Source organism: Ipomoea nil, unplaced genomic scaffold (assembly GCF_001879475.1).
Source record: "Ipomoea nil cultivar Tokyo-kokei standard unplaced genomic scaffold, Asagao_1.1 scaffold2704, whole genome shotgun sequence".
Classification (NCBI taxonomy): domain Eukaryota; kingdom Viridiplantae; phylum Streptophyta; class Magnoliopsida; order Solanales; family Convolvulaceae; genus Ipomoea; species Ipomoea nil.
In genome coordinates, this window is record NW_017619132.1 from 1,787,598 (window position 1) to 1,901,700 (window position 114,103).

The 114,103-nt window shown below is 35.1% G+C and overlaps 14 protein-coding genes and 1 non-coding gene across 23 annotated transcripts; 7 read left to right on the top strand and 8 right to left on the bottom strand.

The window, feature by feature from the left end:
- The first annotated feature begins 1,077 nt into the window (after positions 1-1,077).
- Positions 1,078-8,659, top strand: LOC109155916 (endoplasmic reticulum oxidoreductin-1-like). Of its 4 annotated transcripts, none has more exons than XM_019303620.1 (10): positions 1,078-1,507; positions 2,288-2,419; positions 2,504-2,753; positions 2,838-2,945; positions 3,045-3,163; positions 3,290-3,394; positions 3,471-3,673; positions 3,804-3,927; positions 3,997-4,181; positions 8,547-8,659. In XM_019303620.1, the coding sequence occupies exons 1-10, from the start codon at positions 1,361-1,363 to the stop codon at positions 8,566-8,568; spliced, it is 1,395 nt and encodes a 464-aa protein (XP_019159165.1). In that variant the 5' UTR covers positions 1,078-1,360; the 3' UTR covers positions 8,569-8,659. The 4 variants fall into 4 exon arrangements, with proteins under 4 accessions (XP_019159165.1, XP_019159166.1, XP_019159164.1 ...); XM_019303621.1 differs by lacking the exon at positions 8,547-8,659 and adding an exon at positions 4,628-4,816; XM_019303619.1 differs by lacking the exon at positions 8,547-8,659 and adding an exon at positions 4,349-4,591 and having other exon boundaries at positions 3,997-4,231.
- A 1,847-nt stretch (positions 8,660-10,506) lies between these two features.
- On the bottom strand, positions 10,507-16,594 carry LOC109155911 (translation initiation factor IF-2, chloroplastic-like). Of its 2 annotated transcripts, none has more exons than XM_019303611.1 (13): positions 14,640-16,594; positions 14,499-14,531; positions 14,228-14,341; positions 13,920-14,069; positions 13,723-13,821; positions 13,582-13,644; positions 13,059-13,214; positions 12,864-12,929; positions 12,488-12,724; positions 12,019-12,294; positions 11,329-11,517; positions 10,824-10,988; positions 10,507-10,744 (listed from the first exon to the last, which is right to left on the bottom strand). In XM_019303611.1, the coding sequence occupies exons 1-12, from the start codon at positions 16,122-16,124 to the stop codon at positions 10,827-10,829; spliced, it is 3,030 nt and encodes a 1,009-aa protein (XP_019159156.1). In that variant the 5' UTR covers positions 16,125-16,594; the 3' UTR covers positions 10,507-10,744; positions 10,824-10,826. The 2 variants fall into 2 exon arrangements, with proteins under 2 accessions (XP_019159156.1, XP_019159157.1); XM_019303612.1 differs by lacking the exon at positions 10,507-10,744 and having other exon boundaries at positions 10,754-10,988; positions 14,640-16,317; positions 16,418-16,593.
- A 2,167-nt stretch (positions 16,595-18,761) lies between these two features.
- On the top strand, positions 18,762-22,000 carry LOC109155914 (transmembrane 9 superfamily member 12). 2 transcript variants are annotated; one of them, XM_019303614.1, is made up of 2 exons: positions 18,762-18,964; positions 19,712-22,000. In XM_019303614.1, exon 2 carries the CDS (start codon positions 19,775-19,777, stop codon positions 21,752-21,754), a length of 1,980 nt encoding a protein of 659 aa, XP_019159159.1. In that variant the 5' UTR covers positions 18,762-18,964; positions 19,712-19,774; the 3' UTR covers positions 21,755-22,000. The 2 variants fall into 2 exon arrangements, with proteins under 2 accessions (XP_019159159.1, XP_019159160.1); XM_019303615.1 differs by lacking the exon at positions 18,762-18,964 and adding an exon at positions 18,974-19,060.
- Positions 22,001-23,480: 1,480 nt separating this feature from the next.
- Positions 23,481-26,859, top strand: LOC109155913 (titin homolog). The gene is made up of 4 exons (XM_019303613.1): positions 23,481-23,784; positions 24,360-26,168; positions 26,309-26,378; positions 26,582-26,859. The coding sequence occupies exons 2-4, from the start codon at positions 24,391-24,393 to the stop codon at positions 26,720-26,722; spliced, it is 1,989 nt and encodes a 662-aa protein (XP_019159158.1). The 5' UTR covers positions 23,481-23,784; positions 24,360-24,390; the 3' UTR covers positions 26,723-26,859.
- Positions 26,860-27,393: 534 nt separating this feature from the next.
- Positions 27,394-31,340, bottom strand: LOC109155915 (glucose-1-phosphate adenylyltransferase small subunit 2, chloroplastic). The gene is made up of 9 exons (XM_019303616.1): positions 30,984-31,340; positions 29,757-30,053; positions 29,203-29,472; positions 28,923-29,102; positions 28,640-28,743; positions 28,452-28,563; positions 28,084-28,182; positions 27,803-27,922; positions 27,394-27,659 (listed from the first exon to the last, which is right to left on the bottom strand). Exons 1-9 carry the CDS (start codon positions 31,248-31,250, stop codon positions 27,543-27,545), a joined length of 1,566 nt encoding a protein of 521 aa, XP_019159161.1. The 5' UTR covers positions 31,251-31,340; the 3' UTR covers positions 27,394-27,542.
- Positions 31,341-32,798: 1,458 nt separating this feature from the next.
- Positions 32,799-35,419, bottom strand: LOC109156194 (ras-related protein RABB1c-like). The gene is made up of 6 exons (XM_019304076.1): positions 35,102-35,419; positions 34,489-34,628; positions 34,176-34,258; positions 33,748-33,952; positions 33,560-33,628; positions 32,799-33,070 (listed from the first exon to the last, which is right to left on the bottom strand). The coding sequence occupies exons 1-6, from the start codon at positions 35,145-35,147 to the stop codon at positions 32,978-32,980; spliced, it is 636 nt and encodes a 211-aa protein (XP_019159621.1). The 5' UTR covers positions 35,148-35,419; the 3' UTR covers positions 32,799-32,977.
- Positions 35,420-37,424: 2,005 nt separating this feature from the next.
- LOC109155771 lies at positions 37,425-38,254 on the bottom strand. The gene is made up of 3 exons (XM_019303419.1): positions 38,135-38,254; positions 37,938-38,016; positions 37,425-37,844 (listed from the first exon to the last, which is right to left on the bottom strand). The coding sequence occupies exons 1-3, from the start codon at positions 38,138-38,140 to the stop codon at positions 37,582-37,584; spliced, it is 348 nt and encodes a 115-aa protein (XP_019158964.1). The 5' UTR covers positions 38,141-38,254; the 3' UTR covers positions 37,425-37,581.
- Positions 38,255-45,597: 7,343 nt separating this feature from the next.
- Positions 45,598-47,435, bottom strand: LOC109155777 (heavy metal-associated isoprenylated plant protein 39-like). Of its 2 annotated transcripts, none has more exons than XM_019303425.1 (4): positions 47,335-47,435; positions 47,044-47,218; positions 45,896-46,241; positions 45,598-45,851 (listed from the first exon to the last, which is right to left on the bottom strand). In XM_019303425.1, exons 1-3 carry the CDS (start codon positions 47,341-47,343, stop codon positions 45,910-45,912), a joined length of 516 nt encoding a protein of 171 aa, XP_019158970.1. In that variant the 5' UTR covers positions 47,344-47,435; the 3' UTR covers positions 45,598-45,851; positions 45,896-45,909. The 2 variants fall into 2 exon arrangements, with proteins under 2 accessions (XP_019158970.1, XP_019158969.1); XM_019303424.1 differs by having other exon boundaries at positions 45,598-45,835; positions 45,880-46,241.
- A 5,603-nt stretch (positions 47,436-53,038) lies between these two features.
- On the bottom strand, positions 53,039-54,393 carry LOC109156021 (heavy metal-associated isoprenylated plant protein 47-like). The gene is made up of 3 exons (XM_019303794.1): positions 54,290-54,393; positions 54,011-54,185; positions 53,039-53,352 (listed from the first exon to the last, which is right to left on the bottom strand). Exons 1-3 carry the CDS (start codon positions 54,296-54,298, stop codon positions 53,063-53,065), a joined length of 474 nt encoding a protein of 157 aa, XP_019159339.1. The 5' UTR covers positions 54,299-54,393; the 3' UTR covers positions 53,039-53,062.
- Positions 54,394-61,975: 7,582 nt separating this feature from the next.
- Positions 61,976-65,677, top strand: LOC109156020 (cytochrome b561 domain-containing protein At4g18260-like). 2 transcript variants are annotated; one of them, XM_019303793.1, is made up of 5 exons: positions 61,977-62,356; positions 62,483-62,644; positions 64,092-64,240; positions 64,957-65,276; positions 65,314-65,677. In XM_019303793.1, exons 1-5 carry the CDS (start codon positions 62,219-62,221, stop codon positions 65,319-65,321), a joined length of 777 nt encoding a protein of 258 aa, XP_019159338.1. In that variant the 5' UTR covers positions 61,977-62,218; the 3' UTR covers positions 65,322-65,677. The 2 variants fall into 2 exon arrangements, with proteins under 2 accessions (XP_019159337.1, XP_019159338.1); XM_019303792.1 differs by having other exon boundaries at positions 61,976-62,356; positions 64,957-65,677.
- A 99-nt stretch (positions 65,678-65,776) lies between these two features.
- TRNAR-ACG lies at positions 65,777-65,849 on the bottom strand. Its single transcript has one exon. It is a non-coding gene; the product is annotated as a tRNA-Arg (tRNA).
- Positions 65,850-70,541: 4,692 nt separating this feature from the next.
- LOC109156018 (conserved oligomeric Golgi complex subunit 5) lies at positions 70,542-76,844 on the bottom strand. Its single transcript, XM_019303790.1, has 3 exons — positions 75,576-76,844; positions 73,345-73,818; positions 70,542-71,878 (listed from the first exon to the last, which is right to left on the bottom strand). Exons 1-3 carry the CDS (start codon positions 76,719-76,721, stop codon positions 70,955-70,957), a joined length of 2,544 nt encoding a protein of 847 aa, XP_019159335.1. The 5' UTR covers positions 76,722-76,844; the 3' UTR covers positions 70,542-70,954.
- Positions 76,845-78,160: 1,316 nt separating this feature from the next.
- LOC109156019 (protein RKD2) lies at positions 78,161-81,072 on the top strand. Its single transcript, XM_019303791.1, has 4 exons — positions 78,161-78,480; positions 79,052-79,119; positions 79,314-79,447; positions 80,157-81,072. Exons 1-4 carry the CDS (start codon positions 78,348-78,350, stop codon positions 80,668-80,670), a joined length of 849 nt encoding a protein of 282 aa, XP_019159336.1. The 5' UTR covers positions 78,161-78,347; the 3' UTR covers positions 80,671-81,072.
- A 9,872-nt stretch (positions 81,073-90,944) lies between these two features.
- LOC109156125 (probable receptor-like protein kinase At2g42960) lies at positions 90,945-95,184 on the top strand. Of its 2 annotated transcripts, none has more exons than XM_019303962.1 (8): positions 90,945-91,454; positions 92,135-92,886; positions 93,044-93,148; positions 93,229-93,351; positions 93,496-93,666; positions 93,750-93,879; positions 93,955-94,164; positions 94,715-95,184. In XM_019303962.1, the coding sequence occupies exons 2-8, from the start codon at positions 92,243-92,245 to the stop codon at positions 94,829-94,831; spliced, it is 1,500 nt and encodes a 499-aa protein (XP_019159507.1). In that variant the 5' UTR covers positions 90,945-91,454; positions 92,135-92,242; the 3' UTR covers positions 94,832-95,184. The 2 variants fall into 2 exon arrangements, with proteins under 2 accessions (XP_019159507.1, XP_019159508.1); XM_019303963.1 differs by having other exon boundaries at positions 92,165-92,886.
- Positions 95,185-108,344: 13,160 nt separating this feature from the next.
- On the top strand, positions 108,345-110,931 carry LOC109156007 (probable WRKY transcription factor 71). Its single transcript, XM_019303766.1, has 3 exons — positions 108,345-108,998; positions 109,569-109,712; positions 110,451-110,931. The coding sequence occupies exons 1-3, from the start codon at positions 108,583-108,585 to the stop codon at positions 110,833-110,835; spliced, it is 945 nt and encodes a 314-aa protein (XP_019159311.1). The 5' UTR covers positions 108,345-108,582; the 3' UTR covers positions 110,836-110,931.
- Positions 110,932-114,103: the final 3,172 nt, after the last annotated feature.

Below are 114,103 nucleotides of genomic sequence, written 5' to 3' on the forward strand. Positions count from 1 at the left end.
GGAGGATGTAAATCACGATGACTCAATGGTTCAACGGACAGGGTCAAATACTGGTGCGCACAAGGAATCTGCCCACTTTAGACATAATTTTCACACTGTCACCACCAAAGTTCGAATATTGATCTCTTCTCTCAAATACTGCCCACGAACCATTGAGCTAAGCTCACGCGGGCATTTCCGTAATAATCTTGAGTTTATAGTTGGAAGGGTAATTTAGAATGTGTAAGCAATAAATATTTTATTATTTTAAATTCTTATTTAAAAGTTATTATAAAATAATTTCTGTTAGATAAAGATAATTGGATAACATAATTTACAAATTTCAGGGGGTTTCTGTATTCTGCAGCAAGATGTATCCTAGACTCCCTAGACCTCACAATTTGTCCTCGCTGGCAGAAACTAAAGCTCTTATTGGCCCAACAACGTCACAAGGCGTACAGCTACGCGCATCGTTGTGTATTTAGTGCACGTTCCACACGGACAGCGGTCACAATGTGAAAAATTCTTCGCGAGTGGACCCACGCGTTTTGGTTCTTTCAGCTGAAGAATTTGCTTTGTACGCCTAACTTGTTTTTATTACGAGACGGATGTGTATTAAATAACTTTTACTTTGTGACTTTAACTATTTTTTTTCAATAACCGACTTATGAACTTATAATCTCTTTGGGGGAGCAATTTAGTGTCATAAGACTATAAGATTTTTAACTTGTGACTTTAACTATAAATGATCATAAATAAATTAATATAAGTTATAATTTTCTGTCTCATTTTATGTGTTAGACTCGATTAATAAGGTTTAACTAGAGTTATTTATAATTTTTTTTAAATACTAAATTTAAAAGTAGTATGTAAAATTTATATATTTAGAAATTATATTAAAAATACTATTAAACTCAAAAAAATCAAATTTAAAAATTATAAAAAAATATTAATAAAAAAACAAAAAAAAAAGTTAAATAAAAAATATGATAGATAAAAGGAGACTAATTAATCAATTTAAAATTATTATTCGGTAAGTCAAACTTATAAGTTTATAATTATTAAATTAAATTAATGATCAATTTGTTTGGACTTGCTCCATCCACCATTTTATTGGAGAATCTGAGTGCTTACCTGGTTGACTGGCGTATCCCGGGAAAAAAAAAACGACATTTTTTTGTGTAACAGCCAATTAAATTCTTAAAATCTTCAAATATGTTGCCTTCGATTTGGGACGAAATTCCCAAAAATTGCAGAGACCGGAATGGGAAATGCTGAGATTTTTTAGAGGTTTAAAAAAATTTTCTAGATTAAAAAATAAAAATTCTTCAGGGGATTGATAGACAGAAATAGACGGATATATAACGTATATATAGGCGCGATGGTAGAAGAGAAGAAGAATAAAAGGGAGAGGAGGAGATGGGGGTGGGCGGCAATTGGCGCGGTGGTGGTCGTGGCGGCGGCGTTAGCGGTGGGGGTTTTGCGTACCCGGAATTACAACATTTACAAGCATTGTACCTGTGCTCAGGTTTTTCCTGCTCCTCTACAATTTCATGATGAACATTTTATTTTGTGTGTGTGTATATATATATAGTTCTTTTGATGGGGTAAATATTGGTGTCTAATAAGTAATAATACTGAAGAATAAAAAAGGGTTGCTGAAAAAAAATGAACTTTGATCACAATGGTGATGCTTATGTTTCTGAAAATATAGCAGAAATGGAGGGCTCCTGGGAAAAAAATAAGAACTTTGATCACCATGGTGATGCTTTTGTTTCTAAAAATATAGCAGAAATGAAGGGCTCCTGAGAAAAAAAAAAAAAAAAACAAGAACTTTGATCACTATGGTGATACTTTGGTCTCTAATAATAAGGGTTGGTGTAAAAATAAGAACTTTGATCACCTTGTTGATACTTTAGTCTCTAATAATAATGCAGAAATGATGGGGTTCTGAATAAAAGGAAAAGAAAAAGAACTTTGATCACTATGGTGATACTTTTGTCTCTAGTAATAATGCAGAAACAAAGGGCTCTGCTGAAAACAATCCAAATTAAACTTTGATGACAAATGGTATTGTTCCAATGTATAATAATATTGGATGAAAAGAAAAAAAGGTGTTGTTAAAGCGAAAACTTTGATGACCACAACCAATAACAAAGATATTGGACATTCTTGATGTTTGGATTTGCAACTGTCTCATAACGTACGTCTAAGAAGCTCAATGAAAATTCATGGCAACGTTGTTCTTTTAGAAGATTATGCAGGGAAAGATCCGATTGAATTTGTGGCTGTATGGTCTAAAATGCAGGATTCTCGAAAATATACAGGGATCGTTGAAGGTTGCTGTTGTGATTACGAAACAGTTGACAGTCTTAATGCAGATGTCCTGCATCCTCTACTCCAAGAGCTTGTTACGACTCCATTCTTTCGATATTTTAAGGTTAATGGTTATTCCAAGAACTTTGGTGTCTCTTTGGATTCACTAAGTTACATTTTTATTATCTTGTTCCCGGTATTATGGCAGGTGAAACTATGGTGTGACTGCCCGTTTTGGCCTGATGATGGAATGTGCAAGCTGCGTGACTGCAGTGTGTGTGAATGTCCCGAAACTGAATTTCCCGAACCTTTCAAGAAACACGTGCTTCCTTTCGATGATCTAAAATGTCAAGAGGGAAAGCCACAGGCTACTGTCGATCGCACTTTGGACTCCAAGGCTTTCAGGGGCTGGGTGGAAGTCGATAACCCTTGGACACAAGATGACGAGACTGATAATGGTAATTCTTTCGTCTTTTTCTATATTGATCGTTTTAATAGTAGTACTTTCAGATAGCCCACATTTGACAAACATTATCGTGTAGGTGAAATGACGTATGTAAATCTCCTATTGAACCCTGAGCGCTATACAGGCTATACTGGACCCTCGGCTAGAAGGATATGGGATGCCATTTATTCAGATAATTGTAAATGTGAGTGTATAACTAGTTGAGCTTCTGAACCTTATGCTATATTATATTGTATAAATATGAAATGCCGTTTATTTAATGCAAGTTTATATTGTCTGATAGATGCACCGGGGGAGATTTGCCAGGAGAAAAAAGTGCTGTATAAGCTAATATCTGGTCTTCACTCCTCTATCTCGATACACATAGCTGCTGATTACCTACTCGATGAAACTAAAAACCTGGTTGGTTCTTGACTTGAACCTGCGAGTTTTATCTGTATATTGGTCATAATGTTACAGAATCTAACATAAAACGTGTATAGACCGTAAACTATTGTTGTCTCTTAACATCTTTGGTAAACTTTTCAGTGGGGTAAAAATCTGGAATTGATGTATGATCGTGTTCTGCAATATCCTGACCGTGTCAGAAACCTGTATTTTACGTTCCTCTTTGTTCTCAGAGCTGTGACAAAAGTAAGTTCTCGCGATTTTAGTGTACTAAATAACCATATTTCCCGGTCTCTTACTTCCCTCTTGACATGCCTCACAGGCAACGGATTACTTGGAGCAGGCCGAGTATGAGACAGGTAACGGGGTGGAGGACCTAAAAACGCAGTCTTTAGTGCGCCAACTAGTTTACAATCCTAAGCTCCAAACGGCTTGTCCACTTCCATTCGACGAAGCTAAACTGTGGAAAGGCCAGGGCAGGCCTGAGCTGAAGCAACAGATTCAAAAACAATTCAGGAATATCAGGTTTTCGTCTATTGCTGAATCTATTCACTTTTTATATCTTTATATATGCTGAAAATTCACAATTTTTATGATCTTTCATCGAAACATACTATATAACTCGGTCTTTATGTGTGCAATTGTCAAACTGCAGTGCTCTAATGGACTGTGTAGGATGTGAGAAATGCCGCCTCTGGGGAAAGCTTCAAGTTTTAGGTCTCGGAACTGCCTTAAAGATCCTCTTCTCCGTCGATGGTCAGAAGCACCCATTGCAACCCGTGAGTTTACTTATCATTTTATTTTCAGCATAGCATATACTCGTAATCTTAACTCTCCCGGGCCAACAGCTGCAGTTGCAAAGAAACGAAGTCATTGCTCTGATGAACCTGCTGAATCGCCTTTCAGAGTCGATCAGTTTTGTGCGTGAAATGAGCCCTGACATCGAGAAAGTGATGGAGGGGCTCGTTCCCGACCACCCTAGCTCAGTAATTAGCTCATGGAGAAGAATGGTGGATGCTATAGTGGGACTTTGGTACATAACTAATCTCTGCTGCATCTCAACTTCTTTGGTGTTTTTTCTTTGTCTCTGTTATAATTTAAGATTGGGCCATGGTCACCCAACTGAGCTATAATGCACATGGGTCAAACCACACTAAAAGATTGAATCCAACCAATTAGCTAGTCTAAGGACTCTTAACAGTCTCAAATTGGGTTAGGAAAGATGAGATATGAATGCTTTCTTTTCTTTCTTTTTCTGGATGATCAGAGAAACCCGCAGCCACTACTTGAGTGTGTGTATTGGGTAAATCCCGCCTTGTGTCCTTAGCCGGCAAAGGATCACAAGTGGATAACTGACCGACTCAAATAAAAAAAGACCAATAGGTTGCTCCCACTTGGAGTTGAACTTAGAAATTTGTAGCCATTGAGCCAACAATCCGACCAATTTGGATGCCTATATGAATGTTTTCTTTGTTTCAGGTTAAGGAGTTCCCCATTATGATCTTCTGCCAAGTTGAGTAGATTTGAGTACCCATTTTGAAATCAAGGGTGTAAAGCATTAACACAGCTGAACATATACATCTGTTAATCATAGAGTATGAGGAGAGATATACAAGGCATAAAGAGACTTGAATGTAAAGAATTGTCTAGAACTGATAGTGTAACTATACGTGTATTATATATATATATATATATATATATATATATATATATATATATATATATATATTATGCTTCACAGAAGAATTATGTTTGTAGAAAATTGGAACTCTAGTGAAAAAACAGTATTTATATGTTTGGTGCTCGTGCAGACATGCGATCATGTTATCACTAGGTATGCACTACAAGTCTACAACGTGTTGAGAATGTTAGTAGTTATTATTATTATTATTATTATTATTATTATTATTATTATTATTATTATTATTATCACTAGGTATGCAAGAATGCATTACAAGTCTACAACGTGTTGAGAAATGCACCAGGGTGTGGTGCATTTGTGCATGTTACTCTGGTGTATTTTTTAACATGTAGTTGTATACTTAATGGTGTATGACAGCATGTCTCAGGGTTGTGGTGCATTTTCACCCTCTTGCATTTCTGAATACGTTTTAGTGCATTTATACAGGTGTATTTTCACCCTCTTGCATTTCTGAATACGTTTTAGTGCATTTATACAGGTGTATTTTCACCCTCTTGCATTTATGAATACGTTTTAGTGCATTTATACAGGTGCATTTTCACCCTCTTGCATTTCTGAATATGTTTTAGTGCATTTATACATATCTAATAGTATAATCCGCACGAGAATATCTGTCCGTATTTGAACAAGTATTTATAATAATACAAGATGAGGCATTTTAACCATATTTTTTTCTAAAATCTTCCTTAGATTTGATTATCCTTCTAATTTAACAACTAAGATTATCTTTTCTTTATCTATCTTTTATTTATGCTATTAGGATTATGCATAAAGGAGAATCCTTGTGTACCTAGGTTTTTGAGATTATGAAATATTTATGTTTATATATTGTTATATTATTTGATTCGCGACATTTATTAGCATTATTAGCATGTTATTGGAGAAATTTAGCTACAACTCACAAAGATAGTTGATCTAGATTCTAAACTGCATAATCCTTATTTCTCTTCTAATAAGGGGATTTTCATACTGAGTGTACTTGATATCAATACAACTATTGCAATTAATTCCAAAACCATAGTAAGGTTTATAAAATTAGTACCAGATTAATTAGGTGATCTTAAATCATGCCATCTCAAAGGTTTATAATAAGCTCAAACTTCTGCTGAAATTAAGTTGAAAAAACCTAAATATGATTCATCAGGATTTTGTGGCTGTGATGAGGATGCCTAATTACTGTCTACAATCACATTTTTTAAAAAAAAAAATAGTCAAACATGCCTATGTACTTTATAAGAGAAGTCAGCATAATTCAAGGTAATATACGGAATAATAAATATTTTAGAAAAGTAGATATATTTTGTGAATTAAAAATAAAAAGTTTCCTAATCCTAATAAAATACGTGTCTATCAAATATTAATCCAAAGGTTAAATCCACATCATAATTAACTTTAGCTTTGAAGAGACGTTGGAGCGATGAGTTCTTCAAAGATGGCGTTGAGTGCATCAGCTTTAGCTTTTCTTCCAGAAGAGATCATCGTCCAAATTCTCAGTAAACTCCCTGCCAAATCTCTGCTGCGATTCAAGTGTGTTTCTAAATATGTTTGTTCTCTAATTATTGATCATTCCTTTGCCGATCTACACCGCAACTGGTCCTTAACCCTTCCCAGTAGGATAAGGATTCTAATCTCTCTGCCGATCGCCATAGACGACCCCATCAGCGGATTCCATTTGTTTTACACAATAAATTATTCTGAAGAAAACCAAGGAATGTTCTATGCCAATCGTCTCCGGTATATCACTGATGACCCTAATCTCTATAAAAAGGTTTATATAAGTTCTTCCGTGAACGGCCTGATTTGTTTCTGCACATACTCACGGCTCAGTGATGCCATTGCTATTCACAACCTTAGTACTCGACACCATATCTCTCTTCCATCAGTTTCTGGCTCCGGGAGCATTATCAGGATGAAGGCTTTTGGGCTCTTAGGTTTTGATTCAATCTCGAGGAGATACAAGGTGTTGAAGTCAGTAGTATACTACACCAAGCGCCCCCCCTACAGGTTGCGCCGCTGGGTAAAGCATTATGTTTTTACACTGGGTGTGGATGAATCATGGAGGGAGATTCGTTCTTCTCCCTCCTACTATCCTTACACTTTTTTTAATAATCATTTCTATCCACATACTAATGTTCATATCGATGGTGTTATCTATTTCGTTAATTCCTTTAATAGAGGTGAAATAGTAGCATTTGATGTTAGATATGAGAGTTTCCAAGCTATACCTCCACCTCCACCCTCTACTATACCTGGATTGGTAGGGGAAGGGGAGCAGGGCCATAGTGGTCGATCTGGATTGGTGGAGGTGGAGGGTCGATTAGCTATTGTTGATCTTCTTAATGACGAGGATGATCACCCCGGATGCCATGGTATGGCAATATGGATTCTTGAGGAATCTATGGTATGGAAGAATCAATATTTGATTTTTATTCCCATACCATTGGAAAAGATTGATGAATCTAATAAGAGTGTTTTGTGCATTGCTACCAATCATGTTGGAGAGATTACTGTGCTAGTGAAACAGATGAGCTCGATTTCTATTTTATTTTATAATTTTAGAAGAAATAATTGGAGAAAATTTGATATATGGTTGCCTTGGCTCTTTCAGTATGCTGCAATGTACTTCGTCTTAGACAATGTGTTTTAATTTTATTTGATAATATACTTCATTTTAGACAATATCTTTTAATTTTACTTGATGAATGTATTCTCCAAGCAACTAATAATTTATTATTATTGAAATGATTTATTTATTTATTTGATTAATACATTTTTTTGGTGTGTATTTTAGTTCGGTGCTGTATGTATATATTTAGTTCTTTATTAACATTTTTGTTGTCCCTGCTGCCCCCTTCTTTGCAGCTTTTTGAAAAGCTTTTGTAATATGTAAATGCTTTATTGATTTTATTATTATTATTATTATTATATTTTATTATTTTTTTTGTATCTTTAGAAAGGGCACTTCCCATATTTAGAAAAGCATGTATTCTCTTGTATTAGTAGAACAACCTTTTACTACACTACTGGATGGCTAATCTTTGTGGTGGATGTTATGTGAATGAAATTGCAATTATAAATGGATCCTCTCCTCCAGGTGCACTCAAGCCCATTCATTTCTTACTTGGCAAATATGCATTTTGTTAGTTGAGTTCGTTAGTGGCTTTTCAACAAATGGAAATCAAAAAAGGAAAATTAAATTTCGTGTTCAAGAAAAATGGAGAACCAGAAAGTGGAAAAAAGTCTTTTTTCAGGCTTTCATAATTGTAGGAATAGAATAGGTATGCATACAAGACACAAAAGAACTTGTAGACTTTGGACAAATATATTAGTTTTGACTCTTCTAAACTGTGTCCTAATGACAGTTTGGCTCATGTGGAAATGGCAGTCATTTTCTTATTCATAATTATTCTTTGTTCTGCAAGTTATCCAAGCCCCCCAAGCATCTCTTCTTTGTAATCTTTCTTTTCTTTCTTTTTTTGGATCGGATGATCAGAGAAACCCGCAATCACTACTTGAGTGTGTACACTGGGTAAGTCTCGCATTGTGTCTTTAGCCGGCAAAGGATCAGATAACTGACGACTCAAATCAAAAAGTCAATAGATTGCTCCCACTTAGAGTTGAACTTAGAAATTTGTAACCATTGAGCCAACAATCCGACCAATTTAGATGCCTATATGAATGTTTTCTTTGTTTCAGGTTAAGGAGTTCCCCATTATGATCTGCCAAGTTGAGTAGATTTGAGTACCCATTTTGAAATCAAGGGTCTAAAGCATTAACACAGCTGAACATATACATCTGTTATTCTGTTAATCAGAGAGTATGAGGAGAGATATATATACCAAGCATAAAGAGACTTGAATGTAAAGAATTGTCTAGAACTGATAGTGTAACTATACGTTTTATATATATGTTATGCTTCACGGAAGAATTATGTTTGTAGAAAACTGGAACTCTAATGAAAAAATAGTATTTATGTGTTTGGTGCTCGTGTAGACGTGCGATCATGTTATTATTAGGTATGCAAGAATATACCACAGTACAAATCCATAACGTGTTGAGAAATGTACCAGGGTGCATTTGTGTATTTTACTCTGATGTATTTCTGAACACGTAGTTGCATACTTAATGGTGTATGACAGCACGTTTTAGGATTGTGGGACATTTTAACCCTCTTGCATTTCTGAATACGTTTTAGTGCATTTATGCATATTTAATAGTATAATCTGCACAATCACACGAGAATATATGTCTGTATTTGAACCAGTATTTATAATAATACAAGATGAAGCATTTTAACCAAAATCAGAGAAGTAAATTAATCGATATTGCAATCAATTCCAAAACCATAGGAGTTGGAAGAGAAATTAAATTTGTAAATATTGACTCTTTACCCCTGAGATAAAATTCTCAAATATTGAGGATACCCTAACCCTGAAGCCTCCCACACCCCAACCTCACAAATCACAATTATTAGCTTTAGCTTTGAAGAGACGTTGGAGCGATGAGTTCTTCAAAGATGGCGTTGAGTTCTTCAGCTTTAGCTTTTCTTCCACAAGAGATCCTCGTCGAAATTCTGAGTAAACTCCCTGCCAAATCTCTGATGCGATTCAAGTGTGTTTCTAAATTCTTTTCTTCTCTGCTTGTTGATCATCCCTTTGCCGATCTTCACCGCAACTGCTCCTTAACCCTTCCCAGTAGGATGAGCATTCTACTCTCTTGGCCAGATGACATCAGACGCAATTTGCATTACACAATAAATTATTCTGAAGAAAACCAAGGAATTCTCCATGCCAATCCTCTTCGGTATATCGACGACGACCCTAATCTCTATCCAAAGTTTTATATAAGCTCTTCCCTAAACGGTCTGATTTGTTTCTGCACATTCTCACCACTCCAACACGCCATTGCTACTCACAACCTTAGTACCCAACAGAATAAAGGCTAAATAGTAGCATTTGATGTTAGGGCTGAGAATTTCCAAGCTATACCTCCTCCCCCAACTACTCTCCCTGGAGTGGTAGAGTGGCAGGAAGGCATGAATAGTGGTCGATCTGGACTGGTAGAGGTGGATGGTCGATTAGCTATTGTTCTTATGAGTAATGACAACCGTGACAACTACTACTGTATGACAATATGGATTCTTGAGGAATCTATGGTATGGAAGAATAAGTATTCGATTTTCATTCCCATTCCATGGCTAGAGATTGATTACTTTAGAGATTTGTCCGTCGCTACCAATCATGTTGGGGAGATTGTTCTGCTAGTGAAACAGAAGACATCTGTTTCTATTTTATTTTATAACTTTAGAAAAGAGAGATGGAGAAAATTTGATATATGCAAGTTGCCTATGCATCCCTGTGGGTTTTTTGCCATATACTTCATCTTAGACAATGTCTTTTAATTTTATTTGATGAATAAATTCTCCAAGGTTTGCAGTCGTTATACCCTGCACCACGGCGCGTGTCATTATACCCTGCACCACAATATCATTTTGAGAGACGCGAAAGGGAGTTGACGTGATTATATGTATTTGTTTATACCATTATGTGTATTGTTTATACAATTATGTAAAATGACGTCGTTTTGCATCAAGACGCACAATGCAATGGGCGCCCTGGGGACGATATAAATTGCCGATACAATGAAGCATGACTTGTTTACCCGTAATATGCTGACTTGACTTGTCGGTTATCGAATTTAAAAATATTTTTTAATATACAACAATGGCCAATGGGGCAACCCTTGTAAAGGTCACCAGTATATATACTAAACATTGTAATTTTCTGTGCAATTGTAGGAGCAGTATGCAAGATTGGTAGGTGTTGACAAAAACCAGCTTTGCTCCATTTCAAAGTATTTTGTGAAGTTTATGACAAAATTGTTGGACCGGTATCTGAGATCGGTTGGTATTGATAAAAGCCAACTCAACTAGTTATCCATCTGAAAGTTGTGATATTTAGCCAGCCTTGATTCCTTTCATAGATCTATCCCCACTTTTTCAAGTGCTGCGGCAATGGAGGCAGATGCTTCCTCAAGTGTTCTTCTCTTTTGTGTTGTATTGAAGGCTTGAAGGGTATCTCCAACCTCAAACTCATCAAAATCCTTAATGCCAATTCCACACTCTAATCCAGCAGTTACCTGTTCAACAACAAAAGTTAACATATGAATTCTTTTTTTCTTTTTGGTGTAAGCCACGAGGTGGTCTGAGTCTTTCTCTGTCCGTTTAAAGGTTCATGTCCACCCGACTAATCCTCGGGAGCTGGCCCAAGGGGAATCGTCACTTGTGGGAATCAAACCCGGGTTATCCCGGAATTCTCCCCCACAAAGAGAGCTCATTTGTCACTTGAGCTACCTGTTGGGTTGTTAACATATGACTTCTCTTTCCCCATTTGTCATGCAATAAATAACACTATTGAGTATTGTTTGCTGTCATCTAGAAGTAGAACGCTTTCATGAAATATGAATATCGAGAGTATACCTCTTTCACTATCTCCTTAACTCGTCGTAGTGAATCAAGGACACCAACATGGACTTCTTTACCTTTCCTAACGACCCGAACTCCATGTTCTTTCACTACTTTTCCCTCGGTTACCATGCACCCAGCAACACGCCCACTACCACTGCTGAACACTGCCCGCACTTCAGCTGAACCAATTGCCACTTGTTCCTGCAAAAATCAAAGGCAGATATATGACAACTCAACATTGATAGCTTAGCTGAACTAAGAACTACGGCAAGTTCATACTTTTTATGGCAGAAATTTTTAATTCTTTAAAAATACTAAAAAGACCAATCAGCTCCAAGCACGGGAAAATGTGATATTGGGCTTCACCACCAGCAGGCACCCTTCATCCAAGACAGGGCCAAAGACCTTGTGGTCAAGCGGCATGAAGTGACTCTCCCAAGTGAGAGGTCATGGGTTCGAGCCTCAGTGGAGGCAGTATTGACTCGTTGGGCTTCAGTAGGTTGAGAAAGTATATATGAACAGATATTACATGTAACAGGGTCAATACTCAATAGTATTGACTCGTTGGGCTTCAATAGACCCGTTGGGCTTCAGTAGGTTGAGAAAGTATATATGAATAGATATTACATGTAACAGGGTCAATACTCAATAGTACTAGAAAAAAAAAAAATAATAACAGGACAGCACAGAAATATGGCGTACCTCAACAGGTTCCAGGAGTCCTTCCATCGCATTTCGCACATCATCTATGAGTTCATATATGACTCTGTACAATCGGATCTCGACACATTTGTTGTCTGCATAGCTTTTGACAGAGCCCGGCGCCTTCACATTAAATCCAAAAATAATTGCTTTACTTGCATGAGCAAGATCGATATCACTGGTGTTCACATCTCCCGTGGATTGCAATAGGAACTTCAGTGTAACATTATCCTGGGGTAGCACCTGGAGTGCTTGTCTGACAGCCTCGATTGATCCCTAACCATAGTTGTATGGTTTCACTTTAGCACCAAATAACAATAAACACCCAAGAGAAACCCCAAATCTAGGAAATTTTAGTTTGTGTGCAAAATATAAAATTGATAACGAACAGCTTTCTGATATCCCTAATGTTTATTCATTTACTTATTTGCATGGTTTTCAATATCCAAATTGAAATTAACATGAATACCTGGAAATCAACTTTGAGAATAATATTCAGTTGGTGCAAGTCTAGCCCAGTAAGCTTTCCTGATGAAACAGCAGAAGCAAATGAAGATAGTGTAACTTTCCCTTCTCCGGCCTTAGATGATATACGTTCATTTCTCAAGGATTCTGCCCGTTCCTCGGCCTTTTTACGAGCAATATCAAGGGAGCCAACCACCTCGAATTCATCACCAGCAATTGGAACAGTATTCAACCCAATTACCTGTTGAATCATGCAATGCATGTTTCAGATAAAGAATCCAATGCTTACATCAACCTTACTAAAACTAAGTTAAATATCAGAAAAAAGTAATATACTGGCGACTCTTTAAACGGGAAGTAGAGAAATGGGAATTGCATACCTGTACAGGTATGGAAGGTCCAGCTTCATCAACACGTTTCTCATTGTCGTCAAATAAAGCACGAATCTAAAAATAAACAAGCAGGGGAATTTTTTTCAAATCAGGCATTAAGTTGATATAATGATATCAATGAACCAAGTTATTAGCTCTCAGGAATGAAGAGTAACCAAAATGTCAACTCCTTTGTTCACTAACCTTTCCAAAAGCCTCACCACAAACCACTACATCTTGCCTTTTTAATGTCCCATTCTGTACAATGAATGTAGCTATGGGTCCTTTTGATTTATCAAGACTGGCTTCAATCACCGTTCCCTTGGCATTTCTGTGAGGATTAGCCTTCAACTCTTGAAGCTGCGAGTAAAAAACAAATCAATAAGTTAAAATACAAAGCACATAGATTAATGTGTGTGCGTGAGAGAGAGAGAGAGCGAGAGAGAGGAGGAGGTAGTTAAACAAATTTAGGACAGTATTCAAAAATCAAAATTTTAACCATTCAATATTACAAGTCATAGACATTCAAGAAATGGTTGGGGGTGGTAGTAAGGGTGGAGGGAAGAGAATTTCCTAGTTATACCAATCCAATACAGAAAAACAGTATTTTTCTTGCATAAACACAAAGATGACATTTTTGCGCACGACAATACCTGAGGTGTGAAGTGTATGATGCTTATATATTAGTTCAAAATAACCAAGAAGATCATGAATTCAATTTACTAACCTCAGCTACAAGCATGGCAGTTTCCAGCAAATCATCTATATTCTCTCCTTTGAGAGCACTGACCTGATAAAATATATAAATACATGACTATAAGAAATGATGTGAATAACACCACCCCACTATGTGCATATGTTTCACTACCTTAACCATTGGGATGTCACCACCCCAGTCTACAGGAACCAAACCTATCGAGGAAAGATCTTGCATGACTCGCTCTGGATTAGCTCCATCCTTATCAATCTGAAATAGCAGAAGAAAAATAAACGGAACTCATCAGTCCTGACTCCTGAAAATAAGAAACGAAAATATGACATCAAATGCCCTTATCTCCAGAAAACCTTATTTATGGCAATCACAATCGGAACTCCAGCTGCCTTGGCGTGAGCAATGGCCTCATTTGTCTGAGGCCGTATCCCATCATCAGCAGCTACCACAACGATAGCAATGTCGGTGACTCTAGCTCCACGAGCTCTCATTGCTCCAAAGGCCTACAAAAATCAATTGTCAAACTGTCATACAGAGTAATAATCAGTAATCACTTTGGAAAGGTCAACTACTACCCTCTAATCTTCTATGTCTGTTCCATAGTGAGTGCAAATCAGGGTTAAAGATATGGATGCAGAAACAAAATTAATGCAAAGCATACCTCATGTCCAGGAGTATCGAGGAAGACACATGTCTGGAGCTTGCCATCTATAGGTACCTTCACCTTATATGCACCAATTCCTTGAGTAATCCCACCGGCTTCAGATGCTGCCACCTAAATATCTACCAGTTAGGGTTCAGTTCGCAACTACACTAGAAGAAATGATGAATCACAACCTTTGTAGTCAGAACATGCTTCCCCAAAGGAATAACCATGTCATGAATAAACCATGATTTCTAAGCATTAAAACGGGGCAGAAGTGCACATATACCTTGCTCTTTCGAATGTAATCCAAAAGAGTTGTCTGTCAAGCAAAAAATCAGGAACATAAATTAGCTAGATCCTCCTCATCGATGTTAACATAATAATTTCATTATTCATAAGATTGAGATTATGAGCTTTGATGATTTACCTTTCCATGATCTACATGGCCCATTATTGTGACAACAGGTGGTCTATCTTCTAGTTTGCCTACATCATCATCATCTAAAATTTCCTTCTTTTTGGCCATTTCTTCTACCCGAACAGGATCAGCATCAATAACTTCCACTTCATACTCTTTGCATATCATCTTCACCATGTCTTTGCTAATTGTTTGAACACCATCAGGTTTGATTCCCTTTGTGTACAAGTAACCAAGAATTTGGCCTTCACTCATGGCTAAATTGTATGCCAACTCCTCTGTCGACATACCTGCTTCATTAACCTCCAAAATTTCTACTTTGACAGGAGCAGCCTCTTTGGCTGCTTGCAATCTCACTGCCTTGCGACTTGCCTTGGTCCACTTTCTGCCTTTCCGTGCTTTAGCAACAGAGGGTATGGAAACATCAAGTTCTGACACCTCTTCATCAGGAATCTCATCATAGTCATCATTAACTGCACGCCTACGCGGTCCTCCTGATGCACCGCTCTTTTTATGAAACTCCTCCTTGGACTTCCCAAATGGAGGGCTCTTCCTGGGTTTTGGAGGGGTTAAAACCATTCGAGTAATAGGAGGACTGGGTGCAGGCTTTTTAGTGGCAAACTTATCAATCAAAATTGGTTTGTGTTCTTTGTTCTTTGCAGCTAATTCAACCGCATCAGCAGTTGGGGACTTGGCTACTGCACCCACACCATTCAAGATAACTGGTTTCTTTATTACAGATGGAGGAGCTACAGGCTGCTTTGCTTGTACCTTTGGTTGGACTTTTTGAGGCAACTGGTGAGGCCTAAGAGGGGAAACAGGTTCAATCTCAGCCTTCCCCCTTGTGTCAATTTTTTGTTCTTGTTTAAGAGGTTTCTTAACAACTTTTTTCACAACACCTGCTGGATTCCCCTTCACCCAGACACTCTTCATTGTTTTAGACTTCCTACTCGGACCAGCCACCGAGTAAACCGGTTTACCATTTTTCTCTCCAGCAGTTCTGCTGGCTGGTAGTTTCTTAATAGGTACCTTATTATTAGTTTCTAGCTTCTCTGCCTCTCCAAGGGACTCAATCACCTCATTTTTATCTTCCCCATTATTGCCTCCCTTGTCACCATCTGAAAACTGGCCGGTTTTTGCCCCATTCCAAGTTAAAGAACTCGTGCTTAAAGGAGGACCAGCTTTCAGCCCATACTTTAGCTGAGGTTTAGGAATAATAGACTTTAATAAAGGATCATCAACAGCAGCATCCTTACTACTTCCTCGCGAAAAATCAAGGGATGTTGAAGTCCCCTGATCAGCAATATAATCAGTAATAACTGAGTATCTACAAACAGACATGTATCTCCATCTCCTACCAATCCTAATCCTATGAAAACTTCTAAAATCTTTACCAAAAGAAACCCTTCTAACCACTGTATATGACCCTTCAATTTGTCCCCTATGACAGCTGCATATGCTTCCCAAATTTACTGGAGATGTAATACTAGCCATTGGTTTACACAATAATTATCTCATTAAGCACTCCCAAATCCCAACAGCAGAACTACCCTAAGATACAGAAATTCAACAAAATTCGAATTCCTAAGTATCACTTCCCCTCTCTATAAACTCCTCACCAATTCAATTATGATGGAGTCGTGTACAGAGATGAACAATCCAAAACTGCGCCGAAATGTGAAACTCGCTAAAGAATCAAGTAAAAAAGGTTGTGAATTTATTACATATTAGAGAAACCCAGGGTGAATAAGTGCAGTTCTGTGCCCTGGAAATTGGAAAGGTGTTACCTTTGAAGATTGTAACCAGGTTTATCTCTCCGAGTTTAGTTGATGTCACCGAAGTGTTCGCTGAAAGAGTGATGGGATAATTAGAGGGAAAGCGATGCATAAGAAGATTGTGCTTCACTGCTTGAGAAAGACTTCATTAGGCAAAAAGGCCCAAGAGATGGGACAGATACAGAAGACTGTCAATACTTGTGGGCAAAGATTTTGTCATAATGTCATGTCATATATTGTACCAAAAAGAAATTATTATATGCACTTACAAATTCTACTCACTTTTAAATTCTTAATATAATTTTTTTTTGGTACTCACATAATAAGAATAATTTATCATTATCTGGTATATCAGAGTAAAAATAAAAGAATAAAATTTGGGAGTACATACACTATAACTAATCTACCAGAGTTTCAATGGTTGAATGGAGGCTAAAGGGTCTAGTGGATTCAAAACGCAATTGTTAAATTATAGACTAGAGTTCACATAACAATATGGATCATTTATACAATTTTATTTCTAATTTATTACATGTGTTATTTATAATGTATTGCATGTTTATTTTGACTTACAATATACTAAAATCGAACATTTTATAAACTACAGATCAACATGCATAGAAATATAACAAAGAGTGATAATTTAAAAATAAACTTGTACTATTGCAATATACTAAAAATAAACATGTATTAAGATAGTAGGCAAGTATGAAAAAATATAATTGTTCACTATTTAGGGTGACGAAAAAAACTGCAACAACTACATGATGGTGAGTACTACTCCCATTTATGTAGTAGCTCACAAACCAAGAGAGATAAAATTGCACTAGACGTGTACTACTCCTATGTAATAGCTCAAAAACTAAGAGAGGTAAAATCGCACTAGAGTTTCTTATGTAATAGTCTACAAACTATGAGAGGTAAACCGCACCATGTATGTCCTGTGCGATGAGACTCGACCGAATGGGTGTTGACAATAATCAAATTGTGATGTTTTAATATGAAAGTCATACTCCACCAACATTTGTTCTTAAGTTTCGCTTTGCTCTCTCTCTCTCTCTCTCTCTCTCTCTCTCTCTCTCTCTCTCTCTCTCTCTCTCTCTCTCTCTCTCTCTGCGCGTCTATATATATAGGGTAAGAGTCATGTGAGGACAGTACCGTATGAAAGAAATAAGAACAAATATCAGTCTTACATCTGTAAAAATTTGACGAATATGATCTGATTTTTAAAAAATAAATGCGTTGACGTTTTCGTAATTAGCATCAACTTCACTATGCAAACTGAGGCTTAAATATGCAACATTTAACAACTAAATATGCAAACCTGGTAAAATTTATAAAATCAACGAAAAAGTTAAAGTTTAAATCTAAACCGTAAATGCTAGACCGTAAGTAGTAAGAAGTGAACCAATAAACCAAATAAAACAAAAAACTCAATCATAAGACAAATTGATTAAAATGTTAGATTACTATGAATGTTATATTATTGTGTTTGGTTTAAAACTAAGGTGTGTAATTAAGACGACGGTAATAAGACAAATTGATTAAAATGCCAAAATCCTAAAATTAATAATAAGACAAGAAAATGTGAAAATACCTAAGAAATTGTAGAGTATCTCACATTCCCTTCCAATAGCTAAAAACTTTATGTGGAGGTCATGTGACATTTCCTAAGAAAATTACAACCTGAACCAAACATGAGAATATTATATTTCAAAATAAATATAACCTTATTATATTATATAACTTGACCCAAACACTCCCTAAGTGCAATGCACTTTTGCATTTTTACAAGTGTAAATTTTTAATACTAAATATGCAAAATGTTAATACTAAATATGCAAATCTGAAAAAGTCTGAGAATTGAATATTTTAATGTTTAAGTTTACATAGTAAAGTTAGTGATAATTACGAAAATGTTACTGCATTTTTTTTAATTTGATATGATCCGTATGATTTTTCACATGTAAAGTTGAGATTGGTTCTTATTTATATCATAAAAACTTGTTATCATTTGATCCAATACCGATATGTGTATGCATGTGTATGTATGTATTGATGACGAGGAAAACTTGCATTCGCTCTGCATGAGTATGTCCTAAGTAAAATCCGTATTACAACTTTAGTCGGTAAAAAATTAAAAAGAGAAAAATTAATTTTAACTCAAATTAAAAAATTAATAAATCACTCAAATTAAAAGTCGAATCTATAACCTTGTGTTTTAATTTAGGATATAAATTGAGCCCATAATAAAGCGCATGTCCGGTCCAAATTGGGAAAATGCAGCAGTTGGCCCAGTAACTTAAAATTTTCCAATTATATTGAAACAAATATAATATCACGCCATATAGCGCCTATCCCCAAACAGTACCTAACGCCTTCTAGTTTTATTCCTTGCCAATTTGCCATCTTCATTTTTCACAGTTCACGCGCTCTTTCACTACTCCTTCCTCTCCCAACCATTCTCAATCATCAAAGGCTAACCAGCCCGATCTCACCGACAAGTTTCGCCGAGCTGATTCGCTCTGAGCTCGCTCTTCATTTCCAGATCCAGCTCCGGTACGCATTTCCGTAGATCTATCTCGATTATACACCTAATTTGTTAGCAGCAACAAGTCCGGGAATGGCATTGTGTGGCGGTGTCGGCGTCTTGTGGTGAATTTTAGATCCATGTTAATTCGTAATTTTGGAAATGCAGTTGTTTTTTTGTAATAGGTTTGGAGAGTCTGGATTTGCATGTTCTGTCTACTAGCATTGCGTTGATGAGTTGTTTTTCTGTTTAATGTTTCTGGATTCAGTTTAGCTACTACCACTGCAGATATGCATATGATATGGTGTCTTCAGTTTCGTGTATGTTCGGTGCTGTTGTGTGTTCGTTTCTGACATAGTGATATTGCGTTTACTGGCACATGTATTTTTATGCTGTGCGGGGCACTGTAGCCATGTAGCCTGAGTTTTGTTTGGTGCTTCTATATAAAAATGCATGTATATATGCTTTTTGAATGCCTGATTTGTGCTCTTGTACGTATATACCATGTGTTGTCCATGTAAATCGAGACGAAGATGCTTGTTCTGCAATTGTATACTCCTTATTGTGTTTATGAATTTCCATCTTTAGGTTAGTGAATGGTCAATTGCATTATACTTTTAGTTGTTGAGAGCTGATTGCATATGATTTTGTGGGGTTCATTTTCCACTTCCTTTTCCTTATTTATTTATTATATTTCTTCCCTTTTTGGTTTTGCTTAATGTAGTGGAAACATATTATTGACAACAACTTTGAATATTTGATGGTGAATTTTGTAGATTGATGATTTCTGTGTTACTACTAGTGGCTTAGAGGGCCTGTCTCCTCCATCTTGTCTAGCAATGGCATTGTCATCAATCTCGGGAAGGAGATACTTGGCTGCATTCTTATATTTCGTTCTCATTTCACATGCTTGTAATGGGTTTTATTTGCCGGGTACCTATATGCATACATACTCCACTGGTGATGAAATTGTTGTCAAAGTGAACTCGTTAACCTCAATTGAGACTGAGCTCCCATTCAGCTATTATAGTCTTCCTTACTGCAAACCTCAGAGTGGCATCAAGAAAAGTGCCGAGAATCTTGGAGAACTGTTAATGGGAGATCAGATTGATACCTCTCCCTACCGTTTCAGGATGAATGTTAATGAATCACTTTACCTCTGCACTACCCCCGGACTAAATGAGAATGAGGTAAAGCTCTTGAAACAGAGGACCCATGAGCTTTATCAGGTGAATATGATCCTGGATAACTTGCCTGCTTTGAGATATGCCACCCAAAATGGAATGAAGATACAGTGGACTGGGTTTCCGGTTGGCTATACACCACCAAATAGTAAAGATGATTACATCATTAACCACCTGAAATTTACAGTTCTGATTCACGAGTATGAGGGAGCTGGAGTGGAGATAATTGGTACTGGGGAAGAAGGTATGGGTGTTATTTCGGAAACTGATAAGAAGAAGACTGCCGGTTATGAAATTGTTGGTTTTGAGGTGGTCCCTTGCAGTGTTAAATATGACCCGGAAAAGATGACAAAACTTCACACGTATGATAACAGCACGTCTATAAACTGTCCATTGGAGATTGAGAGGTCTCAGATTATAAGGGAGCAGGAGAGGGTATCATTCACTTATGAGGTTGAGTTTGTGAAAAGCGACATTAGATGGCCATCTCGATGGGATGCTTATCTCAAGATGGAAGGTGATCGTGTTCACTGGTTCTCGATTCTTAACTCATTGATGGTGATCTTCTTCTTGGCTGGAATCGTTTTTGTAATCTTTTTGAGAACCGTGAGAAGGGATTTAACAAGGTACGAGGAATTGGACAAAGAAGCTCAGGCACAGATGAATGAGGAACTTTCGGGGTGGAAGCTTGTGGTAGGTGATGTGTTCAGAGAACCAAATCACTCGAAGCTACTGTGCGTTATGATTGGAGACGGGGTTCAGATTACTGGAATGACGGCTGTAACTATTCTTTTTGCGGCTCTTGGTTTCATGTCACCAGCTTCTCGGGGTATGCTGCTAACCGGAATGATATTGCTTTACCTGTTCTTGGGAATCGCAGCTGGTTACGTTGGTGTGCGAGCATGGAGAACTATCAAGGGGACTCCAGACGAATGGAAGTCAGTTTCTTGGGCAATTGCATGCTTCTTTCCGGGGATTGTTTTTGTTATTCTCACAGCGCTGAATTTTATTCTTTGGGGGAGCAACAGCACGGGTGCCATTCCCATTTCCTTGTATTTCAAACTCATAGCCCTCTGGTTCTGTATTTCGGTGCCTCTCACCCTCCTGGGAGGACATCTTGGCACACGAGCTGAGGCTATACAGTACCCAGTGCGAACTAACCAAATTCCTAGGGAGATCCCATCGCGCAAATATCCATCATGGCTTCTTATCCTTGGAGCTGGAACCCTCCCATTTGGAACACTCTTCATTGAACTTTTCTTTATCCTCTCTAGTATCTGGCTTGGACGGTTCTACTATGTGTTTGGTTTTCTCTTCATTGTTCTCCTGCTCCTGGTCATTATCTGTGCCGAGGTCTCACTTGTCCTCACTTACATGCATCTCTGCGTCGAGGATTGGATGTGGTGGTGGAAAGCATTCTATGCCTCGGGTTCAGTCTCTCTGTACGTGTTCTTGTATTCCGTTAATTACTTAGTCTTTGACCTCCAGAGCCTGAGCGGGCCAGTGTCTGCTATACTGTATCTCGGCTATTCACTCATAATGGCAGTTGCAGTCATGCTCGCTACTGGCACCATCGGTCTTCTCACTTCGTTTTACTTCGTTCATTACCTCTTCTCCTCGGTGAAGATTGACTGAGGGGGGATTTAGATAGCCGATTCTTGACAGCGAGAGAGAAAGCTTTAGTGCTCATTTTCTCACGCTGTGGTTACGTTGCCAAATGAGAGATTCTTAGAAGCTGGTTGGGGCTGAAGGCCTGGCCTGGCCTGCTAGCTAAGATATAATTCTTTTTCTTGATACTCTGGATGCTAAAAATGTTTCATTTGTATCGGTTTTAATGTGGTGTTTAATGCCTGGTGGTCAATGTATTCTGCGTTTTCTTCATCTTTCTGCATTTAAGTTTTGTGTAGCTTCGTCCATTCCACTTGTTTTGGACATGTATTGAAACGCGCATATTGTAGTTAAATGTTTGATAGATCGAGCAGATATTGTTACGCCTCGCAGCTGCACTGCGCATATCAGCATACTATATGGCACCGCACCACTACTCTTTTGTTTTTTTTGTTTGTTTGTTTGTTTTTTTTTTCTAAATATAATAAGTAATTCATTTCTTTTAAAATCCAAGTCACTATAAAGCTTTCTTCGATATTTTCTCACTTTAAAAAGTGGATCTTACTTTCACATAATCTAATTTGTAATTTATTTACTATTCACCGTACGTTCCTGCAAATTCAATTAACTTTTAAAAGTAGACCTCAATATCACATCAATTTAAAACATTAACTTACAACTATAAAAAGAAAATAATAATAAAAGTACTACACGATAGCAAATTTGCTATCCTATGTGGCAAACTAAGCAATAAAATAATAATTTTTATTTTGGCCACCTCACCTAGCAAGTGAACCACTTGCTAGGTTGAGGTCAACCTAAATGCAATTACTTTCTATGTTTTTTTTTCATTGATTTTTCCTTACAATTTGTATTTTTAATAATAACAGTTTGCGAATAAGATTGTTTATGTATTAGCTAAGGAAGTCCTATCTAAGTCAGATTGTGCGGCTTGTTTTTCTATTCTATTTTTTTCTATTGTTTATGTACTATAGCTTGATATGAACTAATGAATAATTGTCTTTTCTTAAAAAATAAATTTGAATACTATAATAATAATATATTTTGAAAGTAAATTAAAATTATAAGGCTGAGATTATCTCAGCCAATATTGGCTTTGCAAGCTGATGTGGTTAAGCCACATCAGCATTTTTCATTTTTTTTATAATTAAGGCAGTTTGCAAATTTGCTTCTGCAGCAAATTTGCAAACTGCTGACAAAAGCTGGCGCGGCAACAGCCGTGCCAGCTTTTGTATTATTTAATTTTTTTTTATTGTTTTTCTTTTTCTTTTTAATATTTTAATATTATTAATAATGTTATTTTAATATGTTGGGCCCACTTTTGAGAGTTGATTAGATTTGTAGGGATGTAATGTGAATAGAAGATGATTTGCAAATAAGATGATGTGGAAGTGGGACCTATTTTTGAGAGTGGGAGATGTTTGCAGGGATAAGGACAGCCTAAGAATGTAAAAAAGTTAATAATGAATTGTAATTTTTTTTTTTTTTATGAATTGCAAATTTGTTGATGCCATATAGTTTCACTTGCTTTTAGCGATATAGTTAAATGTTTGATTCGAGTTAGACTCCTAATACACATAAATGTAGGTTAAATCAGAAAACTAAATGGAAGGAATTAATAGGTCCAGGTAACATAGGTCAAACTACTAAACACTGGAAAAAACTCCCCAAAAGTAAAATAAAATAAAATTAAAAAGCTCCCCAAAAATAAAATAAAATTGGGGAGAACCTGAACTTCCGGTAGTTTTTGCAAAATCCCAAGCGGAAGAGACCTCCCAAACTCCAAATTCTCTGGTCTCGCAGGGAAAAATCAGCCATAAGTGTTAAATAGTGTATGTATGGAGTTTCCGAATCTTTCTACTCAAGCTTTTCACAGTTTATTTAACTCGAATTCATAGCTGAATCTCATACGGAAACCCTACTTCTTCACCATTTTTCCATTTCCAGCCGAGTTGTTCGGAACTCGATTCGAGCTCTTCGCCGCCGTTGCCGCCGGCCTCAGACTCGTATCGCGACTCTCTCATGTAGCGTTTCAGGTAACTGTCACACGACGCACACCGTCGCACTATTGACTTCTCATTTACTTTTGTGTTTTTTTCGATTGAAGTTTCGGAATTTAGTTTCAAATTCCCTGCATTGAATAGAGTAAGTTTATAAGAAGAGTTACTCAGGAATTAACAGTGCTTTAGTTGTTGATAAATTTTCGTATTCAGTGCTTATGTGCTTTGTAGATTTAGAAATGAAGACATTGCTTCCTTCTTTGGCTTTTGTTAGTATTATTATTCCATTATCGGAATTCTACACGCCATGGTAGGTAGCATTTTGGCTGGATTGGATGTTTGTTTAGTGTAGTCAACAGAAGAAACCTAGTAGATCGTAATGTAATTGGAATCTGTTATTTCAAAGTATGCAGTGTTTGAGGATACATGTTTATTATTTTAGTGAAGAGAGTGACTGAGAAGGAATTTCATATAAGCGTAAGTTTGAATGATTACAGTAAATTATGTCATGATAATTGTAAAGCTAGATGTTTGGAGCAAGTAATTTCATTTGCAATGTGACTCCAGTCAGTTAATCTAATATATATGTATATATATATTTTAATCTGTAGATGTGAGTTCTGTGTTCAAGTGGTGAGAGAGATGTGCACGGAGATTAGTAATCGGGAAAATAACAAGGAAATGGGTTGGCCAGAGAAAGGAGGATTTTGCATAAAGTGTGATAGAGGTGGCAAGGTGTTGGTTTGTAGTGATAGTAACTGCCCTATAGTTGTTCATGAGGAGTGCATGGGGTGCCCAGTTAAATTTGATGACAGGGGAAACTTTTATTGCCCATACTGTTTATATAGGCAAGCTAATGCAGAATCACTTAAAGCAAGGGAAGATGCTATGCTTAAAAAGCAAGCTCTGTCCCGCTTTCTGGATAATGAAGTGACTATTGGTGACAAACTAGTGCAACCATCTATGGGGAAATCACCATCAAAAAGGGCTGACAAATCATCACCTGAAGAACGTGCTGGTTTCTTGCAAAGTAAATGCAATAAAGTCAGCGAAGGGATGCAAACAGAACGTGAACCAGAGGTTGATAACCAACAAATAGATAGAGGTGTTGAAGATCGTCAGGAAGATGGCCCCTCGAGTGAGATACCTGAAAGAGAAAAGAAAATTAGGAAAAAGGCTAAACGATTGCTAGCAGAAAATGAACCTGAGGCTGATGACCAACAACTAGATAGAGGTGTTGAAGATCATAAAAAAGATGACCACCTGAGTGAGATACGTGAAAGAGAAAAGAAAATTAGGAAAAAGGCTAAACGAGTGCTAGCAGAAAATGAACCTGAGGCTGATGACCAACAGCTAGATAGAGACTTTGAAGATCATCAAGAAGATGGTCACTTGAGTGAGATACCCGAAAGAGAAAAGAAAATTAGGAAAAAAGCTAAACAAAGGCGAGCAGAAAATGAAACAGAGGTTGATGACCTTCAACTAAAGAGAGGTGTTGAAGATCATAAAAAAGATGACCACCTGACTGAGACACCTGATAGAGGAAAGAAAATTAGGAAAAAAGCAAATCAAATGCTTGCAGAAAATGAACCAGAGATTGATGACCAACGACTGGATAGAGATGTTGAAGATTGCCAAGGAGATGGCCACCTGAGAGAAATACCTGAAAGAGAAGAGAACATCAAGAAGAAAGCTGCACAAATGCAAGCTGGCAGGAAGGAAAATGAAAATGGTGGTGGTGCAAAAGCTGACCAGATGCAGGGAAAAGCACATGAATCTGCAGCATCCTTCATGAATGAAGAACCTGAACCCCAGTTGCATTTGAAAGCCAAGAGAAGGGTTGAAACTGGTGCTTCAATATCTAGAGAATTTGAGGCACTTTTGAGACGAAGCAACTACAATATGGTAAATAAACCTGATAGAAAAAAGAAAATTAGGGGAAAAGCAAAACAAATGCTTGCAGAAAATGAACCAGAGGTTGATGACCAACTACTAGATAGAGATGTTGAAGATTGCCACCCGAGAGAAATACCTGAAGGAGAAAAGAAGATGAAGAAAGCTGTACAAATGAAAGCTGGGGGGAAGGAAAATGAAGCTGGTGGTGGTGCAGAAGCTGAGCAGATGCAGGGAAAAACACGTGAATCTGCAGTGCCCTTCGCGAATAAAGAACCTGAATCCCAGTTGCATATGAAAGCCAAGAGAAGGGATGAGACTGGTGCTTCAACATCTAGAGAATTTGAGGCTGTTTTGGGACGACGCAACCGCAATAAAGAATCAAATGAAATTGAGGGTCAACCTTTAAATTCTGATTCTAAAAGGTCAAGCCGGACAGCTTTCTCACCAAAGAAATTTTCAGGGCTAACTGGGGAGACTAGTTCCCCTGACAAGCCGAAACAAGCTGAAGAGTATTCACCATTGCAGTGAGTGTTCAGCTACTAGAGAACATAACTTACTTTTATGTGCATATAATTATTCTTACATATATTAAATATTGTTATACTCCTTTTCTATGTTCTCTTTACTGCATTGCTTCTGACGTGAACTTATTTCCTTGCTGCAGGAGAAATCAATTTCCAAATGGAAGACGTCAAAAATTAATGTGGAGCACTGAAGAGGAAGAAATGCTTCAGGCAAATATTCCAAATTTCCACTGCAACTTTTTCTCTATCTTATTTTTCATAATAAGAACTGGTACCCCACCCCCTGCCTGCTTCCAAAAGGAAATTCTAAACCATGGAAAAGAGATCAGAAAAGTTTTTACAATAAACTTTATGTTAATATGGAAGAACTTGGTATATCAGCTTCTAATGTGGTTATGTATTGTGGGCTACAGGAAGGTGTTCATAAATTCTCAATTTCGGCTAACAAAAATATTCCTTGGAGGAAGATCTTAGACTTTGGTCGTCATGTGTTTCATCCAACCCGTATGCCAGCTGATCTCAAGGACAAATGGAGAACCTTGTGCTTCAGATAAAATTCAGGAAGTCATTTTGAAACTATGCTACTCTTAAAATGAAAAACATTTTGGTTTGTCTCCTATATTTCACTTTCCTAAATTTGTTTCCTTGGGTTACTTATGATCCTTTTTTTTAGTCAACTTTTGTTTATTAGACACGGTACATTACACCCCAAACATATATGTATGCGTGCATGTGTATGCCAATGACCTTGTGGTCTAGTTGTATGAAGTGGCTCTTCCAAATGGAAGGTCATGGGTTTGAACCCCAGGGGTGGGGGGTAGTATTGATTCTTTGTGCCTCAATAGGTTGAGAAAGTAACTATGAATAGATACTACTACATTCTAACAGAGTTAGTAGTACTCCAAAAAAATAAAATAATTGTATTTGTATGTATCTAAATTTATACATATAGATACACACACAAACATATAGGCAACTGGAAACGAAGGTATAGATTTATTGTACTAAATGCTGCTCTGTTTGTGGCTTAGGACTCTTTGTCTGAGTGGGCTATATCTTCCACGTTATTCGTATATGTGAAGGAGGAAATCTTTTGTAATGCCGGCTGGTAGCAAAACAAAAGAGGCATCAAATAGCTTTGAGGGAAGTTGGTTCAAGAGTTTATACCTGTATTTGCCTATCATCTCAATCCTAGCCCCAAATCCCCCAATTAAATGCCTTAGGCTGGGAAAAAAGCGTCATAGAGATGACGATGATGCTTTATTATTTAAAAATTTAGAACTAAAATGAAGGTTTAACAGGATGCACCATTAGTCTCTCTAACGGCTACACTACATGTACATATGATTTTCAAATACTTCTTTTTAAGTACTTCTAGATGATGATTCCACTGGGAATCAATGCATCCTTGATGATTGTGACGATCCCACTTTTAATGAAATATCCTTCAGTTTCCCTAGCTGCTTCTTGAATATTTTCACTGTTAATGATCTGAAACAATCAAGAGTCAAGTTAGATGCTTCTTTATGTTACACGTGCACAGGAAGATTGAGCATAAACTTGTTCACTAGATTAATGGCCAAGTTTTTAAAAGCAAAAAGAGGGGAAGAGCAGAAAACTATTTGATATCGAACCTTCACATCATTCCCAATACGAGCATTCTTGTCAATGATTGCTCTTTTGATGTGTGAATTCCTGCCAATTCCAATTGGAACACTTCCCTTTGCAGCCAGAAGCCTCCTGTCAGCATCCGTCTGAAGCAAGAAACCAAAGGATGTGAAAATGGCTATAAATTGCTAAAGGAAGAAAGAAGCATAGCAACAAAGAGTATGATATCCATTAGATTATGAACTAATAAAATATCACATCTTGCCCAAAAGCCAAATTTAGCCCAACTATCTACATGGATGATTACCTCATAGTAATCTGCTCCCATCAATAATGTATCTTCTATTATTGCTCCCTCCGATATGCATGATCTAAGTCCAACCACAGAATGGTGAATTTTACAGTTCTGCACCAACAACACACTTGTGAAGACAGACCATATAGGTTCCATAGTACTGTGTAGAGTAAGGTTAGTCATGATGTACTGAAACAGAATCCAATAAAAACAAGTGAACTCTCAGATCAAAATAGTTTTAAGCCTCTTGGAAAAAGTAGAAGCATCACACTAATTATGATGGTTCTTTCTTTTCCTGGTGGGCAAACTAGATCAGTATAAGGTTGCACCAAACAAATTATAATATGTAAGGATTTACAACCAAAGTTCAATTCACTTACCTTGATTACACAACCTTCACCAATAACGCTGTCTGTGACATCAGCATCAAGCATTTTAGAAGGAGGTAAATATCGAGGTTGAGTGTAAATGGGAGCTGATCGGTCATAGAAGCTTCAAGAAGGCATTGAAGACTGTCAGTGCTTTAAATTAAAGCAGCACAGTCAAGAAATCAGTCTACAATACTTACCTGAAATCTGGTAAAGGCTTCTTTGTGATTCCCAAATTGGCATTATAGAAGGCTTCAATTGTACCAATATCTTCCCAGTAGCCATCAAACAAATAAGCTTGCACCTGTACAGATAAACAGTGAGACTTCACATAGAGTTACTGATTGATGCGCTGACATTCATGGGCAAATTTCATTTGCCTATTGCACTAAAACTTGTATAAAGGTATGTTGCAGTGTATTTTGAGAAGTCTCATATTAGAATACGGATGGCAAAAAGAATTTTAGGAGGGAAGGCACATACTCTCAATCCAAGGGATGTTGCACCAGGAATAACTTCACTTCCAAAATCATTTGCTCCAGGGAACTTTTGTCGAAGTAGGTTAACCATCACATTTTTACTTACAACATATATTCCCATACTTGCAATATAAGGCCTCTCTTTAGCTCTCTTATCATCAAGACCTAAAATAGTGGTATCAACCTGAAAGGAGAGAAACAGAAATTTCTTTATCTATTTAACATATTAGAACTCAAAATCCATTACCTAAATGTATGAATGCGCCTTTATTAATTTTTTTTACCTTCATAGCTTTCAACTGTTCTCCTTTTGGTTTCTCTGCAAATTCAATAATCCTTCCTTCTTCATCAATCTTCATGAGACCAAAGGCAGTGGCACGTTTCTCATCCATTGGCAGTGCAGCAACTGTAATATCTGCATCTGTTTCTCTGTGGGCTTGAATGAACCTCTCATAATCCATTCGGTATAGGTGATCTCCGGCGAGAACCAGGAATTCAAGAACATTGTGCTCCTCAAAAAGCCATAGATATTGTCTCACTGCATCAGCAGTACCCTGCCAGATAATAGAATAGCATGTCACTTTATGGCATTATGGACTCAGTAGTAACACTTCCATAGATTATTTATCATAACACATTTAACTCCAGTAATATTCCTGAGTCGTGAAAATTTTACATTTAGGTTTCAACAATTGGTGGTCATTAATATAATCCTCAAACTATACAATTAAAACAAGAAAAGAACTACTATACAAATTATGTATGAATAATAATAATGCAGCTGAATCATTCCTATTGACAGCAATTACATTGGTATGATGATGATTGAAGTGCATACCTGGAACCAATTGGGGTTCTCAGGACTTTGCTGGGCAGCAAGAACTTCCACGAAGCCTTCATTTTTGTAACCACCCATGTTACTTGCATATGCCCGTGAGAGGTGACGATTAAGTGATGCAGAGTTAAATTGTGTAAGAACATAGATCTTGGATATGTTACTGTTCAAGCAATTGCTCACAGGGATATCAATTAGACGATAATTTGCTCCAAGTGGAACAGCTGGCTTTGCACGCTTCTTTGTGAGAGGATAGAGTCTGGTCCCAGCACCACCTCCGAGGATAATTCCCAAGACACTCTGTGATACATTAAATGGACAAAAGCCATTAAAATTCTTATTCATGTGAAGTTAATGCCTCTTTAGTGCTTAAAGTCAGGAGGGAAAGATGAGTGTTTGCTTCTTTTTATTCAAAACAGTATAATCAAATGCTTGCAGTTTGTTCCCATGTAAAAATAGCTTAAACATTGCTTTGCCAAAGAAAAGAATAATCAAATGTCTTTTTGTCTAGAACAAACAAATCAGTCAGCTTTATTGGTGAACATACAAATCATTCAACTTTACTATTTTCTTATTTCTATTGGAATCAGAATTGGTTATACCATCTTTAACATTATATTAAACACAAAAATCAAGTGTTGAGAGAAATATAATTTAGAGACTCATAAGACATAAACCATAACATACACAGAGCACATAGTTGAACCAAAAAAATGCAGAAAAGAAGCAATTGAAATATCACGAGATACTAATTGCACCTGACAAAAATGCTCTGCTAAAAAAAAAAAAAAAAACTAGCTGCTTGCAAATGAGGTATCTCTATAAATTTGTTTAAATATAGAAATACGCACAATAAAATACCTCTATGAGTTATTTCTGAATATAATAGTAATAAATGCAGGAAGATGGAGAGGATGTTGGATCTGGAAACGAGCTGTAAAAAAACTTCAAACTAAAGCAATGAACAACACACATCACATAGAGATTCATATAATATTCAGACTTTCTAATGAGAATCAGTATTTTAATTTCATAATGATTTGAAAAGAATATCTATCAAGGTAAAAATTCATTAAACACACATCAAATTTTTGTTTGCGATTATGATAATAGGCATTAATATCGACATCGATGTACTGCGTGTATACATTAATACATACATGCAAAAGACATATTTATATAAATAACTTTGGCAGTAAACACGCTTATATGAAACGATTGAGTGCTTACTCGGCTAGCATCAGGATCTAGACAAGTCTGCGAATTCTGCGAATCGGAAACAGCCTTCGGAGAAACGATGAACGGAGCAGTCCGAACCTCCGCGGATTTACCGCCGGAACGAAGCCGTCGAGGAGGCAATGGCGTCAGCTTATCGCCAGAGAGATGAGACGACGCGAACGACAACCTCCGGAACGACGCCTTGCTAACATCACCGTCGATTCTCTCGCCAACGCCGGTATACGGAGACGACAGACCTCCGATCGTCGCTGCTGCCATTTTAACGCCGCGCTACCACTCTGAGCTCTCTGCGGACTTTGGAGTGTGTGGAAGCGAGTGATTCTGTTGAAATTTGGACAGAAACTAGGCGTCCTTTTATAGTAAGTGTTCAAATAGGTGACACCTATTACCTAATTGCCCAAAAATTTGTCGACATTTATGGTTTGCCCTTCCAAACCAGCGGCTAGCATATGCGTGACCAAGGGTATATTTGAAAGTTTAGAGCAACAAATCAGGGTGGGGAATACTTGTTTTATTTTATATGAAAAATACACATGATATGATCACATGTGACTTGTGATTACTGAAAATATCTATTGGGCTCCTTTGCACCGTTAGTTATATATCTTTATATTATATATACTATATTGTTTTATTGGCCAAATTATGGGGTGTTTAGTGAGTTTGACTAGTTGACAACATTAACTGATTATAGAAAAATGTTTGGTAAATTAGTTGTTAGCTGATAGCTGATTATATGTAAAAATGACTTCTCAAAAGCTTAACGAAAAAAATACTTTCAATAATTTTTTGAAGTGCAACGCTAAATTGTTACAAAAAATTAATTAATCAAATATTTTTTTAACAAATCAAACCGCTAATAATGATTAAATAAGTCAAAATTGACTGATAAGTTAACTATGTTACCAAACAAAGCCTATATGATTGGGGAGAAGTATTTTATGAAGTAAAAGTAATAATAATAATAATTTAGCTGATTATGAGCAATTAAGCATGGTGGTTCTGTCACAAAATGCCAACTTGCAAGTGACTTTTTGGAGGGTTTGTTTATGATATGATATCATCATCATTCATCACAAGCAAAGTTGGTGTATCCTGTTTCCAGCCATGCAAACCTTACAAATTAGTCAAGATGTAAATTTGGTAACCGAGATATCTTGTTAGCCTTTTTGGTTTGAGCCAATAAGTATGAGTTATGAACAACCTAAACTAATTTTCTCGTAATTTTTTGTCAATTAAGATTACAAGATCAGATTTACCTGGTACACACTCGGATAATACATGTAGATTTCCCTCGTTACTCAAAAAAAACTCTTAAAGTGAAAGTCTTGGTCTTTAGTATTGTGCTGTAGACAAGCAGGATAGGGAAAGAGACAAATACTAGTAGACGATCCATATTGTTTTGCCCATCTATCATTCATAGACGGCCATACTGTTTACTGTTTAGAATTAACGGCTGAAATTTTCACCACCCATTCTCCCTCCAATCATAATATCATATGTCCCTAATTTGCAGGTCCTCCTCAGAGGATGTTGGTTCATTAAGTGGATGACGAAAACGGCACAAAATGGGCACCCCACGTGAACAGCAGACCATAAACCAAATGCCCGGGCAGTGAATGCACTGCATCATGCCATTAATCGATAAGCCCAAGCACCAGATTCAATGCTCCTAAGTTCTCTAACTATCATGTGCTCGTCATTATTCATACAACTGTGAAAAACTTGTAGACCGTTCAACAAAACTCGTGATTTATTTTATTTATTGAGAATGGTAGTAATTCTCGAAATAAGCAGGATTCTGGATTTAAGTGTAAGGCATGTGCTAATTTGAAGCAATCTATTCACATCCATAATGCTGGCTGTTGTATTACATTATACACCACTTATACATGTAAGCTTTTGAACAATTGAAAAACAAAGAACAATTAGTCACGAATTAACAACGAAACAAGCATTTACTAAAAAGAAATTACGTCCCATTTTCAGCTGCAGCAACCCCCTCCTGGAGCAGGAGCTCCATCTCTTCCGAGTGATGGACCCGGGATGCCACCATAACCAACCTTTATCCCATAAGACTGCATAATAAAGAAACCAAAGTCGCAGCATTAGAGCCAGAGTTTTGTTTACTTGAAATGATGACATTAAAAATGACCTAAAATGGAACATTCGTTCAAGTAAGAGCTTAATTATGATACTAGAACATACATATAGGTTAAATATGAGATTTCTATTGGTTACCAATCCCTGACACATGTTAATGAAAAACATGACGAGAAAACTAAGAAAGGAAAAAAGGGAAACTTTCAAAACCCCACCACACACCAATCCCTGACACTTCTACTTTCTTCCCCTCCCTCAATAGATTTGGCAAGACCCAAACACAATGCAGCCACCAAAGTATCAGTACAAGTTAGTCACTTGCATATTGAATCAAAGCCGAAGTACTTCATTACTTAATAAATAAAATTTTTAAAAAGATATAATACATATGTGATCACTAATAAACTATGCATATATAAATAAATATTAAGTTTGAGATATGCACATATTAAAGATAAGATTACCTCATTGGATATGTCAAAAGCTCCCTCCTGTATTTTCTTATATATTGTTGAGGCGGTTCTGATAAATGCCTACCAAAAAAAAAAAAAGAAAAACAAAAAGCATAAGCATCCAACTTTCAATCTTTTAAGAAACGTAAGAAAATTCCTGACACAAGTCAAGAGGCATCAGTGGTTAAGCGAAGATTCACCTCCTCCACATTCTGTGCTGTTTTAGCAGAGGCCTCCATAAATATTAAACCGTTTTCCTTGGCAAACTGCTCGCCTTCCTCTGTGCTAACAGCTCTTCTGTGAGCAAGATCACACTTGTTCCCTATCAACATTACTGTCATGTTTGCATTTGCATGCTGCCTTGCATCTTCCAACCAACTAGCAAGGTGGTTAAAAGTTTCCCGCCTAAAGATATTTAAGAAAGATGAGAAACAAAATCAATACTCATCACTAGTACAGTAACAATTTCCCAAAAAATAATTATTAAGATGAATATACCAAAGGTTAATTACTGATTAGAGGTCAGACCTTTCTTAAAAGTTTACTATATAAAATAAAATGTCACTAAAAAGCTAAACAGATTCAAGAATAACAGGAAAAGCTCAGATAATCCAGACAGTATCTATACCTTGTGATATCATAAACTAGTAATGCACCAGCAGCACCTCTGTAGTAAGACCTTGTAATAGATCTAAATGATTCTTGACCAGCCTGAAGCAACAGGTGATGGGTACAATCAGAATCAACTCATTTGCAACGGAATATTCAAAATTGGTAAAAGTATTTAGATAAGAACAATGGTAGAATTCAAAACATTTGCTGAAAGAATGTACTCAGTATTAGATTCCTTGTGACCAACATATGGCATTAGCCCTGAACCATAAGGAAGAAGCTGTCACAACTTACAAATGTCACATTTACTAGAAAAGGAAGAAACTAACCGTGTCCCAAATCTGTAGTTTAATTGGCTTGTTGTCAATTGTAATCATTCTAGCACCAAATTCGACACCAATGGTCAAATCATGCACAGGTTGAAAACGTTTGTCAGTAAATTGCAAAAGAAGGCATGATTTCCCAACTCCTGTGCAACAAAATATTCATTTCGTGAATTATATTTCTTTGAACATTTGCATACATTTCTGGCATAGAGGTCAATGCATATACAAAAATAGCATCACTCCGAATATACCTATGAACAGTTTTAAGATATGGCTCATTGAGAACATGTAAATTTTTACGTATGTATTATTGAGTTAAGGAAAATACCAATGTCAAGTTTTAGCTTCTATTACAGCATACTAATCGGATCCATACCCGTTTTAACAGAACTTTTAGCCAGCTATGAAATAATTTCTCCGGTTAACGTAGCACAAGGCCAGAGATCTATAAACACTAAATGAATCCAACTAACAAAATTATAAGCAAAATTCACTCATAGTAAATTCAACATTCGATCCATGCAGAAAACCGTCAATTCAGAAGTAAATTTGTAAATTCCTGAGTCAAAGCAGACAGCGTAAAACGAAAAATAGCATATAAACGGAGGAAAGTTACCGGTGTCGCCGATGATGATGTACTTGAAGAGGTAGGCGTACGACATCGTTTAGCTCCGGCTTAGCGACGAAGGAGATCTGAATTGCGATGAATCAATGAAAATTTGTATCTGCGCTTGAATTCAAAATAATAATGATGAAAACAATAATGATTGTGAAGACGTGTGAGAGAGATCAGGCCAGAGAGATTCTCTCTCTATCTTTTTTTTTTTTTGAACAGGAAGAAAACGGAAAGGAAGCGAAAGAGAAGAGAAGAATGCAAATTTGCAGAGCTTCCAGCGAGGCTTTCGAATATACGACAACGAAATTACTGGCGTGTTCTGTTGGATACACGTTGAACTCCGCATAAAAAATTAACCAAAAAAAAAAAAAGTAAACCCCGAAAAATACTTTATTTAATGGGCTAAACCCAATTTCTTTCATTTGGTAGTCCAAGCCCAAATTCAGATCCAGAGTCTTTCAGAATCAATCCACAATGCTTTACCGAGGATTAGAGTCCATGTAGTAAGATGGACTCATGAGTCATGATATATGTTATTTTAATTGCGCGATTAGAATAATACTCAATGTTTATTTTTAAATAAGTATTTTAAAAAGTATATCAATGCAATATTATATTTGAGAGTAAATAAAGATTAGGGTATAAGATATTAAATATATACTAATATAGTTTGAGGATATTCTAGTAGAAGGTTGAGTTTGAGGGGGTACCAGCAATTCGGCATATTGCATCAGCAATTTGTTTATACAAAACATGATAGGAGATGTACAAACATACCTGCAGAATTCCTAGTGCCTGATGAGACTAAGTCTTAACACAGAATTCTCCGTTGATATTGTGTTGCATAATAATTTAGGTCTGTACTTCTAATTAGTGGGCAATGACTTAATATATAGAATAATGGTACATGTAGTTATAATTCTATAAGGATTTGTGGGTTAGAGTTCTTTTAAGACTTTAATATTAGATTTTAATATTAGAATTAGACTAATTGTGAGTTATAATTTTATAAAGATTTGTGGGTTATAGTTCTATTAAGGGTTAATTCCAGCAATGGTCCTCTGACTATATTGATTTTTCAAAATTTGTCCTCAACTTTTAATTTGGACACTTTACGTCCCTTGACTTTCAATTTCTTTCCAATTGAGGTCCTTTCGTCAGATTACGGTAAATTGGACTTTAAATGAAAGGGTAAAGTAGTCACTTCATCTGCCTAATGTATAATTCTTCGTATTTCTCCTTTGTATGCGCGACTTTGGACATCAGATTCACTTAATTACTTAAGCCCTAAATCGACTTGAAGAACAAAATTTCATTAGGGATTAAGCAATTAAGTGAATCTGATGTCCGAAGTCGCGTATACAAGGAAGAAATACGAAGAATTATACATTAGGCAGATGAAATGACTACTTTACCCTTTTATTTAAAGTCCACTTTACCGTAATGTGACGAAAGGACCTCAATTGGAAAGAAATTGAAAGTCAAGGGACGTAAAGTGTCCAAATTAAAAGTCAGGGACTAATTTTGGAAAATCAACATAGTCGGAGGATCATTGCTGGAATTAACTCTTCTATTAAGAACTTAATATTCGAATTTTATAAGGATTTGTGTGCTTTTCTTTTGAAGCAATGTTAATGGTGAATTAACGAAAACTGAGAAATAATATTTAACGGGAAAGTTACCGAATAATCATATATATATTTTTTTGAAAACTCTGAATAATCATATATATATAATTAAGGATAAATTAAGAAATCTCAAGAAATATAAATATATATATATATATATATATATATATATATATATATATATATATATATATACACTGTGAAATAAATTGGTTAAGACCCACCTTGACATACTATCCACTATCACCTACAAAAATTCAATCTATGCGAGGTGGATATATATTAGCAGGGCGAATAAAAAATGCCATCCCTATATAGCTAGGAACATATGTAGAATGCAAGCTGCCTTGGCGGCTAGTTAGAGAAAATTCCAACCAAGTTGATTAGGTTGTTGACTTGATAATCACAAGGTTATAAGTTTAATTGGACTTCCAGTGAGAGCGATTACCTTGTTGTCAATGCAAATAATTATATTGTACCGAAAAAATAGTCAAGTGGATCGGATAGAACAAGTTTGACTCTTAGTGTGTATAGTCACCGTATAACCAATGCAAATAATTGTCATGAAAAGAATAGTGAAGTGGATGGAGCAAGTTCCACTTCTTAGAGTGGTCAACTTGTGATGAATGTAAATAATTGTTGGAAAAAGAATAATTAAGTAGGTGGAGTATGAATTTGGTAAATACCGTCGGAAATAGTATGCAATCAAAGCCTTACCTAATCATCTTTTCTTCTTTAATTGTATATAATCTCCATTATTCCATTTATTACTGCGTTGCATTACAGAACAAATCTACATCTAATAGTAGGGGTAATACTCCTAACTCCTAAGTCCTAATAGCTAATGGTTTATTAATACATGTAGTGGTACGCCGAGGGGTCATACGCCACCGCGTACTGGGAATAAGAAGGGTAGATATACCCATGTTGCACTTGGGCCGCCGGAGTCTCGGCCTTGTTTGCATTTTTGTCGCCGGCGCCGGCGGCCCCAACGCTCACCAGCTCCGCCTTGCCCAAGCACTTCCTTAGCAGAGTGGCCAGCACCACCGCGTCCACCTGTCCCACCACCTCTAACTGGTTATTTTCCTGCCCCTTTATCGCTACAGACTCCACTCCTGAACATTAAAAAAACACAATTATATTGCTGTCGGAATCAAGCTAGATTGTTTCATATTTTCATCCTTAAAACGTTCTTAGTTAGTTCTTACCTTGCTGACCGACGGCGATCTTCAAGGCTTTGGCACGAGACTTATGATTGCTCATAGAAAGCTTAATGACCACCTTTTGCTGCAGAAAAATTGAACACAAAACGAAACCCATCAAACATCTATCAAATTAAAGCTGCCAAGATCACTAATCATGCTAATTTAACTTAATTGGTTTGTTTTCTCGCATTATTACGTACCTTCATTTTCTGGGTTTTGCGTACGATGATGTTACACAGAGAGAGAGAGAGAGAGAGAGAGAGAGAGAGAGAGAGATGTGGTGTGGTGTTTGCTAAAGAATGAAGGATTTTAGAAGTATTTATAGACGATTAATTAATGGCGTTGGCCTGGTCGTAGTGTGGTTTGTGAAAAGGCTTCAAGAAGATGGATAGAACAAAGAAGCATCGTCCTCCGGCTATCCTAGCCGCAATAATTGCACTGCCACCGCAGCGTCATAAAGATTTGTACACACACGAAAACTTATGGGACCCAAAGTTCCGGTCATCTTCATGGCAATGACATGGAAAGTGTCTCTGACTGCTTCATGGCCAATAACTGTATCTAGACATTGAAATTGCTAAATGGAATTAAAAGTTAATTCCAGATTTAATCATTCGGTTAACAAGAATAATATAATGGTGTTTTTAATTTAGTTTTTGATATAATCTTTAAAAAGTACTCCGTATAACTTATCACTTATGGGTTATTATTTAGGTGAAGTATATCATTGTCACTCCTCTCTGTCTGACTGTCTCGACCAGTGACCAAAAAAATAAAATATTATTGTCACTAACTTATATGCCACTTAGTACACAATTATTAGTTATTTACTTTCATACCAAGCTCATTTATTTCCTTTAATCATTCAATATTAATTTGCAATTTTGCATCAATATTATCCATTATTAATTATTATTCATCTATGGTGCATTTATTCATTTGTTTTTGTTTTAATAATAGATGGAAACTCGTTAGTTGTTATTATTCAGAGATATGAATTGAATACATTTTGCTTATATGTAATAATCTACAAATTACACAAAATATATATACTAAACTAGAAAGATATTGTGTAACATACTATAACATAATCGATCGAAAAGCCGTTGGATGGTGCATTTAGTCGGATATATAACCAAATTAAAGTCACGGGGCCAAAAATAAAATGGTTAGCCGCAGTGAAGTCAAACCGACCATGTCTTCAAATTTCTTGGGTTGTTAACATATTTGTTAAGGAACTATGAATTTTAGAACTTAGAATGGAGGATGTAAGCATAAAGACTAGTAGTGCAATCTCTTTGTCTGCGTATAATTTACATTTCGTGAACCAAAAGTATAAGTTATTGTCACGGATCATAACTCAAAATAGTTGCATATATAGGTTTTTATTTACTAGCAACCGCATAACGAGAGGGAAGGGGAAGATTAAATGTGAACTGAAAATGTGACACAATTCAACTATGTTATACCGGTGATTTGATCTGAAGGACTAAATGTGGTAAAATAAATAAATAAAACTCATACATTAAAGATGACAAAAATAAATTGATGATCAAATGTTTTAATATTCGTGGTACTAATGTTGAAAATAATTGTATTCAATTTCATGGTCAGAATTTAATAATCCTGATTTTTCAAAGGTGGGTGGATGGATTAAAACTTAAAAGTACATATCAATTAGGCATTAAGTACCAAACTAGTTTGGAATTGAAAGACAAACTACCGCCTACGTTTGAGTTATGGAGAACAAGAAGGTCACGGCATCCTATTACCTTATTAAATCAAGGAAAAATGGCCTATGAAGAAGATCACAATTGAAGATAGCAGCAGTATGGGAGTTCGAATTTTATTAGAGATATGAATGCGAAAAGAGTTTAAAATATATTACTAGGACTATGTGGTCCAATGGTACCCGGGTTGGACTTCCATTTGGAAGGTTGTAAGTTCGAGCCTCGGTGGAGGCATTATTAGCTCTTTGTGTTGAGAAAGTATATGAACAGATACTACAATGTAATAGAGCTAGTAGCATTCAAAAAAAAAAAAAGTTATTTTATCAATTTTTTTAAAAAAATTCTTGTTAAAGCTATGGAGATAAAAATTTCTGACCAAAAAAAATACACAAATTCAAATATCCGATCAAAAAGTAAATTTTCCAGTGAAAAAAAAAAAAAAAAAAAGTTGCCTTCTCAGATTTGCGAACACAACAAGCCAGCAAGGGAAGGTTTTGCATTTTTGTATTGTTTTCTTTTAATAATTTATTGAACTCTAGGTATTGTTTTGAATAAAATTGTACTTTTATGTACTTTTAGTTCAGGCCCATAGTGATTATCCATTAATTGGGGCCCTTATAAGCTAAGGCCAATATTCTGCCATTTGAGGGGAACCATAAATGAAGGCAAATTATGTCCTGGAAACGTGTTCACCGAGAATGGTGAACACAAGGCTAAACGACGTCGTTTTTAGGCAAAAAAAAAAAAAATTTCGCGGATGTGGAGTTAATGGCGCGCGTTGATCAAATTATGAATTTTCTGTTATGAGATTATGAATTTTATGAAAATTCATAATCTCATAACTGAAAATTCATAATCTTATAACAGAAAATTCATAATCTCATAACTGAAAATTCATAATCTTATAACAGAAAATTCATAATCTCATGGTTCCAAAGTGAATGTGTAGGCATGGTTCCAAAGTGAATGTGCAGGCATGGATTCATAATTTATGAATGTCCGTGATTTCGGACGGGAATGTGTAGGCATGGTTCCAAAGTGAATGTGCAGGCATGAATTCATAATTTATGAATGTCCGAAATCATTGTTCATCTCAAATTAAAGTGAAACCGCAAAATGTGAAAATGAAGAAGAAAAGACACGCAATTAATTAAGAAAAAAAAAAAAAAAGATAACGGTGTACTAACACCGTTGGAACCGTGTTCACCATGAATGGTGAACACGGTTCCATGGCATAACGCTCCATAAATGAAACTTGTGGCAAAGTATTACGTGGACCATGGTGCATACAATTGTGTGGACAATGAATATCAGATATATTTTTAATATATTAAAAGTACGTTATTTTTATACTGAAAATACATTATATAAAATAATGTATCGTTAGTGTATTAAAAATATACTTTCAAAAAATGTACCCTATGTACATAAATAATGTACCCTTAGTATATTAAAAATAATGTATTTTTTTATTTATGGCCCACACAATTGTGTGGACCATGGTCTATACAATAATGATTGGAAACTTGTTCATGAAAACTACATAACTAAAAAAATTGATGCCTGTAACAAATAATTGATTTTAAATTAAGGATCAAAAATAGCAAAACTACATAACTAAAAATGATTCTCTGTATTATAAGTAGCATAAGCGGGCACAATGCAAGTTTGTAGATCAGAAGTTTTCTTAACTTTAATTTCTGCAATTGACTCTGGAGATTAAGGTTTTTACTTTTTAGAAAGAGATCAGATGTGTGGATATAGACATATAGTATGATGATGTTGCCTGTAGTGTTGGAAAAATTTTCATACATTTTTGTCTACATTAATTGTATTCGACTTCGGACGCATTTATGAATTGGTTGACCTTTGATGTGTTATAAATTTCCTTGATGAATCAATCCGGATAATTTCATCTAAACCCTATAAGTACAATCTCACTAAATATGGAACAATGAATAGTTGTGTACTATGTTTCGATTTACGCGCTTTGGATGAAGTATATATGCATTGTGACCCTAATTTACAAAAAACCACAAAGAGATAAACCCGTTTAAGTTTTTTTAATAATGAACTAACTCAAACCAATAAGGCTAGTAGCTAGATAGCTCATGTGAGCAGTTAAACATAAAATCTTATGATTACCAAGTGAACTTCAGACACAAATATGAATTGGTTGACTTGATCACATGCCACTATGTATTTTTGGTGTGATTATATGTTTCCTCCATCAATAAACCAATTAAGACGATTTCATCTACGCACTATAGGTACATGCATATCACTAAATATGGAAAACTGGATAATTGTGTAGTATGTTTCGATTTACGGGAAAGCATATTGTCGCTATCAAAAGGTGCACTTCGGGTGAAGTTTGCCTTATCATATCACCCTAGCTGACAAGAATCACAAGAAGGTAAACCAGTCTACATTGACCAGAAAATCAATAAGTTCAATAGACAGCTTCCGCAAGAGAGTTGAATGTGAAACTTTGTAGTTACCAATAAGCCAATTATCCAGCCAACTTGATTGGGGTTACCCCATAAGTTGTGCATTATGTTCCTTAGCTAGGCATTTGGGTCGGGACTTCATGAACAAGAATAACAACTTGCCCTAGACCAAGTTTTTTGCCAAACTTTGTTGGTAGTCAATGATGTTACCGATCGCTTTCGACAGGTAGTTAATAATAACATGAAATAATTTAAATCCCCAAAGTGATTAGAATTGCCATATTAGATCAAATCCCTCCATACTTTTGGATATTAAAAAATTCTCATATTTTTCAACAGTGCTATGTCATGTTCACATACAATAATCGAAAAATTATAACGAATCACTTTTCATTTTTCTAAAAACTAGCTTGTTATTCACTTATAAGAATGTTTCATATGGTATTAAATTACAATCTTATATAAATGCATTAAGTAAGCTTGTTAGAAAGAGAACGGTCTATAGTCATGTGATGATGTTTTCTTACATTTATGTTTACATTAATTATATGCGACTTTGGACGTGAGCTGAGTATGAATCAGTTGACTTGATGACACTAAATATGAGACAGTGAAAACTCATATACTATGTTTCTTAGCCAGATAATCAGTCACAGCACATGGCAAGTATTTTGGTCGTCTTGGAAGTTATGACCAGTGGTTTGATAGTTACTAGTTAGTATTATAATTGAGGGGTTAAATGGCGAGAATGCTAGTAAACAGATTTAACATTATGTTAATTTTTATGTAGTTTTGCCTGATTTTTGAAAAATAATTTTCAGCAACTATGGTCGAATTTTATTTTATTTTAAATTTTGACTCACTACTTGTGGTTAAAATTTTGTGAACACGCTTGACAATTTATACTTGACCAAGTTTTTGGGCGACCTTAGTGTTACCAACGGGTAATCAAGAACACTACAACAACAATGAAAGACTCTTTATTTTTTTTGAAGACAATGAAAGACTATTTATATTTTCTAAATTTTCTCCTTAATTTGCTCAATTATTTTGGCCTCAAACAAATTACAATCACAGAAAATTTGAAACATGTCAGGCTATTATTCATTACAACACATTGTATATATTATGCAGACAAATATTAATTCCAAAATCTATGTTTAATCAATTCGTTACTTGCAACAACAATGGGTGAATCCAGCATTGGGGCAGTTGACCAAACCCGACTCGGCCCGACCCGTTTGGGATGGTGTAACACAAGTGTGATTCATTGATATTATGTTATGTTGCGAAGATGGTTGTTTTCAAGAAATAATCATCGATTCTTTATAAATTCTAGTAAATTTGCAATGTAATGATTATTTTAAAATATGTTAAATGGATATCAATGTATTTGATTTAGTACTTCAATCGCCGTTGGCCCCCGCACCATCCATTCTTAGCTCTGTCCCTGAGACCAGATAAGTTCAAATACATTCCTCGATCAGTTTGCCTCATCCACCAATTTCTTGAGCATGTGCATTATATTGAGAGTTAGGGTTCTTAAAGATGATTGCAAAGTTTATAGGTATCCAATTTAATTCACAAGTAAGCAATTCTCAATTCCCATTTTCACATTGTATTTATTGTAACTAATCAATATTTGTTTGAAAAAAGGACTCGATGAATAATGACTAAACAAATTCTTGATCACTAGTAAGCTGAAAAAAAAAAAAAAGTTGTCAATATCCTGAGACATGTGACATGTCGAACCTATCATCCTCCTTGCCTGTTGTAAACATCATATCATGGGCTATAACATCCTTTTCAATGATGTATGTAGTAGATGCCTGTTCATTGTAACTTAATTGTTTTATTATAAATTACGGAGTATTAAATTAAAAAAAAATTTAAAAAAAAAAACTTAATTGATAAGGTTGGACTAGTCTACTGGCCCATGGCAGACTTTGAAGAAGCTCAAGTCTCCGCCGGGTCGTTCTTTGATGTTGTCAACTAAACGTGTCTCCCACGGTTGACTTCACAAGACTTACTATTTGAAAACAAATTAATTAAATCCACCTCTAATATAAATTTCTTTAATTAAAAAAAAAAGATTAAAATAAATGGGAAAAAAATTTCCCTAGCAAAAAAACTACATTACCAATTTAATACTATCCCAAATAATCCAATAAAATGCATTGACTGAAAAATAATAAATAAATAAGATCAATTAATTAATTTTCAACACTGTAAGGTATGCACTCAGTAAACCATACAGGAAAAACAGCAAGAAAATCATGTATGATGAGTTCGATAGAACAAGGATCAAGGAAAATCGTACTTGTCAAAATTGTCGCATTCAAGTATGAGAGTCGTACTTCACACACTCATCTACTCATTTCAGAGCTAATTAATTATTTATTGGATAAGCATATGCTAGATTTCATTCTTTGGACACACATGAAATATTGTATAGAATAGTATATCAATATAAAATATGATTCTTATGACTTAACCGAGGAAGTATTTGTAAAAATTGAATGTTCAATTTGTAAGAGTTAACTTGTGGTATTTTAATATAAAAATTATGTTTTATCCAATCGACCACATTTTATATTTTTAACTTCTTATTTTTGTGCAATCTAAATTGATTATTTAACTCTTCAATGAAAGAGGTTGCTCACACCATAATAACAACAACAACAACAATAATAATAATATCAATTTTCTTGAAAATTAACATCTAACAAATAATTATTTTTAACAAAAAACTGTAAAATGCAAACCTAGACTTTTTGATTTAAAGAAAAATCTTAAATAATTATTTACCAAAAATAAAAAAATAAAATAAAAATCAACATCGTTAGTAGGAAAGAGGCTAAAACATAAGTCACATCAGATTTAATTAGGTAGGACCCAACATAATACTAACTAATGGCCAACCTAACTCCGTCCGTTCAATACTCAACTCCGATCCTTATCGAAACTTTCCCCAGAGCCTTCTAAGGTTGCGACGTTGCGAGTTCCAGACAAGAATTTCCTTTGATTTGTTCAAAAAAAATTCCTTTGATCAGTCTTCTGTCATATATGTATGCGTACATATTACGATGAACACGATATTTTAATTTACAAAAAAAATTTGTAATTTACAAAAAAATTTGTAATTATTATCTGAAAGTATACTCTAAATAAAACTCTTTTTATAATCTTAACCGGTGTGGTAAAGAATTATAAATAAATAAATTAATATAAATTGTCAATAATTGAACAAGGCAAATCGAGAAGATCATTAAGTAATTCTCACCTGGAGTCATCAATTATGTATGAATATTAATTATATATATTGTTCAACAAGCATTAATAATGATAGTAAACTCAACCAAATGTTTTGATTTCACCACAAAATTAAAGCTAGCTCAATAATAAATGTTCACTAGTAAACTACTAATTAATACCTCTTTTCGTCATTGGTGCATCATGCAATGTAGATCCGTGGTTGCACCAACATGAAAAAAAAAATACATAAAAGGAGAACATAATTGTATATATATTACATACGCTCACGAGCATACACACAATAGTTGCATTAGCAATTCGATTACCAATTAAGTATCCCAAACTGCTGGATTAAAACTATATATATATAAAGTTTGAGGATATATGGGAGCTAAGCTAACAGACTATATGTAAGACATGCATGCATGCATGCATATATGCTGCATGCATGTGAATGCAACTATGTATATATATATATATATATATATATATATATATATATATATATATATATATATATATATATGGATTGATTGATCATCAGAAAGAGAAGCAGCCGCGAGGGTTGTAATCAGGAACCTCGTATATCAATGGCTGATGTGGCCAAGGATACACCGATGCAGAACTGAACATCTTCTCCATCATTTCCTTTTCCTCCTTCTCTTTCTTCTCTTTCTCCTCTTTCTCTTTCTTCTCTTTCTCCTCTTTCTCTTTCTTCTCTTTCTCTTTCTTATCATCTGCCGGCCCGACGCTCTTGATATGAGCGCCGCCTACCTTGTCCCTCAGCACCGTCACCAGCTCCACCGGATCGATTCTTCCTTTCACAACCAGCTCATCCTTTCCGTCCCCTTCCAGTGCCGCCGAATTCACATCTGCACGCACCCACAACTTTTAGGAATAGGGCAACCCAGTCGAGTTAATTGAGTTGCTGGTTTGGTAACAACAACATTATGAGTTTGACTTTTGGTGGGAGCCACCTATTAGTCGATCTTCTTGGTTTGAGTCTAGGATAAACTACTTTGTTGGCTAAGGTTACGAGATATATTTCACTCATAACGCACTTTCGTATAATGTGTTGGGCAACTCCAACCAAGTTTATTGGATTGTTGGTGTGATGGTCGAGCTGGTTTGATATCTCAACTAAAAATCTTAGCTGATAGTTGGATGTGATTACTTTTGATGGAATGCGGAAATTCGAACCCATGACCTTTAATTTAGCATGGCTCTGATACCAAATTAAAGAATGTATTCTATCTCAACTAAAAACTTAAGCTGATAGTTGGATTGCAAGTATATATTTATATATATTATGAGTTAATACCATCTAAGGTCCCCGAGTATAGTGGTTTTGCCATGTTTAGTCCTAAACTTTCAAATTGACCATATGTGGTCCTTCGACTTTCAAACTTAACCATTCGTGGTCCAAGTTAACCACACATGGTCCTTCAACTATTAAATTTTAACCATCTATGATCCTTTCATGAGGACCACTACTGGTTAAATTTCGAAACTTGAAGGACCATGGGTGGTTAACATGGACCACGAATGGTTAAATTTGAAAGTCGAAAGACCACAAATGGTCAATTTAAAAGTTCAGGGCTGAACGTGGCAAAACTACTATACTCAGAGGACCTCAGAGGTATTAACTCTATATATTATATACTCAACACTCACCATGGAATCCTACTGCAATCTGCATGGCTTTGCTTTTATTTTCGGGAGCACTGTGCTTAAAGGGTTTTGATACGCATTCGAATGGCAGCATCGCCTTCAACATACCCACTCCCATCCTCTTTGCTAATGAAGCTGGCCTCTCCCCATTCACCTCAAGCTTAATCACCACTTTTAGCTGATCCAACACACAAAAATAAATAAATTCAGCTTCATATAATATAAAGTGAAATGAAATTAATAATAAAAAAAAAATTCTATGGAAGAACAAAAAGAGTGATGATAATTATATACCTCGGCCATGATTGTAGCTTAAGCTAATAAGTGTGGGTTATGGTTTAATGGGATAAAAGAAATATGAGACCTGGGAATTTATAGTAGTTTAGTGGGTGCAGAACTGTAGATGATTCTGAGATATGGACAATAATATAAATAAATAAATAAAATAAAATAATACAAATGGGATTATTTAATTTTATGTATTATTGTCGTTATACGTTAAAAATCATAATGCAATGAGTCCATGTTAAGTCGACCATCCAGGCCAAGACAACATCAATTATACTGTGGACCATGGTCCAAAACGACAGACGTTATAGTGTATCTAAAATGACACTGTCTTATTTTTATATTATTAAATGAAACTGTAATTGAATTGAAATGAAATTGTAGTTGTGTTGAAATAAAATTGCAGTGTATACAAAATGAAACTGAATAACAATTTCTCATATTTGAGTGTATATTGTTTAGCGAAACTGTATTTATGTCAAAATGATACTGTAGTTGTGTTGAAATAAAACTGCAGTGTATATTTGATGTCTGGACCACAATGCATTATGGACCGCGGTCCACCGTATAATTTGCCCCAAGACAAAGCAATATTTGTTGTTATGAGCAAGGTATAGTATAGTAATTCTACCATCATTGTTGTTTGGACCATGGTTCACGTACACAACTGTTTGAACCATACTTTCAAATAATGTACATTCAGTACACATAATATATTTTTAATATATTAAAAATGTAAATTGTATTCAGAAAAAATACATTATTCATGTACTGAATATAGATTATATTATATAATGTACATTCAATACACAAATAATGTACATTTAGTATATTAAAAATATACTTTCTGTTATGATCTATACACCTGGTCCACACAATAATTTGCCGTAATTTTATAATTTGATTTATAAGACTAATCAATCCAAGGCTTAACGTCAACACATGTATACATAGACCACATGCGTCATCATACATCATCTCAATAATGTTGTCCATCTTTGAATTCTCGACCCTGGCTTCATTTTCTCCAATTTAATTAGGATTCGGATGGAATGAGTCTTCGTTTGAGTTTAGCGCTTAGATATCAAACGATTATATCACTATATATATATATATATATATATATAGGGTTGAATTCAAATGAGGACAACAATATATAGAGGACTGTGAGGACAAATAATGGGCACACAACAAATTTATACCAGGCACACAACTTAATACATAATGGCACACAAGAATAAATGTAAACATTAGGTTTCGAACCCATGCTCTATAAATTAACAAATCTAGCGCGCGACATACAAACTGTGGCACACGACTACATTCGGTCATGCACACGAAATACCTGCTAATGGCACACACTACATCTGTCCTCACAGTCCTCTATAATATACTTGTCCTCGTCTGAATACACATCTATATATATATATATATATATATATATATAGTTGTTGACTTTTTTTGGTCGTACTTAAAAGAATTTAAAATTTGAATATAATAAACATTGTTATATATATACTATACTTGTTGAAAACTTCTCTCAGAATAATGTCTGAATTATATATTTGACTATGAATCACTTATTATTTAATGAGATTATTGATCACCAGATCTTGGAATAAAGTAATTCGTTACTTTTAAATAAGATTTTTTTGTTCCTGTTGTTTAATTCAAAATATTAATGTAAAATATTCGAGTGCTAAGAGAAAAACAATGTCGTTCACACGGCTATATGTGGTCCTGGTTGGTATCTACCTTCCAATAGTTAGACTAGATGGTACGGTGCATTTAAGAAAAGTATTTGATGATTGGGATGTTTAATTCCATTTTTTATACGGAGTATGTAATTATAATACATTTGTTAAAGTACAAAAAAAGTAAAATATAAAAGTTATTATATTTAACCTAGTTAATTGTATTGTAATAAGAAATATGGATATATAACAAAAAAATCTAAAAACAGGGTAAACTAAGATAGGGCGATAGGCCAATCAAAAAGGTTATGAGTAAGTTTTTGAATGCTATGTATGGTAAATAGTTAGCTTATCAGTTAATTTTAATTTATTAGCTGTTTGACTTAGTTAAACAATTAATATGAGTGTTTGATTAATTGACTTTTTGTAATAGCTTATTGTTCTAAAATGTTAAAATTAAAAAAATTGTTCAAAATAACTTTTTGAGAAAGTTATTTTGCATGTAATCTACTATCAGTTAACAACTAATTTACCAAACATTTTTCTACAATTAATTAATCAAATCAATTAACTCAATTAGCTAACAACTATCCGTTATCAACTAACAATTATTTACTAAACACCCCGAAATGTTTTTTTAACGAGATGGGTAAGGAATAGATAGTGACAATTGTTTCTTAAATCATAAGTGCTTACAAGTCAATTCTCCTTTTTCTATCTTTATTATTGTGGTAGTATCATGAGTTGACTAATCCCGTTACTTGCAAACTTAGCTTTGTGGAGAAAAACGAAAAGAGAAATTAATAAAGAGTAAATACCCAAAATGATCCCTTGATTATAGCTAAATTCATAAATTAGTTCTTAATTTTCAATTTTAACCAATTAAGTCCTTAACTTTGTAATTTTGACACGATTTGGTCCTCCATCTATTTGACCATATGTTGACTGTGATCAACGATCTCCAGAAGAACCTTCAGCTTCGTCGGAGCACGTGGAGGCCTTCAGGATGACGTTGCACCGGTTCGGAAACACGTCGTCATCTTCGCTCTGGTACGAACTCAACTACATTGAATCCAAAGGGAGGATGAAGAAAGGCGACCGAATTTGGTAGATTGCTTTCGGCAGTGGATTCGAATGTAACAGTGCGGTCTGGAAATACAACCGGAACCTTAAAAAACCGATGATGGACCATGAAATTATATATATATCCTCAAAAATCACAGTCAACAAACGGTCAAATAGACAGAGGACCAAATTGTGTTAAAATTACAAAGTTAAGGACTTAATTGGTTGAAATTGAAAATTGAAGACCAATTTGTGAATTTAGCTATAGTCGATGGACCATTTTGGATATTTACTCATTAATAAATAAGTGATTTATTTTCTAAATGTCTATTATGTTAGGCTCGTACGAATACTAGTCAACTATTACCGATACTAGCTTTGTCACTATTAGTAATTTCTAGATGATAGACTTGATTCATCTCAAGTCTCAACGTGCCAATCAAACCGTCTTCAATTCACAATTCCTGTTTAATTTCCATCAATAATTAATATGTTCATATTTAAATTAAATAAAATTAAATTCACCCAACTTGATGATTATAAAATCCAAAATGTGCAATTCATCAAAGACTTTTAGAGCGATATACTAAAGAGATTGTGTGTTATGCCTCGAGAGGATATTGATAACAATCAAACTTATTAACTTCTGGTCAGGGGGATTCAGAAATTTTATTCAGTGGGGGCGACAGAAAAATAAAATGAAACACTTAGAGGTCGAGCGATAAGTATTATTGAGGAGTAGGGATTAAAAATACATTAAAACGTGATAAAAATATTCAAAACAAAAACAAAGTTCAAATGGAAATTACATTATAAATCACTCATCTCACTATTAATATTTAAAAGAAAATCCCAATGTTACATATAAAGAATCCAATTAGAATTAAAAATTAATCTCATAAATCACAATTATAATCTCAATATTAATAAAAAGGCCAAAAAATAAAATTTAGAAAATTAATACCCTAAGTTTCAAACCCAAGACATTTGACACACTAACACAAACCTTACTAATAACTAACCTAATGCATCCTTTAATTAAGTATTTGTATATTTAATATTTATACACGTTTAATCTGTATATATAAGTGACATATCCATACAATATATATAGAGGAGATGGGTAGGGGAAGGGGGCAGCGGCCCCCACTGCCCCCGTTGTCAGGGACGGAGGGAGAGGGGGGGTGGCTGCCCCACCCCACCCTACCCCCACCCCTATATAGTACTTGTATGTATATATGTATATATAGTACATGTTTTAGTATTAGTATAAAAAAACTGTAAAATGTTAATAAGAAGTGAGTTGGAGTAGGTGGTAGAGCACATCTTTGGTAATAATGAGGTTGTGGGTTCCAATCTTAGTGTCAACATAGTTTTACAATTCTTTTTTAATAGTTTTTTTAATATTACACACACACACTCTCTATAATAAGATGTGTAATTTATAATGTGTTTTTTATTCAAATTATTTTATTAATTATGTTTCATATTTTGTTATGAATATTTTTATAAAGTTTCGATGTGTTTTATTTTTCATCCATATCCAACAATATTTACAATTATATTTCTTAGGTAGTTTATTTATTTATTTTTAAATTATCTCTTTTGTTTTAATGTTTCGCCTTTTCTGGAAAAATTTAATTTTCTGAATCCGTCTGTACTGTTTCGCCCCCCCCCCCCCCCCCCCCCCCCCTCAACCGAATTTCTGGCTCCGTCCCTGCCTGTTGTGGATCTGTCCCTGCTTCTGGTACGACTGTACAAGAGTCATGCATGTTCTAATTACTCAGTCACCTCAGGAATTTTATTGTCACGTCAGGAGTTCAACATTAGAGGGAAAATAACATTATTTGTTGAACAAAAAACAAAGCAAAACAATGCTACTCAAAAATCAATTAGAAGAAGATTGAGTGGTGGAGTACAGTCGTTGTAACGACTAATTTACACAAAAGAAAATTCACTCCAAATGCATGGTAATTCATCACAAATAAGATTGTGATTGATTGACTCCCTAGCCGGCGGAGAAGACTAATCTTTCTACAGTCTACATTATGTCTTGCCTCATATTTTCTAAGACCGGAGCGGCCGGTGAGATTTTCATGATTGGGATGTAACCTTTCATATTTTGTTCCATATATATCATTTAATATAAGACTTGACTTTCTATTATGTATAGTATATATGATTAGCGTACGTGATCATGAGTGTTGTGTTGTACATACTAATTAAACAAAAATTCATTCACCGTATAAATAAAGCGAGAGACATATGTTATAGGCCAGGAGAGGACTGATTCTGAAAAAATAAGAGCCTTGTTGAATAAATTAATTTCAGCCTATGCATATAATTAGGGTTTAAATAAGAACTAATAGTCACATGAGAATATATAGACTAATCACACTGTCCATCTAGGATGATAAGTGAAATTATTATTATTATTTAAAAAAAAAAAAACATAATTGTATTTCTGATCTATAATTACATTTGAATTTGTTTAATAGTGCATATATGAATAACTAATAATACACACACGTGAATACATTGTTATCCATACATGCACTATCAAGCCTTTCCAAATAGACCGTCATAGTTACGAAAATATTATCACATTTTTTTTAATTTTTTAATATTTAGTTATCTTAAACAAACGAATGCGATTACTCCACACGGGGTTCTCCCTAGGCTATTCTACTTTTATAGTTCTATATATATATATATATGTGTGTGTGTGTGTGTGTGTGTATGTATGTATATGTGTATGTGTGTGTGTTCAGGCATGGGTATGCAAATATACCAATAAAGAATCTCATTAGTTTGACCAGACACATAAAAGTGGAGAGTAATATTTATTGAAAACTTTTGCCAAAATATAAAGTACAACATGTTCAACAATGAAAAATAAAACTCAAAATTTCACTATATATATATATATATATATATATATATATATATATATATATATATATATATATAAATAATCAGAAAGGGAAGCATCTGGGGGTATATTCAGGAATCTCGTATAATACTAATGGTTGAGAAGGCCAAGGATGCACGACGGCGGCATTTTCCGGCGGCTTCTTATCATCTCCTTTCTTGGGTTCTTCCTTTTTGGGTTCTTCTTTCTTCTTCTCCTCTTCCGGACCGACGCTCTTAATGGTGGCTCCGCCCACCTTTTCCCTCAGCAACTTCACCAGCTCCACCGCATCGAATACTCCCTTCACAACTAGCTCATCCTTTCCTTCCCCTTCCAGCCCGGCCGAGTTCACCCCTGCACCCACAACCCATCCAATCTTTTATATATACATTTACAATTGTGTAAAATTAAAGACGAATGTTAGTTAATTAGTGCTCGATCTCAGATAATCTATAAAAATCATTGTTGCAGTAGAGGTTAGGTGCTAATCGAGGACCAGGACAGCGCCTAGCGCCTAGGCGAAATCTAGGCGGGCGCAAAAAAAAAATAGTGGAAGACTTACAATTTGACAATTTTAATGAGGTTATTTTCAACATTCAATCAAATAACACATCCAAATAAATAAAATAATGATAAATTTATAAGACATAACATTAAAATAATATTAAAAAATAAAAAATATTCATATATGAAATCATTTTAAAGTATCAAACCAGTCTACGGACAGCTGGATCAGAGGACATCTGACGAAATCTGTCAAAATTGGAAGAAATCGACCGATGACTCGGCCGCCTAGGCCGATTTTGACCGATTTCGCCGCTAGCCGGCCGCCTAGGCACCTGGCTGATTTTTGGGCGCCTAATAGTGAAAGCGGAACGGCCTAGGGGCGTCAAGCGCCTTGGCGGGTACCTAAGGGCCGCCTAGGTCAATTTTTACAACAGTGTTAAAAACTCGTAATCACTATCGGAAGGTGTACACGAGATAATTAGTGATGGATAGTGATGTGAAGTACCATGGAATCCCACTGCGATCTGCATGGCTTTGCTTTTATTCTGGGGAGCAGTGTGGTTAAAGCATTCTGATACGGATTCGAATGGCAGAATCGCCTTCAACATACCCACTCCCATCTTCTTTGCCATTGAAGCTGGCCTCTTCCCATTCACCTCAAGTTTAATCACTGCCTTTTGCTAATCACAAAAATAAATAAATAAACTCATCAGTTTGATATCAAGATTCAAAAAGAATAAGAATAAGAATAAGAAGAAGAGTGATGATATATGGTATTACGTACCCCGGCCATGATTGTTGATAGCTTAGCTTCTTTTGTGGGTTATTATGGTTTAGTGTGAGTATAAGAAATATGATATCCGGGAATTTATAGTAGCTTTGTAGGACTGTGGAAAATATAATTATATTGAAAATAATAAATAAATACAACTTGGATTTATGTATTATCATCCTATATTAAAATCCAAAAATCAATACAGTTTTGAAAGAGATAATTGAATGAATTAAACATGATTTTTGTATCTAAAGTTTAAAATTAAAGTTCAATCCTTTTTAATATCTTTACGATTGAACTAGTTGCACGTGATTTTTTATTGTGATTTATTTTACGGTCTTTGAAATATTATAATATACTCTGTAATCTTATCCCAAATACCGCCCACTAAACTATTGAGCTAAACCCGTGCGAGTAATATACTCTATAATCTGTATATACTAACCCTGCCAAAGTGAGAGACGTGTTTGATTTAGATAAGGCTACATGAAGCCCGGACTTGACGTCAACGCATGAATACATAGGCGACATGCATCATTCATGATGTCAATGCTGTACATCTTTGACGACCATTCATTTTCGCCTATTTAATCATGATTCCAATGGATTTGTTTGCTACTCTAATTTTAAATTTGAATTGAATGACTTATGTGTCATTTGTTATGGTCTTCAATTGAGAACGAAGCAATAACAAGTTTTCAATTCAATAACGACTCTTAGACAAGGATTACGAATGTCATGAAGGAAATTTATAGTACGGATCGCCCCTAACCCCTGACTCTACTGCCTAAGTAGCACCTAGCGCCTACTGTAACCATGCTCTTAACATGAAATGTTTATGACCCTTGCCTAAATGGGCGTTTTTTGTTATAACGGTGAAGTTTAGGAAGAATGATTAGATATCGAGTCTTACAAGCCACACTGTGGGAGCAACCTCTCAAGGTGAGGAGGGTGTTCTTTGTGCCCAGTAAGCAAAAGTCTAATCTCTGTGTTCAGCTGAGTTACCATGATGTATCCTTGAGAGTTGAGACCTAGATTAACCGACCAATTACGAGATTTAGTATTGGAACATAACGACTCATCTATGCATAGGAATATTCACTCCGAAGTGCTTGGAAATTCGTCAGGAACATCCGAACATGACCTACTCCGTAGGCGGCCAAGAAGATTACATTCTTTCTACACTATATCATTCTCCATATCATTTTATATAAGTAATATATATTTGATAGGGATTGTGGTGTCGATTAGTACTGATGTTTTTGACACAATAAAAATTTTAAATTTTTTTTTGTCAATTTACCTCCTTGTGGTGAAATTTATCCACTATTCGAGAATGCTTTTTAAGTAAAACTCGCTTTGTGGCCCTAATGATCACAAGATCACAAGGAAGTAAATTATCTTAGATGGTTCATAGTTGATCGGCTCAAATCAAGAAAACGAATAGACAACTCTAAAAAATAAAGTCGAATTTGGAAGCTTGTGATATTAATATATTACTAAGTTAATTATCCGACTAACATATAAGAAACTAACAAAAAATTATTATTATTTAAAGATATATGTAATGCTTATTAAATTTAAACAATATACTCAACATCGCAGTGAACTTCATAAAAGAATAATGTTTCACACGTTTTTCAAATTAGCTGGTGGCCATCATTATACCAATTACTATGAAGTTTACCAAAGACTTTTAGGCCATGTTTAGGTATAGAATTTTTGTTTTTGTTTTTAATTTATTTTTATTTTCTATCTATCTTTAACTTATTCAAAAGTTTTAAATTACTTTTTGAAAATTAAGAAGAAAATATGTTCAAATTAAATTACTGAATTTTCTAATTTAAAGATGCAGTAGACAAGAGAAAGTAGCTCAAGGGGATCTCTTATTTATTGATGTTCTTGTATGTTTAGAGAGAGTAGAGAGAGTTCTAGTCTAGAGAGAGAGAGAGAGAGAGTGTAGGGGAGGAAAGAGGAAGGAACCACCAAAATGAAGGGCTCGAGTTTGACTTTGACCCATGGATCGGGACTCGAATCGTTTGATCCCAACCCGACTACAAAACGAGAACACGACCGTACATGGGAGTCAAAACCGAGGTATATATTCCCTATCAATGGTAAATATAGGTAGTGCCTAAGCCACACACATCAATAAGATCTCCCTCCCCGCACACGACAACAAAGACCACTGTCATGCCCACTCACCTTCTACTCAAGTTGGAAACACAATCCTCATTTTCCTACCCACAAATAAAGGAAGCCCAAGATACCAACCAAAGTCCTCCACCCACCGCATATTGAATATACCATCAACCCGCTTCCTAACACGCTCCCTCGTGTTTGAATTATAGACAATACTAGACTTATGAAAATTAATTACATGCCCTAACACTCGCTCATACTTCCTCAGATATTCCTTGATTACGCCCGCCTCTCACTAATTTGCCTTAAAAAAGAGCAAGTTGCCATAAACAAAAAAGATGTGTGACACCAGAGGAGCTCCCCGGGCCACCCTCACCCATGTATAATCCCATCCCTCTCAACCTCTCTAAACAGGAGCGACAGGCCCTCCACACACATGCATTATGAATAGATACAAGGAAAAATGATCCCCTCGTCCCAGCCCCCTTATGGTAATAACTTGCTCCACTAAGGCCCCATTTACCATCACATTATACTTAATCGTTGAGACACACAACATCACCAGGCCAACCTCACCCACCCTTATCCAAACCCCAACATCCGAAGCATACTCTCCAAAAAGGCTTACTCCATCCTATGGTATGCTTCGCCATATCCAATTTCAAACCCGCCCAGCCCACTTTCCCCCTGCTTCTGCCTCAAATAATGTCCGACCTCAGCCGCTACCAGGATATTATTAGTGAGCAATCTGCTCGGGATAAAAGCACTTTGAAACGCATCTATGATGTTTCCCAACCGCGGCTTCATACAATTTGTTCTGGTATTGGATGCATTATTATTATTATTATTATTATTATTATTATTATTATTATTATTATTGTTGTTGTTGTTGTTGTTGTTGAGTTTGTCTCATATATGGATTAGGAATAAGTGTTTGTCTCATACTAGGAGTAGGAGTGAAACGGGTAGACCTATTGTATAGGGATTGGATGCCTATAAATATATTGGTTGTATCCCTAAAGGGTTGAGTGTCACCACTATCACCATCACTATGAATAATAAGAGAATACTTTCACCCCCGTGGATGTAGGCACATTGCCGAACCACGTAAATCTTGTCTTCTTTACCTTTTTAGCCATTATTATTTTTCTTGTTCTTGTTAATCTCAACAAATTGGTATCAAAGCACTGTTGAGATGGTCCGTTCAAGTATAAAATTCAAGGTATCAAAGTTTGATGGTATAGGGAATTTTGGGTTATGGCGGTCTAGGGTAAAGGATGTGTTGGCATATCAGGGCCTTCTGAAAACCTTGAGGGCAGAAAATCCAGCAAATCTGGAAGAGGCTGATTGGAAGGAGTTGAAGAAGCAGGAAGCTATGAACATGGTTCAAGCTGATGACTCTTATTATAGTGAAGGTGATGTTCTAGCGGTAACTAGTAACAAGTTCGAACATTGTTTGGACTTGTTGGGGTTTCTAGATGCTAGATGAGAAGGTGGTGAGGGGCGCTGTTGTGTTAGGGGCAGCGTGGATACCCAGGAGGGGATATGGACCTGGTATGAGTCGGGCTTGTCATGAGTCACGGCTGGTATGAGCTGGGCTAATATGGCTTGGTGTTACGGATTGCTTGGGACGAAGCAGTTCGTGAACATGCACGGGGAAACGTTTGATGCTGCGTGGTGCGTGTTGCTGACCAGTGGTAATTGCTGGTTAGTGGAGCATTGGGCAAGGCACACGAGTTTAGTGTGACTTTGCAGGGGCGCTGTTGTGTTGGCGCTGTTGTTGAGTTATCTTTACTGATATTATTATTTTTCTTGTTCTTATTAATCTCAACAATTATTATTATTAGTTTGCGTATTCAAACCAAGCTGAAATAGCTCGAACTTGAGTCGAGTGAAGCTCATGCCAAGCTTAGATTTTTCGAGTCAATAAGTTTTGGGATTTGACTATTTAAGTTCGGTTCGACTTGTTTACACTCTTAGTGTTGATAATGATATGTAAGTGGTAGAGAAGTAAGTGCAATTAGAAATAAATTGATAATTATTGGGTATAAAAATAAATTAAAATAGTGACGAATTTACTTACAAATTAAATACTTATATACTATTTTATTAATTTACCTCTAGGTAGATCTGATTTTTTGTAGTGTATATATAACGGCAATGTTGAGTGTTCCAGCATCTACAGCTTCCTTTGTCTCCTTGCCCATCCCAATTCCAGCATAAGCCCACAGAGTGTAAATAAAATGGACCAACACCGATTCTCACGGCAACACAAATCCTCACTAATCAATTAATTAACATCAATCTATCTGCAATAATTGTTATTAAAAGCTAAAGAAAGTAAAAATAATAATTTCATGCTTATTGCCCGGAAAACATAGTGTAATATTTTGGATCCAAAGGTCACCCATTTAAGTTGTTCAGATTGTTGAATTGATAACTACAAAATTAATCTGTTGACATTTTTAATTTGAGCGAACCAATTAAAAAAATGAAAATAGCGACGACCATTTTCGTCACTAAACAGGTGAAATCTGTCGCTAAAGTGTTAGCGACGAATTTTATCCGTCGCTAAAATGAGCATGGCTAGCGCAATTTATTTATGGGCGGGGCTGAACATGGGCTGGTCATTATTGTTTGGGACCATTTTGTTTGAGTGCATTAAAAAAAAAAGTAAAAATATCAAGCAACTTTAGAGAACAATAATGAAAGCTAGAGAGCATCAATCATAGCTTTAACCAACAATATTTCTTAGCCATATCATTTTTCTTAACAAGTAATTAGTTTCTGCTCAAAAAGGAGTGACTGAGTGAATGGCGCATAATTTTTATATACAAACGTTTCTAGTTTAATTCTTGCAAACACTATCTCAATTAAATCTGTCGTACAAGATTTTCTTAATGTGATTCGTCTCCTGTATAATTTACGGGGTTTACATAGTGCACACGCTCAGATAGTAAGTGAGATTTTCCTCCACGTTCAAAAGAAAAAATAAAAGTAATTAGCCTCTAATTCATTTGCTGTTAGATTTGTGCAATCATTTCCAAGGTTTACTAGCTTTAGTTTGCTCTACCAACTTTGAATTAAAATAATCACAAAATGAGATGATGTGATCCATTTTAATCATATGGTGTAAATCAAATTTGGAGTGGAAAGATTTGTTGAAGTTTGGTCTCAGCTCATAATATGAAGGTGGACTCAAATGTTGGGATTGCATGTGACATGTTAAAAGAAAAAGTACACTATAAAAACCTTAATTATACATACTGTCGACAAAGATAGCCTTCATGCATGTATTACATATAATATAATTAAATTAAAGAATGTCTTCTCTTTTTTTTTTTTTTTTCCATATTGTGTTGGTATCCACACCTTACCAAGTGAGCCTCATTTCGCCGTTCCATTAAAAATAAAGGCATATTTTTGAGTCAACGAGACTCGAAAATAATAATTACAATTAAAACTAATCTATTGATTCTAAAAATAATAATTATTATCGTATAAAAATAATGAATTATTTATAAAATATTTTTTTAAAAATTTGGGCCTCCAAAATTTGGGGGTCCTGTATCGTCGCCCTGATCGCACATGCAAAAAGAGCATTTGGAACCCAAAATCCTATTTTTCTTATTCTTCATGAATATATCAAAATCAATACAGATTATATTCTTGACTTTGTATATCCAATGGTCCATGCATTATATTATGCCCCATAAGCCAAGAAGCAAAGCAGGTAGGCCAAATTTACAATGATGATACACAAACACTCATTGCACTACCCTGTTAATGGAGGGACCAGAGGGATATATATATATATATATATATATATATATATATATATATATATATATATATATATATATATATATATATATATATATATATATATATATATATATATATATATATATAGCTTTTGAGCAATCACAGATATATAGTCCACACCCAAAAGTTGGTTGCAGTGTCATGCTCCTCCTGTCTTCATCTTTTTGCCTGTATATGTTCATCATATTTGTACTAAGTGTATCATTTCCATGTAACAGGAAGCTAGACACATAAGTGTGATTATGTACAGGTCATCATTAGAAAACAGATCCTAAGTAGACATATCATCATCAGTTTCTTAAATAATCCAAATCATTATCCTAATCAGATCATAATTTTTTTTTTTTTTTTTTCTGTTTGATCTTAGGAGGGGCAAATTAAATTTAATCCAAACTGAAGAATGAATAGATGCATGTGTAAAAGCAGGACGTATATCAACTCAAGAATATATATAATGGCCCTCTTTGGTAAAAAATTGGCCTATAGGCCAATTTTGACATATTTAACCACTATTAATTGTTTGATTTAGTTAAAATATCAATATAAATAATGTTTGGTTAATTAGCTTTTTGCAACTCTAAAAGGTTAAAATTCAAAAAGCTACTCCAAGCAACTTTTTCAATTAGCTTTTTGAGAAAAAAAATTATACCAAACAGCTATCAACTAACAGCTAATTTAACAAACACTTTTCTACAATCAGCTAATGTTATCAACTATTTATATCATCTAATTAACACAATCAGCTAACGGCTAACAGCCATTTTACCAAACAGGACCCACTCAATTACTCTTTACCTAGTTTTATCCTCAAGTTTCAATCTATATTCCTATTATGAGTTAATTACTGATTTGATCCCTCGACTATGAAGATTTCACCAATATGGTCCTCGACTTTCAAAATTTTTCAATTTAGTCCCCGAACGGTTATTTAAAAAAAAAAAAAAAAAAAAAAAAAAAAAAAAAAAAAAAAAAAAAAAAACCTGAAACGGTCCTAACCGTTAGACATCCGTTAACTCGGGACCAAATTGATAATTTCGCTATAGTCGAGGGACAATTTTGGTGATCACATGCACCATTTTCTCTGAAAGTTAATTACTGAAATGGTCCCTTGACTATAGCGAAATTACCAATTTGATCCCGAGTTAATGGATGTCTATCTGTTAGACCATTTCAGAATAAAAATATATAGACAGGGACTAAATTGAAAAATTTTAAAAGTCAAGGACCAGATTAGTGAAATCTTCATAGTCGATGGACCAAATCGATAATTAACTCTTCCTATTATCTAATAGTTTATGTTACGAACTAGATATATGCAACTATGCTACCATTGCCTCATGGTCTAGTAAAACTTTAGTTCTTTTTAGTAACTTCTCGAGTTCAATTTTTGTGAATAAAGTAACAAAAAGAAAAAAATCAAAACTCCCCTAAATAAGTAGTGTGACACTGAGAAATACTTAGAATTGGTACCAAGAAAAGGGAAATCTACTTGATTTTCTTTTGAAAAATATGTTCCTCCAACCCAATCCTGAATCCACTCTGCTCTGAGAATTCCACTTTACTTTCCATCAAGATAAAAAAAAAAGCCTGTCAAAAGGGTCCCCAAGAGTTGAAAAACATAGCAAATGCCCATTTCCCACTTTTTGTAATACACAGTAGTAGTAGTTAAATCCTCTCTGATTAAAGCCATGGCCATATATATATAAGTCATAGCATAAAGCATTATCCCACTAATTCACCTAAAGAATGGTTTTTGTTTTTGTTCTTTACAGAAAGATTAGGTAAAGAAGACAAAGAAAAGTGTGGGCATATTGGCATTGAGGAGTTGCAGAAAGCTTGCAGAAAGCACAAAAGAAAAGTGGAACAATTGCTAGTGCTTCCTCTCTGTGTGTCCAACACCATTGCTTGTCTTCTTCTGCTAAGAACAGCCATTAAAACCATCAAACATAAGACTTAGTTTTTATCACAGACATGAAACCTTTCCTCAAAATGTTGTCTTCTGCCATCTCTGCTGGTTTCTTCACTCTTCTTCTTTTGCCATTTCCATTCATACAAGGACATGCAGAAAGAGATAGGAATCACACATACAACAAAAACAAACTTCATCAGGTATATATAATCCCCCTAGCTAGCTTCTTCTTCTTCTTATTCATTATTCTCCTGCAAAATCAACTTTTTTTTTAATTTTATTTTACTGTCCTGAGTTTATAGTTCTGCATGGTTGAATTTCTGCAGGTGAGTCCAAAGCTGCTATTTGAGATCAAACTTCATGGGGTTCTCCTCTGGGCTTCCCTAGGTTTCTTGATGCCACTTGGCATTCTGGTGATAAGAATGTCTCGCAGAGAGGAACATGGAAGAAGGGTGAAGATCATGTTCTATACACATGTTGTCCTAGAGGCAAGTTTTTTTTTTTTTTTTTTTTTCCACATTTTTCTTTCTAATAAGTTTTATTTATTTCACATTTTGAGTGACGAGGGAAACTGCAATCATTGTTCGAGAATGTGTATTGTGTTAATCTCGCCTTGTAATTCTAGCCAGAAAGGCTTATATAATGAGTAAACGAGCCTAGGTTGCCTATAGCTAACAAACTCGATCAAACCAAGAAATTAAACAGGTAGTCACTACCTGAGGGTTTGCATTAAGTAAATCTCGACTCGTGACTCTAACCAATAAAGGAGCACAATGAAGTAAACCAACCTAAGTTATCAATAGCTGACCCGGCTCAAATCAAGAAGATTAATAGGCTGGTCCTACCTAAGAGTTGAACTTGTAACCTTGTGGTTACGAAGTTAACAATCTGATCAACTTAGATGGAGTTGTCCTATTTATTTGGCATTTTAATCTGCATGAAAACAGTATACCAGCTTGAAAGTTAACAACAGGTTATCATCTTAAATTTTAAACATTTTTTTAATATCAAAGTCAAATTAAATAACCTCCTTTAATTAAGCTTTAATGATTGTGAATGAGGAATGATTAATGATTCACATTGTCTAATAATTCAGCTAGCTAGCTAGCCCACAGGTTGTTGATAGATAACTATAATTAGTTGATGAACTTTATTAGTTACAAGATTGATTGCAGTGGTGGATACTTGTAGGACAAGAAAAGGGAGTAATCAAACATCTTTTGTTTAACACAGCAGTTTAATTATTAGTTTTTTTGAAATTAGCATTGGGTGTGAGCAATAATTGTGAAGTTAGGTACAAAGATTTCTTTAATCATATGATGCTAGACAAATGATATATATATGCTACATAAGCAAGATTATGTACATATACCGGTCCCGAAAGGTGTATCCAAGCTGAGTGTATGAAACATGATTTTTCTATCTGAAGGGCACGAGTTCGATTCTTGCTAACACTCTCTCAGTCAAGCCCGTTGTGCAAGGTCTTCTCTTGACCTGCGTAGTTTGTGAGCTATTACACAAGCGGGCTTTACCCCGTGTACACCTCAAAAAGGGTGGCCGAGTTGCACAAGGTCTTCTGTTACATAGTTTGTGACCTATTACACAGACATAATAGCGTGGTTCACCTAGGCTCAGTCGCACAATGACTTCTCCTAAATGGTTTGAGGCCTAATGCACATACACAATAGGCACATATAGTAGTGGGGTTTACCCGTGCACACCTTGAAAGGATTGGCAGAGCGGGTAGAACATGATTCTCGTATTGAAGGTCACGAGTTCAATTTTGACCAACACCCTCTCCTAAACGCATTTTCCAATTTCCATTTATAAAATATTTCATTCCTTTGGAAAAATGGAGTATCTTCAATTAGTAAAACGCTTTTAATTAGACTATTATAGTGATAAATGGTTAATATGTATGTATATATTGTGCAGATACTTGCAGTCCTCCTTGCAACAGCAGGAGCAGCAATGTCACTGAAACACTTCGACAACTCTTTTAGCAACACTCACCAGCGGTTAGGATTAGCCCTATATATCATCGTATGGCTGCAAACCTTAATTGGAATCCTACGGCCACACAGGTAATTAAACACATCCTACATACAATACTACCTAGGAACTCGATTCCACATGTTCCCACCCCCAAAACCAAAAGTTTAAACTAATTGGGAAAAATGGTCAAATAAGTCCCTAAATTTTATACGAAAAGTCAATTAGGTCCCTAAACTTTTAAAAAGTACAATTACACCTTTTAACATGTTAAATTGAATCAATGAAGCCCAAGAACTAGTAAATGACCTATTATTACAGGTCATTTCCGTTCAGGCATCACATCCGGCGAAATTCCGACGTCGGCCGAACCGTCGCCGGTCGCCAACTACCAGAGAAGGCGACCAGTGATCGCCTTCTCCATGGATTTAGAGAAGGCGACCAGTGGTTGCCTTCCATTGAGAATGCGACTGTCGGGGAAGGAGGGCAGTTGGTCGCTTTCTCTGGCAGTTGGCCACCGGCGACGGTTCGGTCATCACTGGAATTTCGCCGAATGTGATGCCTTAATGAAAATAACCTGTAATAGCAGGTTATTTATCAATTCTTGGGCTTCATTTACTCAATTTAACATGTTAAAGGGTGTTGTACTTTTTAAAAGTTTAGACACTTAATTGACTTTTCAAATAAAATTTAGAGACTTATTTGACTATTTTTCCAACTAATTGTGAAACCGCACATTACATGTGGTATTCGCATCCTGTAAGATAAGACCGGGGCTCAGTTAATTACGGTTTTGTTTACATTACAGGGGGAGTAAGGCAAGGAGAGTGTGGTTTTTTGCACACTGGTTACTTGGCACTGCACTCTCATTATTGGGAGTAATCAACATCTACACTGGCCTGCAAGCCTACAACAAGAGAACATCAAGAAGCACAAACATTTGGACCATAATCTTCAGCACCCAGATTTCTCTTGTTGTGTTCTTCTATCTTTTCCAAGAAAAATGGTACTATATAAAGAATAAAGCAGGCGCCATTTTGGGCAGCAATGAAGCAGTACAACCTACGACAGATCAAGAAACATTCCCAGTAGTAGCAGATAATGAGAAAAAGGCAGATGTATTGCCCCAACAGCAGCCATGCTAATAAAATATTGGTTGGGCAAAAACCTTAGTCAAGATCTCGTTTTCGACCCTCTCTTCGGTTTACGGTTTACCTCTCTTGTGTAGTGGCTGCGAATTTGCCCCCAAAAAAAAAAAAAAAAAAAAATTGTTTTGTACCTGGACTTGTTGGTTTTGGTAAGTATGTATGTAGTTATGCACATACACATATGTATATATGCAGAACGTACACACTTTATGTATGCATATATGCACATGTATATGTGACATATATACAAATTAAATGTGTATAGATGTGAGATGAGTTGTGTTATTGTTTTTTGGACTGCTCATCTATCTATTAGATCTGCCAATTAAATTGACTTTTGATTTGATACGAAATAATTTAGAGTTTGAATCTTGATTTTTATGAGTTTTAAGGCTGTTCGGGTGGGGCTATGCACTAACCGAGACCTTTGGTGGCTCGAACTTAAGGCTCAGCGGCGAGGGTAATACAGTAAAAAATTGGCGACTCCACTGGGGATCGAACCCAGAATCTCTGGTTTCGTAGACCAGCGCCTTATCCATTGGGCCATGGAGTCTTATTGTAATATGATCTTGCTACAACATTTAAGTTAGTATTAATAAGTATTCTTATATAGCCAAAAATAAGCAACTGAATAGATAGAGCATGATTTTCGTATCAGAACTCATGAGTTTAATTCTTGTCAACACCTTTTCGTCGGATCCGTCACACCAAATTTTTCTAATGTAATTTGTCTCTCATGCATGTGTGATTTGTGGATTATTACATGAAAACGAGATTTATTCAATGTACACCCATAATGGTAATGACTAGGTATTTTCTCATAAATAATAATAATAATAATAATAATAATAATAATAATAATAATAATAATAATAATAATAATAATAATAATAATGGAACTTTGCTTGAATGCATTAAATAGTAATTTTGAGTAATCTATATTTGATGTGTGTCATCAGAGCATTTGGGATGATGTAAATCATGGTAACTCAACTGAACATGAACCACAGAGACTACCCTCTGGTCATTCTTCCAAAGTTTCACCTCTATAACCAGTTGAGTTGTCCATGCGGGTGAGAAAATTTACTTCATGTCACTATAATACAAGATCATTGGCAAATTGACTAATTTTAATAATGAGGAATAATCAATAAATATGAAAAAGCATAATGCATGTCAACATTTACTCTCATATATAATACTTTCATGTCATTTCTTTTCAATGATAACATCAAGAAATTCGTAACCACTACTCGGCACTCGCATTACACAGAAAAGATAAATTGTACTAGAAAGACTTTGGGGGTGTTTGGTAAATAGTTGTTAACTAATAGATGTTAGCGGATTGAGTTAGTTTGTTTGACTAACTGATAGCATTAGCTAATTTTAGAAAAATGCTTAGTAAATTAGTTGTTAGTTGATAGCTGATTACATGCAAAATAACCTTTTAAAGCTGTAATTTATTTTCTTAAAAAGCTTATCAAAAAAGCTTTGAATAGCTTTTTGAATTTTAAACAATAAACTGATTAATCAAACACTCATATTTGACTATTTAATCAAGTCAAACAGTTAATAATGATAAAACAAGCAAGCTAACTATATATGTTACCAAACAATATCTTTATGAAACATATTGCTGGACTTAAAAGGCTTTCATGTCATATTAAATAAAGAAAGAAGGATGAGATATGTGGTAATACATATAGTTATATAATAAATACACCTTATTGTACCCAAATAATAATAATAATAATAATAATAAATACATCTTAACAATTACATCTTTAAAAAAAAATAGTAATAAATACATCACATCCTACCATTTACCTCAAAACAAGAGTCCTGAGAAACCCTTAAGTCTACCGTTCAAGCTCCAAAAGAAGAACTGAGAAATCCTGGGATGAAAAAGACAAATCGTAATCATATACAGAGACACCTTCTTCTTCTTCTTGAGCCATCATGGGAACGTAGACATCATCGTACCGATGACGATGGTCGTAACGCATCATATCTGCAGTCGTCGTCGTCTCCAAAAGCCACGATTCCAACGCGTTAAAATCAGGCTGCAGGTTCATGCATGGACCAGTGGAATCATAAGTTTCAAAAGATGTCGTCGGAGCACTCGCCTCCGATGATTCGAACGACGCGGGGTTTTGAATGGGGCGCCGGAGGGGAGAGGAAACCGGGCTACCGCCATTATTTCCGGTGAGTTCTTGGACCAAGCTCTTGAAGTTCCAAGAATCTGTGATGTAAACTCTGGGCTTCAACAACTTAATCTGCAGATTATTATTGCTGTTGAGCTGCTTTTTCTTGGATGTTTTCTTGTGTGAATGTGCAGAAGAAGATTCAGCCATGGTTTTCTTCCCCATTTTCTTCACCTAGAAATCTACGAAGGTTACGTTTTTCTTTCCTTGCTTCCATCGAAAGATCCTACGACCTCCTATAAATATGAGTGGCTTGAAGGATTGGGTTTTTGAAGAAGATGCTGAAAATGATGTTCATTCTGCACTAAAAACCCAAAATGGCAACAATTATTATATCCTAATTAATTGATTATCTCCCACTTTCTATCTCTATCCATCTTTTGGTTTTCAATATGGGAGAAAGTCATGATATGCCAATCATTGTTTGTACATGGAGGCTAGTAATGAATGAGTAATGTTTGGTTAATTCTTATGAATTGATTTAGGAAAGTAGTCAATCACTATCTAAAAATAAGTTTTTTCGGGATAAAAATTTGTTTTGTGATTTTAGTCAACAAAAGAATTACAAGGAAGTAATTATGAGCAGGTAAATTAAATTTGTCTTTTGATCCTAGTAGACAAAAGGATCAAGGTAAATTGGCTAATTGCCTGAACATAATTGGCTCAAATTAAAAAAACTAACTTTCATAGGGAGTCGAACACAATAATTGTGTTACCAAACTAACCATCTAATCAATTCGGTTGGAGTTGCCCAATTTAATCCGTTCTTTAAGGTTTGATTTATTGATAAATTTGGAGAAAAAATTATTTATAAATGGTGATGAAAACTGAAAGTTAGTTGATTATATTAATTGTTTGGTAAAATTAACTTTTTAATAAGTTAATAATGGTAAAAAAGACTAAAAAAGATATTTTTATAAAATTTAAATAGATGTGTTTACCTATTAAAATTTCACATTTTGAAGTATAGAGATTTATAAAATTTTATAAAACATGAGTAAATACCAATTTTGGTCCCACAAGTATTAGCAAAATGACAGTTTTAATTCACATGTTTAATTTCTACCAATTTTCATCCACAACTATTGTTTTAGTACCAATTTTCATCCATGACTATTATTTTAGTGTAAAAATTCATCACGTTGGTCACCCATTCGTTTAAGGCATGCCGAAAAATAAAATTATTAAGGGTATTTTAATTTCGTCCTTTTCAAATTAAGAGTCCAATTTGAGCATGAATAAAGGGATTTAAGCCATAAGATATATCCAATTCGTAGTTCTCCTCCACAAATTAAGGTAGGAGGAGAACTGCGAATTGTGATCGATTTTAGGGCTTAAATCCCTTTATTATTGCTCAAATTAGAATCTTATGTCAGAAAAGACGAAAATGCCCTTATAATTTTTAGATTTCGGTATGTCTTAAATGGATGGGTGACTGACGTGATGATTTTTGGTACTAAAATAATAGTCATGGATGAAAATTGGTAGGAATTAAACATGTGAACAAAAACCGTCATTTTGCTAATACTTGCGGGAGCAAAATTGGTATTTGCTCTATAAAACATTATAGAACTAATATGATTGTATAGAATTTTAAGGAGGATTTTAGAGATATAATCATAGTCATATGATCAAATAGATCTCCACCATCTATTGAGGAGATTGAATAAGTATAAATAAGCATTGGCTCATTTTGTAACAATCCAAGTGTTCCGTCATCTAAAAATAAAATGTCTTTTTCTCAAAATTAAATAGGAAAAGAGAAAAGGCCAGAAGTGTTTTAATTGAGAGGTGGTGAAGGATGTCATTTATTTAAAATAATAGAGCTAACGATGAAAAAAAGTTTTAGAAACTACTAGTTTATTTTTGAACAAAATAAGCTATTATTTTAAGCTTAAAATAAATTATAAGTTCTTAAATAAACTCGTCATCCCCACGTTTGGAAGAATCAGAGTCCTCTAAGAAACCGCTCATCAAAGTCCTCCAAGAAACCCAGCGGGAAACCAAGACCTGAACACGTCATCCCTAGGTTTGGAAGAATCAGAGTCGAACTCACCCCATTGCGGCGACAAGTGGTACGTCATCCCCACGTTAGTCGAACTCACCCCGTTGCGGCGACAAGTGGTACGTCATCCTCACGTTTGGGTGCAACTTAACAAGTTCCAAGCGGCAAATTATACCCTATGAAAAGAAACGGCACCCGTTCCCGCCATTCTAAATTATACCCTATGAAAAGAAATGACACCCTCCCGCCATTCTAAATTATACCCGTTTCCACCGTTCCCGCCGTTTCGCATAAAATAGCTCTGTTTGTATAACATATTTAGTTTCATTTTATATACATTGTAATTTCATTTCAACACAATTACAATTTTATTTCGATATAACTACAGTTTCATTCGACAATATACACTCAAATATGTGAAACTGTTGTTCAATTTCATTTTATATACACTATAGTTTTATTACAACACAACTACAGTATCATTTCAATATAACTACAGTTTCATCGGACAATATACACTCAAAGCCCCCATTTAAGACCTGTATCCACGCAGTCCAACGCTCAGCGTCCAACCAAAGAATCTTGGTATTACAAGTACTTTAAAAAGAAAATTAGGACAGAATCTTGGTATTACAAGTACTTTAAAAAGAAAATTAGGACTTCCAATCTTTCATTTTGACAAATCAATTTCATCATAACTAAACCAGGACTATGTGATCCAATGGTATCCGGGTTGGATTTCCATTTGGAAGGTTGTGAGTTCGAGCCTCAATGGAGGCGTTATTAGCTCTTTGTGTTTCAGTAGGTTGAGAAAGTATATGAACAGATACTACAATGTAATAGAGCTAGTAGCATTCAAAAAAAAAAAAAAAACTAGGGAGAATTTGTAATTAGTCTCTCCCTCCCCCTCTCTCCCATATATAAATATAAAGCTCTACTTTCACATTGGGAGAGAACTAAAGATTTTTGCACATTCAAAGTGCTTGAAAACATCTTTGTAAAGTATAATGCTCAAAAGTACTTTCACATTGGGAGAGAACTAAAGATTTTTGCACATTCAAAGTGCTTGAAAACATCTTTGTAAAGTATAATGCTCAAAAGTTCAAAAGAGCAGTCTTTGAGTTTTGACAAGAAGGTCAGCTGACAAAAAGTCTCTCTTTTTCTCCTAATGGAAGATTAGTACACATCCAAGAAGCTCAAATCTTTCAATACAAATAAAGAATCAAGAAGATTGGAAAAAGAAATGGCAAGATGACCTGCAGTAAGATTTACAATAGGAAAGCTATAATATAACAGGAGTTCATTTGTAGGGTAATGGTAAGGCAAAAGTCCCATTTGGAGAGGATGTGTACCTGTAGAACCCTCACTAGTTTGAAGTCTGAAGAAATTTCGTCTTCCTATAAATCTCATTGTTGCCAGCACTCGTATGATTGTGTGTCGTTCAAGGGTTCAATTATTTCCAGAGAGCGACGAGCCCAGTTTCAGCATCAAAGGATACACCGGACTGAACTCCTTGTCTCCTCTCATTCGTATCTTTGCAGCATAATCGTCTAGAGTTGCCTTTATGCCTTTCCAGATCTGATCTTCCCCTTGTGAATCCATCCAAAGTGAATATTGCAGAGGAGAAAGTCTGTTCCTTTGCATGGGCGATAGCAGGTCTTCGGGCCCACGTGAGAAAAGATGGTGAAGGATGACACTGGGTGGAAGATCTTGAAGAAGAGGGGATGATGCCAGTTGAGATGTTTCGAGGAAGATAACTGGGCGAAATGCCCGGAGTGCTCTGTATGGTGCACCGAGCTGTTCCACTGGGAACAAGTTCTGCCCAACTACTAATTCCAGCTCGGCCATGTCCCTAGCCATTCTCAACTTGCCTGATTCCGAGAGGGGTCTAACGAGTGAAGCGTGCCTAATGAAGAATATCAACACTCTAGAGGCCATGCTCCTCACAAGCCTAGTGCAAATGGTTTCTGTTCCGGTGGAGACAACATTTGACGAAGAGGGCAATAGCCTGGACAAGAATTCAGTGCGGAAATGAACAATACTCTTTTGTAGCTCCTCCATGTAAGGTGATGCATTGTTGTCCATAGCAGCATCCATGCCAAGAGTCGCGAAATTCTGATCGTGAATTTGTAAAATACAAGCCTCAAGGCGATCCAGCATTGCTTGGAATAAGGATGTCACTGAATCACCTGCAACTCCGTATATTGTACCCAATGCAGGAGAAAGAACTTCAGCTGCAATACTTGGAAGTCCTGCCACCATGGATGACACACGGGCATGAACTTCTTGCAGATGCTGACACAGCACAAAGTTCTTGAGCTGTGCTGGATTGGCAGGACCTGTTACTTGTCGTGCTTCAGGTCCTGCAGATATCTGCCAAGAAATGTGATGTAAAAAAAAAAAACATTCAGGTGAAATTCACATTTGAAACTCAAAGATATCTTAAAAGCCCCTGATATCTACCTAGTGAACAAGGTGGAGCCAAAAATATGAACAAATTGCACTTTTGGTCCTGTGAGTATTAGGGTACTGACAATTTGAGTACGTGACTTTCAAAACTCCCAATTTAGACCTTTAACTATGCAAAAATTGGCAGATTTGGTCCTCCGGGCCAAATTGCCGGCCAATTTTGGCCGGAAAAACATAAATTGGTTCGAATTTATTTGTGTTGAGGGCAAAACCGTCATTTCACTCCCTTCTCTTTCACCATGATCACGGACATGACACCACCGCATTCTTCCGCCACCTCTGAACCAATTCCCGCCGCGCCTACGCCGGAGGACGAGGACATGGCTCGCTGCCTTATGCTCCTCTCCCAAGGCGGAGGAGTCTCGCGTCATCCTCCTGCCATCCCCAAGTCGCCGCTGTACAAGGAGGAGGAGAGCGGCGGCGGGAGCAAATTCTGCAGCAAGAAATATATAGAGACGACCACCGTGGGCGGCAGGGGAGGGGTGAAAGTGGGGATGTATGTCTACGAATGTAAAACGTGTGGCCGCACGTTTCCGACGTTTCAAGCGCTGGGCGGCCACCGGACCAGCCACACCAAGGAGAAGCCACCGTTGACGACGGTGGAAACCGCCGCCGTGAAGAGGCCGCTGTCCTTGTACGATGAAGAAAACATTAATCCTTATCCGTTCAACAAGACCCCTAAAATCTCTCCCCCTTTCTCTTCCCTCCATTTCTACGATTCCGCCAAGTCCTCCCCCAGGATTCACGAGTGCTCCTACTGCGGCGCCGAATTCTCGTCCGGCCAGGCGTTGGGCGGCCACATGAGACGCCACCGTAACTCCACCGCCGCCGCCGCCGCCTCGCAGTTGAGCCCGAGCTCTTCCAGCTTCGAGAAAAGGGTACTCCAAAAGGAAGAAAATAATGGGAAAGGTTTGAATTTGGATCTCAACCTCCTCCCCGCCGGAGAAGATAATCAAGATCATCGTCGTGCTAGGGAGCCAATCGTGAAATGACGATTTTGCCCTCAACACAAATAAATTCGAACCAATTTATGTTTTTCCGGCCAAAATTGGCCGGCAATTTGGCCCGGAGGACCAAATCTGCCAATTTTTGCATAGTTAAAGGTCTAAATTGGGAGTTTTGAAAGTCACGTACTCAAATTGTCAGTACCCTAATACTCACAGGACCAAAAGTGCAATTTGTTCTAAGACAAATGTTAACCACAACAAAGGTAGAATGTGAAAAAGAATCATAAACCCCGTGAAGCCAGAAGAGGTAGGAAGTGATCTGTGGCAAATGTTATTGCCTCTAATACATAAATCATGAGCACACTGCTTTACTGGGTTGACAAGATTAAAAAAATAAATAATTAAAATTTAAAAAAAAAATACCTGATATTCCGCTTTTTCAGAAAGCAGAAGCAGAACTTTGTTAATCTCACGCAAGACAAGAAGAGTCAACCGAGCATCCAGTTGTACTGATTCAATTTCCTCTTGAATTCGTGATATAATCCTGGACATTTGTTCCTTTGAGGGAATGCTTCCACGAGTAGACATGGGAAATACAGAATTAACAAGATCAGACAGGCGACTCAAGCAAAGTGCCAAAAAGGCTGTCTGAAATGTCTCAATAGCAGAAGTCATTTGATCCTTTGCTTCAGAAGTGAGAGCTGGTGGAACTCCTTTGACATCTGTATCACGTGAAATTCTTTCAAGTAGGTTTTCTACCATAGACAAAAGTTTTGGATACCCAGTTGTGAATGTCTCTTTCACAAAACTTGATGCAGTGAAAGTGGATTTCATCTGGCTTGCAAAAGATTTCACAAGGGCCTCCCAAATACGAACTGTTAGCATAGGATCACCATCCTGATGAAGTATGAAGTCACATAAGAGGCCAAGAAAACTAAATGAGTGACAGAAATAAATATTTGTCAAAAGCGGGAAACATATAGGAGTTTTAAAAGTGAGAAAGCAAAAACTAAAAATGCCATTTGGTGCATCAATACTCTAAAGGAGGTCATCTTTGATCTTTTTATTAAGAATTCAGCTCAGAATGTTTTTCTCTCAACTGAAAACACTTGGAAAAAGTCTACAGCCAAGTAATGTAGGATTAAAGTGGCAGAAATTCCAGACTGAACAATCACAAGCATTTTTATTCAGCAGAGTACATTTTAAGCAATTTCATTTATATTTAAAGAGAGGCAAAATTTGCAAGAGAATATCTTTAAGTCAGTTTGAAACAGTTTTAATCAGCTGTGAGACCAGGGGATATGATACAATGTCTGCATAAATCAAAAGCAAACACTACTCAGCTGTGAGACCAGGGCATATGATGCCATGTCTGCATAAATCCAAAGCAAACACTATATTCTACTTGGTACTCATGAAGTTACATCCAGATTGTTTAACCCTCTTAGCTTTACCAATAGTATGATATTTATTAGAAAAACTAATCCAAGGATAACACCCCCCCCCCCCCCCTCTCTCTCCCCACCCCCCTCCAAAAAAAAAAAAAAAAAATACCCAATAAAAATTACATTTTGGAAACATGGGAAGTGAAGGTACTAACAGAATAATCTTCTAATTTCATCAGTCTAAGGTCACAGAGATTAAAAATAAGTCAAGAGGAATAGAAATCTAATTCCACATAGGAAACAAACCCCACAAAAAACCAAATGCTTCTTGAAAAACAAAAAATAAAAGTAAAAATACTAGTCACCAGCTAGAAAGTATGAACACCTGGACGGCTGGACATGTGAAAATACATGTATATTTATGGCGGCATGTGTATCCTCTAACTGGGACATGTTTACTACATGATTTAAGATTGAAGAATCTCTTTCAACAGGTAAAATTGCAAATAGAAACCAAAGTGCCTTTCAAATTCCCTCATCCATTTTTCACAACCAAATACACAAAATCATGGTTATTCTCAACAGAAACTGAGGATTCTTCCAACTACTTTATCCCTCCTTCCCTTGGGCTCGTCCTCTCTTTTCTTTTGGGCACTTGTTGCAAATCATGAAATCAACTTGTGAACAACAAATTTTAAATTGTTGGTCTTTACTTTTGTTTCTGCTCTTATCTTTTTAATCCTCAAATCTGTATGCAACTGTTTAGGGTAGCTAAATGCTAAAGATGCTTAATAAACGAATTATTTTCTTGAAATATCTCTATGCATTGAGTTCTCCATAACGATAATAAACTAATAGTAACAAAAAATAAATCCCTTATGTGTCATGTCCCACTATATTTTAAACTTGCATATCCTTGTGTCTATGTCCATGCTGCATAGGCCACCGGCACACTCAAAGAATAACTGAATGAGTGCCAACAGCCATGGAAAAATCATCACAGAGTGAAAATGTAAGCACAGAGAAAGGTAAGCAAAGAAACAAATGGTCACAGAAATATTCACTTTAAAGAGGAGTCATCTCATAGGACCCAAGAAACCCACCATCACGCCATGACAGCAACAATATCAAGGTGGCTTTTACTCAAAACACTTATAGCATCACAGTAAATACAATCAGAAATTGTCTTAAGCTGAAAATTAAGATTTTCATGGCACCTATTAGAGAATGAATTAAGCTTGAGCAGAACAAATAAGAGCTTTTACTCACCTGCATGACCTCGTCAAGAAGCAAAACATGAGTAAAGGGGTCTCTTTTCTTGGACAACACCCTCTGTAAATGCCAGATTGCAACTACAATGGAATGCAATTGATCCATACAACTGTTCATCCTTTGCCACAGAGCTTCCTTGGCCTTTGCGCTTCCCCCAAGCTGCGGTGTTCCACTCCTCTGCACACCCCCAGGCCCAAATGCTCCACCTGCAGATATTGCCTTCATATCCAATGCTGCGCTTATACTCTTCACGCCCAATCCTTTGTACTTGCTCACCAGTCCGTCCACAGTTCCTCTCAGCTCCCCCATGTTGTAAAACACTTGCAGGCCAGCCCCAACCTCTGCTTGGTTCAGATCTTCAACTCCCTTCTCCAATACACGCATTCCTTCAGCCCGTAATTTCTGCCCGGTTTCAGTTACCCATTTCAGTTCCGAGTCCACTACATCGATCCCGGACAAATGGTACTCGTTGTGGAGTGAGAGTATCTCGAAATGAAGCTGGGCAGCTTTCGATAAGTCGAGCTTTTCGTGGTCTTGCGTTGAATCCATGAGATCGCGGAGCTTTTTCGAGAGGCGGAGAAAACGAATTGTGGACTGGAGAAGCTGAGTGGTAGAGTGGAGATTGGAGAGCTGGAGAGTCTTGGCGGCAATGACGCGATGGGGATCGGAGAGCTCGGATCGGACTCGTTGGAGGGAAGACTGGAGAGAGGAGACGGAGGAACGGAGGGAGGAGAGAGCGGAGTCCGCCGCGCGAATAGAAGAGAGCTGATTGAGGAGATCCTCGTGGCGGGAGAGGACTTCATGGCGGAGCTGGTGGTCAAGTAGGCGGAGACCATCCTGAAGCTTCTCGATGCGAGACGCCGCGGATCCGGATGACAGAGCGGCAGAGGAGAATCGCGCGGAATCAAAATCCGGCGACAGGAATGCGGAAAATATCTGATCGGAGGCGAACGAGTCAAGCGGCGAGGCAATTGGAGGAGAGAGTGAAGATGGAGAGGTGGCAGTGGAGGGAGTCGGAGCAATGCCGCCGGCAGACGTAGGGGTCGCGACGAGGGATCTATCTCTGAGACTGGTGATACGTTGTAGGGGAGAGGAAGCTGCGGCAGTGGAATACGGTGATCTCTGAATCACCGGAGAAGCCATTGGTTCACGGCGGAGAACGTCGGCGCTATCTATCAGTCTTCGTTACCAGTCTCGGAAAATTGATCGGAAGTAAAATGAAAGAATCATTTATTTTTCATTAGACCCTTCTTGAGGCTAAAACTTTAAAAACTTAAAAATATGTGGGCTATTATATAAAAAAAATTATATTTTTGCCCTATAACTATATACCGACTTAAATTTTGAGTTATATGCGTGATCATTTTTAACTTTTAAGTTTTGAGCAAAATGATTATTTTAGTTCTCAAATGACCTTGTCGGAAACACTTTTACCATGTGGGTAAAAAATGTGATGATTTCCATGACAGAGAAAAATGTTAGGCTCGTGGCTGTCTTTCTTTATTAATTTTGGCGTGCGAGAAACCAAGCCGTATGGGAAAGACATGTGGTGTGGCGGTTTCTTCACTACATGCATTCCGCCAAGTTCATCAACGTGCTCCTCCGCGCACTACTACTAGCGGACCTGCGGACACTTTCTCGACTAAGATGTTATTTCGATGTAGGTTACAAGCCCTTAGGGGAAGCCTCGTTCGATGCAGTTTTGATCTCGCACGACGGCACCTTCATGGCGGCATACAATGGTAAGCTTATGCATTACTTCTCACAACTCATGGCGGAATCTTTGGCTTGTAAGGATGTTCTTTCATGGCTCAAGGACCAAAATGTGTTATATGTGGATCTGCTCGGAGTTACATAGTTGTGTTCTTTCAGGGGACTCAGCCATCTTGCCTTATGTTGGGGTGATTGTTGACCAATGTAAGGCTTCTAGGGCTCTATGTCTTTATTTTCTCATTACTCTTTAAGTTTCGTGTCTATAACTTTAAATTTACATGCTCATACTTTAGCTACTGCAGCTTTTGCTCAGGTTGATTCTATGTACTAAGACTTTGTCCCTCCAGACTCCATTGTTTTGCTCATTCATTAATATACTACAGCAATTTATTTTTATTTTTATTTAAAAAAAAAAGGTTCTCAAATGACCAAATCAACCACTTTATTAAGTGATTAATTGATAGCAAGAATAGTTCTCGAGAGTCTGAAATCGTCACTTTGCGTATAACTTATGAATTAAAGATAATTAGACATATACCTGGGGTATCATTATTCGTTAGACGATCATGACTGAAGTTTTTTTTTTAGTACTATTGATTCTGTTACAATGTAGTATTTGTTCATAACTACTTTCTCAATCTACTGAAGCACAAAGAGTCAGTACCGTATTCACATTCGAATTCACAATTTCTCATGTGGAAGAGCACTTGATAATGAAAATTCTTTGTGCTCAAATTATATAAGCAAGAGATGAAAACTATAAAGGATTGATAGGATAACTCGTAATTTACTTTCTTCAACTAGTATAAATTCTGAGAGTTAAGAATTAATATGTCATAAGTTTAGTCTTGAGTTGAAAAAGAAAAAAGAAAAAAAATCAAAGGAAACAAATTCCCACGATATCACGTGACGTCATGCCTTCGTAAGCGTATCCATCGTCGTTTCCCCTCTCGGTTAAATTAACGGCCACAGCCGACGTAACTCAGTCCAGTCGGGTAAAGTCACCGCCAATTCAGACTCCGGCTCGGCGGCCGCGGCCAAACTCCAACGGTAACTATGAGTACGGTGCAGATCTCAAATTCAGGTTCGAACCCGAACCCGAATATCAAAACGGATCCCAAATCACTCTCGTTCGATGAGGTTTCAAAGCTCTTCTCTCTGCCCCTCTCCGATGCTGCTGATACATTAGGTAAATCCGCTTCTGTATCTCACTAATCTTGTGCCATATTTAAGATTTGATAGCGTTTTAATGATGATTAGCTAGGGTTTCGTAACTTTCGTTGGCTATATGGTGAATGTGCAAGTGAAATTTTTCAGTCCTTTCTTAGAGCATGCTTCAATGAAGTCCTACCATGTTAGGTCGGACTTGAACCAAATTTCTTCCGAGTAGAAGTAGCGCAGTCCAAAATATTATGCATGATGGTACTGCTGTAGTAATTTTAGCTATGTCTGAACAAATTTTGGCTGCATATATGAGCACTAATCATCCTGCATTGCATCGGATATGTTTCAATTCAGTGAAAATAACATGGAATCAATAGCTTTTGCCAAATCTATTCACGGTAGGTGTAAAGCTTGTGCATTTTCTGGAGTTGTCTCTTGAGTTAAAATTAGGAATAAGTAAGAATGAAGGTTGTGCATCTCACTTAATGCATTATGTGTTTTGTGGAGTTTATCTCTTACACGAGATCAGATTTGTATTCTTTCACGAGTCCCCGTCTGGTACCTGTTACATGAACTGATTGACATCTATTCTCCAGGTGTTTGTACTAGTGTGCTCAAGAAAATATGCTATGAGAATGGTCTCGTGAGGTGGCCATATCGGAAGGTATGATGTTGATTATATGGCTTTCAAAACTGTGCCTCAATATGCTATGAGAATGGTTCTTAACCATTGCCAAGGGGGGGCCCTACTAGTTAAACATACTCGGACCTGCCCTCCTTTGGATGCAACTTTTATTTCAGGAAAGGTAATCCTGCAATTTGCCTTGTTCTAACTTTCGAATTGTCTACGAGGTTCAGTTTCTTTCTGGAAAGAGTATTGAGGAAATAAAAAAGGATGCTGCGAAGGAAAAACAGGAACAGCATGCTGAATTGCCAAAACCTGCTGGAGAAAAGCCTAACCTTTCAGCAAATTCTACTCCGTCCACATCCAAGTAAGCTAATTAGGTTTCACATTTTACATTTTTGGGAGGCACACTTCAAACCCATGGATTTATAGATGCTAATTCATATAACATCCTAATGTAGGGTTGCATCAGTCCTTTTTCTCATAGTTGAAATGAGATGTTATTATTTTAACAATTTTAGTACTTGGTTTTCTTTGAACTCGAGATAGATGAGCGAGGATCTCTTAAAGATTGAATAACAGCTGTGAAATATATTTTTGCAGCTTCCTTAGAATTTGGTATATTGCTTTTTTAATTAATAATCTCTTGCATATTGTCTCTCTTATAGAACAGGGAGTCATTTCCTTATAGCTGCTTTTTGTGCATGATAAAGAACTTGTGGGATTAGGTAATTTATTTTGGGGAGTAGAGCCTTTTAATTTGACTAGCACCAAACCTAATTGAGAAACCTGCGCTTGATAGATGCATAATAATGGAGATAAAGGAAGACAAATTTGTTGGTACTATATATAGTTGCCATTGTCATTCCAAATACGCATATTTTCCTTGTCATTATGAATTCTGAAATTGGGAACTGAAAAATCATGTGAACACTTGTACTTAATATGATCTGAATTCCACCAACAGAGGACCTTATGATTAGCTTCCATCAACTTCTTGTCTGTTTCATTCTGATTTTCAATTCTCACTTTCTATATGCCTTTGATTTTAGTGTTTAATACTTATTTCATTGTAGAGGCTCCCCATTGCAAAACAAAGGCAGTAGTGCTGCACAGGAAATGCCAAAATCTGCAGCTGCTTCCCAGCAACAAGGAAGCAAGACTGCTCAAACTTTGAGTTCCCAGCATTTGCTAAGCGTTAACTTGCCAAAAGCTACTACAGCTGGTTCTGATGAATTTAAATATGGGTTTCCATCAGATGGCTTGTCAGCAATCTCTTATAAATGGTGGGGAAGCAGAAGTACTGATGGTAATGAGGATACCAAAAAAGAAGGCAATGCTGAAGAAAGCAAGCAGCAATCAGCAGTGCCCATGGAGGAATCTGCAGTTAAGACAGGTAAAAGCAATGTAGATTCCTTCAGAGCCGATTCACTCTCTGATTTGCGAGAACAAGCTGCCAAAGAAGGGAAAGAAGCCCTGAGGCTCGGAGTCTATCGGGAACACAGTCTATTCAAGCTTGATTTGACAAAGAGAAAGGTGCTTCTTCAAGTATTTAAATCATCATATCCACCACAGTGGGAACAGGAGTAACTTCAAATACCTTTGTGCTAACAGTCATGTAGTATGGACCTGAACCTCTGCTCATTTCTTCTTCATATGATACAAAATGAAGGCATTTGTTGTTCTCCTACATTGTCTTGTCTACAATGCAGAGTTACAACTACTATTGCCACATCCACGCTTCTAAAGTTGTACTTTTGTTCTTCGGCCAGCAATTGAACATGAATACTTCCTTCTTTAAGGATGCCTTAGATTCAGGATGCCTCAGAATTATCTTCTTTCTTGGTCAGGAAGGGTGAATTTAATATTGTTTTTGTATTGCTTAGTAGGGCTCTGGTGACTGTAAATAGTGGAAAATAGGCTTCATTAGACATTCTTCTTGCAAATTTTTTGTTGTGTACTAATCAGAGGTATTTTGGATTTCTAGTGAGATATTTGAGCTTTTTTTTTTTTTTGGTTGCCCAAAGGTATCCCTTTAGCCGATGGCCAGAAGACTAATCCCCCGTCCCTACGGTCAGCACACTAAGTGGTAGGGGACTGGCCAAATGGTTTGCTCCATTCACATGGGTGGGGATCAAACCCCCAACCTCATGCTTAAGGGATGAGGTGCTGAACCACCACGCCAACCATGTTGGTTGAGATATTTGAGCTTTATTTGAGTTTAAAAGTTTTGCATTAAATATTTACATTAACCAATAGTTGCTTTGTTAGTTCTATTATTATAATAAACATTTTTCATATTTTTGAAATGGATGAGGATAAGAGGAAAGAGATGTTGATGGAGTATAGGATAAAACATCACACCCCAACAAGAAGCTTCCTACAAACCTGAATCTGGGGATTCTTCTTCAGGTATGCAAAGCTTTCTTTCTCTTTCCCAGCTTGTTCTGCTTTTGATTCCATTTGACAGGTGATCCTTCTCATTCTGGTGGATAAAAGCAATGCCAATTCATTTGGAGCCGGTTTACTCTCTGATTTGAGAAAACGAGCTGCCAAAGAAGAGAAAGACCCGAGGCTTGGAGTCTATCATCAACACAGTCTATTCAAGCTAGATTCAACAGAAAGAAGGCACTTCTTCAGGTATTTAAATCACCATATCCAAAATTTATCATTAATGCTGAATTAATGACAGTACTATTGTCTTCTTTAGTTGTTTTCCAGGTGGCATTGCAACAAGAATCCTCCTTTGTGATGTTATTTTTGTTTTGCCTCTGCAGGGCTCTGTAAGTAGCAGGAAATAGGCTCTGAACTATACTTTTCATGATGTATAAAACTTCTCTTCTAAAATACAGTGGTGTGAACTGGGAACAAAGTGGTTGGTAATGGATACTCTTTTGATTCCCCAAGCCAAGACGACAACGTCAAAGACATCAACAAAAGAGAAGCAACGGTCTATAGGTGAAGAAAGACAACTGAAAAACTCCAACCTCTTTCGGAGTTTCAGCCCCGCGGGATCAAGGAATTAGGGGAGAAATGAATTGTAATTCTGTGAGAATAGAATAAGGTGGGGATAAAGTGAGAATTCAAATTACATTGTCTGATAGGGAGAAAGGAGCGATATAAAGACTAAAATGTCCTGTGTAATAATAATAATTAAGGGCAAAAGAGTTATTTTCTTATTTTTGTCCTTTCCATGCTATGCTGAATTGTAATTCGTAATGCGTTCGGGAGGGCTACATCCATCACCCGACGACCCACCTTATATTTTTTTCACAAACTTTTTCAAAATTCATCCCACCCCACAAAGTGTATTGACAATTATCGTTTTGGTTAGACTTGTAAATTTGCAACGAGGTGAGAGTTTGGGATTTAGCATTTTGGTTAGACTTGTAAATTTGCAACATGACATGAAATCAAAGATTACACCAATGTTTATTGTCGAGTCAAGAATTACAAGGCGGTTTCACCAAAATGCACTTTTAAATAGTGACTGGATTTTTCAAAAAATCAAAGATTATAACATTTTAAACGAATTTTTTATACAACAAAAGTTGTAAAAGCTTGCTTCTTTTCCTAATTTTCTTTATTTAAATTGCAAGGAATGTTGTCCAGTTGTATATTATTGATGATTGGGATTAGGATTTGATCTGAACTGATTTCTTGCCAATTGTTTTTTTAAAATAATGTATTAATTCTTAATGGGATAATTAATAATTGAAAAAAAAAAGGGAAAAATTAGATTGGCTACTTGCAAAAGCTGCTGCTTGCTGCTGCCAATTCTTTTTAATTCTTCTTTATGCTAATCCTAGTATAAAGATATTCCCACGTGCCATACATGTGGTGCACGTGCAAGGTTTTGTTACTATGCAATATAAGGTTTTAAAACATAGATCACATTCCCATGTGAGATTCTCTTAGAGCATCCACATTGGTTGGGAAGAATGGGGAGATAATGTAAGAGTGATTAGGAAAGAGAGTGTGTGAGAGGAGAGAAAAAAAAAAAGAAAAAACAAAACAAAAAAAAAAATTTAAAAAAAAAAGAAAGTAGTCAGACGCGTCAGGTGCGCCGACTGGCGCGCCTGACGCGCCCGGCTTTTGCCCAAGGCTGTGCGCGAACGCGCACAGCCTTGCTTCTTCTTCTTTCTCTTTTTTTTTTTTTTTTTTTTTTTTTTTTTCTGACAATCTCCCTACATTTGCAGGGAGATTATTTTTCAATTATCTCATGTCCACACTAGCTATTATCTCATGAAGGGAAGATTTAATTCTGAATTCTCCCCACAATATCCACTAGTGTGGATGGCCTTAGTTAACGGCCAAGATTGATTTTATCCACTTAAGCCAACTAGTCACCCTCTATATGTATTGAATTAATACCATTTTTATCCCGCAATGATATTTTTATTTTTGATTCTTTACTTTAAAAAAAAATCTGATTCGATTCAAATATTTTGGACCAAATATGGTTATTTTGAAATAGTCAATAATTCAAAAGTGATTAAGTTAATAGCTAGTTATCTAGCCAATAACTCTATTTATACATGATAGGATAATATTTATCTTCGACTAAATCGTTGATAGAGTTCTCAAATGGGAATAGTATTATTATGGCATGATAATTTTTAGTCTTCCATCAACAAAATTGTTGAAATATCGTTAAATACAAAGATATTTCAATCCTTTTTATACAAAGTAGGTTGAACCGCTATATTTTTTATGTTTATTAAATCATAATTGAAAATCAAAATGCTCTTGTATTTAACGATATTTAAACTGTTTTGTTGATAAATGACCAAAAATAATCCTGTCACAATAATAATAGGACCAAAAATGAATGTTTTAATTAAAAAAAAAAATAATTTTCACCTATAAATCTATGACCAAAAATAAAATTAACTCTAAATTGTATTATTAAAACCATATGCAACAGACTCAATTAAGAAAGTATAAGTAAAAATTAAACTCATAATCTTCTAATATGAGAATCATGTTTCCACAACTCTGCCTCTTTAAAGACAAAGTTAAATCTACTTATTATATGATTTGTCACATCAATTTAGTTTACTAATCTTGTCGAAAATTTGGGAAGATAGAAAAGGATTTGTAGGATATACTTTAATGAAAAGTCTATTGTCAAAAATCAATTACTTTTTCCCCACCATTAGAGGGGGCGGGCTTTAGGATAATTTGTTGACTACGCAAGTCCCTCCATCCACGATTGGACTTTTTCTTTCATTTTTTAATTAATATATTTGAAATCTCAACTTTTTTTTTTTGTTTTTTTCTTAATACATGATAATGGAAAAATAATAATAAACTATACGAGATTGCATAAATTTAGAATGTGTAATATTATATGTGTAAAATAAAGTAACAGAGCTATGTAACAACGAAATCTCCCTTGATTCTTGCCGGATGTGCTTGACTCTATCTTATATAAGTATAAAATGGACTGAATTTCATTTTTGATCCTACTGTTATAGGGGCGTTTTCAATTTTAGTTCACTTTAATTTTTTTTGTCACTTTATAACCAATATTATTGAATGTGTTCCATTTTTAGTCCCACCGTTAGTATTTTCATCAAGAGGCCGTGTAATCTAGGGATATTTTGACATATCTTATCCAAGACTATGTTTGACTAAAAAAATGAGAACATTAAACCTAAAACCTAAGAAACCTCGTCGGCCCATGTTGGAACGAACGAAACGATGTAGCTTTGGCTTCCCATTCTCGTTGTTCGAAGAGCCATCTTCGAATATCTGGGGAGGAGGACGAAGCGTCAGGATTAAAAGAGAAGAGACAAACCTAAAAAGACCAAAATACCCTTTGATTATACGGCCTCTTGACGAAAATATTAACGGTGGACTAAAAGTGAAACACATTCAATAACAGTGGTTGTAAAGTGACAAAAAAAATTAAAATAGACTAAAATTGAAAACGCCCATATAACAGCAGGACTAAAAATGGAACTCACCCTGTAAAATGTAAGCAAATTATGTCGTTAGAAGCCCAAATGTGATGTCATTCAATGAATGCATACATTTGCTTCTTTATGGATATGCTTAATTGAACACATCCACTAACGCTAGGCAAAGCCTCGTTATCACCCCAGGGATGGCAAGAATAAATATTAATTGAATAAAATCTTTAAAAGGAAAAATTGAAGTGGTGATTATAATTTGCATGTGTAGATGAGTATTATAGAGTTACTAAACAATACGTCAACGGAATACCAATATTATAATTTCAATAACAATTTGCTCATATCTACTATACTAATAAGAGTCCAAGAGAGTTAGGCCTATAATGGGTAGAAAAAATGGCGGTCAAATTTTTTAATCAAATGAATGGCTCAGATTGATCAAATTTTAATTCTAAATTATCCTTAATTTTATGATTTTCCGTTAACTTTTCTGTTAAATATTATCTTTTCCGTTAATTTCTGTTAGTTCACCGTTAACTTACTCATTGATTTCAATAAGAAATGTCTTAGGTTCGAACCCCATCCCAATCAAAGTTGACATAATTATTACTCTATTTTACTCTTATTAAATTAAATACTAATATAGTAGGTACAACAAAAAATAATACATATGCATTTCTTTAATTTATAATTATGTGTCTACAATGCCTTTATTCAAAAAAAAAAAATCATTATCAATAAATTAAATAAGAAAAATAATTTCATTAGTTATATTTTTTTTATTTTTCTCCAATATAAATATTATTTACATTCAAAATTCATCAATTAATTATATTCACTACATTGTCTCTACAATGTCTACGTTTATTCAAAAAAATTTAATCATTATCAATAAATTAATTAAAAGAAATAATTTCATTAGTTATATTGTCTTTATTTTTTCTCCAATGTAAAAAATATTATTTACATTCAAATTCATCAATTGATTATATTCACTACATTGTCTATTATCTTTTTTGTGCAGTGTTTTTTTTTATTATTAAATATCAAAGTTATAATACAAAATAATGCTATATATTTATTTACCAAGTATTTTATTATACCATGAAAATATTAAAAATATATATAATTAAGCCAATCATATTAACTATTTGAGATATTTATTGACAAAGAGAGTATTTAAATCACACAACAAATTGTGGGAAAGTACCTCGCAATGTCCTTGTTTGACAATCAGCAGTTAGCGGATTATTTTAGCGGATTTGACCAGTGAATTATATCAACCGTTGGTAAAAATATATTTGAAAAAATTAACTATTTAGATTAACATGTAACATGACCTAATAATAATAATAATAATAATAATAATAATAATAATAATAATAATAATATAGGATTCATTGATTGATATTGTATATATGTGCATTCATTAAATATGTTCGAACCCTTTGCAACAAAAATACTTGGTAACTATTTTAAAAAAATAGTTTAGTAACAATTATAATGAATATCCTATATTACATTGTATTCATATACTATGAGTTATATATTAAAATAAACAAATTCGACATTAAATTACTTATGTGTGAACTTCTCATATATAATCTTGCATTGATATACTTTCAAATATTTATTTAATTATAAACATTGGGCATTATCCCAATCGCGCAATGCGCGTAAAAAACTAGTATTAACATAAAGTCCAAGGGAAATAAGTAAATTAACTTATTAGGTTTTGAGATGGAAGTAAAATAGCATATGATAACATTATAAGATATGGGTATTTGTATGATAAGTATAATATATGAAGAGTAGAATTTATCTGAAATAAAATAATGTGATAAGTTCAAGTGAGAATTTTCTAAGTATAAAATGAGTTCAAACTAGCTCCATTCTCCAAGTTTACTGGTAGAAATCATTATTTATAATAACATAGTATGGAATACAACGTTATAACCTCCCCAACAAGTCTAATATGATGGGCTGTGGCTAGTGACTTCTTGTGACATGTGTCAGATACTGATGTAATGTCTGGAGCAGTGACAATAAAATTGACATATTTGTCAACGATACAACTTCTCAACCATAAAGGTCAGGAAATATCAAAATATAATAAAAACCTAAGTTAATATAGTAGACTTAGTGTATAACCTCATCAATAGACATCAATTTCATTTTAAAATCTCATTGTATTAGTTTTTGGAAAAAGTTTAATAATAATAATAATAATAATAATAATAATAATAATAATAATAATAATAATAATAATTCACATATAAAAGAGAGACAACAACGTTAATATTCTTTAAAAAATAAAAAATAAAATAATCCACAACGTTTTTTTTTTTTTTGAAAACAATAATCAACAACGTTAATATAATAGACTTCATTATTCCCAAAACCATGAAATGCAATTACGAGCACAAAATATCGTAGGCAGTGGCAGTCCAACGAGGTCATGCTACCACCTTTCTCCTTTTAATGACTCCAAAATTTGAGCTGTATTTAAGCGTGGCATCTTGACATGCGGACAAAAACATTATTTCTAGGAATAACTCAATTAATTAATTAACTTGAAATAATTAATGATTTCAAAGTATATTGAATAAATATTACCTTATAATAGAGTCGATGGTACGCAAAAGAATTAATTATTTGTTAAATATAGAGTCGATAGTACGCAAAAGAATTAATTATTTATTGAATAAATATTAAGAAAGTTTGTTATGGAGTGAAAGTTATATTTTCTTCACAATAAATAGAGCTTTTCATTAATTCCAAATATCACATCTTGAAGACATTGGAGACACTTGAAGATACTTGAAAACATTGGAGGTACTTTGAAACTCTGCAAAGTTCTATTGACATTAACTTTGAAGTCGACATCTCCCGTTGAAGATCAAACCACTTGAATTCGGGATGCCCTTCAGCAAAACATTTGAAGTGTTCAGTGAAGATAGAAGAATCAAATGACTACACAGAGATCAAACCACTTGAATTATGGAGGCCTTTTAGCAAAACCTTTGAAGTGTTTAGTGAAGAATCAGATGACTACACAGAGATCAAACCACTTGAATTTCAGATGCCCTTATACTACAACCCAATTTTGTTATATACTCCGTATATACACTTTCAGTTTTTGGATTTACAACAACTATGCGATTTGATACTCCTTCAATTAAAAATCACATATCCTAATTAAAAAGGGGTATCATTCATCTTATTGGTAATCTAATTTTTAAGTTTAGATGAGTACTTTTAGATTATTGTTTTGTTTATTTTTGTTCAAATGCCTTGATTTTTTGTTTTGTATTTTTAAAATATTTATTCCCATTATATGGTCATACATAACCAAATATCAATATTGATAATTTTTCCAATTTCACCATATTACTAAACATGCAAAAAATACTTTCACCAAAATTCATTATCATTACCGAGTATTTGATTCTCATTTTGTTTTCGATTCTCATGTGCGGACCAAACATAAATTTAGCATAGACTAATTGACCAATAGTTATAGAATAGACTAAAGTCCACTATATGCATTGCGCATCTTGTTCAGATTATGTAATATATTATAGTTAATGTATTATGTACACGCAATTAACATATTAATGTATAAAAAAACAAATTCACGAAAAAACTCAAAAATAAATACTTGAAAGCTGTCAAGCACTAAATAACTGCCCACCCTATGTTTCTCGAGCACAGTGATGCCAACTATGCCTTTTGTGCTTTCTTTAAATGCCCAATTTCTCTGACTTTTTATTTTATTTTTGCGTTTTTCAATTTTTCATACTGCTGAGGTCAGTGGTCACAGAATTCTGCAACATACAACTCATACAAAAACTCCCTGACTTTAAATTAAATATAAAATAATTTATTTATTAATATCCTTGGAATACAGTATCCGTATTATTAATTTAATCCGAACGGTATACGGACAATACGGTTAAGTTTTCAACAAATTATTTCATCTCGTACTAAAAATGGAAAACAATAAGCATATTCCAAAAGAATACATTTGACGTTATCAACCACACAAATCTACACCGATCAATTAATAAGGAGTAAATAGTAAATTTGACCGCACAGACTTAGCTCAGTAATTTAGTATGTACTATTTGAGAAAAGAGATTAATGTTTGAATATCAACGACGGCAATGTGGGGATTATGCCCAAACTCTAAAGATGACAAATTCCTTGTGCGCACCAACATTTGATTTTGTCTGTTGAGCTATTGAGTCGCCGTGATTTACGTCCTCCTAAATACTTTGGTGGGCCGATGTGGGGATTTAACCTTTTAGAAGAATGAGTAAATAGTAAAATTGATTTTTTAAAAAATGATATTTTTCTTTCTTTTGGGTGAGGAGAGAGATTAATAGTCATTACTCCATAACGTACACTAAGTAATTATACTACTGTGTAATAGCATGCAAACGCGCTTATGTACAAATCAATTCACTCATGTGTAATAGCCCAAACCAACCCAGACCATGTTCAGTGCACTAAGAAGATATTATGCGATAGACTTGACCGATATGATATTGGCAAGAATTAGACTCATGCCCTTTGGCTATGTTAGTCATGATCCACCAACGCCCTCTCGATCAAAGCCCATCGCAAAGGTTATCTCCGTGCAATTTGTCTCTCTTGTGTATTTTGTGGACTATTACATAAGAGCGATGTTTATCCCATGCATACCATTGAATAGCGACAGCAGATTTCTCTCGCCACTTAAGAAAAATAGGGAAAATAGCATCACTCTACAATTTAATACTAAAATAATAGTAAAGTTCTTCTAATTTGGATGCATTAACTGAAGTGTACAATGTTAATTATGGTTTTTTTTATATAATAATATATGAAGTTATGAATACAATAAAATATAGTTAAATGAATAATAATAATTGTTTGCAGTTTAAATATTTAATATTTAAATTAATTATAAATTGTCAAAATTCATGACATCTAATTGTGTGATATTATACAATATATGATAATTACTTATGAATAAGAATTTTATTCGGTAAGTATTGATATTTAGTTAATAATAATATATGCTTAAATGATAATATAACCATAAATAAATAACTTCTGATTACAAGTTTGATTCCATTAACTAAATTATCGTAATTAATAATTAGGTTCAATAAATTAGTCATGACATAATAATTATATAGTGATACAACTAATAATTAAAGATTTGATATTTAAAATTCAATAAAATTATCAAAGACTTTGTGATCAAGCGGCATAGTTATGACCCCTCAAATGAGAGGTTTCAAGTTTGAACCCTAGTGTGAGGTTGCCTTTTCATCGGTTGTCGGACACTTTGTTGTTGGAAAATAAACTTACGTACTCACAATTGTACAAACTCATACATATATTTTGTTCTACATTACTTGTGAAACAAACAGTAGCATTGAGTAACTCGGGTTATAGGTCAGCCCACTTAATTTCAAGCTAGCTTGTTTATACCACCGAACTTATCAATTCCGGACTAAACTGGATAATTTTTATCGGACTAAAATTTATTGGTCATAACCCTAAATTTTTTTTTGATTTTATCAAGCTAGCCCATAGATTTCTGACTAAGATTAACATTTTTAGTTGTGAACATTAGTGTACAAACATTTGAAAACTTATAAATCAATTAAGATACATATCACGATTTACCTCCTCCACCTATCTCCAGGAACAATCGCTAAATATAAAACATATTCATAATACTGTAAGGTAAATTATAAGTTAGCATTTGATAGTCTGTGAGATTGATACATATATAATTTAGCAATCTTCCCCCTAATTACATGTATAATAGGTATAATCAATAATAATGAAAATTAGAATAAAAAATTGATATTTTGTCTGTAAATGTTACTGTAGATATCATTTGCTATGGTTAGCATTTGCCACGATATAAATGCTGTGTGTTCACCACTTTTGCTTTTCCTTTACTCTCTCTCTCTCTCTCTCAGGTTTCCTCCATTGCAAACCAAGCTTTCTATCCAGCTTTGCTTTGAGGTCCCTTTGCACCCCACATTTCACACCACCTTACCAAACTGTGAAACCCACCCTACCATTTTTGGCATCTGTTTCTCTCTCTACAGTTGTCCGTGAGAAAGATTAGATTTTTTGTCTGGCCGTGTTTGAGGAATTGTATTGTTTTCATCAATTCTTTTTGGACCACATTAGCCCATTTCCAGTTTTTTTCCCCCCCTTTCTTCTGCTTCTGAACTACTCATCTGCAGAGCTTTGGGTTTGGCTTTTGTGGGTTCTTTGAGTGTTGTGTTTGTGTTTGTGTTTCATCTCTGCATTGGCTTATCTATCTATGCTTGTTGAGTCTCTGGTGGGAAAAGAGGCTTTTTCTTTACTCCTTTGGGTTCTCAAAGAGGAAGATCAGGGGGGTTAGGTTTTAGTTTCTCCCTTTCTTTTTCTTTTCTGGAGGTAATTCCCCTTCTTTTCTCCTTTGAATCACTTTATATCAGATCCATTTATCTCTCTTTATGTTTCATTTACTTTGGTGTTAAGTCATGCCTTTCTTTCTTCTTTCAATTGTATTCCCATTTCCAGGATAAAGATTTCTGGGTAATTGGAGTTCAGCCCTCTTTAATTTTGTTAATGCTAGTAAGAATTTGGGTCATTTACTTGGGTTTATTTGCTATAAATTTTATGGATTCATTAAATTTTTGAGGCATTAGAAGGTTGTTGTACTGTGTATGAATGTTATTCAAGAATGAACTGTAATGTCTGTGACTCTGTGTACTTCCATCCCTAGTGGTGATATCAAAGTTTATTCCTTTTAGTTGCATTATTGGGTGAAAAAAAAAAATCATCTTTTATACTTCTGGCTACTGTGTTGAGGATGTTGACTTTAGACATGGTAAATTTATTGTTTAGGTCAAGTACATTTATATATATATGTTTGCAATATACATAATTTTATACTTGTGTCTTGTGATTTCAGTTTTTGGCATAAAGTTTGTGCCTTTATAGTTGTTACGGTGGAAACTGGAAAACTTTTCCTCCTAAACTTATAGTTGTTGAATTAGGTGTGCTAATTTGTGGCTTCTTTAAGCATTCCAAACCGCTAAATAATCGATAAAATTGGGGAGATATGTTTGCAGGTTTGATTCCATTGTGTTTCTGGGATTCAGGATAGAAATGGAGTAAATCGGAGTTCGAAACGTAGAGGACATAGACAGATTTTGCGTTTGCATATCGGTTTGCTGAAAATGTCATCGGGGGATTTGAATGCTGAATTATCGAAGAAGACATCGTTTTTTGGTCTAAAACTATGGGTTATCATTGGTATTTGTGTTGGTGTGTTCATCGTTGGGATTCTATGTCTTTTGTCAATATGGGTAACGTTTCAGAGAAAATCTAGACGAAAACTTGACAAGTACTCGCATTATCAAATACCTAACGTCTCGAAGGATATCAAGATTGATAGAGTTGGTGATGATCAGCCCGAAAGTTTGTTTCTAACGATCCATGATAAATCGAGTGAGAAGAATTCCGAGAAACTGATAGCTCATTTAGATAGGAGTAAATCGAGTGACGGGGATAACATCAGTCAATGCAGCTCGATTTACCATCACGAAAGGGGATTTAGTTCACAATCGGGGGAGGAAGGGAGCTCGGGAACTGTTCGAAAGCAGTCTTCTTCTTATGGACTTCCGATGGCATCTCCTTTGATCGGCTTGCCCGAGTTTTCACATCTTGGGTGGGGCCACTGGTTCACGCTTCGAGATCTCGAGCTTGCAACAAACCGGTTTTCTGCAGAGAACGTGATTGGAGAAGGCGGCTATGGAGTTGTTTATAAAGGTAGATTGATTAACGGGACAGAAGTAGCAGTAAAGAAGCTCCTGAATAATCTGTGAGTATCGACTTTATAATTTATTTTTCCCCCGTTTTCTTTCATTTATCATAATTGAAACATGTGCACCATCTCAACTAAAAGCCTAAGCTGATAGTTGGATTGCACATTAATGGTTATATGCTCAACAATCATTAATTGACCGATTTCCCTTCAGTGGGCAAGCGGAGAAAGAATTCAGGGTCGAAGTGGAGGCCATTGGCCATGTTCGACACAAGAATCTCGTGCGTCTTCTTGGTTATTGCGTAGAAGGTGTTCATAGGTAAGGATCTTCTCGGTTAAAACCGTTATTCCCGAATTGCATATCCGTTTCCTGAAGTTATATTTGTTATACTCTTGAAGGATGCTGGTTTACGAGTATGTTAACAACGGGAACTTGGAGCAGTGGCTTCATGGAGGTATGAGACAACACGGTACCCTTACTTGGGAAGCTCGTATGAAGATTCTTCTCGGTACCGCTAAGGCGTAAGTTCAACTATCCAAACGAATTCCGTGGATCGTACTTAGTTATATGCACTACTTGAAAAGGAGTGTTGCAAAGTAGTAATCCGTAATTTGTTTTATTGCGATTACAAACCTATAATCGAGAATGAAATATATTTCTTGCAGGCTTTCATACCTACACGAGGCTATAGAACCTAAAGTTGTGCACCGAGACATAAAATCCAGCAATATTCTTATTGATAGTGACTTTAACTCCAAGGTTTCGGATTTTGGACTGGCAAAGCTCTTGGACTCGGGAGAAAGTCACATAACGACGAGAGTAATGGGAACATTTGGGTATGATTTTTTTGCTATGTTCGCTTTTACATATTCGCTTTTAATGGTTGAACACTAAAGGTAGTTTCTTGTATGTTTTTCAGCTATGTGGCTCCAGAATATGCGAATACTGGGTTGTTGAATGAAAAGAGTGATATTTACAGTTTTGGTGTCTTACTACTTGAAGCAATTACGGGAAGAGACCCGGTGGACTATAGTCGGCCCGCTAATGAGGTAACGCCTTCCCCCGATAACCTTTTGGTGTTTGTGTCGATGCTCGGTTTAGTAACTGATGTGTCCCCTCGACAGGTCAATCTTGTTGAGTGGCTCAAAATGATGGTTGGCTACCGCCGAGCCGACGAAGTCGTGGATCCTAACCTCGAGGCTAAACCCAGCACTCGCTCTCTGAAACGTGCGCTTCTGGTGGCACTTAGATGCGTGGATCCCGACTCCGAAAAGCGGCCTAAAATGAGTCAGGTTGTTCGGATGCTGGAAGCAGATGAATTCCCCTATCGCGAGGTGCATTTCCATTTCATTCCTCAAAATCTTGAGTTATCAGTTGCCAACACGTCCTTATCTCTTCCTTTTTACTGCATTTTGGTATCATTCGTTACTTACTGAACACAATTCCAAACGAGAGTATCCCCCCGTCTAACTATAGCAATGTTGAAAAAATCGCTAGGCGCCTGGGGACCGCCTAGGCGGGCACCTAGAGCGCCTAGGCGGGCACCTAGAGCAATGTTGAAAAAATCGCTAGGCACCTGGGGACCGCCTAGGGCACCTAGAGCGCCTAGGCGGGCACCTAGAGCGCCTAGGCGGGCACCTAGAACGCCTAGGCGGGCACCTAGAGCGCCTAGGAGGCCGACCGCCTAGCACCTAGGCGCGATTTTTGCAACACTGAACTATAGGGTAGAGACTTATCACAATAACAAAAAGAAAGTATTCACTTTACGTTTATCATGGTCTGATGACTATAATTGGCAAATGAGTTAGTTAGTCGTAGAAAGTAGTTAAAGCGGGAGGTTGCAGTGCCAGAGCTTAAGCTTTTATATTATATGCATTGGTTCAGGACCGTAGGAACAGAAAAAGTCGAACAACGAGCATGGAAATTGACTCCATAAAGGACGGTTGCTGTTCAACCGATGTGGAAAGCAGAGCGGGACAATCAGACAGCATCCATGGATAAGAACAGACAGACAGACAGACACATGACCCCGGTGAATAATTGTGCGTTCTGATCTTTTCAAACGTTTGTTTGAAGATAAGAGATTCCCGCGTGACAGATAACCACATGGATGATGGCGTTGCTTTAAATCTCGAGTCGTTGGCTGTTCTTTCAACGTAGATTTAGTAGCCAGAATCGAAGGGAAGCGTTATGTAGTAGAGATCAAGATTGAGATCATTACTGTACAGTTTTAAGTTATTGTGTTTTGAGGATCTTGTGTTTTGTTGCCCTTCAATACATGACACCTTGAGATCATTCTTTGTCTCTTTTAAGGTTTTTGTTGAGTTTCTATTCATTAGTGTTTTATGGATCAACCATATCACTCTTAATCATTTTACGATCAAACGCTTACTACTATATAGCTTATGGCAGATATGCAACTACGTTACCTTTTACTTGAGTAACAGCTACTTGTGTAACAATCAGTACTATATATACAGATGACATGATACTAGAACTGACTCTCCCGACTTCAGGTTGGTCCAGAGACATTCTTTTTACCGTTATCTGAAAAGTTATAGCTGATAGTATATATGTAATTATATTTCTTTATAATTACGTAACAATTGGTATTATATATATTGATAACATGATACTGGAATTGACCCTCCAGACTTCGGCCCGGCAATGATTCATTGATTTCATTGCCTTTTCTCTTTACCAATGACAATGGACCAACCTGAATCCACAAGGGATGATGGTGAGCTCAGACAGTCCTAATAATTGAGGACAAGGGAGGAGAGAGAACATAAAGAAGATTCCTTGTGGGACCCAAATGATTGGGATGTGTCTAAAATATTTTAAGGAAAAAAAAAATTGTGTGTAAGTATCATTGAATCCAATCAACATTATTAGCTGCTGGTTGTGTTCGTTGTCCTAAATGAAATTTAGCCTCATTTGAAAGGAAAATCGTACATGCCCACAAATGATAATGACTTCATATTGCCCAGTTTGAAATTTGAAGGTATGTTTGGAAACCTGGAAAAATAATTTTTAGAAATCATTTTTTGAGTTTTCCGTGTTTGGTTAGAGGAGGAAAATGTAAGTCAATAGAAAATAGCAGCCAATCACTCATCGCCGCCACCACCACCTCCCACCACCACCACCGCCATTGTATATTTTAAATATTTAAAATTAATAATAATTATGCTCATTTTTCAGAAAATGAACCAAACACACAAAGACAGTTTTTTATAATACAACCAAACACGAAAAATAAAATGTTTTCTGAAAAATGACTCATTTTCTTGCTTTCCAAAGACACCCTTAAACTCATACCATTAGACTACAAACTCTTTAGTGGGATTATTGTATTATTTCCCGCACGGGCTTAGCTTACTAGTTCAGTAGGCACTATTTGATGAGTGTGTATTGCATAAATTCGACATAAAAGAAGTATATTGTATTAAAATAATTTTGTGACAAATTTGATTGAAAAACTGTTACTAATATTCATGTTATATATTGAGGTTATGTACCATAACATAACATAACCAAACGCAGCTTTAAACGACAAAGCCGTTGGAAGGCAATTTTGGCTTTGACTCTTCCCGTAACTGTCCGGTGCCTATCAGTCAATTTTGAGAAGTTTGCAATAAATGAATCTCAGGACCACCTTTGATGAATTATTGGATGGAGAGTAGGGTAGGCCTTGGGCAGATGTCACATATGCAGCAAGTACAAGATAACAAATTTTCAATTAATGTTACCTGTATTTTTGTACCATTGTTTAGTCAGTACTTCTCGAAGAGAGTGTTCGAGGGAGTAAAGCGTGAGTATAATTTTTATATCAAAAAATTATGAATTCGATTCTTGTTAGTGATATTTTAGTTTAGTTTGAGCTTGTTGTATATGATCTTCCTAGTGTAGTTGTGTACTATTATATACGGGGCAGAGTTTACTAAGTGCACATCCTTAAGTAGTGACTACAGGATCAACCAAGCACACTATAAAATGAAAATGTTTTTTTTTTTAAATGAGTTATTTTTTAAAAAATATTTTCGAGTTTACAAGTGTACCTTTTTAAATCACAAAAAAAAAAAAAAAGATATCGAAGACTAATTAAATTTTATTAAGTAAAAAATAAATAAAATTTGAAGTGAATTTTTTGGTCTTCAACGGTTAAATTTAAAGAATTAGTTTCGTACAAATTATAACAATATATTTCCTTTTATGGTTTTTTTTTTTTTTTTAATTACATAATTTACAATTGAGGCCCATAAGGAGATCCAAGTCTAAGATAGTGGTAGTCTTTTGGGCCTATTGAAACCTATAATTCTTACCATAACAAGTGACCCACTAGGCCCATATAGAGGCTTAGGGAATGCGCAAATTATGCCATGGAATCGTGTTCACCGAGAATGGTGAACACAAGGCAAAACTACGTCGTTTTTAGGCAAAAAAAAAAAAAAAAAAAAAATCGCGGATGTGGAGTTAACGGCGCGCGTTTGATCAAATTATGAATTTTCTGTTATGAGATTATGAATTTTATGCATAACAGAAAATTCATAATCTCACAACTGAAAATTCATAATCTCATAACAGAAATTCATAATCTTATAACAGAAAATTCATAATCTCATGGTTCCAAAGTGAATGTGTAGGCATGGTTCCAAAGTGAATGTGCAGGCATGGATTCATAATTTATGAATGTCCGTGATTTCGGACGGGAATATGTAGGGATGGTTCCAAAGTGAATGTGCAGGCATGAATTCATAATTTATGAATGTCCGAAATTATGAATGTAATGAAAATTCATAATCTCATAACAGAAAATTCATAATCGCATAACAGAAAATTCATAATCGCATAACAGAAAATTCATAATCTCATAACTGAAAATTCATAATCTCATAACAGAAAATTCATAATCTTATAATAGAAAATTCATAATCTCATGGTTCCAAAGTGAATGTGTAGGCATGGTTCCAAAGTGAATGTGCAGGCATGGATTCATAATTTATGAATGTCCGTGATTTCGGACGGGAATGTGTAGGCATGGTTCCAAAGTGAATGTGCAGGCATGAATTCATAATTTATGAATGTCCGAAATCTTTGTTCACCTCAAATTAAAGTGAAACCGCAAAATGTGAAAATAAAGAAGAAAAGTCACGCAATTAATTAAAAAATAAAAATAAAAAAAAATAAAAAAAAAAAATAACGGTGTACTAACACCGTTGGAACCGTGTTCACCATGAATGGTGAACACGGTACCATGGCATAACGTCCGTAGGGAATGTTTGGCATGATTTACAATTACTGAAGATATAAGCCTATCTTCTTCCTTTTTATTCAATAAATAAATAAATTAAAATGCATTTTTGTTTTCTATTTTTTTTTTAGTTGAGACAGTGAGTTGGTCCAACTAACCTTTAGAGCATCCACATTAGTTGGGGAGAATTGGGGGATAATGTAAGAGTGATTAGGAAAGAGAAGATGGAAAGGGAGAGAAAAAAAGAAACAAAAAAATTATAAAACAGAATTAAAAAAAAAAATAAGTGAGTATTTATGATTGTCAGGCGCGTCGAGGCGCGCCTGACGCGCCCGCTGGGCGCATTGGTGACAGCCACGCATGGCTGTCACCCGTGGTATTAATTATGGTAGGCCCCACAATTCTAAAATCTCCCAAACATTTGCAGGAGGAGCTCAAAATCCTCTCTCCTACACTCTCTCTCTTCCATGTAGATAACATTTTCTTGTGTACCGTGAAATCTTCTTTGGTGTGGATGCTCTTAGTTGGATTTCAGGTTCTAATACTAATTGTCAAATCAAGTATGAATCATGTCTCGATGGCACAATTCTTCTCCTAAACATGTTTTGATATTAATTGTCAAATCAAGTATTTACTACTACTCTAAAAGATATAACTAGTAACAAATGCACAATTTTATTTTCTTTTACTTACATAACAATTAATGTTACGTTTCAATGACATGATGCTGGATTTGATCCTCTAAGCCTTCGTCGAACAATGGTGCAATCCCTCTCCTAAACATGCATGTTCTGATACTTATTGTCAAATCAAGCATTTACTACTACTCTAAAAGATATAACTAGTAATATGTGCACAAATTTATTTTCTTACACTTACATAACAATTAATGTTACGCTTCAATGACATGACGTTGGATTTGACCTTCCAAGCCCTCGTCGAACAACGGTTGCGAAGTGAATTACCATATTTTGAATTAGTCAACTAGTTATGTATCTTTCTTTAATTTGTTTCATTGTATGTATGGAGGCACACTAATGTATACATTTTGGTAACTTTAAATGATGAAAAAAGTTGAACATCTAACCTAAGAATCACACAATGGCTATTGAATCATCACCCCCCACAGTTCCACATGAGAATCACATGTTGGCATGGAGGCACATACGGAGTACCTACATGATAAATGTGAGAATATCAACTTGCTTTTTCCATTCATTTAATGGAAACCCAACCTACACAAAATGCCAACTAAGGTAAAAAAGGCAATGCCTTTCGTCTCAGGGTCCTAATATCCCGACTTGATACGATAATAGAGAGGTAAATCATAGCGACTCAACGTTCTCTTACGTAGTAGGACTAATACTTGGTGTTCATTGAGTCTACTATATTAGATGTTGCTCTCATTGTACTACGATTGTCAGGACTCGATACACAATGTCAACTAATAACAAAGTTAGATGTTTATTAATTAGATTAATAAGTTTGAACCCCAAACATAAATTTTCTTTCATCTTTCTTGTTCGATAGACATGTGAATGAGGTAAATCACAGAATGTGCTTCAACTGATTGACATTCTAATAGACTTTATTTGTGCACTGGTATTTACAATTGATATATATCTATGCTTCTATTTTCAAATTTTGGGTAAGATTCAAATTCCTAGCCCTGCATTAGTTGGATTAATGCATCAAATTAGAGGATTCAAATTCTATTCCTTGGACAAAACAAAAAAGCAGCAGACAAAATCCCCAAAAGTAACATGGGACTTGGTTTTATTTTTTTTTTTAGGTCATTTCATGAAGCCACGCCTAAGTGATTTCTTCTGTCCTTTTCATCCTTTTCTCCCCTCTCCATCTTAATCACGCTTCTCAGTACAGCGTGTTACACTTCACATCCATCACATTCCTCCAACAACTTCAGCTGCGATATGATAGTATCCCATCGACTCGATTAAGTTAATCGTTGTATTATACTTAACATTATTCAAATTAGATGTTGAATGACATATTACACTAGTCAAATTAGTCGTCGTCGTTAGAGACACTATGTGCAATTAAAATAGCCATTACCAGGAAGACAGAGAGATTCATTATACCAAGTCTGTTCGATAATTGACTTGATAACTACAAGATTTTAAATTTAACTTTTCGTGAAATTATCAATTGACATTATTATTTTGATCGAGACAGTTACGAAATAGGAATAAGCATCCTACTCACAAGGAATGGGGAATGGGGAAATTATTTGTGTATTTTCAAAACTTATAATACATAATGAATTAGTGGGTTGGTTCCATGTCTCTGCTCAAAAGTATGAAAACAAACAAGGAATGGGGAAATTATTTGTGTATTTTCGCATTATAAAATATTAAAAAATAAACATAATTTCCATCTTCGCATGATGGAGCCGTCATAAAATAGTAGAAAGTTTTGCACAAAACCTTTTTTCCGCATTTGTAGGCAATAATGCAATGGATAGATGCGCCAAAAAGTAACAAAGATTTTTGGGTCCTGCGTCCTACAACTTGTGGGTGCACCACCAAAAATTATAAGTTTTAAAAACACAACTCTTTTACGTAAATATCAATCTTTTTACAATGTTACGTTATATATAAAAATGTCATACTTTTAAAAATAAAAAATATATTTATAACTCCATATATGTAATAATAATGTAATTAGATATGAATCTATATATACACTACGTAAAATATGAAGTAAATACAATTGTAATTGAGCTGAGGTAGAATTTCTTATTAATAATATCGATAAGTTCAAGTATATATAATTCCTTAAATAGAAAGTTAGTTTTGGATTGTCTGTCAATTTAAAAAGTGTATTAGAAAGTATAAATTCATTAACAAGTTAGTGGTCGCTTCTATTTATATTAGCTGACAGGAAGCACAACTTTGGAATAAGAATTGACACATCTCTTTGGTGGAGCTATGTCTTGATGGCCATTTTCTTAACCTTGGAGATAGAAAAATTCACAAATCTAGTCGGAACCTAGATTATTGTAATGATAGTCCTATTGCATGTATAACTAACTCTATTAGTATAAGTTGTATATATAATACAATTAAATATGAACAATTTTTATTTTTAAACTATGGTATTATTGTAACATTTTTCTTTTTGTGTGAAATGTGAATCCACTACAACTTTAATTTATTCGTATTTGAGCAAGCAAAAAACGACAGCTCTCGAAGATATATTCCTCCATGAAAATCTCATGTGTGTGGGCTTCATATGATATTATCGAATTGACGACATATACTTTATTTTTGAGGTTTTTTTTTTTGTTGTTTTCCTATGTACACATGTTGAAACTAGCTAGCCTGGGATACATAAATGGATGTGTTCAATAGTGTACGTTAACATGCATGTTTTTTCATATCACTAGTTGCTGGTAGGGAAGCACAAGATGAAGCAATGATATGGGTTGGACTAAAAGATGAAAATGAAAAAAAAAAAAAAAAATCTATTGAAAATTTGTTCGACGTGTCGCTCACTCATTTCTCACTATGAGGTGGTCTCCCTCTTTCCCTTTTTAAAATTTTCGATTTAAAATTATCAAAACATCTACATTATTAGTGTCATACTGTCATATGTGTGACTCGATCTTTTATTAAAGTATAACAGAGACAAACAGAATCAAACTACATAAAACAGGAGAAAGACGTACACACCAATAATGTCTTAAAATGAAGCGATTGTGGGGAGAATAAAAATTGGAAATCCACTTGTTGAGTCTCTAATTTAGATGTTATTCAATCTGTACACCTATAAGCCTCCTTATGTATATGTCAGAGAGCAAACCTTGCCCTTCTTCCAAATCTCTCGAAGGTTAAATAACAATAGAAACTTCTTTTGTATGTTCTTCTACTGAAGCACAAAGAGGGATACTATCCAATCTCACAGTCTGTACACCTATATATAAGCCTCCTTATGTATATGCTAGAGAGAGCAAACATTGCCCTTCTTCCAAATCTCTGGAATTGTCTCCCACTATTAAATAACAATAGAGTCTTCTTCCGTTTGTTCTTCTATTGAAGCACAAATAGTCGATATTATCCTCATTGAGATCGAATCCATCACCTCCCATTTAGACGGTGAGTCACTCCCTATCACCATACTGTCAGGGCCGTTCCATTACAAATTAGGGTCCTGTGCAATATTTAAATTTGGGCCCCCCTTTTTAAGTAATTTTTATATATAAATAATAGCAATCGTTATACTCTACACCACGACGCACGTAGCACTGTGCGCCGCGCGCCTCCCAAAATGGAGGTCGTTTTGGGAAGCGCGGTAGGAAGTTGTTGTGATTATGTATATTTGTTCATACAATTATGTATATGTTTTATACAATTATGTACACTTTTTTTATACAATTATGTACATCCGAATCAGGAAATTTTTGTGTATTATGTTAAGAGTTGATGTGTATTAGGTTAAAAGTTTATGTTTATTATGTATTATGTTAGATTATGTGTATTATCTTTTAAAAAACAATATGTATATTTGTTATACAATTATGTACATTCATGTATAACATTATGTACATTTTTTAACATGGGTTTTTTAAAGAAAAATTAACTGCCAAACACTAGGGCGGGAAATTTCAAATGCAACAAGACTTCAAATCCATATCTGCCATAGAAACTAAACAAAAAACCACAATCATCTTATAGATTGTATTCTTATTATTTTCATTGTCACAGTGATACCTATCATTGTTGTACACACTATCATTTAGATTTTTTTCAATCTTACAATCATCTTGATCTTCTATATGAAGATTAGCATCTAATAATTTTTCATTGGCATCATCTTTTTGCTCATCTATTTGAGTTTTTTTTTTTGTAATGAATTTTTCAAGAGCCCCCTTTTGAGATTGAGTTAGTTGCTCAATTCTTCTTTTCTTTTTACGCTTCTCAAACTCAGATGAATATTTTCTAGAAGACATAAAATCCAAAGGAAAAATAAAAATTTATTTAGAAACTCTATGAATAAATAAATAATTAATCAAGAAATAAATTCTTAAATATATTATTCTGAAATCAGAATTATTAAGTCATGTAAATAAGTAAATAACACAATAAAGAAGAATTGTAAAACAATACATAATTTAAATTACATGTCAAGAGAATTAAAGAACTTTAGAGTTTGTATGATAAAAAAAGAATTGAATAATCAGAAGCACACGAGCTGAATCTGTTGTCTTTACGTCAATTTTGTCAATTCATTAAGTTGTACTGCCTGGACAAACAATAAAACTAAATTATGTGATAATTTATTCACTGAATTTGAGAATTCTCAAATTGGCAAATTTAATTTTAATTTTGATTTTTGCATAATCATTTAATCAGTAACTAACAAGTAACAATTAACAAACTAATAGCACTACTCAATTACTGAAACTAGAAGTAATAATATTGAATCTGCAAAACAGCAAAAGTAATAACTAATAAGTAAGTTTTCAAAAAAAAAAAAAAAACTAATAAGTAATAAACACATACCTATTACCTAGTCTGCTAGAGTGCTAGTCATAGACATTAGAGTATTACACAATTGTCTCTCGTCTCTTCTGTGATCTGTCCGTCTACTCCGTGTATCCGCCACTCTCCGCCGTAATACTCGTACGCAATACGCTACATAAAGGCTTAGTCGCTTAGGGTAATAGGTTTTTGACTTTGTCGGCTTCACATGCTTCCGTGATTCGCTATTTCGCTTGATATATATACATAGTATAATTTTTTTTTTTTTTTTTTAAATAAGGGGCCCCCAAAATTTGGGGGCCCTGTGCGGCGGCCCTGGGCAGACTTGCCCAGGGCCGGCCCTGCATACTGTAAAGTCATGAACTAAATATATAATACTATTACGTATCATACCAAAATCCATGTATTATTGTTGAATATTTTGTCGTTACATTAGTAGGTTACGTATCATACTATAGAAATTAGAAGTTTGACCAAATTATTACTTGGTACGTATGATTGTAAAGGAAATACGCCACAAAATTCGGGAAGTAATGAATAGTGCCATGACGTCGGAGTCAATCATGAGGCTATATTCTTAGAATTTTTATTTTTATTTTTCATTTTTAAGGTAATAAATCTTTAGCTACTGATTTAATTTAATATGCGTAATAATAAATATAAAAGTTATAATAATATTTGAGTTAACGGAATTAGATGAAAGATAATTGCTAACGTTAATTGTTATCTGGTTGAAAACAAGTTAATATCCAATATAATCTTCAACTATAGTGGTTTTACTCAATTTAGTGCTAAATGACTTTTTGTGTGCTTAATTTAGTTCTCGACTTTGATAATTTTACACAATTTAGTCATTTGTTAAAATTTTTATTAGTTGACGGTTAAAAATATGGTCCTGATAGTAATTTTTCATCCTTCATCTCATTTTTTATGATTCATTCTTCTTTCCCTTATTAAGATCCACGCAAAAATGTAAATTTTCGTACCCAAATATTCATTTACTATGTATTTATTTATTTAGAGTTGACGTTGATTTGGGTATGAATATTTGCATTTCTACGTGGATCTTAATATGAGGAAGAAAAAGGAATCACTCCAAATGGGATAAAGGATGAGAAATTACCATTATGATCCTATTTCTAACGGTCAACTAACAGAATTTTTAACAAATGACTAAATTGTGTAAAAACATCAAAGTCGATGACTAAATTGAGCACAATAAGTCATTTAAGACTAAATTAAGTAAAACCACTATAGTCGAGGACTATATTAGGTATTAACTCTTGAAAACATATGCCGTTCAAACAAGTAAAAGAACCAATATTATTAACTGTAGATTATTCCTATGTACATGTGATATGTTGAACGTTTTAGATTGAGAAGCCCTCAACTTATTGGAAAGTACTAAGTAATAAGTGATCTGTCAAGTAGATGCAGTGGTGTTCACAGATTGCAGCGGAGCGTTCTTTGGGACGACTCTCCTAACTGAGACAGGGCGGTTGTTGGCTGCTTAAGAATGGCCCGGTAAATGGCACTAATGATCCCCATTTAGGTGAGGTGCTAGGGGTTAAGGAAGCATTGGCATGGTTGAACTGTTGAAGGATGATGGTTGGCAATTAGATTGCCTCAATGTTTGTCACCTCCTAAATCCTCACTCATAAGACTTTTCTTATCTGTAATCGAAGAATGTTGTAGGTCAGCAATGCACTTTGAATCAGTATCCTTCTGTTTTATTCTTTGATCAGTGAATGTGTATCCCTCCTTGTATCCAACATTTTTTTTCCTATAATCTAAGTTTCTAAACTGGTGTTAGTTTTCAAAAACAAAATGTAGACTTAATTAAAATTTTCATTCTTTAATGGACTGATCGATTTTTGTAAAGCTACATGCATATCGGGACACATGCTGAGAACGAATCTTGTCAATAAAGGATACATGACACTTATCCAAAGGCCACACTTATCCATAGGCTAATCATATCAGTCACACTATGCATCTAACATGCATAACTAAAGTATATAAGAATATGGGATAAATGAGAGGACATTATGCAAGTCACTTTTCTATTTAAGCGAGTTCAACCTCTTGTCCTACCTTTCAAAAAAAAAAAAAAAAAAAAAAAAAACCTTAACCTTGTCCAATGAAATTGGAAAATGTACTTCTAGAATCAATACAAGTGTAGTATATCCCTATAATAAGTTTATGTACAATATTAGAAATATATTAGTAAGTGTTGATCTAAGAGTAATATAATATTTAAGTATTCAACACATGAGGTCAAACTTAGAAATATAATAAATTTTGAGATATTTTATATATCATTTTAGACAAAAATTTGTATGAGACTTTCTCACTAATTTTTATCCGCGATATAAGTTGAATTGTATACAACTAGGTGATTAAATTTGACCTGTCTCACAGATACCTCACTCAAGTGTGACAAAACATTTTATATTTTTGTGTACTATAAAGTTTTGTGGTTGGACCGAAATTATTAACTGCAACGGTAAGTATGCAGGGGGTAACGGAAAAATTGTAGAACGTGGCACGTGTGTTGTTGTCTCCGGTCAAGCAACGGTGCCCGTTGCCAGACACGTGTGAGAGGCAGCCTCCTAAAAATGCAGCTTTTTCCTACCTTGAATATATTATAACACTTTGACTGCCACCATTTCGGCTTCCTCACCTGCTTCTGGTGACGACGGTGCCAACACACAGGTGTCAATTTGTGATACATGTGTTTTTACTCACTTTTTTTTTTCTTTTTTAAATATGACTTTTAAAATAATAAAAAAACACCTACAAGATTAGATCCAATAATACTTGAGATCTGGCTTCAAAATCTTTGTAAAAGTTTTTTTTTTTTTTTTAATGCTACTGGCCCTATTACATTGTAGTATCTGTTCATATACAAATCTTTATAAAAGTTATGTATTGACATTCTCGGTTTGAACTTAACAGCTATAATAACTTAAGCTAGTTTTTTCTAAATCAAAAGATCAACAATACTTAGAACATCGACAAAAAGGTTTAATGGTCTCTTTAATTATGTCCATCTTTGATGGGAAAATTTAGGTTTATAGTATCGATTAGCACTTGTAACTTTTTAGACTAGATACAACTCAAAAACTTTTTAGACAATCTTTGGATTGGGTTTGTAATGTTTTCACAATACCTTGTTTAAACTCAAAACGAATTTGCAATCACTTTTAGGTTATACTCAAAGCAAGAGACACCGATACTAATTGACTAGTATTTTAATATATATATTTTCTCTCTCCCTATACACAAACACACAATAGTTAAATGATTATGCCTCGATACATAGATCAATCAGTTGATCTGATTAATTGAGTGAGAGTTAAAAACTTTAATTTAATACGTTTTTCATGCCAACAATTGTAATAAGCACCCTAGGGAACTTATATAGATCATTGAAACACATTCTATAATTTACTTCATCCACTAAAATTTCAAGTCAAGACTCGTGTTTGCAATATTATCAAGTTTACTGATGTGGACATACACATTTAATTATAATACTTTTCTTTTTGAAATCAACTACGATTATTTTATATTCCAATATATTTATAATATAAAAAAGGACTGCAATTATTCTATAACCTTTTCGATATAAAAGGGAAAACTTTTTGATCGGGATACCATAACACGTTTGTGAAAATTCCACTCCTCAAATTTCGTATGACGACCGCCGTGATGTGCTTATTAAAAGCAGTCTTTTATTAATTGTGCAACGTACAACTAAGTGTGAATATGTTATATTATTGTTGTTGTTTTTTTGTGTTATTATTATTATTATTATTATTATTATTATTATTATTATTATTATTATTATTATTATTATTATTATTATTATTTTCAAATAGAAATTAAAATTAAAAATAAAACTTTTATGAACACCTAAAGTGCTGTTAAATTAACTTGATTTTCATATGTTTTTATTCGAGTATTGCTAATAGAATAATAGCTGGAAAAACTCTGACCAAATGAAATTCTCAAATAATTTAACTCTAAATTAGTGGTCACAAGCTAAAAACCTAATTATTAAGGCATAACAATATGATGACCATTCTGTGATAGATCAAGGAAAATGGTATTTGGGCGTGTACTATTTAATTAATATGATGTTATTTGTAAAGATATTTCTAATCTAACTAGTTTAGACATCTAGGGCAATCACTATTGAATACGTTAACATTTCATGAAATTTTAATAATTATGTAATTAATTAACGTGTGATACGTGATTGGATACATTTCATAGAATTCCAATAACTATGTGATTAATTAAAGTGTGATACGTGTTCGCCGTTTAATAGCCAAAAAAGGGTTAATTAAGAACTAGATATAGGCCATGTTCAGTAAAATAGTTAGTTTATAGGCCAATTTTGACTTATTTGACCACTGTTAATTGTTTGACTTGCTTTAAAAATTAATATAAGTGTTTGGTTAATTCGTTTTTCGAACTCCACTGGCCAAAATGCTAAAATTCAAAATGTTACTCAAAACAACTTTTTAATTAGCTTTTTGAGAAATTATACCAAACAGCTACCCGCTAACAACTAATTCACCAAACACCTTTCTAGAATCAGCTAATATTATCAACTAGTTATACTCTCTAATTAACCCAATCAGCTAACAGCTAACAACTATCAGTTAACAGCAATTTACCGAACAGGTCCTATAAACTTATAAGTAGGGTATTAAATTAGCTTTTAAGTTGCATTATAAGGTCGGTCCACTCTATCTATCTTTCAAGCTTGTTGAGTACCTCAAAATTCCATTCTTCTCCAACAAGGACAACCATCCATTTTTCCATTATTTCTAGCTAACTCAACTCACCTTTTTGTCTCTCTCTCTCTCTCTCTCTCTCTCTCTTCAGTCCTCAAGCTATACAAGTAACCCTTTTGGATCACTAATAAAGCAACCTTTTTTTTGTTCACATTCACATACCAAAAATCTTGAAAACCCTTGTTTGGATCCATGTCTGAAAACCAGTTTTACCATGATCACACTAGGTTTAATCCGTTCTTTGGTGACGGCGACGATGATCATCGAAACCCTTCTCTGTATTCATCGAATCCCCCGCACCCAGAATTCGATTTAGCCTCGATGACGTCCATGGAGTACAACGGCAACAACGTTCTTTCCAGTTCGGCTTTCCCCACGTTGCTCTGGTCCTCCTCGTCGACGAGGTCCGAGGTTGTCGGCCCTCCCTCCTCGGACCACCACGTTCAAGAATGCTCTAGAAAGAGCAGCAGCGTTTCCGTTCGGCAGCCGGCGGGGTCTTCCTCCTCCAGTGAGGCCGCCGGAGGCGGCGGCGGCGGAGGAGAAGAAGATTCTTCAAAGAGCAGCAAGAATCTAGAGTATGAAGGCGGAGAAGACAAGTCCAAGAAAATGTAGGTTTAATTTAAATTATTTTTTTAATTTTATTTCATTTAATTCTTTGAGTGACGAGGAAAATCAGTAACTGCTACTTTAGTATTTGTACTGGACAAACTTTCTTCTAAACCACGAGGAGGTAAATTAAACCAGACTTGTTTATGATTGACCGACTTAAAACAGAAGGTTGAGTCAATAAGTTGCTCATTTAATTTGTGTTCTAAATATCTTTACTGCAAGCAAGAATGCTGATTGATTATTTAACTGGTATATTTTAGCAGGCCAAGGTGGATTAATTAAGTTAATTAATCAGAGTTAGTATGCTTAGTTAAAGGTGGACTATTACCAGTCAACTATTTTTAATACCAAAATTTCACTGAAATTAGTAGGAATTTTCTCTTCTCAAATAATCATTCATTTTAATGAATATTACCTTTTGTTTTGGTTCTCCCCAGGCCACAAATTCAATTATTTGGTTAATAATGATAAAGTCTTGGCATGATACGCAGAAACCCTAATTTTGACCCATATGGCAATCCGTTTTTTGCATATATAAACTAGGTTTAATTTGCTGCTAATTCTTTCAGGAACAAAGGAAAGAAGAAAGAGGAGAAAAAGCAAAGGGAGCCTCGATTTGCCTTCATCACTAAAAGTGAGATTGATAATCTTGAAGATGGATATAGATGGAGAAAATATGGGCAGAAGGCAGTCAAGAACAGCCCTTTCCCTAGGTTAGTTGGTTTAATCTTTTTTTTTTTTTTTTTTTTTTTTTTTTTTTTTTTTTTTTAACATACTACACCAATATTTGCATTTTCTTGGTCAGTCAATCCACTAGTTAGTTCCTTTTGAGGCAGCTCTCCCAAAGGAAATAATTTTACAATTTACTCAACTAATAATCTACATGTTGGCAATTGCATCAAACTATCCTACATAAGCAGATAATACTTTTTAGTGAATGTGTAGTACATTTTCATTATAATTTAAGCGGAGGGTTCAAGCCAGTAAAAGACTATAAGAGTATAAGGTTGTAAACTGGCTTAAGTATAATTGTTCATAGTTGACTGTCTTAAACTAAGAAGGCCAATAGCTAACTCTCTCAAGAGAGTTGATATATATTTGAATCTTGTGGTTATAATTATGAAGTCAACTATTCAACTAACCTAGTTGGAGTTGTCCATAGTAATAGAATTCTTGATTTAGGTGAATCCCACCCATGGGAGATATTTTGTGTTGAAATTTTACGGGTAACCGATAAATATAGGTATTTTTGTTGCAGCATATATGGAGTATATACAATTTTAAGAAAACCCCAAAATTCTTTGGTAATAAGGTTAAGGCTAAGGCATAGGTTTTTGTCTTTGCTGATATTAAGGTTTTAGTCGTCCACATTAAATACCAAAAAGTAAGGAAAAGTATGATGCAAAGGTTGCGTGTAAGCTAATCACAACCTACGTACCATATTTACATAGGAGCTATTACAAATGCACCACTCAAAAATGCACAGTGAAGAAGCGTGTGGAGAGATCGCACCAAGACCCAACCACCGTCATCACCACCTACGAAGGCCAGCACAACCACCACTGCCCCGCCACGCTCCGGGGAAACGCCGCCGCCATGCTGTCTTCGCCGCCCTCCTTCTTCCCATCCTCAGCGCCGCCCTTCCCCGGGGACCTCTTCGCCAACCAAATGTACCCCGCCGCGCCGCATTTCCCTCCTCCCATAATGTACAATTATCAGCAAAGCCACGGCAGCCTCATAGGCGGCCAGCCACCGCCGCAACCGCAGTTCGATTACGGCTTGTTTCAAGAAATGGTGGCGTCGTTGGTCCACAAACAAGAACATAATAATCTGTGAGGGTTTTTAAGGATTGTTGTTTTTGTTGTGTGTATAAGTGTTGGTTGAGCATGGAGTGATGATTACTTTGAGAGTATTGGCTTAGCTTGTTTTCGTTGAACTCATGATGAGGATCCTTTCCATGTTGATACTTAAAAAGTAAGGAAATCCCCCCTTTATTATCCACTAAAATTTTTGATTTGTTATAATATTTTAAAAATATTTGAATCCATATATAACTATATAAATTATAATAACGAATATTATATAGTGCGATGCACGCACGATGTACAAATAAAATTTTTTATTATACATTTAGATAATAAAATTAGAGATGAAATTATAAATTATTTTAATATTTAAAAGTGAGTCTCTTTAGTTATTTGTACCCCCCATTCCTGATGTACCGACAGTCTTAGGGTGTGTGGTTTATGGATTTACACATCAGAATATGAATCAAAATTATAGTTAGTATTTGTTTGACAAATTGTTAAAACACAATTATGAAATTTGATTATCTCTTCAATAAACAACTCCATTTCGTAATTAATAACATGCATCCTTTCATCTTATTGGTTATTTAATTTTTAAGTTTGAATTAACGTTTTTAGATTTTTGTTTTGAATTTTTTTTATATTAATGATATTATTGTATTAGGATCAATTGTCTTAATTTTTCGTTTTTGTATTTTTAAAACTTTGTATAGGGTCATATATAACCAAACATTAATATTATATTGTTAATCTTTTTAATCACACATACTACTAAACATGTAAAATATTTTCACCAAAACTCATTATTATTACAAGTATTTGATTTTCATCCCAATTCCAATTTCATGTGCGAACCAAACACGATTATTGGTTATTGAAATTCGTGTTGAACGCCGGAAAGATAAAATTAAACAACTGTTTAAATAATGGCATTATTTCATTTCATTATATATTATTCTTTTTGCAGGCTGAGCTCTAATCTTCTTATCTGCCTGCATCCATGCTATAAGCCACCCGCGTATATACTAATTGTTATATCATAGACTAGGGTCCACCTAATATTATAAGTTATGGTTCAAAAATTATACGTGTATACAGTTAATAAATTATGAATTTATAAATTAAATAAATTAAAGACATATGTTAAATGTAAACACATAATATGTTAACTTATTATGTGTTTAACTGTCTATAGTTAAATATTATGTTTTTTCAATTTATTTACAAGCATATAATCTGTTAACGGCAACCGACAAACACATAATATATTTTTACTACAGATACATAATTTGAATATTATTTGTACAAAAGGTCTACAATGCAGCAATGTGAACATGGTCCATAATTCCTTTGATTAATAAAGTTTATTGTGAGTTATAAAAAAAAAAATGGTCCATCATATAATTTGCCCATATATATATATATATATATATATATATATATATATAGACACACACATACCCAGAATGGCATGTATTATTTTTTTGTCAAATCACATGCTTCTTCAGTCAGAATACATTAAAACTCATACATGAAAACTATTACAGGGCGTTTGGTTGGAGGGGAGGAATTATGTGGGAAAGGAATTGTAATTCCATGGGAGTTGAATTACTGGAAATAAAGTGGGAATTTAAATTCCAGTGTTTGGTTGACAGGAATAGAATTACTGGGAATTTCAATTCCAATGTTTGGTATACATGGGAATTGAAAGGGAATAAGTAGTATAAAGTCAAAAATGTTCATTATTGTTGTTAGACATTTATTTTAGGTTAAAAAAGGAATGGGTAATTTTGACTCATCACTATCTTTTTTTCCCAGGAATTAAAATACCAGGGGGGGACATGGGATTTTAATTCCATGAAAATGGGGGAATTGCAATTCCATGGAATTGCAATTCCCTCCAACCAAACTACGGAATTTAATGGCCTTTGGAATTAGGTGGGAATTAAGTGGGAAGGGAATTTAAAATCCCTCCAACCAAACGCCCTGTTATTGTTTATATTAGGTAAAACCTTAAAAAATGATAATCACTTTTTTATAAATTTTAAGGTAGCTATGTTCTTAAAATCTCTTATTAGATTGAAAGAGGCTGATCATCATCTCATCCACACCATTGATAGAATGCCATGCATTTTTATTTTTATTTTTATTTTTATTGGTATACCTAGGATTTTCATCGTCGAACACCTGACTAATTATCTCGCTAAATTGTAGACACATCTTTTAAGTAAAACAGTTGGCCTGAAAATTTAAAATTGCTCCATATATATCCAAAAGAGTTAATACCCAAAATCGTCCTCGACTATAGTGGTTTTTCTCAATTTCGTCCTAAACGACTTTGGTTACCTAATATCGTCCCAGACTTTTGTGTTTCGCTCAATTTAGTCCCAGACTTTTGTGTTTTTGCTCAATTTAGTCTCTCATTTGTTATTCTGTCCATTTGGTGCTAAATAAATAGACAATTCAGTAATTTTAATATTGGCATCTCTTTACTCATAGACATGTGAACTGCGAAATCCCTTTTTTTTTTTACGAATTACTCCCAGAATTACTCCTAAAACTGCGAATATAAAATTTGATTTGTAGGTCCGGGAGTAATTCTGGGTGTAATTCGTACAAGAAAGAAGAATTTCGCACCTCACAAGTTGAAAGTAAAGAGAGATCAATATTGACATTATTGAATTGTCCCTTTATTTAACACCAATTTGACAGAATAACAAATGGAGGACTAAATTGAGCGAAACATAAAAGTCTGGGACGATATTAGGTCACCAAAGTCGTTTAGGACGAAATTGAGAAAAACCACTATAGTCGAGGACAATTTTGGGTATTAACTCATATCCAAAATCAATAATCAAACCCTTTTTAGTCAAGGACAATGAATGAGTTTCTTTCACTCGACTACGCCTTTCAGGTTAATACCATGCATTATTGAAAGTGCATGTAAACATTTGTGGAACTGTGGAAGTAAAGAAGACCAGAGAACACAGCACATGCATGTATTAAAAAGGGAGCATGACATTGTTGACCTAATTTGTGAACTAAACAGGCTGCCTGATCAGTGAAAAGTCATGGAGTAATTATAGCCATGTAATTCTCAAAAATAGTTCAATTCATTATATTTATTTAATTGCTCCCTTACCACAATTATATATTTGAATTTTCTTGAGTAGCCTATAAGCTCTTCATCATCTTACCAACTTGTATTTATGAATAAGTGACTATTATCTTGGGTTAAGAATAAACGTGTAACTACTAGCATCAAGTAACACATGAGGTATAAGAACATCTCAACA

What these genes read in the sequence shown, in the direction of transcription:
- LOC109155916 (XM_019303618.1), top strand. Translation starts at nt 1,361, where the DNA reads ATGGTAGAAGAGAAGAAGAATAAAAGGGAGAGGAGGAGATGGGGGTGG. An exon ending in TCGATGAAACTAAAAACCTG is followed by an intron (nt 3,164 to 3,289) that starts GTTGGTTCTTGA and finishes TAAACTTTTCAG; the next exon opens with TGGGGTAAAAATCTGGAATT. An exon ending in TTCTCAGAGCTGTGACAAAA is followed by an intron (nt 3,395 to 3,470) that starts GTAAGTTCTCGC and finishes CATGCCTCACAG; the next exon opens with GCAACGGATTACTTGGAGCA.
- LOC109155911 (XM_019303611.1), bottom strand. Translation starts at nt 16,124, where the DNA reads ATGGCTAGTATTACATCTCCAGTAAATTTGGGAAGCATATGCAGCTGT. An exon ending in ATTACATTCGAAAGAGCAAG is followed by an intron (nt 14,342 to 14,498) that starts GTATATGTGCAC and finishes GTAGATATTTAG; the next exon opens with GTGGCAGCATCTGAAGCCGG. An exon ending in GACTCCTGGAACCTGTTGAG is followed by an intron (nt 11,518 to 12,018) that starts GTACGCCATATT and finishes TGATTTTTGCAG; the next exon opens with GAACAAGTGGCAATTGGTTC.
- LOC109155914 (XM_019303614.1), top strand. Translation starts at nt 19,775, where the DNA reads ATGGCATTGTCATCAATCTCGGGAAGGAGATACTTGGCTGCATTCTTA.
- LOC109155913 (XM_019303613.1), top strand. Translation starts at nt 24,391, where the DNA reads ATGTGCACGGAGATTAGTAATCGGGAAAATAACAAGGAAATGGGTTGG. An exon ending in GAAGAGTATTCACCATTGCA is followed by an intron (nt 26,169 to 26,308) that starts GTGAGTGTTCAG and finishes TCCTTGCTGCAG; the next exon opens with GAGAAATCAATTTCCAAATG. An exon ending in AAGAGGAAGAAATGCTTCAG is followed by an intron (nt 26,379 to 26,581) that starts GCAAATATTCCA and finishes TGTGGGCTACAG; the next exon opens with GAAGGTGTTCATAAATTCTC.
- LOC109155915 (XM_019303616.1), bottom strand. Translation starts at nt 31,250, where the DNA reads ATGGCAGCAGCGACGATCGGAGGTCTGTCGTCTCCGTATACCGGCGTT. An exon ending in AACAGTTGAAAGCTATGAAG is followed by an intron (nt 29,103 to 29,202) that starts GTAAAAAAAATT and finishes CTCTCCTTTCAG; the next exon opens with GTTGATACCACTATTTTAGG. An exon ending in GTGAAGGTTGTGTAATCAAG is followed by an intron (nt 28,183 to 28,451) that starts GTAAGTGAATTG and finishes TTGTTGGTGCAG; the next exon opens with AACTGTAAAATTCACCATTC.
- LOC109156194 (XM_019304076.1), bottom strand. Translation starts at nt 35,147, where the DNA reads ATGTCGTACGCCTACCTCTTCAAGTACATCATCATCGGCGACACCG. An exon ending in CTAGTTTATGATATCACAAG is followed by an intron (nt 33,953 to 34,175) that starts GTATAGATACTG and finishes AAATATCTTTAG; the next exon opens with GCGGGAAACTTTTAACCACC. An exon ending in CTTTTGACATATCCAATGAG is followed by an intron (nt 33,071 to 33,559) that starts GTAATCTTATCT and finishes TTTATTATGCAG; the next exon opens with TCTTATGGGATAAAGGTTGG.
- LOC109155771 (XM_019303419.1), bottom strand. An exon ending in GATCGCCGTCGGTCAGCAAG is followed by an intron (nt 37,845 to 37,937) that starts GTAAGAACTAAC and finishes TTTAATGTTCAG; the next exon opens with GAGTGGAGTCTGTAGCGATA.
- LOC109155777 (XM_019303425.1), bottom strand. An exon ending in GATTGCAGTAGGATTCCATG is followed by an intron (nt 46,242 to 47,043) that starts GTGAGTGTTGAG and finishes GGGTGCGTGCAG; the next exon opens with ATGTGAATTCGGCGGCACTG.
- LOC109156021 (XM_019303794.1), bottom strand. An exon ending in GATCGCAGTGGGATTCCATG is followed by an intron (nt 53,353 to 54,010) that starts GTACTTCACATC and finishes TTGTGGGTGCAG; the next exon opens with GGGTGAACTCGGCCGGGCTG.
- LOC109156020 (XM_019303792.1), top strand. Translation starts at nt 62,219, where the DNA reads ATGAAACCTTTCCTCAAAATGTTGTCTTCTGCCATCTCTGCTGGTTTC. An exon ending in ACAAAAACAAACTTCATCAG is followed by an intron (nt 62,357 to 62,482) that starts GTATATATAATC and finishes GAATTTCTGCAG; the next exon opens with GTGAGTCCAAAGCTGCTATT. An exon ending in GGAATCCTACGGCCACACAG is followed by an intron (nt 64,241 to 64,956) that starts GTAATTAAACAC and finishes TTTACATTACAG; the next exon opens with GGGGAGTAAGGCAAGGAGAG.
- LOC109156018 (XM_019303790.1), bottom strand. Translation starts at nt 76,721, where the DNA reads ATGGCTTCTCCGGTGATTCAGAGATCACCGTATTCCACTGCCGCAGCT. An exon ending in TTCTTGACGAGGTCATGCAG is followed by an intron (nt 73,819 to 75,575) that starts GTGAGTAAAAGC and finishes ATACTTCATCAG; the next exon opens with GATGGTGATCCTATGCTAAC. An exon ending in CTGAAAAAGCGGAATATCAG is followed by an intron (nt 71,879 to 73,344) that starts GTATTTTTTTTT and finishes ATTTCTTGGCAG; the next exon opens with ATATCTGCAGGACCTGAAGC.
- LOC109156019 (XM_019303791.1), top strand. Translation starts at nt 78,348, where the DNA reads ATGAGTACGGTGCAGATCTCAAATTCAGGTTCGAACCCGAACCCGAAT. An exon ending in TGAGGTGGCCATATCGGAAG is followed by an intron (nt 79,120 to 79,313) that starts GTATGATGTTGA and finishes TACGAGGTTCAG; the next exon opens with TTTCTTTCTGGAAAGAGTAT. An exon ending in TCTACTCCGTCCACATCCAA is followed by an intron (nt 79,448 to 80,156) that starts GTAAGCTAATTA and finishes ATTTCATTGTAG; the next exon opens with AGGCTCCCCATTGCAAAACA.
- LOC109156125 (XM_019303962.1), top strand. Translation starts at nt 92,243, where the DNA reads ATGTCATCGGGGGATTTGAATGCTGAATTATCGAAGAAGACATCGTTT. An exon ending in TGCGTAGAAGGTGTTCATAG is followed by an intron (nt 93,149 to 93,228) that starts GTAAGGATCTTC and finishes ATACTCTTGAAG; the next exon opens with GATGCTGGTTTACGAGTATG. An exon ending in ATAGTCGGCCCGCTAATGAG is followed by an intron (nt 93,880 to 93,954) that starts GTAACGCCTTCC and finishes TCCCCTCGACAG; the next exon opens with GTCAATCTTGTTGAGTGGCT.
- LOC109156007 (XM_019303766.1), top strand. Translation starts at nt 108,583, where the DNA reads ATGTCTGAAAACCAGTTTTACCATGATCACACTAGGTTTAATCCGTTC. An exon ending in GAAGACAAGTCCAAGAAAAT is followed by an intron (nt 108,999 to 109,568) that starts GTAGGTTTAATT and finishes TAATTCTTTCAG; the next exon opens with GAACAAAGGAAAGAAGAAAG. An exon ending in AAGAACAGCCCTTTCCCTAG is followed by an intron (nt 109,713 to 110,450) that starts GTTAGTTGGTTT and finishes ATATTTACATAG; the next exon opens with GAGCTATTACAAATGCACCA.